At 44.7% G+C, this 144,179-nt stretch overlaps 1 pseudogene; it reads left to right on the top strand.

Moving 5' to 3' along the window:
- Positions 1–61,535: 61,535 nt before the first annotated feature.
- Positions 61,536–129,935, top strand: LOC123400529 (annotated as a pseudogene).
- Positions 129,936–144,179: the final 14,244 nt, after the last annotated feature.

Below are 144,179 nucleotides of genomic sequence, written 5' to 3'. Positions count from 1 at the left end.
TGGTGCACATAAAATGTGATGATTTGGGAAATTTTGCAAATTGTTAAGTTGTGACCAATAGAATTGTCCATAATTTTCTAATCAACCCCAAACCAGGATTGTAAGGCTTATAACCAAATATTTTGTAAGATTTAGAAAATTATTTTGTACGCAACAAAACTCAGTATGAATTGATTCATACATTCAAAATTTATCAAATATAATGTCCAAGGAATAGGATATTGGACATTATACTACATGAAGTAGTACAACTATAGGCAAACTATATTTTGGGAATAATCGGGATATTACATGAGGTCTCCCATATTACTGAAAAATGAATTATGCAAACATATCATAGGCGCAAAAGAATTGATCATTCTTTTATTGCACTATAATTTTGGCTCTCCATCTGATGAAGATTTGAGAACATCATTTACGAGAATATTTTCTGGTTATATGTTTGCAAATTTTTAAATATCCCAATGAACTTATTTGCCTTTCAATAAATTTGCGATGTGGTTTGACCATATGGTTGAGGGTTTGGTAATGATATGCACGATATTTAAATAACCACACATTTGACAAACTTGAGATTTGTCGTTGGTCGTTTGAAAACGACATATTCCCTATTAAGAAATAATTCCATCTTTGGTTGTATTTTAGCCTCCACTTTACTTTGAATACATCTTGGTTCTATTTTGTGACCAATGACTTGAATATTATTCACAATACTACCAAGAATTTCAAATAATGGAATAGCACCCGTTGGGTGAATCTGATGATTTTATGAAATTCCATGTTTCTTCATCAAGAAAATGGTAGGATTATCATAAGAAGATGTAAATTGCATTGAGGGCTTTTCAACTGGATCTTCGGATGAAAATATTTGATCATGAGCTCTCAACGTAAAGTTGATTTTATAACTACCAAAATTGTAAGTTGCGATAGACTTGAGGCCTTAAATAATTATTGGGTGATCATTCCAAATGTGCTCATGGCAGCGTGTTTCTCTTAAGGGAAATATTCTAGGTGAATAAATATTCATCCATTATGTACTTAGTTTGATAACTAAGTGAAGTTGGTGATTTATAAAATGCATATCCACATATTAGCTATTAAGATAATAGCCACGACACATTTTCCCAAGGTGGAGTTATAGTGGCAACAATGCCACATGTGGATATAATGAGTGATGTCGTAAATCATATATAATAAATAATATCACCTAACATGTACTTACTGTGTTTGGAAGTGTCAACCATGCTTACTTGAAAATGCTAATGTATTTATTTAATTTACTTCTAGGAGTAAGTGTCATTTATGAATAAATGATTTGTTTGAGAACAATCATGGCCAAGGTGATCCTTGGTGAACCTCGGTGTATCCTTCAGTACAACACATGTCATGAAATTATTGCTAATATTTTGGACTTCATTTTGTGACTTTAGAGTCACTGCCAAAACGTACAGACTTGCATTCTTAACATTGGTTAGTCACTATGAAACTACAACCACGATGTGGTGTGGACCTTGCGAAAGTGTTGAGACACTCAATCATTGCCATGTGTTCTACCAATGTAATAGAAGGTAATCATACGTATATGCAAATATTTCCGTAGTTTGCTATTACATATTCAAGCAAAGTGTGCAAGAACAATATTTACTATGAGAGTAAAATATTTTAGTGAACAACAACAATAAATGCTTCGGAGGTGCAAATACTAGTACGGATGACGCCTTATAGCCATATGTTACCTCTATGGGTAAACCAGAGATAATTAATTTACCTACAGTAAATTTAAAACCATCATGGTTGATGTTGTATTGAATTTAGTAAAATTAATGGGTATTTCAAGAAGTTATCTTGAAACCATTAATGTCAATCTCAAATTGCTAAATATGACACCTTGAAGATAATCTCCAAAAATGGAGTAGATCTCATGGCATTAGGGAGTATAATCTAATGAAGTCAGTAGACTCACTCGTAGTGTCTTATGTCATGACTTAGTAAAATGTGTGGGAGAGCACTTTGTAAAACGATCATAATGTCGAAACGACAAAATGTAGGCATTATCAATAATGGTGATAATCTGTAAAGCAGTAGATCTACACACTACTTGTGATCCCAAAACATCAATTTGAAGAATTCACTTTCAATTTTGAGTCAATATTTGCAAGAAATTGAAAATGTCAATTGCAAATAAATGTATTAATCTCGACATGTAACGAACATGGAGATACATACATTCCGGAATACATCATACTTAACAAAAATACATTACTATTGTAATGAATAGTAATGATGTTGCAAACTTGATGTTCAAGTAAAAAGAACTTGAATTGTATAGACCTCAAACTAAATGAGACGATCTGTATCAAGCTGCAAGATAATCCAACAAAGTGAACTAATATTTTGCGAGAGAATTAATTTCAATCGCAATGAGATTGTTTCGCGAGGAAAAATATATTTTCTCAGTCGCAAATCAATATTGTTGTGCGAGAAAATTTAATCTCAATCACGAAAAGCATGTCCTAGAGAATATGGTAAGCACATTAAACATGTAAGTATCAACATACATATATTTCTGGAATTATAAAACTCAACAGAAAAAATGAAAAATGTATTCCTGGAGGGGAGAGGCCGGGCGCCTGGTCCTCTGCGGCCTTCGGTCGATCTACCGCCTCCCGCACCGCATAAAGAGAAGGCGAGGGGTGGGGCGGTTACGGATAAGCACCATCGCTCGATCCCCCCACCACCTGCACGATGCGGTCGACGGGCAGAGCCGCCGCCGCACTCCCGTGCACGTCCGCTCGTTCACTGGCTGGTCGCTGGCGGGGGCGAGCGCCCACGGCGCAGTCGGATGCAGCCATGGCCCGGATCGGCAGGCGCAGGTGGCCACGTCACGGGCGAGTGCGGCCACGGCCTGGGGGCGGCCGGGCGCAGGCGGCCACGACGCGGGCGAGGGCGAGTGTCGCAGGGGTCGTACTCCGCCGGAGGGAGGAGCGACGCGACAGCCGCGCCGCCGTGCTGTGGCTCGACGGCCCGAGCGCCTAAGGAGCCTTGCCTCGTGTCGGGAGGCGCTTGATATCATCGTCTTGACATTATGGCTGTCGTCAAGTCGCATTGGCCGCTGCTTGGTGAACCTCGGTGTATCCTTCAGTACAACACATGTCATGAAATTATTGCTAATATTTTGGACTTCATTTTGTGATTTTAGAGTCACTGCCAAAACGTACAGACTTGCATTCTTAACATTGGTAGTCACTATGAAACTACAACCACGATGTGGTGTGGACCTTGCGAAAGTGTTGAGACACTCAATCATTGTCATGTGTTCTACCAATGTAATAGAAGGTAATCATACGTATATGCAAATATTTCCGTAGTTTGCTATTACATATTCAAGCAAAGTGTGCAAGAACAATATTTACTATGAGAGTAAAATATTTTAGTGAACAACAACAATAAATGCTTCGGAGGTGCAAATACTAGTATGGATGACGCCTTATAGCCATATGTTACCTCTATGGGTAAACCTGAGATAATTAATTTACCTACAGTAAATTTAAAACCATCATGGTTGATGTTGTATTGAATTTAGTAAAATTAATGGGTATTTCAAGAAGTTATCTTGAAACCATTAATGTCAATCTCAAATTGCTAAATATGACACCTTGAAGATAATCTCCAAAAATGGAGTAGATCTCATGGCATTAGGGAGTATAATCTAATGAAGTCAGTAGACTCACTCGTAGTGTCTTATGTCATGACTTAGTAAAATGTGTGGGAGAGCACTTTGTAAAACGATCATAATGTCGAAACGACAAAATGTAGGCATTATCAATAATGGTGATAATCTGTAAAGCAGTAGATCTACACACTACTTGTGATCCCAAAACATCAATTTGAAGAATTCACTTTCAATTTTGAGTCAATATTTGCAAGAAATTGAAAATATCAATTGCAAATAAATGTATTAATCTCGACATGTAACGAACATGGAGATACATACATTCCGGAATACATCATACTTAACAAAAATACATTACTATTGTAATGAATAGTAATGATGTTGCAAACTTGATGTTCAAGTAAAAAGAACTTGAATTGTATAGACCTCAAACTAAATGAGACGATCTGTATCAAGCTGCAAGATAATCCAACAAAGTGAACTAATATTTTGCGAGAGAATTAATTTCAATCGCAATGAGATTGTTTCGCGAGGAAAAATATATTTTCTCAGTCGCAAATCAATATTGTTGTGCGAGAAAATTTAATCTCAATCACGAAAAACATGTCCTAGAGAATATGGTAAGCACATTAAACATGTAAGTATCAACATACATATATTTCTGAAATTATAAAACTCAACAGAAAAAATGAAAAATGTATTCCTGGAGGGGAGAGGCCGGGCGCCTGGGCCTGGGCCGCTGCGGCCTTCGGTCGATCTGCCGCCTCCCGCACCGCATAAAGAGAAGGCGAGGGGTGGGGCGGTTACGGATAAGCACCATCGCTCGATCCCCCCACCACCTGCACGACGCGGTCGACGGGCAGAGCCGCCGCCGCACTCCCGTGCACGTCCGCTCGTTCACTGGCTGGTCGCCGGCGGGCACGAGCGCCCGCGGCGCAGTCGGATGCAGCCATGGCCCGGATCGGAAGGCGCAGGTGGCCACGTCACGGGCGAGTGCGGCCACGGCCTGGGGGCGGCCGGGCGCAGGCGGCCACGACGCGGGCGAGGGCGAGTGTCGCAGGGGTCGTGCTCCGCCGGAGGGAGGAGCGACACGACAGCCGCGCCGCCATGCTGTGGCTCGACGGCCCGAGCGCCTAAGGAGCCTTGCCTCGTGTCGGGAGGCGCTTGATATCATCGTCTTGACATTATGGCTGTCGTCAAGTCGCATTGGCCACTGCTTGTATTTGTATTACAGAGGATGTCGTTGCGTGTAGTCGTCTCTGCGTGAAGAACATTAAGTTCTTGGTATGGATTTATTTTTCAATCCGTCAATCATGGATGCCAATGCAATGTTCTGCCTTTTTCTGTCCGCCTTTTTCTGTTTTGATGATGCCTTGGCCCATGAAAAGATGCGAACATTGTCCAATTCCCTGGCCATTAAAGATAAAAACAAGGTTCAAACCGTTGCGGTTACTTGATTGAAAAAAATCATGACCACTTTCTAGTTTTTGTTTGGAGTATGATCCATCAATTTCTTCTTTTGTGTTTGATCTCTTCATTCTAATTCGATGATGATCTTTGAATGGATGGAGGTTGACGCCCCCTGTTCATCCTTTTTCTTCTCTTCTCCTGTCCGGCCAAATCGCTCGATCGGAGAGCAAAGTGTGTGATAACGTGTTAGAGTAAAACGAGATTAATGAAAGTGAACGAACGATCAGTCCTGATTTCTATTGATTCTCAAGTATATATACATGTGGAAGAGGTGCAATGAAGAGGTGTCTGTTCGGAGACATCCCTCCAGAACAGGTGACCGTTGGCAATAGAGACAGAGAGAGGAGACACGACTGTTCGGAGTTGGACACATCCCTTGTCTAATTAATCTACTAATTAATTTCTAACAGCTAGATTCAGATTGTGCACTGGTGCAGTGATGATTCTGCATTCTGAAATACAGTACAAGATGCCATCGTAGCTACTGTATTGTGATGCTCTCGTCGACTGAATCGTGCTTCACTTGTTCAGCTGGAGCGAGCTAACTCAGCGCTACGACAGCACCACCAACGACCAGTTCCAGGGAAATCAGGGGGCAAATCACGATCATGATCAGGTTAATAAACGACGAAACACAACTAGTCATGTACATAGTACATTTGTACACTGAGAACAGCTAACTGCATGATTGCATTCTTATTCTTGCACACAACAGCTGCTGGCAGAAATCGCAAGGTTGGGGAGTGAGCGTGATCACCTCGAGGCCGTCGTGCGGAGCCAGACCGGAGAAGACTTGCCGTCGGCCGCAAGCGTCACAGAGCTTGGCCATCTGGAGCAGAAGATGGAGCACGCTGGGTAAAGTCCGTGAAATGAAGGTATACAGCCTGCCCTGCACAATATTTCGTTTTCACCTCGCCTGACAGGTTACTGTCAGTGTTTGAATCAATGGTTACATGACTTTCTTGCGTGCAGGATAAGCTACTGGAGGAGCAGCTGGGCGAATCACACCACAGGGTAAGCATGCTAGAAACGCCAATGGTAATGACGTGTCGGCTGTTGGCATAATCCATAATGTTTGGTTCCATGTCCGGCTTGGACCGGAAACAGTCACCGAATAGGTTTAATATTACACTAGTTTGCTAATATATATTCCTATGTAACCCTTGTGTATCGATAACTCAAATCAATAGAAAGAAACAAAGATTCGACACGATCCTTTAGCCATCAACCCCTCTCTACTCTTTTGCTTTGTCTCAACGAGTTTCGATCGTAGACGCTAGCGGCTGGTCGTTCCGCGTGTGTAGCTAGCTAGATTGATTCAAGCATCCGGCGACTAGTAATTCCTACGTGCATGTGTTAGTACGTGAGAAATCTATCAACCAGGCTGTGTGCCTGCTTGGTGTATACGTGCACATCTCCAACCTGTTAGCTCGGCAAGCTTGGAAAGTACTTGAGCTAGTCCCTTACGTCATGTATCGTCGGAAAGTACTCGGCTACATCAGCGTCGAGGTCGCGCATGTGTCAACAATTGGTATCTAGAGCTTTGATTTATTGACGTGGTCTTCGGAAAGCAATCGAAGGACCATGTCGAACCCGGGCAAGGAGATCGTCGTGGCGGGAGAGGGAGCACCGATGCCGATGGTGGGGGTGTCGCAGTTCCCCTGACTGGATCGAGAGGACTACGCACTATGGGCGATGAACATGAAGGTCGCGTTGGAAGGAGCTGAGTTCTGGGAAGTCGTCGACCCCGACGGCGCCGAGTACGCGAAGGGCGCGGCGAAGTACCGGACGGATCGTCACGCGTTAACGGCGATCTACTCCGCCATGCTGAAGGATGTGCTGCAGCACCTCGTCGGAAAAAAATCGGCGAAGGAGGCATGGGAGACCATCAAGATCCTGCACCAGGGTCATGACCGTGTCAAGGAAGCACACCTTCAGTCCCCGATGAGAAGCTACGAGTGCCTGAAGATGAAGGAAAGAGAGACGGTTGATCAGTTTGCCGCCCGTCTCAAGACCCTCGTCAACGGCATACACGGCTATGGTTCAATCCTAGAAGAAGTTGCGATCGTCCGACGATTTTTGCGCGCTGCGCCGACACGCTACATATAGATCGTCACATCGATCGAGCAATGTCTTGACCTAAAGACTCTCATGGTCGATGATCTCGTCGGAAGGTTCAAGGCACATGACGAGAGAATTCGTCTCAGTTTCGGTGACGCCGAGGCGAGTGAGCCCTTGATGCTGACAAAGGCGCAATGGATTGCCCTATCAAAGGAACGGCAGGGCGGATCCACGAGCAGCGACAACAAGAAGGGGAAGGGAAAGCAGCGCTCGGCGAGAAAGAAATTCGCCGACTCGGATGACGAGGATGCACCTGCACCACCGAGGAGAAAGTTTGACATCAGGAAAGTGAGATGTCATAAGTGTGGCCTCCTCGGTCACTTTAAGGCTGACTGCGAGGAAGCACCGAAGCAGCGGGCGCTCATGGCTAAGGAAGGAGACGATGGGATATGATGCTGATGTGTGAGCTAGTGGATGAACATGATACAGATGATCACGATCAGCTGGACATGAGTCTGATGAGTGCATTCGTATCATTACACACAGGCGAAGTCATCGTGCCAGAAGACCATGATGCAAGCCGTGATGGCATCGTCACGCTGGAACCAGGCGAAGTCTTAACGCCAGAGGACCATGACACAAGGCGTGACAGTGTGGTCGTGCTAGAAGCAGGTGATGTCATGACGCCAGAAGACCATGACACAAAGTGTGACATGTGATCATGTGAGAAGACGGCAAAGACGTGTCGCCGGAACAACACGATGGACAGGGAGCTGTGTTACACTCGTCTGTCTCATTAGAAGTTCCGAAGGACGATGCGAGAGGAGACACAGGGAGCTGTGTTACACTCGTCTGTCTCATTAGAAGTTCCGAAGGACGATGCGAGAGGAGACACGTCAGGAAGCTTACCTGAACCGGATGGCGTCCCAGCAACGAGCGCTGCAGCACCTTCCCAAAACGCAACGAGGAGCATATCCGACGCTGGCACCGGTGCTACACACGACAGCCGTGGTGCGTGTGGCACGCACACTGCGCCCGGCAGCCCAGCCACCTGTGCTGGAGGCAGCAGCGGCGGAGTTTCTGCATGGTCTCATACTGCTCCACATGGAGCTGGCCAGTACAAGCTGATGCATACGGCAACTCCAATAAGGAGCTCACGTGGAGGCCTAATGTATACGCCAGAAGAATTTGGGACACGTACAAAAAAATGAGTGTTGCAAAAATAAAAAGCAACCCATCTAGTGCTAGCCATGCAAGCTCTCCACGGAGCAGCTTGTGTTTGTCCAACATGCCAGAAACGAGAAGTTTGGCAACTTCATAAAAAGTGTCGTCTCCTTCGACGACATTGGAGACAGAAGAAAGGCCACATGAACCAGATGAAGTGTTTCAAATAAATTCGGTGAAGATGAAAAGTAAAGGGCAACTAGTTTTGCACATCGGGAAACCGATTTTTAAAAAAAATATAAATATGATGGAGTGTTGGCGTCGTGCTATGGATGAAGAGTTGAGGTCCATCCGAGATAACAAAGTATGGGAGCTCGTGAATCTTTCCAACGGACAGAGTGACATAGAGCTCAAATGGGTGTACAAAGTCAAGAAAGATGCCGAAGGAAACCTGGTGAAGCATAAAGCAAGGCTCGTGGCTAAAGCAAACGTGCAAGAGCAAGGTGTGGAAATCAAAAAAGTGTTTTCTTGGGTTGTAAGGATGGATTTAGTGGGGCTACTTATTGCTTTCGCGGCTCAAGAATCCTCGAGGATACATCACATGGATGTGAACTCCATGTTTTTGACAGGGGAGTTAGAAGAAGAATTGTATGTGAAGCAACCACCGGGATACATCAAAGAAGGAAATGAATACAAGGTATTGAAACTACACAAGGCGTTGTACGGGCTACGACAAGCTTCTCGGGCATGGAACATCAAGCTTGACAGTACATTGATTTCTCTTAGTGGAGAAGAGTACACTAGAGCATACGATGTATAAGCGAGGTAAAGGAAAGGATCGTCTCTTAGTGGGCATCTATGTGAGTGATCTATTGATAACAGGAGTTGACGAAGAGGTGATTGCAAACTTCAAGCTACAAATAAAGGAGCTATTCAAGACGACTGATCTAGGGCTCTTGTGTTACTACCTTGGGATCGAGGTACATCAAAAGACGGAGGAGATCAAGAAGTTACTTGAAAGCTGTGGCCTTAAAGATTGCAATACAAGTCATGTTCCGATGAAGCCTCATCTTATACTAAGCAAGGAAAGTGAAGCATCCGCGGTTGATGCAACGGAGTATAGAAGTGTGGTCCGAAAGTTAAGGTATTTCACAAATACAAGACCCGACTTGATCTATTCCGTTGGCATAGTGAGTCGCTTCATGGAAGCTCCCACGAACGAACATTGGGCAGCTGTGAAAAATATACTCACGTACATCAAAGGAACAACAAACTTCTATTGTGTCTATTTGAGAGAGAAGAAGAAGGAGATGTTGGAGCTACTAGGCTACAGTGATAGCGACATGTCATGAGATGTGGGCGATCGAAAAAGTACCTCGGGCGTGGTATATTTTTTGGGAGGAAATACAGTGAGTTGGCTATCACAAAAGCAGAAAGTGGTCGCATTATCCTCCCGTGAAGCAGAGTATATTGAAGGTGCAGCCGCGGTGTGTCAAGGTGTATGCCTAGGAAGACTACTCGATGACCTCACAGGTAAGGAACGGGAACCAGTGATGCTAACCGTTGACGACAAGTCTACAATCTCACTGTAGAAGAATCCAATGTGTGATAGACGCAAAGACATCGATACAAGGTATCGGTACCTACGGGAGTGCGTGGAAGAAAGCAAGATTGACGTCAACTACATTTGCACTGATGACCAGCTTACAGATATCCTAACCAGGTCTTTGAGACGGCAGAAGTTCGTGAGTATGCGACGAAGGATCGGCGTTCAGGCTGTGAAGTGAGGACGTCATATTTAAGGGATGATTGTTGGCATAATCCATGATGTATGGTTCCATGTCCGGCTCGGACCGAAAACAGTTATCGAATAGGTTTAATATTAGGCTAGTTTGCTAATTAATATAGCTACGTAACCCCTGTGTATCGATAACTCAGATCAATAGAAAGAAATAAAGGCTCGACACGAGCCTTTAGCCATCAACTCCTGTCTACCCTTTTGCTTTGTCTCAGCGAGTTTCGATGGTAGACGCTAGCGGCTGGTCGTTCCGCGTGTGTAGCTAGCTAGATTGATTCAAGCATCCGGCGACTAGTAATTCTTACGTGCATGCATCTCCAACCCGTTAGCTCGGCAAACTCGGAAAGTACTTGAGCTAGTTCCCTACGTCGTGTATCTCCGTACAGTACTCGGCTACATCGACGTCGAGGTCGGGCCTGTGCCAACACCGGCCTAGACAACAACGTCATAGAGCTTGGCGTTTTCATGTGGATCAGAGACGCGAGCTAGTTCGACGTTTGAATGTTGAGCAGAAACGCAAGCTAGACTGACGTTTCTACGTGCAGCAGCAACATGACGGGCTGTGATGTTTCTAAAAGGGTCAGATTATGAAATACTTTCAGATCGAGCTTATTTGTGACACAGATTGCTAAAAGGGTCAGAACAGTGATTTTATCCATCTAGTTGTAAGCAAAAAATATATATTCCGAGCACTGCTTTAGTACACCCACTAGAAAAGATTGTGAATCTCAAAGGACATGGAGTTTCTGCTCGGACGAACAGTAAAATCTAATACAATTGTAAAAATAAAAAAATCTAAATTATTTTGTAACACACATGTTTGAATGTTCTACTACATGCAAAATTTGGTGCAGAAATAACATTCACTATGGTCATGACAAAAAAAATTGATACTCTAAAAAAACTCATTTTGGATGTATTTTGGATTGCTTTTTTTTGTACCCAAAGCATCGCAGATGTGATCTGTTCACGAAATTTTTTATGTAGATAAAACACTCAGGAATGTTTGTCTACAAAAAAAAATAATCAGATTTTTCGAAATTATTTTGCTATTTTATCCTCAAGCAGAACAATACTTTCGAATCTTAAAGAACTTCGTCGGCTGCATGGCTCCATCTATGGCGTTTCCGAGCTCTCTCCAGTTGAGGATCTCTGCTCCGGATATGTGTATCGAGTTCCTGATTTGTGGTGTGCCCTCGTTCTCTCTGTCGCTGTAGCTTCAGTTCTACTTTCATATCCCGTTGTGCTTCTTCTGCTTGGTTTGCTTCCCAATCTCCATTCTGAGGTTCGTGTAGATGCTGGTGTGTGATTTCCCTTGTAGATCGATTAGTTTTTTTTTTGAAACGCGGTTCATTAGGACCCAATTCATTAAAAAGGTAAAAAAGAGTTATCAGGTCGATTAACAAAAAATCGGGCGAACACCATTATACATGCCCCCAATATGGCACCATCAACACACGCCGATCCCGAGGCCGCGCACCACGCGAGCCGTCGACTTCGTCATCCAAGCAACCCAAAGCTTACACCGTACAACCAACACCGAAGCCGCCGCTCCAGCGTCCACGCCGACCCAAGGCCGCGTACCAGGCGAGTCACCAGCTCCGTCACCCAAGCAACCCAAAGCTGACAACCTACAACTAAAACTGAAGCCACCGCTCTGGCATCCACACCGACCCGAGGCCACGCACCAGGCAAGCCTCTTGCTCTGCCACCCAAGCAACCAGAGACGACACCCAACAAACATCTCCGAAGCCGCCGCTCCGACGCGCAGATAGAAATCCCACACGCCGACCCCGAGGCCGGCAGCACGCGAGCCGCCAGCTACGTCACCTGAGCAACCGAAGCCGACACCCAACAAGCATATTTGAAGCCGCCGCTCCAACATCCAGGCCGACCCCGAGGCCGCGCACCATGCTGGCAGACGACACTACCACCCACGTGACCAGAGTCGGCACCCTTCCATGACGACAAAATCCGGAGCCGCCGCTCCGACTTCCACGTTAGCCCCAAGGCCGCGCACCGCCGGAGCCGATGGCTCTCAAGCCCATACCACTCCGAAACGATGCCTCCAAGAAGGTCAACAAAACCGAAGTGCCGCCATTGCCCGCTCCAGGAATGGAGCAGGGATTTCCCCCAAAGTGTGAAATGGGAGGGCTTAGGCACCCCGACAACAACGCCTCCAAGAAGGTGTGCGGCGCCCACAAGCGTCGTCGTTGACTGCTCCGGCCAGAGCGAGAGCAAGGCTTTCGCCCCGAGCATGTTGGAAATATGCCCTAGAGGCAACAATAAATTATTTATTATTATATTTCTTTTTTCATGATAATTGTTTATTATCCATGATATAATTGAATCAATTGGAAACTCAAATACATGTGCGGGTACATAGGCAACACACTGTCCCTAGTGAGCCTCTAAGGACTAGCTCGTTGATCAAAGATTGTCAAGGTTTCCTGACCATAGACATGAGTTGTCATTTGATAACAGGATCACGTCATTAGGAGAATGATGTGATGGACAAGACCCAAACTATGAACGTAGCATGTGATCGTGTCAGTTTATTGCTACTGTTTTCTGCATGTCAAGTATCTGCTTCTATGACCATGAGATCATGCAACTCTCGGGCACCGGAGGAATGCCTTATGTGTATCAAACATCACAACCTAACTTGGTGACTATAAAGGTGCTCTACAGGTATCTCCGAAGGTGTATGTTGGGTTGGCATGAATCCAAAGATTTGTCACTCCGTACTACGGAGAGGTATCTCTAGGGCCCACTCGGTAATACAACATCACAATGAGCTTGCAAGCAATGTGACTAACGAGTTGGTCACGGGAGCTTGTATTACAGAACGAGTAAAGAGACTTGCCGGTAACGAGATTGAACTAGGTATGGAGATACCGACCATCGAATCTCGGGCAACTAACATACCGATGGACAAAGGGAACAACATACGGGATTAACTGAATCCTTGACTTAGAGGTTTAACTGATAAAGATCTTCCTAGAATATGTAGGAGCCAATATGGGCATCCAGGTATCGCTATTGGTTATTGACCGGAGAGTGTCTCGGGTCATATCTGCATAGTTCTCGAACCCGCAGGGTGTGTACACTTAAGGTTCAGTGACATTTTGGTATAGTTGAGTTATGTATGTTGGTGACCGAAGGTTGTTCGGAGTCCCGGATGAGGTCCCGGACGTCACGAGGAGTTTGAGAATGGTCTGGAGACGAAGATTGATATATTGGAAAGAGGTATACGGGTTCCCGAAAGGTTTCGGGCACTATCGGTAAAGCACCGGGAGTGACAAATGGGTTTCGGGGGTTCACCGGGAGGGGCAACCGACCCCGGGGGGGGGGGCACATAGGCACAAGAGGTGGCTCACTAGCCCCGGGTGGGCTGGGCGGCTAGCCCCTATGGGCCTATGCGCCGAAGTGCGAGGAGGGAAGGGAGTCCGAATTGGAGGAGGACTCCTCCCTAGCGCCTCCACCTCCCAATCGTAGGAGGACTCCTTTTGGGCGCCATCCCTTCCCTCCCTCCTATATATAGTGGAGAGGAGAGAGGAACCCGCACCCAAAATGGTAATGGCATGCAGCTGCACCCACAAAGATTATGGCACGCAGCTGCACCCAATTAGGTCATGGCGCGCAGCCGCACCCAATTGGGTCATGGCGCAACTTTTCTTCCTCCTCTAGTTCGTTCCACCTCTAGATTGGTTCGCCAGTACAAGACGAAGCCCTACTTGATCAACTCCACCACCATCACTGCCACGCCGTCATGCTGGTGGAGAACTCTTCTACCTCTCCACCCTTGCTTGCTGGATCAAGGAGGAGGTGATCGTCATCGAGTTGTACGTGTGCTGAATGCGGAGGTGCCGTCTGTTCGGCACTAGATCGAGACGGATCATGATGGGATCGTGGGACGGATCATGACAAGATCGCGGGACGGGTCGTGATTGGATCGTGAAGACGTTCGACTACATCAACCGTGTTATATACGCTTCCGCTTAGCGATCTACAAGGGTATGTAGACGCACTCCCCCTCTCGTAGATGTTAGTCTCCATAGATTGATCTTGGTGAGGTAGGAATTTTTTTGTTTCGCATGTAATGTAACCTAACAGTGGTATCAGAGCTAGATCGATGCATATATGACATCTGGAGTAGAACATAAAGGAGTTTGTGTGCGTTGATATTCAGATTGCTGCCCTCCTTAGTCTTTTTTTAATTCGGCGGTATTGTTGGATGAAGCATCCCGGACCAACCTTACTCGAACGCTCACGAGAGACCGGTTCCATCGACTGAGATGCAACTTGTTGCATAAAGATGACTGGCGGGTGTCTGTTTCTCCTACTCTAGATGAATCAGATTTGACAGAGGCGGTCCTTGGAGAAGGTTAAATTGCAACTTGTATATCATCGTTGTGGTTTTGCGTAGGTAAGAATCAAACCTTTCTAGATACCCATAGCAGCCACGTAAAACATGCAACAACAATTTAGAGGACGTCTAACTTGTTTTTGTAGGGTATGGTGTGATATGATATGGCCAAGTACATGTTGGAAATATGCCCTAGAGGCAATGATAAAATAGTTATTATTATACTTCCTTCCTGTTTCAAGATAATCGTTTATTATCCATGCTATAATTGTATTGAATGAAAACATAGATACATGTGTGGATACATAGACAAAACAATGTCCGCAGCAAGCCTCTAGTTGGCTAGCAAGTTGATCAAGGATAGTCATGGTTTTCTGACTATATGCAAGTGTTGTCACTTGATAACTGGATCACATCATTAGGAGAATCATGTGATGGACTAGACCCAAACTATGAATGTAGCATGTGATCGTGTCATTTTATTGCTATTGTTTTCTGCGTGTCAAGTATTTATTCCTATGACCATGAGATCATATAACTCATTGACACCGGAGGAATACCTTATGTGTATCAAACATCGCAACGTAACTGGGTGACTATAATGGTGCTCTACAGGTATCTCCGAAGGTGTACGTTGAGTTAGTATGGATCAAGACTGGGATTTGTCACTCCGTGTGACTGAGAGGTATTTCAGGGTCCACTCGGTAATACAACATCACAAACAAGCCTTGCAAGCAATGTATCTAAGTGTAAGTCACGTGATCTTGTATTACGGAACGAGTAAAGAGACTTGTCGGTAACGAGATTAAAATAGGTATACGGATACCGACGATCGAACCTCGGGCAAGTAACATACATGATTATATGAATCCTTGGCACAGAGGTTCAACCGATAAGATCTTTGGATAATATGTAAGATCCAATATAGGCATCCAGGTCTCGCTATTGGATATTGACCGAGGAGTGTCTCGGGTAATGTCTACATAGTTCTCGAACCCGCAGGGTCTGCACACTTAAGGTTCGATGATGTTTTAGTATAGTTGAGTTATATGTGTGGTTACGGAATGTTGTTCGAAGTCTCGGATTAGATCAAGGACTTCACGAGGGTTTTCGAAATGGTCCGAAAACGAAGACTGATATATAGGATGGTTTCATTTGGTCACCGGAAAGTTTCGGGCATTTCCGGCAGTGTACCGGAGTGACGAATGGGTTCCGGATATTCGCCGGGAGGGGCCCACCCACCCGGGAGTGAGCCGAGTGACCCTTGGGTGGCGCACCAGCCCTTAGTGGGCTGGTGAGGCCATCCCAATAGGGCCATAGCGTCACAAATGAAAAATACCAAAGGAAAGAAAAAGGAAAGAGGGAGGTGGGAAGGAAGGAGTGGACTCCTTCCCCCAAACCGGATTGGGGTGGGAATCCACTTCCTCCTTTCGGCCGGCGCCCTTGGGGCTCCCTTGAGCCCCAAGGATAGCCCCTCCCCTCCTATATATATTGGTGGTTTTAGGGCTTTTGAGAGACAACTTTGCCACGTGCAACTCAAACCTATACCACGTAGTTCTTCCTCTAGATCGGATTTCTACGGAGCTCGGGCGGAGCCCTGTAGGAGTAGATCATCACCACCACCGGAGCGCCGTCACGCTGCCGGAGAAGTCATCTACTTCTCCGTCTCTCTTGCTGGATCAAGAAGGCCGAGATCGTCATCGAGCTGTACGTGTGCTGAACGCGAAGCTGTACCACTACATCAACCGCGTTTTTGAACGCTTCCCGCTTAGCGATCTACAAGGGTACGTAGATCTAATCTCGTGTCATAGATGGACATCACCATGATAGGTCTTCGTGTGCGTAGGGAAATTTTGTTTCCCATGCAATGTTCCCCAACAGTGGCATCATGAGCTAGGTTCATGTGTAGATGTTATCTCGAGTAGAACACAAAAGGTTTTGTGGGCGTTGATTTTCGATTTGCTGCCCTCCTTAGTCTTTTCTTGATTCGGCGATATTGTTGGATTCAAGCGGCCCGGACCGACATTACTCGTACGCTTACGAGAGACTCGTTTCATCGACTGACATGCTACTCGTTGCATAAAGATGACTGGCGGGTGTCAGTTTCTTCAACTTTAGTTGAATTGGTTTTGACCGAGGCGGTCCTTGGAGAGAGGTTAAATAGCAATTTGCACATCTCTGTTGTGGTTTTTGCGTAAGTAAGATGCGATCATACTAGATACCCCTAGCAGCAACGTAAAACATGCAACGACAAATTAGAGGACGTCTAACATGTTTTTGCAGGGTATGCTTCTGATATGATATGGACAATGACGTGATGTGATATATTGGATGTATGAGATGATCATGTTGTAATAGTTAATATTGACTTGCTCGTCGATGCTACGGAAACCGGCATGAGCCATAGGGTTGTCTTTAAACTAATGTTTGTGTTTGCAGATGTGTTTACTATATTGCTAGGTTATAGCTTTAGTAGTAATAGCATAGATAGCATGCCAACCTCGATGGCGGCACGATGATGGAGATCATGGTGTGGCGCCGGTGACAAGTAGATCATGCCGGTGCTTTGGTGATGGAGATCAAGAAGCACAAGATGATGGCCATATCATGTCACTTATGAATTGCATGTGATGTTAATCCTTTTATGCACCTTATTGTGCTTAGAACGACGGTAGCATTATAAGGTGATCTCTCACTAAAATTTCAAGATAAAATTGTGTTCTCCCCAACTGTGCTCCGTTGCGACAGTTCGTCGTTTCGAGACACCACGTGATGATCGGGTGTGATAGACTCAACGTTCACATACAACGGGTGCAAAATAGTTGCACACGCGGAACACTCGGGTTAAACTTGACGAGCCTAGCATGTGCAGACATGGCCTCGGAACACAAGAGACCGAAAGGTCGAGCATGAATCATATAGTTGATATGATTAGCATAGAGATGCTTACCACTAAAACTATTCTCAACTCACGTGATGTTCGGACTTGAGTTAGTGGATTTGGATCATGTACCACTCAAATGACTAGAGATATGTACTTTTTGAGTGGGAGTTTATCAATAATTTGATTAATTAAACTCTAATTATCTTAAACATAGTCTAAGTCCACTTTGCAATATTTTATGTTGTAGATCAATGGCTCACGCGGTAGCAACCCTGAATTTCAATACGTTCCTAGAGAAAGCTAAGTTGAAAGATGATGGAAGCAACTTTGTAGACTGGGCTCATAATCTAAAGCTGCTCCTGCAAGGTGTGAAGAAGGATTATGTCCTTAATGCTGCACTAGGAGATGAACCACCCGCTACGTCTAGCCAAGATGTTTTGAACGCCTAGTTAACACGTAAGGAGGACTACTCAGTAGTTCAATGTGCAGTATTGTATGGCTTAGAACCGGGACTTCAACGTCGCTTTGAGCATCATGGAGCATATGAGATGTTTCAGGAGTTGAAGTTTATCTTTCAGAAGAACGCTCGGATCGAGAGGTATGAGACCTCCGATAAATTCTATGCTTGCAAGATGGAGGAGAATTCGTCTCTCAGTGAACATGTGCTCAAAATGTCTGGGGTACTCAAACTGTCTAGCTGAGTTGGGGATTGAACTCTTGCAAGAGGCTATTACTGACAGAATTCTTCAATCACTGCCACCTAGCTATAAGAGCTTTGTGTTGAACTATAACATGCAAGGGATGAACATGTCACCCGGCGAGTTATTCGCGATGCTGAAAGTCGCAGAGTCAGAACTCCGGAAAGAGCATCAAGTGTTGTTGGCCAATAAGACCACTGGTTTCAAGAGAAACGACAAAGGCAAGAAGGGTAACTCAAAGAAGGGCGGCAAGCCTGTTGCCAATCCGACAAAGAAACCCAAGGCCGGACCTAAGCCTGAAACAGAGTATTATTATTGCAAGGGAATGGGTCACTCGAAGCACAACTGCCCCAAGTATTTGGCTGATAAGAAGGCGGCCAAGGAAAAATCAGGTATATTTGATATACATGTTATTGATGTGTACTTAACCAACTCTCGTAGTAGTGCCTGGGTATTTGATACCGGTTTTGTTGCTCATATTTGCAACTCGAAGCAGGAACTGTGGAATAAACGAAGGCTGGCAAAGGATGAAGTGACGATGCGCGTGGGAAATGGTTCCAAGGTTGATGCAATCCCCGTCGGCACAGTCTCACTTCAGTTACCACCAGGATTAGTTATGAACTTAAATAATTGTTATTTAGTGCCTGCGTTAAGCATGAACATTATATCTGGATCTTGTTTATTGCGAGACGGTTACTCGTTTAAGTCAGAGAATAATGGTTGTGAGTAATTTCTTTTATGGTCATGCACCCAATGTGAGAGGATTGTTCATATTGAATCTTGATTGTGATGACACACATACACATAACATTGAGACCAAAAGATGTAGAGTTAACAATGATAGCGCCACGTTTTTGTGGCACTACCGCTTAGGTCATATTGGTGTAAAGCGCATGAAGAAACTCCATTCCGATGGGCCTTTAGAGTCACTTGATTTTGAATCACTTGACATGTGTGAACCATGCCTCATGAGCAAGATGACTAAGACTCCGTTCTCCGAAACAATGGAGCGTACAAGTGACTTGTTGGAGATCATACATACCGATGTGTGCGGTCCAATGAGTGTGGAGGCGCACGGCGGATATCGTTATTTTCTCACCTCCACTGACGATTTGAATAGGTATGGATATATCTACTTGATGAAGCACAAGTCTGAAATGTTTGAGAAGTTCAAGCAATTTCAGAGTGAAGTTGGAAATCATCGTAACAAGAAGATCAAGTTGCTACGTTCTGATCATGGGGGTGAATATCTGAGTTTCGAGTTTGGTGCTCACTTCAGACAATGTGGAATTGTTTCACAGTTGACACCGTGTGGAACACCACAGCGTAATGGTGTGTCCGAACGTCGTAATCGTACTTTGTTAGAAATGGTGCGATCTATGATGTCTCTTACCGATTTGCCGCTATCGTTTTGGGGTTATGCATTAGAGACAGTTGCATTCACTTTAAATAGGGCACCATCAAACTCCGTTGAGACGACACATACGAACTGTGGTATGGCAAAAGATCAAAGTTGTCCTTTCTTAAAGTTTGAGGATGTGATGCTTATGTCAAAAAGCTTTAGCCTGAAAAGCTGGAACCCAAAGCGGAAAAGTACATCTTCATAGGTTACCCAAAGGAGACAGTTGGGTACACCTTCTATCTCAAATCCGAGGGCAAAGTGTTTGTTGCTAAAAACAGAGCTTTTCTTGAGAAGGAGTTTCTCACGAAAGAATTGAGTGGGAGGAAGATAGAACTTGATGAGGTTGTCGAACCTCTAATCCCTTTAGATGGTGGAACAGGGGAGGGGGGAACCTTTGTCAAAGCGACATCGATTGAGGAGGAAGTTAATGATGATGATATGAAACTTCAGATCAAGTTCCAATCGGACCTCACAGGTCAACAAGATCACGTACTCCTTCTGAGTGGTATGGTAATCATGTCTTATCAATCATGTTGTTAGACAACAATGAACCTATAAATTATGAAGAAGCAATGGTGGGCCCGGATTCCAGCAAATGGCTAGAGGCCATGAAGTCCGAGATAGGATCTATGTATGAAAACAAAGTGTGGACTTTGGAAGTATTACCTGAAGGCCGCAAGGCTATTCAGAACAAATGGATCTTTAAGAAGAAGACGGACGCGGAGGGTAAGGTGACCGTTTATAAAGCTCGACTTGTGGCAAAGGGTTTTTCACAAGTTCAAGGAGTTGACTACGATGAGCCGTTCTCCTGGGTAGCGATGCTTAAGTCCGTCCGAATCATGTTAACAATAGCTGCATTTTTCGACTATGAAATTTGGCAGATGGATGTCAAAACGGCGTTCCTTTACTGTTTTCTTCAGGAAGAGTTGTATATGATGCAACCCGAAGGTTTTGCCGATCCAAAGAATGCTAACAAAGTATGCAGGCTCCAACGATCCATTTATGGACTGGTGCAAGCATCTCGGAGTTGGAATAAGCACGTTGATGAGGTGATCAAAGAATTTGGGTTTATACAAGTGGTTGGAGAATCTTGTATTTACAAGAAAGTGAGTGGGAGCTCTGTGGCGTTTCTAATATTATATGTGGATGACATATTGCTGATTGGAAACAACGTGGAGTTTTTGGAGAGTGTAAAGGATTACTTGAATAAAAGTTTCTCTAAGAAGGACCTAGGAGAAGCTGCGTACATTCTAGGCATTAAGATCTATAGGGATAGATTGAGACGCCTGATAGGACTTTCACAAAGCACATACCTTGATAAAGATTTGAAGAAGTTCAAAATGGAACAGTCCAAGAAGGGGTTCTTGCCAGTGTTACAAGGTATAAAATTGAGTAAGACTCAGTGCCCAGCAATTGCGGAAGATAGAGAACATATGAGTTCCGTCGCCTATGCTTCAGCCATAGGTTCTATCATGTATGCAATGTTGTGCACTTGACTGGACGTCAGCTTGGCCATAAGTATGGCAGGCAGGTTTCAAAGTAATCTTGGAGTGGATCATTGGACGGCGGTCAAGAATATTCTGAAGTACCTGAAAAGGACTAAGGAAATGTTTCTCGTTTGTGGAGGTGACAAAGAGCTCGTCGTAAAGGGTTACGTCGACGCAAGCTTTGACACTGGTCCGGATGACTCTAAGTCTCAAACTGGATACATATTTATTCTTAATGGGGATGCGGTAAGCTGGTGCAGTTCCAAGAAAAGCGTCGTAGCAGATTCTACATGTGAAGCAAAGTACATGGCTGCCTCGGAGGCAGCTAAGGAGGGTGTCTGGATGAAGCAGTTCATGCGGGATCTTGGAGTTGTGCCGAGCGCACTAAATCCAATAACTCTATTTTGTGACAACACTAGTGCCATTGCTTTAGCAAAGGAACCAAGGTTTCACAAGAAGACTAGACACATCAAACGATGTTTCAACCTCATCCGCGACTACGTCGAAGGAGAGGACGTAAATATTTGCAAAGTGCACACAGATCTGAATGTAGCAGATCCGCTGACTAAACCTCTTCCACGAGCAAAACATGATCAACACCAGAACTGTATGGGTGTTAGATTTATTACAATGTAAATCCCATGGCGATGTGAGGACTAGATTATTGACTCTAGTGCAAGTGGGAGACTGTTGGAAATATTCCCTAGAGGCATTGATAAAATAGTTATCATTATATTTCATGTTTCAAGATAATCGTTTATTATCCATGCTATAATTGTATTGAATGAAAACATAGATACATGTGTGGATACATAGACAAAACAATGTCCCTCGCAAGCCTCTAGTTGTCAAGCTAGTTGATCAAGGATAGTCAAGGTTTTCTGGTTATATGCAAGTGTTGTCACTTGATAACTGGATCACATCATTAGGAGAATCATGTGATGGACTAGACCCAAACTATGAACGTAGCATGTGATCGTGTCATTTTATTTCTATTGTTTTCTGCGTGTCAAGTATTTATTCCTATGACCATGAGATCATATAACTCACTAACACCGTAGGAATACCTTGTGTGTATCAAACGTCGCAACGTAACTGGGTGACTATAATGGTGCTCTACAGGTATCTCCGAAGGTGTCCGTTGAGTTAGTACGGATCAAGACTGGTATTTGTCACTCCGTGTGACAGAGAGGTATCTCGGGGCCCACTCGGTAATACAACATCACAAACAAGCCTTGCAAGCAATGTGACTAAGTGTAAGTCACGAGATCTTGTATTACGGATTGAGTAAAGAGGCTTGCCGGTAACGAGATTAAAATAGGTATACGGATACAAACGATGGAATCTTGGGCAAGTAACATACCGAAGGACAAAGGGAATGACATACGGGATTATATGAATCCTTGGAAAGGAGGTTCAACTGATAAGATCTTCGGGGAATATGTAGGATCCAATATGGGCATCCAGGTCCCGCTATTGGATATTGACCGAGGAGTGTCTCGGGTCATGTCTACATAGTTCTCGAACCCGCAGGGTCTGCTCACTTAAGGTTCGATAATGTTTTATTATAGTTGAGTTATATGTGTGGTTACCGAATGTTGTTCGAAGTCCCGGATGAGATCACGGACGTCACGAGGGTTTCAGGAATGGTCCGGAAACGAAGATTGATATATAGGATGGTTTCATTTGGTCACCGGAAAGTTTTGGGCATTTCCGGCAGTGTACCGGGAGTGACGAATGGGTTCTGGGTATTCACCGAGAGGGGCCCACCCACCCGGGAGTGAGCCTAGTGACCCTTGGGTGGCTCACCAGCCCTTAGTGGGCTGGTGAGGCCAGCCCAATAGGGCCATGGCGTCACAAAGGAAAAATACCAAAGGAATGAAAAAGGAAAGAGGGAGGTGGGAAGGAAGGAGTGGACTCCTTCCCCAAACCGAATTGGGGTGGAAGTCCACCTCCTCCCTTCGGCCGACGCCCTTGGGGCTCCCTTGAGCCCCAAGTCTAGCCGCTCCCCTCCTCCTATATATACTCGTGGTTTTAGGGCTTTTGAGAGACAACTTTGCCACGTGCAACTCAAATCGATACCACGTAGTTCTTCCTCTAGATCGGATTTGTGCGGAGCTCGGGCGGAGCCGTGCAGGAGTAGATCATCACCACCATCGGAGAACTCATCTACTTCTCCGTCTCTCTTGTTGGATCAAGAAGGCTGAGATCGTCATTGAGCTGTACGTGTACTGAACGCGGAGGTGCCGTCCTTTCGGCGCTAGATAGGAACGGATCGTGGGACGGATCGTGGGACGACGGTGATTTGAATCACGAAGCTGTACCACTACATCAACCGTGTTTCTTAACGCTTCCCGCTTAGAAATCTATAAGGGTACGTAGATCTAATCTCCTCTCGTAGATGGACATCACCATGATAGGTCTTTGTGTGCGTAGGAAAATTTTGTTTCCCATGCAACGTTCCCCAACAGTACATGCAATTATATATTTGATGTATGAGATGATCATGTTGTAATAGTTAATATCGACTTGCATGTCCAAGCTACGGCAAGCAGCAGGATCCATAGGGTTGTCTTTAATTTTTGGGCGTTTAGTGATGCTTTACTTTATCGCTAGATCAATAGCAATAGTACTACAAGCATAGATGGCGTGACAACCTTGATGGCAGCACAATCATTGAGATCACGATGATGGAGAACATGGTGTGGCGCCGGTGACGATGGAGACCATGCTGGTGCTTTGAAGATGGAGATCAAAAAGCACAAGTTCATGGCCATATCATGTCACTTATTATTTGCATGTGATGTTAAATCTTGTATGCACCTTGTTTTGCTTAGAATGGCGGTAGCATTATAAGGTGATCCCTCACCAAAAATTCAAGATAAAATTGTGTTCTCCCCGAGTGTGCACTATTGCGATAGTTTGTCATTTCGAGACACCACGTGATGATCGGGTGTGATAGACTCTACGTTCACATACAAGGGGTGCAAGACAGTTTTGCACACGCGGAACACTCGGGTTAAACTTGACGAGCCTAGCATGTAAAGATATGGCCTCGGAACACAAGAGACCAAAAGGTCGAACATGAGTCATATAGTTGATATGATCAACATGAAGATGTTCACCATTGAAACCAGCTCATCTCACGTGATGATCAGACTTGGCTTGGTGAATTTCGATCATGTACCATTGGAATGACCAGAGGGATGTCAATTTGAGTGGGAGTTCTTAAGTAATATGATTAATTGAACTCATTATCACGAAGATAGTCAAAATGTCTTTGCAAATTATGTTGTAGATGATTAGCTTGCGCTGTATCTCCCCTGTTTTTTGATATGTTCCTAAAGAAAACTAAGTTGAAATATGATAGTAGAAATTATGTGGACTAGGTTCGCAGGCTAAGGATTTTCCTCATTGCTGCGTAGAAGGCTTATGTCCTTAATGCACCGCTCGGTGAGCTACCCCAAGCTTCATTTGTGGACGTTGCGAACATCTGACATACACGTTTCGATGACTACATCATAGTTCAGTGTGTCGTGCTTTTGTTGGGGAACGTCGCATGGGAAACAAAAATTTTCCTACGCGCACGAAGACCTATCATGGTGATGTCCATCTACGAGAGGGGATGAGTGATCTACGTACCCTTGTAGATCGTATAGCAGAAGCGTTAGTGAACGCGGTTGATGTAGTGGAACGTCCTCACGTCCCTCGATCCGCCCCGCGAACAATCCCGCGATCAGTCCCACGATCTAGTACCGAACGGACGGCACCTCCGCGTTCAGCACACGTACAACTCGACGATGATCTCGGCCTTCTTGATCCAGCAAGAGAGACGGAGAGGTAGAAGAGTTCTCCGGCAGCGTGATGGCGCTCCGGAGGTTGGTGATGACCTTGTCTCAGCAGGGCTCCGCCCGAGCTCCGCAGAAACGCGATCTAGAGGAAAAACCGTGGAGGTATGTGGTCGGGCTGCCGTGGAAAAGTCGTCTCAAATCATCCCCAATACCTCCGTATATATATGTGGGAGGGAGGGGACCTTGACTTGGGGCTCAAGGAGCCCCAAGGGGGTCGGCCGAGTCCAAGGGGGGAAGGCTCCCCCCCCAAACCGAGTTGGACTTGGTTTGGTGGGTGGGAGTCCTTCCCTTCCTTCCCACCTCCCTTTTTTTTTTCTCTTTGATTTTTCTTTGTATGGCGCATAGGGCCCTTTTGGGCTGTCCCACCAGCCCACTAAGGGCTGGTGCGCCACCCTTATGGCCTATGGGCTTCCCCGGGGTGGGTTGCCCCCCCGGTGAACTCCCGGAACCCATTCGTCATTCCCGGTACATTCCCGGTAACTCCGAAAACCTTCCGGTAATGAAATGAGGTCATCCTATATATCAATCTTCGTTCCCTGACTATTCCGGAAACCCTCGTGACGTCCGTGATCTCATCCGGGACTCTGAACAACATTCGGTAACCAACCATATAACTCAAATACGCATAAAACAACGTCGAACCTTAAGTGTGCAGACCCTGCGGGTTCGAGAACTATGTAGACATGACCCGAGAGACTCCTCGGTCAATATCCAATAGCGGGACCTGGATGCCCATATTGGATCCTACATATTCTATGAAGATCTTATCGTTTGAACCTTAGTGCCAAGGATTCATATAATCCCGTATGTCATTCCCTTTATCCTTCGGTATGTTACTTGCCCGAGATTCGATCGTCAGTATCCGCATACCTATTTCAATCTCGTTCACCGGCAAGTCTCTTTACTCGTTCCGTAATACAAGATCCCGCAACTTACACTAAGTTATTTTGCTTGCAAGGCTTGTGTGTGATGTTGTATTACCGAGTGGGCCCCGAGATACCTCTCCGTCACACGGAGTGACAAATCCCAGTCTTGATCCATACTAACTCAACTAACACCTTCGGAGATACCTGTAAAGCATCTTTATAGTCACCCAGTTACGTTGCGACGTTTGATACACACAAAGCATTCCTTCGGTGTCAGTGAGTTATATGATCTCATGGTCATAGGAATAAATACTTGACACGCAGAAAACAGTAGCAACAAAATGACACGATCAACATGCTACGTCTATTAGTTTGGGTCTAGTCCATCACGTGATTCTCCTAATGACGTGATCCAGTTATCAAGCAACAACACCTTGTTCATAATCAGAAGACACTGACTATCTTTGATCAACTGGCTAGCCAACTAGAGGCTTGCTAGGGACGGTGTTTTGTCTATGTATCCACACATGTAAATGAGTCTTCATTCAATACAATTATAGCATGGATAATAAACGATTATATTGATACAGGAATTATAGTAATAACTATATTTATTATTGCCTCTAGGGCATAATTCCAACAGTCTCCCACTTGCACTAGAGTCAATAATCTAGCCCTCACATCATCATGTGAATTACGTTGTAATAAATCTAACACCCATACAGTTCTGGTGTTGATCATGCTTTGGCCGTGGAAGAGGTTTAGTCAGCGGGTGTGCTACATTCAGATCCGTGTGCACTTTGCATATATTTACGTCCTCTCCCTCGACGTAGTCGCGGATGAGGTTGAAGCGTCGTTTGATGTGTCTGGTCTTCTTGTGAAACCGTGGTTCCTTTGCTAAGGCAATGGCACCCGTGTTATCACAGAACAAGGTTATTGGATTCAGTGCGCTTGGCACCACTCCAAGATCCGTCATGAACTGCTTCATCCAGACACCCTCCTTAGCCGCCTCCGAGGCAGCCATGTACTCCGCTTCACATGTAGAATCTGCTATGACGCTTTGCTTGGAACTGCACCAGCTTACCGCACCCCCATTAAGAATAAATACGTATCCGGTTTGAGACTTAGAGTCGTCCGGATCTGTGTCAAAGCTTGCATCGACGTAACCTTTTACGGCGAGCTCTTCGTCACCTCCATACACGAGAAACATCTCCTTAGTCCTTTTCAGGTACTTCAGGATATTCTTGACCGCTGTCCAGTGATCCACTCCTGGATTACTCTGGAACCTACCTGTCATACTTATGGCCAGGCTAACATCTGGTCTAGTGCACAGCATCGCATACATGATAGAACCTATGGCTGAAGCATAGGGGACGGAGCGCTTATGCTCTCTATCTTCATCAGTTGCTAGGCACTGAGTCTTACTCAATCTCGTACCTTGTAGAACTGGCAAGAACCCTTTCTTGGACTGTTCCATTTTGAACCTCTTCAAAACTTTATCAAGGTATGTGCTTTGTGAAAGTCCTATCAGGCGTTTTGATCTATCCCTATAGATCTTAATGCCTAGAATGTAAGCAGCTTCTCCTAGGTCCTTCATAGAGAAACTTTTATTCAAGTAACCTTTTATGCTCTCCGAAAACTCTACAGTGTTTCCAATCAGCAATATGTCATCCACATATAATATTAGAAACGCCACAGAGCTCCCACTCACTTTCTTGTAAATACAAGATTCTCCAACCACTTGTATAAACCCAAATTCTTTGATCACCTCATCAAAGCGTTTGTTCCAACTCCGAGATGCTTGCACCAGTCCATAAATGGATCGCTGGAGCTTGCACACCTTGTTAGCATTCTTAGGATCGACAAAACCTTCGGGTTGTATCATATACAACTCTTCCTTAAGGAAACCGTTAAGGAACGCCGTTTTGACATCCATTTGCCAGATTTCATAATCGAAAAATGCAGCTATTGCTAACATGATTCTGACGGACTTAAGCATCGCTACGGGTGAGAAAGTCTCATCGTAGTCAACTCCTTGAACTTGTGAAAAACCCTTTGCCACAAGTCGAGCTTTATAAACGGTCACATTGCCGTCAGCGTCCGTCTTCCTCTTAGAGATCCATTTGTTCTGAATGGCCTTGCGACCCTCAGGTAGTACCTCCAAAGACCACACTTTGTTCTCATACATGGATCCTATCTCAGATTTCATGGCCTCTAGCCATTTGTTGGAATCTGGGCCCACCATTGCTTCTTCAAAATTTGCAGGTTCATTGTTGTCTAACAACATGATTGATAAGACGGGATTACCGTACCACTACGGAGCAGCACGTGGTCTCGTCGACCTGCGTGGTTCGACAGAAACTTGAACTGGAGTTTCATGATCATCATCATTAACTTCCTCCTCAACCGGCGTCGCAAGGACAGAGTTTTCTCCTTGCCCTGCGCCACCATCCAGAGGGATGAGAGGTTCGACAACCTCGTCAAGTTCTATCTTCCTCCCACTCAATTCTCTCGAGAGAAACTCCTTCTCGAGAAAAGCTCCGTTTTTAGCAACAAACTCTTTGCCCTCGGATTTGAGATAGAAGGTGTACCCAACTGTCTCTTTTGGGTAACCTATGAAGACGCACTTTTCCGCTTTGGGTTCCAGCTTTTCAGGCTGAAGCTTTTTTGACATAAGCATCACATCCCCAAACTTTAAGAAACGACAACTTTGGCCTTTTGCCATACCACAGTTCGTATGGTGTCGTCTCAACGGATTTTGATGGTGCCCTATTTAAAGTGAATGCAGCTGTTTCTAATGCATAACCCCAAAACGATAACGGCAAATCAGTAAGAGACATCATAGATCGCACCATCTCTAATAGAGTACGATTACGACGTTCGGACACACCATTACGCTGTGGTGTTCCAGGCGGTGTTAACTGTGAAACAATTCCACATTGTCTTAAGTGAGTACCAAACTCGAAACTCAGATATTCACCCCCACGATCAGACCGTAGGAACTTGATCTTCTTGTTACGACGATTTTCCACTTCACTCTGAAATTGCTTGAACTTTTCAAATGTTTCAGACTTGTGCTTCATCAAGTAGATATAACCATATCTACTTAAATCGTCAGTGAAGGTGAGAAAATAACAATATCCGCCGCGTGCCTCTACGCTCATCGGACCACACACATCGGTATGTATGATTTCCAACAAGTCACTTGCACGCTCCATTGTTCCGGAGAACGGAGTCTTAGTCATCTTGCCCATGAGGCATGGTTCGCACGTGTCAAGTGAATCAAAGTCAAGTGACTCCAAAAGTCCATCAGCATGGAGTTTCTTCATGCGCTTTACACCAATATGACCTAAACGGCAGTGCCACAAAAATATGGCGCTATCATTGTTAACTCTAACTCTTTTGGTCTCAATGTTATGTATATGCGTATCGCTATCAAGATTCAATATGAACAATCCTCTCACATTCGGTGCATGACCATAAAAGATGTTAATCATAGAAATAGAAGAACCATTATTCTCTGACTTAAAAGAGTAACCGTCTCGCAATAAACAAGATCCAGATATAATGTTCATGCTCAACGCAGGCACTAAATAACAATGATTTAAGTTCATCACTAATCCTGACGGTAACTGAAGTGACACTGTGCCGACGGCGATTGCATCAACCTTGGAACCATTTCCTACGCGCATCGTCACTTCATCTTTCGCCAGTCTTCGTCTATTCCGCAGTTCCTGTTTCGAGTTGCAAATATGAGCAACAGAACCGGTATCGAATACCCAGGCACTACTAAGAGAGCCGGTTAAGTACACATCAATAACATGTATATCAAATATACCTGATTTTTCTTTGGTCGCCTTCTTATCTGCCAGATACTTGGGGCAATTGCACTTCCAGTGACCCATACCCTTGCAATAGTAACACTCTGTTTCAGGCTTAGGTCCAGCTTTGGGTTTCTTCGTAGGATTGCCAACAGGCTTGCCGCTCTTCTTCGAATTGCCCTTCTTGCCTTTGCCGTTTCTCTTGAAACTAGTGGTCTTATTCACCATCAACACTTGATGCTCTTTACGGAGTTCAGACTCTGCGACTTTCAGCATCGCAAACAACTCGCCGGGAGACTTGTTCATCCCTTGTATGTTGTAGTTCAACACAAAGCCTTTATAGCTTGGCGGCAGTGATTGAAGGATTCTGTTAGTGATAGCTTCTTGCGGGAGTTCAATCCCCAGCTCAGCTAGACGGTTTGAGTACCTAGACATTTTGAGCACATGTTCACTGACAGATGAGTTTTCCTCCATCTTGCAAGCATAGAATTTATCGGAGGTCTCATACCTCTCGATCCGGGCGTTCTTATGAAAGATAAACTTCAACTCCTTGAACATCTCAAATGCTCCATGACGCTCAAAGCGACGTTGAAGTCCCGGTTCTAAGCCATACAAGACTGCACATTGAACTATTGAGTAGTCCTCCTTACGTGCTAACCAAGCGTTCTTAACATCCTGATCAGCCGTAGCGGGTGGTTCATCTCCTAATGCAGCATTAAGGACATAATCCTTCTTCCCAGCTTGTAAGATTAGCTTAAGATTACGAGCCCAGTCTACAAAGTTGCTTCCATCATCTTTCAACGTAGGTTTCTCTAGGAACGTATTAAAATTCAGGATGACTGTCGCGTGAGCCATGATCTACAACACAAATATATTCAAAGTGGACTTAGACTATGTTCAAGATAATCAGAGTTTAACTTAATCAAATTATTTGCTAAACTCCCATTCAAAAAGTACATCTCTCTAGTCATTTGAGTGGTTCATGATCCACTTACACTAGCTCAAGTCCGATCATCCCGTGAGTTGAGTATAGTTTCAGTGGTAAGCATCCCTATGCTAATCATATCATCTATATGATTCATGATCGACCTTTCGGTCTCATGTGTTCCGAGGCCATGTCTACACATGCTAGGCTCGTCAAGCTTAACCCGAGTGTTCCGCGTGCGCAACTGTTTTGCACCCGTTGTATGTGAACGTTGAGTCTATCACACCCGATCATCACGTGGTGTCTCGAAACGACGAACTGTAGCAACGGTGCACAGTCGGGGAGAACACAATTTCGTCTTGAAATTTTAGTGAGAGATCACCTCATAATGCTACCGTCGTTCTAAGAAAAATAAGGTGCATAAAAGGATTAACATCACATGCAATTCATAAGTGACATGATATGGCCATCATCACGTGCTTCTTGATCTTCATTACCAAAGCACCGGCACGACCTTCTTGTCACGGGCGCCACGCCATGATCTCCATCAACGTGTTGCCATCGGGGTTGTCGTGCTACTCATGCTATTACTACTAAAGCTACATCCTAGCAAAATAGTAAACGCATCTGCAAGCACAAACGTTAGTATAAAGACAACCCTATGGCTCCTGCCGGTTGCCGTACCATCGACGTGCAAGTCGATATTTCTATTACAACATGATCATCTCATACATCCAATATATCACATCACATTGTTGGCCATATCACATCACAAGCATACCCTGCAAAAACAAGTTAGACGTCCTCTAATTTTGTTGTTGCATGTTTTACGTGGTGACCAAGGGTATCTAGTAGGATCGCATCATACTTACGCAAACACCACAACGGAGATATATGAGTTGCTATTTAACCTCATCCAAGGACCTCCTCGGTCAAATCCGATTCAACTAAAGTTGGAGAAACCGACACTTGCCAGTCATCTTTGAGCAACGGAGTTACTCGTAACGATGAAACCAGTCTCTCGTAAGCGTACGAGTAATGTCGGTCCAAGCCGCTTCAATCCAACAATACCGCGGAATCAAGAAAAGACTAAGGAGGGCAGCAAAACGCACATCACCGCCCACAAAAACTTTTGTGTTCTACTCGAGAAGACATCTACGCATGAACCTAGCTGTGATACCACTGTTGGGGAACGTCGCATGGGAAACAAAAATTTTCCTACGCGCACGAAGACCTATCATGGTGATGTCCATCTACGAGAGGGGATGAGTGATCTACGTACCCTTGTAGATCGTACCGCAGAAGCGTTAGTGAACGTGGTTGATGTAGTGGAACGTCCTCACGTCCCTCGATCCGCCCCGTGAACAATCCCGCGATCAGTCCCACGATCTAGTACCGAACGGACGACACCTCCGCGTTCAGCACACGTACAGCTCGACGATGATCTCGGCCTTCTTGATCCAGCAAGAGAGACGGAGAGGTAGAAGAGTTCTCCGGCAGCGTGACGGCGCTCCGGAGGTTGGTGATGACCTTGTCTCAGCAGGGCTCCGCCCGAGCTCCGCAGAAACGCGATCTAGAGGAAAAACCGTGGAGGTATGTGGTCGGGCTGCCGTCGAAAAGTCGTCTGACATCAGCCCCAATACCTCCGTATATATAGGTGGGAGGGAGGGGACCTTGCCTTGGGGCTCAAGGAGCCCCAAGGGGGTCGGCCGAGTCCAAGGGGGGAAGGCTCCCCCCCCAAACCGAGTTGGACTTGGTTTGGTGGGTGGGAGTCCTTCCCTTCCTTCCCACCTCCCTTTTTTTTCTTTCTCTTTGATTTTTCTTTGTATGGCGCATAGGTCCCTTTTGGGCTGTCCCACCAGCCCACTAAGGGCTGGTGCGCCACCCTTATGGCCTATGGGCTTCCCCGGGGTGGGTTGCCCCCCCGGTGAACTCCCGGAACCCATTCGTCATTCCCGGTAACTCCGAAAACCTTTCGGTAATCAAATGAGGTCATCCTATATATCAATCTTCGTTTCCGGACTATTCCGGAAACCCTCGTGACGTCCGTGATCTCATCCGGGACTCCGAACAACATTCGGTAACCAACCATACAACTCAAATACGCATAAAACAACGTCGAACCTTAAGTGTGCAGACCCTGCGGGTTCGAGAACTATGTAGACATGACCCGAGAGACTCCTCGGTCAATATCCAATAGCGGGACCTGGATGCCCATATTGGATCCTACATATTCTACGAAGATCTCATCGTTTGAACCTAAGTGCCAAGGATTCATATAATCCCGTATGTCATTCCCTGTATCCTTCGGTATGTTACTTGCCCGAGATTCGATCGTCAGTATCCGCATACCTATTTCAATCTCGTTCACCGGCAAGTCTCTTTACTCGTTCCGTAATACAAGATCCCGTAACTTACACTAAGTTACATTTCTTGCAAGGCTTGTGTGTGATGTTGTATTACCGAGTGGGCCCCGAGATACCTCTCCGTCACACGGAGTGACAAATCCCAGTCTTGATCCATACTAACTTAACTAACACCTTCGGAGATACATGTAAAGCATCTTTATAGTCACCCAGTTACGTTGCGATGTTTGATACACACAAAGCATTCCTCCGGTGTCAGTGAGTTATATGATCTCATGGTCATAGGAATAAATACTTGACACGCATAAAACAGTAGCAACAAAATGACAGGATCAACATGCTATGTCTATTAGTTTGGGTCTAGTCCATCACGTGATTCTCCTACTGACGTGATCCAGTTATCAAGCAATAACACCTTGTTCATAATCAGAAAACACTCACTATCTTTGATCAACTGGCTAGCCAACTAGAGGCTTGCTAGGGACGGTGTTTTGTCTATGTATCCACACATATAAATGAGTCTTCATTCAATACAATTATAGCATGGATAATAAACGATTATCTTGATACAGGAATTATAATAATAACTATATTTATTATTGCCTCTAGGGCATAATTCCAACAGCTTTATGGCTTAGAATTGAGGCACCCAAGACATTTTTGAACATCACGGAACATATGATATGTTCCATAGCTGAAATTAGGATTTCAGGCTCGTGCCCATGTTCAGAGGTGTGATACCTACGACAAGATTCTTTGCCCGCAAAGTAAAGGAGAAAAGCTCAATCGTTGAGCATGTGCTTAGATTGTACGAGTACTGCAATCACTTGAATCAAGTGGGATTTGATCTTCTAGATGAGTTAGTGTTTGACATAGTTCTCCAAAGTCACTACCTCAAAGCTACTGAGCTTCGTGATGAACTATAGAATACTAGGGATAGAGAAGATGATCCTTGAGCTATTCACGATGTTTGACACCGCGAAGGTAGAAATCAAGAAGGTGCATCAAGTTTTGATTGTTAATAAAACCACTAGTTTCAAGAAGGGCAAGGGAAAGAAGGTAAACTTCGAGAATGACAAGTCAGTTGTCACTCCAATGAAGAAACCCAAGGTTGAGCCCAAACCCAAGACTAAGTGCTTCTATGATGGGGGAATGATCACTGAGGCGGAACGACCCTAGACACTTGGTAGATAAGAAGACTGGCAACGTCAACAGAAGTATATTAGATATACGTGTTATTGATGTATACTTTACTAGTACTCCTGGTAGCACCTGGATATTAGATATCAGTTCAGTTGCTAAATGTTAGTAACTCGAAATAAAAGCTATGGAATAGACGGAGACTAGCTAAAGGCAAGATGACGATGTGTGTTGGAAGTGTTTCCAAGGTTGATGTGATCACCATCGCACGCTCCCTGTACCTTCGAGATTAGTATTAGGCCTGAATGTTGTTTGGTATTTGTGTTGAGAATGAACATGATTGGATCATGTTTATTGTAATACGGTCATTCATTGAAGTAGAATAATAGTTATTCTGTTTACTTGAATAATACCTTCAATGGTCATGCACCTAATATGAATGGTTTATTGAATCTCGATCGTGGTGATACACATGTTCATAATAATGATGCGAAAAGATACAAAGTAGTAGTGATAGTATGACTTACTTGTGGAACTGCTGCTTAAGTCATATTGGTATAAAACGCATGAAGAAAGCTCCATGCTGATGGATCTTTGGACTCAGTCGTTTTTGAATCGTTTGAGACATGCGAACCATGCCTACTGGTGTAAACGCATGAAGAATCTCCATGCGGATGGATCTTTTGGACTCACTTGATTTTGAATCACTTGAGACATGCAAGTCATGCCACATGGGCAAGATGACTGAAGGCCTCGTTTTAGTAAGATGGAACGAACAAGTAACTTATTGGAAATAATAAATTTTGATTTATGCACTATAATGAGTGTGGAGGCACACAGTGTATATCGTTATGTTCTTACTTCACAAATGATTTGAGTAGATACAAGTATATTTACTTGATGAATCACGAGTCTGAATTATTGAAAAGTTCAAGCAATTTTAAAGTGAAGTTGAAGATCGTCGTGACAAGAGGATGATATATCTACGATGTGATCGTAGAGATGAATATCTGAGTTGCGATTTTGGTATACATTTTAAGACAATGTGGAAATTGTTTCACAATTCATGCCACGTGGAACACCAAAGTGTGATGGTGTCTCCGAACATCGTAGCAGCTCCCTATTATGTATGGTGCATACTATGATGTCTCTTATTAAATTACCAGTATCGTTTTGGGGTTATGCATTAGATACAACCACATTCACCTTCTGTAGGGCACCATTTAATTCCATTGAGATGACACCGTATGAACTATGGTTTAGAGAAACATAAGGTGTCGTTTTTTAAAGTTTGGGGATGTGATGCTTATGTCCAAATGCTTTAGCTTAATAAGCTCTAACCCAAAGCGGATAATTGCATCTTCATGGGATACCCAAAGGAATCAGTTGGGTATACCTCCTATCTTAGATCCAAAAGCAAAGTGTTTGTTGATGAAAACGGGTCCTTTCTCGAGAAAGAGTTCCTCTTGAAATAATTGAGTGGGAGGATGGTGGAACTTGATGAGGTTTTTGAACCGTCACTTCAACCAGAGAGTAGAAGGGTGCGGGAAATTGTTCGTGTGGCGCCTACACCAGTTGAAGTGGAAGTTGATGATGGTGATCATGAAGCTTTAGATCAAGTCACTACCAAACCTCGTAGGTCGACAAGGACACATACTACTCCAGAGTGGTACCTTAATCATGTCTTGGAGGTCAGGTTGCTAGACAACAATGAACCTACGAGCTATGGAGAGCGATGGTGGGCCCGGATTCTGACAAATGGGTGGAGGCCATGAAATCCGAGATAGGATCCGATACGTCTCCAACGTGTCTATAATTTTTGATTGTTCCATGCTATTATATTATATGTATTGGATGTTTTATATGCATTAAGATTCTATTTTATATTATTTTTGGGGCTAACATATTAATCTAGAGCCTAGTGCCAGTTTCTGTTTTTTCCTTGTTTTTGCATATTGCAGATAAAGAATATTAAACAGAGTCTAAACGGAATAAAATCTCCGTAATGATTTTTCTTGGACAAGAAGAAACCTCACAGGCTTGGAGAAGGGGGGGCACGACACCTGCCGGGAGGCCACAAGCCTGCGCCCTAGGGGGCGCCCCTCTGGCTTCTGGGCCCCCTCCAGGTCTCCTAACCCTAATCTTTGTCCTATAAATTCCCAAATACATTTCCGACGCCGGAAGCCTCTGTTTCCGTGAGATCTAATCTGGGAGCCTTTTCCGGTAATCTGCCGGAGGGGGATTCGATCACGGAGGGCATCTACATCAACTTCATTGCTCCTCCGATGATGTGTCAGTAGTTTACCACAGACCTGTGGGTGTATAGCTAGTATCTAGATGGCTTCTTTTCTACCTTTGTCCTTCAATATCATGTTCTTCATGATCTTCATGAAGATCTATCTCATGTAATACACTTTTGCGGTGTGTTTGTCGAGATCCGATGAATTGTGGGTTTATGTTCAGATTATCTATGAATATTATTTGAATATTCTTTGAACTCTTATATGCATGATTTCATATCTTTGCAAGTCTCTTCGAGTTATTGGTTTGGTTTGGCCAACTAGATTAGTAATTCTTGCAATGGGAGAAGTGCTTAGTTTTGGGTTCAATCTTGCGGTGTCCTCACCCAGTGACAAAGTAGGGGTAGCAAGGCATGTATTGTATTGTTGCCATCAAGGATAAAAAGATGTGGTTTTCATCATATTGCTTGAGTTTATCCCACTACATCATGTCATCTTACTTAATGCATTACTCTGTTCTTCATGAACTTAATACTTTAGATGTAGGTAGGAGTCGGACGATGTGTGGAGTAATAGTAGTACATGCAGAATTGTTTCGGTCTACTTGACACGGACGTGATGCCTATATGCATAATCATTGTCTTAGATATCTTCATAGTTATTCTCTTTTCTATCAATTGCTCGATAGTAATTTGTTCACCCACCGTATTATTTTCCTTCATGAGAGAAGCCTCTAGTGAAACCTATGGCCCCCGGGTCTATTTTCCATATCATATTTTCAGATCTATAAACCAAAAATACCAAAAATATATTGCTGCCATTTATTTACTTTTATTTCTATCTCTATCAGATCTCATCCTTGCAAATAACTCTGAAGGGATTGACAACCGCTTTTTTGCGTTGGGTGCAAGTGTTTGATTGTTTGTGCAGGTGCTACATTCGGCCTTACTAGTACCTCCTACTGGATTGTACCTTGGTTCTCAACAAACTCAGCAAAAGACTTATCTACTTTGCTGCATCACCCTTTCCTCTTCAAGGGAAAACCAACGCAAGCTCAAGAAGTAGCGGGATCGATGTATGAAAACGAAGTGTGGACTTTGGAAGAACTACTTGATGGCCGTAAGGCTATTAAGTACAGATGGATCTTTAAAAGAAAGACACACAATGATGGTAAATGTCACCATTTTAGAAAGCTTGACTTGTTGCAAAGAGTTTTCCAACAAGTTCAAGGAGTTGACTACGATGAGACTTACTCACTCATAGAGATGCTAAAGTTTGTTGGTATTATGTTAGCAGTTGCTGGATTTTCCAATTATGAAATCTTGCAGATGGATGTCAAAACATTGTTTCCTCGACGGCTTCTATGAGGAATGGTTGTATGGGAGACAACCAAAAGGTTTTGTTGATCCTAAGGATGCTAACAAGTGTGCAAGCTCCAGCGATCCTTCTATGGACTGGAGCAAGCATCTCGGAGTTGGAATGTATGCTTTGATGAGACGATTAAAGCTTTTTGGTTTGTACAAAGTATATGAGAAACTTGTAATTCCAAGAAAGTGAGTGGGAGCACTATAGAATTTCTGATAAGTATATGTGGTTGCATATTGTTGATCGAAAATGATGTAGGATTTCCGTAAAGCATAGAGGGTTGTTTGAAAGGTGTTTTCAAAGGAAAACCTGGATTAAGCTACTTGAACACTAAGCATCAAGATCTATAGATATAGATCAAAATGCTTGATAAAACTTTCAATGAACACATACCGTGACAAGATTTTGAAGGAGTTCAAAAGAGATCAGTCAAAGAAGGAGTTCTTGGTTGTGTTGTAAGGTGTGAATTTGAGTAAGACTCAAAGATTGACCATGACAGAAGAAATAGAAAGGACGATGGTCGTCCCGTATGCCTTAGCCATAGGCTCTATAGTATGTTATGATGTGTACCGCACCTGATGTGTGCCTTGCCATGAATCTGTCAAGGGGTACAAGAGTGATCCAAGAATGGATTACAGGAGAACGGTCAAAATTATCCTTAGTAACTTGAGGACTAAGGAAATGTTTCTCGATAATGGAGGTGATAAAAGAGTTCGTCGTAAAGGGTTACGTCGATGTAAGCTTTGACACCAATCCGAATGTCTGTGAGTAGCAAACCGAATTCGTATAATGGAGTAGTCATTTGGAATAATTTAATATGGAGCGTGGTAGCAACATCTATAGGATGACATAGATATTTGTAAAGCACACGCGGATCTGAAAGGTTTAGATCCATTGATTAAAACCTCTCTCACAAGCAAAACATGATAAACCCCAGAACTTAGTGGGTGTAAATCACATAGTGATGTGAACCAGATTATTGACTCTAGTGCGAGTGGGAGACTGTTGGAAATATGCCCTGGAGGCAATAATAAATAAATTATCATTATATTTCATTGTTCATGAAAATAATTTATTATCCATGCTATAATTGTATTGATTGGAAACACAAATACATGTGTGGGTACATAGACAACACACTGCCCTAGTGAGCCTCTAAGGACTAGCTCGTTGATCAAAGATGGTCAAGGTTTCCTGACCATAGACATGAGTTGTCATTTGATAACGGGATCACATCATTAGGAGAATGATGTGATGGACAAGACTCAAACTATGAACGTAGCATGTGATCGTGTTAGTTTATTGCTATTGTTTTTTGCATGTCAAGTATCTGTTTCTATGACCATGAGATCATGCAACTCCCGGGCGCCAGAGGAATGCCTTGTGTGTATCAAACGTCACAACGTGAATGGGTGACTATAAAGGTGCTCTACACGTATCTCCGAAGGTGTTTGTTGGGTTGGCGTGAATCAAGAATGGGATTTCTCACTCCGTATGAAGGAGAGGTATCTCTAGGGCCCACTTGGTAATACAACATCACAATGAGCTTGCAAGCAATGTGACTAAAGAGTTGGTCACGGGATCTTGTATTACAGAATGAGTAAAGAGACTTGTCGGTAACTTTATTAAACTAGGTATGGAGATACCGATGATCGAATCTGAGGCAAGTAACATACCGATGGACAAAGGGAACAACATACGGGATTAACTGAATCCTTGACTTAGAGGTTCAACAGATAAAGATCTTCGTAGAGTGTCTCACGTCATGTCTGCATAGTTCTCGAACCCGCAGGGTCTTCACTTAAGGTTCGGTGACATTTTGGTATAGTTGAGTTATGTATGTTGGCGACTAAAGGTTGTTCGGAGTCTCGGATGAGATCTCGGGTCACGAGGAGTTCCGGAATGGTCCAGAGACGAAGATTGATATATAGGAAAGAGGTATACGGGTTCCGGAAAGGTTTCGGGCACTATCGATAAAGGAGCGGGAGGGACAAATGGGTTACGGGGGTTAATTGGGAGGGGCAACCCACCCCGGGGGGCCTCATAGGCCCGAGAGGTGGCGCACCAGCCCCTGGTGGGCTGGGCAGCCAGCCCTATGGGCCTATGCGCCAAAGTGTGAGGAGGGAAGGGAGTCCGAATTGGAGGAGGACTCCTCCCTAGCGCCTCCACTTCCCAATCGGAGGAGGACTCCTCCTCTTGGGCGCCACCTTTCCCTCCCTCCTATATATAGTGGAGAGGAGAGAGGCATCCACACCCAAAAAGCTTATGGCACGCAAACGCATGCAAAATTTGTATGGCACGTAGCCGCACCCAATTAGGTCTTGTCGTGCAACCTCACCCAATTAGGTCATGGTGAAGCTTTCTCTTCTTCCTCTAGTTCGTTCCACCTCTAGATCGGTTCGGCAATACACGACAAAGCCCTGCCGGATCAGCTCTACCACCATCGCTGCCATGCCGTCATGCTGGCGGAGAACTCATCTACCTCTCCATCGTTGCTTGCTGGATCAAGGAGGTGGAGATCATCATCGAGCTGTACGTGTGCTCAACGCGGAGGTGTCGTCCGTTAGCACTAGATCATGATGGATTGTGATGGGATCGCGGGACGGATCATGACGAGATCACAGAACAGATCATGATTGGATCTCGAAGACGTTAGACTACATCAACCACGTTATATACGCTTCCGCTTAGCGATCTACAAAGGTATGTAGATGCAACCCCCTCTCAGAGATGTTAGTCTCCATAGAATGATCTTGGTGAGCGTAGGAAATTATTTGTTTCCCATGCGACGTTCTCCAACAGAGCAGCAGAAGAAATCCTGCCTCGTGAACCTGCACACAAGAGCCACGAGTCGCCAGAACCACCACCAGAGCCAAAAGCCAAACGAACCGCCGCACGAGCCAGATCCGTCCATGTTTGGCCAAAATTTGTACTCCAAGACAGCAGCGAGACCCCCGGACAGCACCAGGCATCCCCGATGTGACCGTGGACAACGAGGAATGACACCTCTGAGCCCCAGCCGTGGCGCTACCCACGCAGCGGCCACGACCGTCGTCGGTGAAGAAGAGGTCTGGGGCCACCGCCCCGGCTTCCGAACACCCGAGGTCGCCCTGCTCACACCAGATCCACTCCATGCACGGGACCAGAGACAACCCACCCGTTATTGCCGCGCACCCGCGCAGCCCCTTGCCGCTGCAGGCCTGCCCGAGCACAAGATCCGGTGCCACCACGTCTGTCGTGTTGTTTCATACGTCTCCAACGTATCTACTTTTCCAAATTCTTTTGCCTTTGTTTTGGACTCTAATTTGCATGATTTGAATGGGATAACCCGGACTGACGCTGTTTTCAGCAGAATTGCCTTGGTGTTATATTTGTGCAGAAATTAAAGTTCTCGGATTGATCTGAAAATTTACGGAGATTATTTTTAGAATTAAAAAAAGTATTGGGCGAAAGAATCTACCGGAGAGGGGCCACCCCCTGGCCACAAGCCTACAGGGCGCCCCTAGGCCACACACCCTCGATTGTGGCCCCCCTGAAGCTCCACCGACCTCGTTTCCACTCCTATATATTCCTATTCGTATCAGAAAAATCAAGGGAAGAGTTCATTGCGTTTTGCAATACGGAGCCGTCGCCACCTCCTGTTCTTCCTCGGGAGGGAAGGTCTGGAGTCTGATTTAGGTTCTCGAGAGGGGAAATCGACGCCATCGTCATCACCAACCATCCTTCATCACCAATTTCATTATCCTCTTCCTCTTACGTGAGTAATTCCATCGTAGGCTTGCTGGACGGTGATGGGCTGGATGAGATCTATCATGTAATCGAGTTAGTTTTGTTAGGGTTTGATCCCTAGTATCTAGTATGTTCTGAGATTGATGTTGCTATGACTTTGCTATGCTTAATGCTTGTCACTAGGGCCTGAGTGCCATGATTTCAGATATGAACCTATTATGTTTTCATGAATATATATGTGTTCTTGATCCTATCTTGCAAGTTGTAGACACCTATTACGATTTATGATCCGCATCCCCCAGGGTGACAATAAGTGGGATTCTTTCCGGTGATTACCGTAGTTTGAGGAGCTCATGTAGTCACTAAGTGCTAATGCTTTGGTCCGGTTCTCTATTAAAAGGAGGCATTAATATCCCTTAGTTTCCCTTAGGACCCCGCTGCCACGGGAGGGTAGGACAAAAGATGGCATGCAAGTTCTTTTCCATAACCACGTATGACTATATATGGAATACATGCCTACATTACATTGATGAATTGGAGCTAGTTCTGTATCACCCTATGTTATAACTATTACATGATGAATACCATCCGAGATAATTATCCATCACTGATCCATTGCCTACAATCTTTCCATATATTGATCTGTGCTTACTTATTTTTCCGTTCCTACTGTTTCAATCACTACAAAACTGCTACTGTTACTTTTGCCACTGTTTTCGTTACTTCCATACTACTTTGCTACTAAATACTTTGCTGCAGACATTAAGTATTTTAGGTGTGGTTGAATTGACAACTCAGCTGTTAATACTCGAGAATATTATTTGGCTCCCCTTGTGTTGAATCAATAAATTTAGGTTGAATACTCTACCCTCGAAAACTATTGCGATCGCCTATACTTGTGGGTTATCAAGACCTTTTTCTGGCGCCGTTGCCGGGGAGCATAGCTCTATTCTTTGAGTCACTTGGAATATATATATATATATGTTGATCACTATGAAGAATCTGAAAGATGCTAAAACCAAGATCTACCCCTCAACTATGAGGACAGGTAAGGAACTGCCATCTAGCTCTGCACTTGATTCACCTTCGGTTATGAGTAAATTTGCGACACCACCACGTGTTACTGAATCTGATATGTCGTGATTAATTGATGATGCTACTTTTGCTATGCATGATGCTTATGATACTTTGCTTGATACTACTGTGCCACCTGGTGAATTTCTTGATGAACAAATTGCTAGAGTAAATGCTGAAACAGATAATATCTTTGAGTCTGATGAAATTATTGAAAATGAAAACTATTGTACACCTGCTAGATCCAGGTCTCCTAGATATGAATTGCCTGATATACCTGAGGGTTATGTTATGGAAGGAGAAGTAGCTAGGGACTTTGTTGCTTGTAAGGATAGTTATGATCTTAAGAAACTGTTATGGAAGTGAAAGGAAAAATCTTTGAATGCTAGAATGCGATATGATCCCAAGTTTGCTACTTCACCTGTTTGTGTTACTCAAAAGGATTGTGAATTCTGTGTTGATCCTGAGTTGATTACTTTCATAGAATCTGATCCTTTCATTGTTATGAATCTGAAACTATTGTAGCACATCTTACTAAATTGAATGATATAGCCACCCTATTCACTAATGAGGAAAAGATTCGTTATTATTATATTCTTAAGTTGTTTCTGTTTTCATTAAAGGGTGATGCTAAGATATGGTTTAATTCTTTTGCTCTTGGTTGTGTGCGTAGTCCCGAGGATATGATATATTACTTCTCTGAAAAATATTTTCCTGCCCGTAAGAAACAAGCTGCCTTGCAGGAAATATATAACTTTGTGCAAACTAAAGAAGAGAGTCTCCCACAAGCTTAGTGGAGGCTTCCCCAGTTACTTAATGCTTTGCCTGATCACCCTCTCAAGAAAAATGAAATACTTGATATGTTCTATAATGGACTAACTGATGCTTCTAGGGACCACCTAGATAGGTGAGCTGGTTGTGTTTTCAGGAACGAACCGCTGAACAAGCTGAACTACTATTGACTAATATATTGTGCAATGATAATGATTGGAGTATTCCTAAACCACCTCCAAAACCAACTCCGAAGAAAAGAGGTATTCTATTTCTCAGTCGTGAAGATATGCAAGAGGCAAAGAAATGTATGAAAGGAAAAGGTATTAAAGCTGAAGATGTTAAGAATCTACCACCTATTGAAGAAATACATGGTCTTGATAACCCAACACAAGTAGTAGAGGTAAACTCTCTTCGTAGATTTGATGAAAGTGATATTCCTTATAATAAGTCTGCTAGCCAATGCTTGGATGAATTTGACAAGTTTATTGTTAAGAAAGAAAATTTCAATGCTTATGTTAGTAGACAATTGAAACATAATGCTTACATGCTTGATCGTTTGGGTGAAAATATGAGTAGATCTGTCAATGATCTTAGGCTTATTAGTAAGCATGCTTCCATGGTAACTACTCAAGTAGAACAACTACTTAAAGCACATAATGATTTTCTCAATGAGATGATTAGTAAGAACAATGATCATTCTGTTAGAGTTGTGACTAGAGGAGGTAGAATGACTCAGGAACCTTTGTATCATGAGGCCCATCCTAAGAGAATTGAGCAAGATTCTCACAGAGTTAATACTGATGCACCTAGTCCTTCTAATAAAAAGAAAAAGAATGACGATAGGACTTTGCATGCTGCTAGTGAACCTGTTGAAGACTCGCATGAAAACCCAAATGATATTTCTATTTCTGATGCTGAGACACGGTCTGGTAATGAACATGAACCTAGTGATAATATTAATGATGATTTTCATTATGGTGTCCAACCTAGTAATGACAATGACGTGGGAATTGAACCTGTTGTTGATCTTGATAACCCACAACCTAAGAGCAAAAGATATGATAAAAAAGACTTTGTTGCTAGGAAGCATGGTAGAGAAAGAGAACCATGGGTTGAGAAATCCATGCCTTTTCCTCCTAAACCATCCAAGAAGAAGGATGATGAGGATTTTGAACGCTTTGCTGAAATGCTAAGACCTCTCTTTTTTACGTATGCGCTTAACTGATATTCTGAAAATGTCTCCTTATGCTAAGTATATGAAATATATTGTTACAAACAAAAGAAAGAAATCAGAAGTTGAGATTTCCACCATGCCAGCTAATTATACCTTTAAGGGTGTAACACCAAAGAAACTAGGAGATCCCGTAGTACATACTATACCATGCTCTATTAAAGGAAATTATGTTAAAACTGCTTTCTCTGACCTCGGAGCTCGTTGATACGTCTCCATCGTATCTACTTTTTCAAACTCTTTTGCCCTTGTTTTGGACTCTAATTTGCATGATTTGAATGGAACTAACCTGGACTGACGTTGTTTTCAGCAGAATTGCCTTGGTGTTATTTTTGTGCAGAAATCAAAGTTCTCCAAATTTCCTGGAAATTTACGGGGAGCAGTTTTGGAAAATATCAAAAATATCTGCGCCAAGCTCCACCTCAGGGGGTGGGCCAGTGGGCCACAAGCCCCTGCTCCGCCACCACCCCCTCGTGGCGGTGGGCAGGCTTGTGGGGCCCACACGGCCCTGCCGCCCCCAACTCCAGCTCTATAAGTTGCCTTTCGTCCGAGAAAAAATAAAAAGAGAAGTTTTCGTCGCGTTTGCGATACGGAGGCGCCGCCACCACCCGTTCTTCATCTGGAGGGCAGATCTGGAGTCCGTCTTGGGCTCCGGAGAGGGGAAATCGTCGCCATCGTCATCATCAACCTTCTTCCCTCTCCAATTCCATGAAGCTCTTCGTCGTTCGTGAGTAATCTATTCATAGGATCGCTGGGCGGTGATGAGTAGGATGAGATCTATCATGTAATCGAGTTAGTTTTGATGGGGATTGATCCCTAGTAACCACTATGTTCTGAGATTGATGTTGCTACTACTTTTCCATGCTTAATGCTTGTCACTAGGGCCCGAGTGCCATGATTCCAGATCTGAAATTATTATGTTGTCACCAATATATGTGTGTTTTAGATCCTATCTTGCAAGTTGTAGTTACCTACTATGTGTTATGATCCGGCAACCCCGGAGTGACAATAACCGGAACCACTCCCGGTGATGACCATAGTTTGAGGAGTTCATGTGTTCACCAAGTGCTAATGCGTTGGTCCGGTTCTTTATTAAAAGGAGAACCTTAATATCCCGTAGTTTCCTTTTGGACCCCGCTGCCACGGGAGGGATGGACAATAGATGTCATGCAAGTTCTTTTCCCTAAGCACGTATGACGACACACGTAATGCATGCCTAAATCACATTGACTAACGGGAGCTAGCCACATATCTCTCCGTGTTATAGCAGTTGCATGATGAATATCATCCAAACAAATCACCGACCCATTGCCTACGAGTTTGTCCTACTGCTGTTACTTGTCTTGCTCTCCTGCTGTTGTTACTGTTGCTACTGCTGTTACTTGTCTTGCTCTCCTGCTGTTGTTACTGTTGCTACTGCTGTTACTTGTTTTGCTCTGCTGCTACTACTGTCGCTTGCTACTGTCTACTACTGCTGTTACTTGTTTTGCTCTGCTGCTACTACTGTTGCTACTACTGTCGCTTGCTACTGTTGCTACTTGCTACTGTTGTCACTACTGCTGTTCCTTGCCACTGCTATTGCTCGTTACACTGCCGTTACTCGCTACTTTGCTGTTACTACTGTGCTTGCAGATACTAATCTTTCAGGTGTGTTTGAATCTGACAATTCAACTGCTAATACTTGAGAGTATTCTCTCACCTCTCGTCGTGCGAATCAACAAATTTGGGTCGAATACTCTACCCTTGAAAACTACTGCGAACCCACGCGCTGGTGGGCCGTCAACAACATTCTTCTAGTTTCATTACTAGGGAGTGCTATCAGCATTCTTCTGGTGCCGTTGCAGGAGAAGGTTTGTTGTCATAAGCATTCGTCTAGCTAACGCCAGAGATTGCAGATCACTCGTGTTAGTACAATTATGCCTTCCTATTTATATCTTAGACTTGATTTGAATAAGTTGACACCTACAGAAATCTCTCTGCAAATGGCTGATAAATCAACTCCTTTACCTATCGGTATTTGTGAGGATGTGCCTGTTGTGGTTGCAAACGTTACTATCCTAACGGACTTTGTATTCTTGATATTCCCTAGAACGACAGCTTGTCGATCATCCTTGGTAGACCCTTTCTGAATACTGCATGGGTTGTTATTGACCGCAACAAAGGCGATGTCACTTTTCTTGTTAACGGTAATGAGCATATGGTTCACTTTCCGAGGAAACAACCTCAAGTTTATAGTATCAACTCCATTTAAAAGGTTTCAATGATTATTATTGGAGATTTTGAAATCCCTCTCCCTACTGTCAAAAAGAAATATGACATACTTATTGTGGGGGACATGCATATCCCCATTGAGGTAACCTAGTGCTATTCATAAATTCTCTTGTTTCATGTCATTTGGAAAAAGTTTGTCAATAAGACTTGATCAACCTTATTGGTGGATTCTTCTTGACGGGCATCAGAAGGAGGAATTTAGAAAGCACAACCTTCACTACCCAACTTTTATTTTCTATTCCTTAGCTTTAATTTAGTAAAAATGTTATTATTTTCTTGCTTTTCCATTTTACCCGTGCAATAGAAAAATGACCTAAAAATAAAAGTTCTCAGAATGCCCTGAAAATTTAGTATGATTTTTTCTGGAATAATTTAAGAATTTTTGGCACTGAAAGTACATGAAGGGCACCACCATTGGGCCACAAGCCTGCAGGGTGCGGCCACCCCCTAGCCGCGCCCCCTGGCTTGTGTGTCCCACGTAGGCCCCCTCCACTTATTCTAGTACCCATCCACTTTGTCTTCCTCCAGAAAAAATGACGCCATTGCTCAAACCCGTGTTTTAGCTCATGTTGCTGCCATTTTTGATCTCCTTGCTCAAAGCTTCATTCGCAAAACTATTTTAGGGTATTGTTCATGGTTATGTGACTCCTCCAATGGTCCAATTAGTTTTTGTTCTAGTGCTTTATATGTCACAAATTTTTGCTGCTGTGGTGACCTTGTTCTTGAGCTTGCATGTCAAAATTGTAGGGTCTCAAGTAGTTTTGATGCATGATAGAGCTTATAGGCATTTGTGGGGGTAGTTGCTATAAGTTTTGATTGAGCTTTATTCACATTTATTTGGAGTCACTAAAAATTTCAGAGTTATTTTCAGAGAAAGAAAAAAATTCTAAGGAAAATATACCAAGGCGGTTCCTCGAGCAAGAAGATCCCGAGAGTCGCGATACGCGAGCCCGACTTTGATCCACCGCGGGAAGCTCAAGTACGACCTATTGAATGGTCGTCGGATCCATTCATGGTACATGCTGGATTCAAGGAAGAATTTGACGCGTACGTACGTAATGTTGGCCTTGAAGATTTTGTTGCAGACCAATGCAAGCAATATTATCAACTCACTGTTTCCTTCGTGTGGAGGTTTGAATTTTTATCCAAGCGTAATATGCATTCCGTTCTATTTAATTTTTATGATGAATCTTACACCATGGACCTAGAGGAATTTAACCATGCATTCAAAATTCCACAATGGGGTAGCCATAGTGATCCTCATAAAACCGAATATAATGATTTTCTTCCTAGCATCACTGTGGGAGAAACTAGAAATATTACTCAGGCTACCTTGGGGAGCATTCACTTTCCTGTCATACATTATTTTGATCTCTTCATAGGTAGATGTATCAACGGTAAAATTGAGCATAGCCACCTTTTCATACCCGACCTTAGTATTCTTAAGAGTGCGGTCATGGGTGATAGACGATATAACTTGGGAGCTATTGTTGCTAGGAGACTACATAAAAATGCTAAGGATGGAGATTCCTTTGGTGGAATTTATGCCACACGTGTAGCTAATTATCGTGGGCAACATATAAGGGAGACTCATATTGAGTTGCCACGTGCTTTTCTTGATTATGAGGCTATGGTGTGTTACCACTTTCTTGAGAGAAATGAAAAATCCCTCCTGTACCGACTAATTTTTGAAAGACAGCGTACTGTCCATATTACTCTTCCTGCTTCTGCCTTCTTTAACTTTCAGGAAAAACAAAGATACTTTATAACCAGAGAGGAGGCAAATGAATACGAGAGGGAGGCGGGAGCCGCACGCCTCCACGCTGAAGCCATTCAACCGGTAGCCGCCGCAACCCAGTACAACCCCAACTATGACTTTGGATATTATCCGGGCCAGCAATGGCCTAGACCAACTTAGGCTAAAAGCCTAAGCTTGGGGGGAGTACGTATTTCTCACCGACATTACATACATGTTCACACACTCATTCCAGTTGTCGGTGTTCATAATTTTTCAATGTACTATCCATGGTAGTTTATTTCTTCTTTTTTCTTTCTTTGTTGGAATTATGCCCTAGAGGCAATAATAAATATAGTTATTATTATAATTCCTGTATCAAGATAATCGTTTATTATCCATGCTATAATTGTATTGAATGAAGACTTATATACATGTGTGGATACATAGACAAAACACTGTCCCTAGCAAGCCTCTAGTTGGCTAGCCAGTTGATCAAAGATAGTCAGTGTCTTCTGATTATGAACAAGGTATTGTTGCTTGATAACTGGATCACGTCATTAGGAGAATCACGTGATGGACTAGACCCAAACTAATAGACGTAGCATGTTGATCGTGTCATTTTGTCGCTACTGTTTTCTGCGTGTCAAGTATTTGTTCCTATGACCATGGGATCATATAACTCACTGACACCGGAGGAATACTTTGTGTGTATCAAACATCGCAACGTAACTGGGTGACTATAAAGATGCTCTACAGGTATCTTGTATTACGCAATGTGACTTAGTGTAAGTTGCGGGTTCTTGTATTACGGAACGAGTAAAGAGACTTGCTGGTAAACGAGATTGAAATAGGTATGCGGATACTGACGATCGAATCTCGGGCAAGTGACATACTGAAGGACAAAGGGAATGACATACGGGATTATATGAATCCTTGGCACTGAGGTTCAAACGATAAGATCTTCGTAGAATATGTAGGATCCAATATGGGCATCGAGGTCCCGCTATTGCATATTGACCGAGGAGTCTCTCGGGTCATGTCTACATAGTTCTCGAACCCGCAGGGTCTGCACACTTAAGGTTCGACATTGTTTTATGCGTATTTGAGTTATATGGTTGGTTACAGAATGTTGTTGGGAGTCCCAGATGAGATCACGGACGTCACGAGGGTTTCCGGAATGGTCCAGAAACAAAGATTGATATATAGGATGACCTCATTTGATTACCGGAAGGTTTTCGGAGTTATCGGGAATGTACCAGGAATGACGAATGGGTTCCGGGAGTTCACGGGGGGGGGGGGGGGGGGGCAACCCACCCAGGGGAAGCCCATAGGCCTTGGGGGTGGCGCACCAGACCTTAGTGGGCTGGTGGGACAGCCCAAGAAGGCTCTATGCGCCATAGGAAGAAAATCAAAGAGAAAAGAAAAAAAAGGAGGAGGTGGGAAAAGGGGGAAGGACTCCTCCTTCCAAACCTAGTTGGACTCGGTTTGGAAGGGGAGGGTTCCCCCCTTAGGCTCGGCCGACCCCCTTGGGAGTCCTTGGACCCCAAGGCAAGGCTCCCCCTCCTCCCCCTATATATACGAAGGTTTTAGGGCTGATTTGACACAACTTTGCCACGGCAGCCCGACCACATATCTCCACGGTTTTACCTCTAGATCGCGTTTCTGCGGAGCTCGGGCGGAGCCCTGCTGAGACAAGATCATCACCAACCTCCGGAGCGCCGTCACGCTGCTAGAGAACTCTTCTACCTCTCCGTCTCTCTTGCTGGATCAAGAAGGCCGAGATCATCGTCGAGCTGTACGTGTGCTGAACGCGGAGGTGCCGTCCGTTCGGCACTAGATCGTGGGACTGATCGCGGGACGGTTCGCGGGGCGGATCGAGGGACGTGAGGACGTTCCACTACATCAACCGTGTTCACTAACGCTTCTTCTGTACGGTCTACAAGGGTACGTAGATCACACATCCCCTCTCGTAGATGGACATCACCATGATAGGTCTTCGTGCGCGTAGGAAAATTTTTGTTTCCCATGCGACGTTCCCCAACATTCTTCTTGTGTGTTTCATTAAACTTGAGGAAATATAAAAAATATAGTTCTAGCTTTACCTTCTAGTTTGTTTACTTGTAGTGTTAACAGAAATCCAAAAAAGATTTCTGGTTCTTCTTTTTCTTGTTGGGAGCTTTCCCGTGTAAATAGTTCTTTTTTCATCTTTGGATCGTAAGGAAAAGGCCACGATGACATGTTGAGTGGTTCTCACACATTATTGTTTATCTATCAGAGAGCCCATCTTACCTTGACTTATCCTTTGAGTAAATGCTTGCAGATTCCATCTTAGTCCAATGCACGTACACTATTATTAATATTCACACCGTTCAGTCATGCAAGTGAAAGGCAATAATGATGATATATGATGAAGTGACTGAGATGGAGTAAAGCTGGTATGAACTCGACCAATTTTGTTTTTGTAAATATGGTTAGCTCATCGTTCTGGATTTAGCTCGTTATGAATTGAACATGTTTGCAATGATAATTAGAGATTATAGTTACTTATGCCATGCTTAATTAGCTAAGAGTGAATAATGGTTTGTCTTGAGTGCCAACATGCATGTTAAAATGGTTGTGATATAGTATGATAGAATGGTATCCTCGTATGAATGATTCGAGTGGCTTGACTTGTCACATGTTCACTGCTGCTGCAACAAAAGTCCTTCCCTCGCGCATAGGAATTCTTCTTGTTACTTCTCCGGTTTGCGTCGGTTTTTCCCTTGAAGAGGAAAGGGTGATGCAGCACAGGAGCAGTAAGTATTTCCCTCAGTTTGAGAACCAAGGTATCGATCCAGAAGGACGGCCTCGTCTAGTCCAAAGTACATGTGCAAACACAAACAAGCTTGCACCCAACGCTTCAAAGGGGTTGTCAATCCCTTCAAGATTGTTTGCAAAGTGAGATCTGAAGGCGGAAAGTGCAACGAAGTAAAAAGTGTAAGGCTGAAAATATTGTGTGGAGTAGACCCTGGGGGCCATAGTGTTCACTAGAGGCCTCTCTCAAAATAGCAAGTATTACGGTGGGTGAACAAATTACTGTAGAGCAACTGATAGAACCGCGCAAAGTCATGACAATATCTAAGGCAATGATCCAGCATATAGGCATCACGTCCGAGACAAGTAGACCGATACTTTTTGCATCTACTACTATTACTCCACACATGATGTAGAGGGATAATCTCAAACCAATGATGAAAACCCCATCCTTTTACCCTTGATGGCAACAACACGATACGTGCCTTGCTACCCCTTCTGTCACTGGGGGAGGTCACCGCACGGTATGAACCCAAAACCAAGCACTTGTCCCATTGCGAGAATCATAGATCTAGTTGGCCAAACAAAACCTACAACTCGAAGAGAATTACAAGGATACGAAATCATGCATAAGAGAGATCAGAAGAAACTCAAATAAGATTCATAGATAACCTGATCATAAATCCACAATTCATCGGATCTCGACAAAGACACCGCAAAAGAAGATTACATCTGATAGATCTCCATGAAGATCATGGAGAACTTTGTATTGAAGATCCAAGAGAGAGAAGAAGCCATCTAGTTACTAGCTATGGACCCGTAGGTCTATGGTGAACTACTCACGCATCATCAGAGAGGTCATTGTGTTGATGAAGAAGCCCTCCGTATCCGAATCCCCCTCCGACTGGGCACCAGGACGTGCCCCAGATGGGATCTTGCGGAGACAGAAGCTTGAGGCGGCGGAAAAGTAATTGCGATCGTCTCTTGATTTTTTTGGGAATATTTGGGATTATATAGGCGCAAGATCTAGGTCAGGAGACCTCCTGGGGGCCCACAAGCCTGGATGGCGCGGCCCCCCTGGCCGCGGGGTGGGGGCTTGTGGGGCCCTTGGGGCTCTTCTGGCTTGGCTGAGAAGTCCTCCGATCTTCTTCCGTTCCACAAAAAATATTTTCGGGGATTTTCTTCTGTTTGGACTCCGTTTCAAAATCTTCTCTGCAAGGGGTCAAAAACATGGAAAAACAGGAACTGGCACTTGGCACTGAGTTAATAAGTTAGTCCCAGAAAATAAATAAAAGGCATGCAAAACATCCAAAGTTTGACAAGATAAAAGCATGAAACCATCAAAAATTATAGTTACGTTGGAGACGTATCATTCACGCATGCAGTTGAAACAAAATCAACGTAGCCTCCATGATGTCTATGTTCATGGTGATTTATATCCCACTCATGCTTGCATTCAATGTTGGTTAATCACGAAGCATGTTTATGACTGTTGTTGCTCTCTAGTTGGTCGCTTCCTAGTATTTTGCTAGCCTCCCCTTGTACTAAGCGGGAATACTACTTGTGCATCCATCTCCATAAACCCAAAGTTGTTCCATATGAGTCCACTATACCTACCTATATGCGGTATTTACCTGCCGTCCCAAGTAAATTTGCATGTGCCATACTCTAAACCTTCAAATAAAAATTCTGTTTTGTATGCCCGAATCGCTCATGTAGTCACTAGGGGCTGTCAGTATCTTCCATGCTAGGTGGGTTATTCTCACGATATGTGTTGATTCACTATCATTCACGAGAAAATGGCTGGTATTCGAGATGACCAGTCCCATAATCAAATAAAAATAATGAAACAAATCTCCCCTAGGATTGTTGTTTGCATGGACGGTACCCGTGGATACGGCCCGCCGTGGAGTGTGATTGATTGGTAGAGGGGGAGTAAAAACTTTAATATTCTGTTTGGGAACCACCTATAATGTATCTAGCAGGGAATATATCGAGATCTCTTGGCTGTTATGTTGATAGTGAAAGCATACTTCCCAAAATTATGATTCATCCCTGTTTTAAAAGCTCTAGCTCTGGCACCTCTGTAAATCAATGCTTCCATCTGCGAAGGGCCTATCTATTTTACTTTACTGTAGAGTGATCCTCTCCTTATAAAAAGGCACCAGTTAGAGAGCACCTTTGTCTTTTATATGCTTTGTTATTAATTGATGTTGAGTATGAGTATGACTGGATCACTTTTACTATGAATTACAATGTCTAGTAAGTCCTTGTTCTTTGAAGGTGCTCTGCATTTATGTTTTGTTGTCTCAGAAAGGGCTTGCGAGATACCATTATATCATATTGTATCATGATTGTTTTGATGAAGTTGTTGTCATCCGAGACTTATTATTATTGCTCTTTAGATGATTATGCCATTGATATAAGTGAATATGAGACTTAAATATTATTGTGAATATGGTTAGTCTATAATCTTTGCAAAAAAACTGAACAAGAGCTACATATATTTACAACAACAAGATCAAAAAGAGTTTGTAAAAGTTTTTCTTTATCACTTTTAGTTTATCAACTGAATTGCTTGAGGACAAGCAATGGTTTAAGATTGGGGGAGTTGGTACGTCTCCAAAGTATCTACTTTTCCAAACTCTTTTGCCCTTGTTTTGGACTCTAATTTGCATGATTTGAACAGTACTAACCCGGACTATCGTTGTTTTGAGCAGAGTTGCCTTGGTGTTATTTTTGTGCAAAAATAAAAGTTCTCGGATTGACCTGAATATTTAAGGATATTATTTTTGAAATTAATAAAAAATACTAGCAGAAGAATCTACCAGAGAGGGGCCACCGCCTGGCCACAAGCCTGCACGGCGCCCCCCCTAGACCATGCCCCTGGCTTGTGGGGCCCCTGAAGCTCCACCAACCTCGTTTCCACTCCTATATAATCCTATTCGTCCCGGAAAAATCAAGGACAAAATTCATTGCGTTTTTTGATACAGAGCCGCCGTCACCTCATGTTCATCCTCGAGAGGGCAGATCTGGAATCTGATTAGGTTCCGGAGAGGGGAAATTGGCGCCATCATCATCACCAACCATCCTTCATTACCAATTTCATGATGCTCTTCGTCATTCGTGAGTAATTACATCGTAGGCTTGCTGGACGATGATGGATTGGATGAGATCTATCGTGTAATCGAGTTAGTTTTGTTAGGGTTTGATCCCTAGTATCCATTATGTTCTGAGATTGATGTTGCTATGACTTTGCTATGCTTAATGCTTGTCACTAGGGCCCGAGTGCCATGATTTCAGATCTGAACCTATTATGTTTTCATGAAAATATATGTGTTCTTGATCCTATCTTGCAAGTTGTCGACACCTATTACGAGTTATGGTCCGCATCCCCCAGGGTCACAATAACTAGGATTCTTTCCGGTGATTACCATAGTTTGAGGGGTTCATGTATTCACTAAGTGCTAATGCTTTGGTCTGGTTCTCTATTAAAAGGAGGCCTTAATATCACTTAGTTTCCCTTAGGACCCCGCTGTCACGGGAGGGTATGACAAAAGATCTTATGCAAGTTCTTTTCCATAAGCACGTATGACTATATATAGAATACATGCCTAAATTACATTGATTTATTGGAGCTAGTTCTGTATCACCCTAATTTATAAATATTGCATGATGAATACTATTTGACATAATTATCCATCACTCGTCCATTGCCTATGAGCTTTCCATATATTGATCTTTGCTAAGTTACTTTTCCATTGCTACTATTACAATCACTACAAAACCGCTACTGTTACTTTTGCTACCGTTACCGTTACTTCCATACTACTTTGCTACTAAATACTTTGCTGCAGATATTAAGTATTTCAGGTGTGGTTGAACTAACAACTGAGCTGCTAATACTTGAGAATATTCTTTGGCTCCCCTTGTGTCGAATCAATAAATTTGTGTTGAATACTCTACCCTCGAAAACTGTTGTGATCCCCTATACTTGTGGGTTATTAGTGATCCCTGACCACGCGCCGCCCCACATCTGATGGCAACCACCAAGACGTGCCCGACAGGTACTCATCATTCCCAGCTGCACGCTTCCTCACGCGCCCGCCTTTCCCCTCGCGCGCCCGTCCTCGTCTTCGTGCAGCACGCGCCGCCGAGCCGCGACGCGCTGACCAAGGAGGCGGGCGCGGAGGTGCCGTCCGTTCGGCACTAGATCGTGGGACTGATCGCGGGACGGTTCGCGGGGTGGATCGAGGGATGTGAGGACGTTCCACTACATCAACCGCGTTCACTAACGCTTCTGCTGTACGGTCTACAAGGGTACGTAGATCACACATCCCCTCTCGTAGATGGACATCACCATGATAGGTCTTCGTGCGCGTAGGAAAATTTTTGTTTCCCATGCGACGTTCCCCAACATTCTTCTTGTGTGTTTCATTAAACTTGAGGAAATATAAAAAATATAGTTCTAGCTTTACCTTCTAGTTTGTTTACTTGTAGTGTTAACAGAAATCCAAAAAAGATTTCTCGTTCTTCTTTTTCTTGTTGGGAGCTTTCCCGTGTAAATAGTTCTTTTTTCATCTTTGGATCGTAAGTAAAAGGCCACGATGACATGTTGAGTGGTTCTCACACATTATTGTTTATCTATCAGAGAGCCCATCTTACCTTGACTTATCCTTTGAGTAAATGCTTGCAGATTCCATCTTAGTCCAATGCACGTACACTATTATTAATATTCACACCGTTCAGTCATGCAAGTGAAAGGCAATAATGATGATATATGATGAAGTGACTGAGATGGAGTAAAGCTGGTATGAACTCGACCAATTTTGTTTTTGTAAATATGGTTAGCTCATCGTTCTGGATTTAGCTCGTTATGAATTGAACATGTTTGCAATGATAATTAGAGATTATAGTTACTTATGCCATGCTTAATTAGCTAAGAGTGAATAATGGTTTGTCTTGAGTGCCAACATGCATGTTAAAATGGTTGTGATATAGTATGATAGAATGGTATCCTCCTATGAATGATTCGAGTGGCTTGACTTGTCACATGTTCACTGCTGCTGCAACAAAAGTCCTTCCCTCGCGCATAGGAATTCTTCTTGTTACTTCTCTGGTTTGCGTCGGTTTTTCCCTTGAAGAGGAAAGGGTGATGCAGCACAGGAGCAGTAAGTATTTCCCTCAGTTTGAGAACCAAGGTATCGATCCAGAAGGACGGCCTCGTCTAGTCCAAAGTACATGTGCAAACACAAACAAGCTTGCACCCAACGCTTCAAAGGGGTTGTCAATCCCTTCAAGATTGTTTGCAAAGTGAGATCTGAAGGCGGAAAGTGCAACGAAGTAAAAAGTGTAAGGCTGAAAATATTGTGTGGAGTAGACCCTGGGGGCCACAGTGTTCACTAGAGGCCTCTCTCAAAATAGCAAGTATTACGGTGGGTGAACAAATTACTGTAGAGCAACTGATAGAACCGCGCAAAGTCATGACAATATCTAAGGCAATGATCCAGCATATAGGCATCACGTCCGAGACAAGTAGACCGATACTTTTTGCATCTACTACTATTACTCCACACATGATGTAGAGGGATAATCTCAAACCAATGATGAAAACCCCATCCTTTTACCCTTGATGGCAACAACACGATACGTGCCTCGCTACCCCTTCTGTCACTGGGGGAGGTCACCGCACGGTATGAACCCAAAACCAAGCACTTGTCCCATTGCGAGAATCATAGATCTAGTTGGCCAAACAAAACCTACAACTCGAAGAGAATTACAAGGATACGAAATCATGCATAAGAGAGATCAGAAGAAACTCAAATAAGATTCATAGATAACCTGATCATAAATCCACAATTCATCGGATCTCGACAAAGACACCACAAAAGAAGATTACATCCGATAGATCTCCATGAAGATCATGGAGAACTTTGTATTGAAGATCCAAGAGAGAGAAGAAGCCATCTAGTTACTAGCTATGGACCCGTAGGTCTATGGTGAACTACTCACGCATCATCAGAGAGGTCATCGTGTTGATGAAGAAGCCCTCCGTATCCGAATCCCCCTCCGACTGGGCACCAGGACGTGCCCCAGATGGGATCTTGCGGAGACAGAAGCTTGAGGCGGCGGAAAAGTAATTGCGATCGTCTCTTGATTTTTTTGGGAATATTTGGGATTATATAGGCGCAAGATCTAGGTCAGGAGACCTCCTGGGGGCCCACAAGCCTGGATGGCGCGGCCCCCCTAGCCGCGGGGTGGGGGCTTGTGGGGCCCTTGGGGCTCTTCTGGCTTGGCTGAGAAGTCCTCCGATCTTCTTCCGTTCCAGAAAAAATATTTTCGGGGATTTTCTTCTGTTTGGACTCTGTTTCAAAATCTTCTCTGCAAGGGGTCAAAAACATGGAAAAACAGGAACTGGCACTTGGCACTGAGTTAATAAGTTAGTCCCAGAAAATAAATAAAAGGCATGCAAAACATCCAAAGTTTGACAAGATAAAAGCATGAAACCATCAAAAATTATAGTTACGTTGGAGACGTATCATTCACGCATGCAGTTGAAACAAAATCAACGTAGCCTCCATGATGTCTATGTTCATGGTAATTTATATCCCACTCATGCTTGCATTCAATGTTGGTTAATCACGAAGCATGTTTATGACTGTTGTTGCTCTCTAGTTGGTCGCTTCCTAGTATTTTGCTAGCCTCCCCTTGTACTAAGCGGGAATACTACTTGTGCATCCATCTCCATAAACCCAAAGTTGTTCCATATGAGTCCACTATACCTACCTATATGCGGTATTTACCTGCCGTCCCAAGTAAATTTGCATGTGCCATACTCTAAACCTTCAAATAAAAATTCTGTTTTGTATGCCCGAATCGCTCATGTAGTCACTAGGGGCTGTCAGTATCTTCCATGCTAGGTGGGTTATTCTCACGATATGTGTTGATTCACTATCATTCACGAGAAAATGGCTGGTATTCGAGATGACCAGTCCCATAATCAAATAAAAATAATGAAACAAATCTCCCCTAGGATTGTTGTTTGCATGGACGGTACCCGTGGATACGGCCCGCCGTGGAGTGTGATTGATTGGTAGAGGGGGAGTAAAAACTTTAATATTCTGTTTGGGAACCACCTATAATGTATCTAGCAGGGAATATATCGAGATCTCTTGGCTGTTATGTTGATAGTGAAAGCATACTTCCCAAAATTATGATTCATCCCTGTTTTAAAAGCTCTAGCTCTGGCACCTCTGTAAATCAATGCTTCCATCTGCGAAGGGCCTATCTATTTTACTTTACTGTAGAGTGATCCTCTCCTTATAAAAAGGCACCAGTTAGAGAGCACCTTTGTCTTTTATATGCTTTGTTATTAATTGATGTTGAGTATGAGTATGACTGGATCACTTTTACTATGAATTACAATGTCTAGTAAGTCCTTGTTCTTTGAAGGTGCTCTGCATTTATGTTTTGTTGTCTCAGAAAGGGCTTGCGAGATACCATTATATCATATTGTATCATGATTGTTTTGATGAAGTTGTTGTCATCCGAGACTTATTATTATTGCTCTTTAGATGATTATGCCATTGATATAAGTGAATATGAGACTTAAATATTATTGTGAATATGGTTAGTCTATAATCTTTGCAAAAAAACTGAACAAGAGCTACATATATTTACAACAACAAGATCAAAAAGAGTTTGTAAAAGTTTTTCTTTATCACTTTTAGTTTATCAACTGAATTGCTTGAGGACAAGCAATGGTTTAAGATTGGGGGAGTTGGTACGTCTCCAAAGTATCTACTTTTCCAAACTCTTTTGCCCTTGTTTTGGACTCTAATTTGCATGATTTGAACAGTACTAACCCGGACTATCGTTGTTTTGAGCAGAGTTGCCTTGGTGTTATTTTTGTGCAAAAATAAAAGTTCTCGGATTGACCTGAATATTTAAGGATATTATTTTTGAAATTAATAAAAAATACTAGCAGAAGAATCTACCAGAGAGGGGCCACCGCCTGGCCACAAGCCTGCACGGCGCCCCCCCTAGACCATGCCCCTGGCTTGTGGGGCCCCTGAAGCTCCACCAACCTCGTTTCCACTCCTATATAATCCTATTCGTCCCGGAAAAATCAAGGACAAAATTCATTGCGTTTTTCGATACAGAGCCGCCGTCACCTCATGTTCATCCTCGAGAGGGCAGATCTGGAATCTGATTAGGTTCCGGAGAGGGGAAATTGGCGCCATCATCATCACCAACCATCCTTCATCACCAATTTCATGATGCTCTTCGTCATTCGTGAGTAATTACATCGTAGGCTTGCTGGACGATGATGGATTGGATGAGATCTATCGTGTAATCGAGTTAGTTTTGTTAGGGTTTGATCCCTAGTATCCATTATGTTCTGAGATTGATGTTGCTATGACTTTGCTATGCTTAATGCTTGTCACTAGGGCCCGAGTGCCATGATTTCAGATCTGAACCTATTATGTTTTCATGAAAATATATGTGTTCTTGATCCTATCTTGCAAGTTGTCGACACCTATTACGAGTTATGGTCCGCATCCCCCAGGGTCACAATAACTAGGATTCTTTCCGGTGATTACCATAGTTTGAGGGGTTCATGTATTCACTAAGTGCTAATGCTTTGGTCTGGTTCTCTATTAAAAGGAGGCCTTAATATCCCTTAGTTTCCCTTAGGACCCCGCTGTCATGGGAGGGTATGACAAAAGATCTTATGCAAGTTCTTTTCCATAAGCACGTATGACTATATATAGAATACATGCCTAAATTACATTGATTTATTGGAGCTAGTTCTGTATCACCTTAATTTATAAATATTGCATGATGAATACTATTTGACATAATTATCCATCACTGGTCCATTGCCTATGAGCTTTCCATATATTGATCTTTGCTAAGTTACTTTTCCATTGCTACTATTACAATCACTACAAAACCGCTACTGTTACTTTTGCTACCGTTACCGTTACTTCCATACTACTTTGCTACTAAATACTTTGCTGCAGATATTAAGTATTTCAGGTGTGGTTGAACTGACAACTGAGCTGCTAATACTTGAGAATATTCTTTGGCTCCCCTTGTGTCGAATCAATAAATTTGTGTTGAATACTCTACCCTCGAAAACTGTTGTGATCCCCTATACTTGTGGGTTATTAGTGATCCCTGACCACGCGCCGCCCCACATCTGATGGCAACCACCAAGACGTGCCCGACAGGTGCTCATCATTCCCAGCTGCACGCTTCCTCACGCGCCCGCCGTTCCCCCTCGCGCGCCCGTCCTCGTCTTCGTGCAGCACGCGCCGCCGAGCCGCGACACGCTGACCAAGGAGGCCTCACGGGCGCGGCACCACCGCCACACCTCGTGCCTGATCCAACTTGGCAGCCCCGTATCCACTCCCCAACGCCGTCGATAGGCCAAGCCGCGCTGGAACTCGTAGCACCGCCGCGAGGAACCTCCACCAGACCGCGAGCGCCGACGCAAGGAGCCCCACCGCCGCCATCCCTGGGTCACACACGGCTTCGCCGGCGTCCTCTCCGACAACGGCGAAGCGGGTGGAGGGGTTTGTAAGGAGGCCCAAGGCAACACAATTGGGTTCGCCCCCCCGAGTCGCTAGAGGAGGCGATGTAGGGGGGAGAGGATAGATTGGGGACAGATTGATTAGTTGTTGGTTTATAGGCATCCATCGATGAAAAAACAACAAGAGACTCGCTCACGCTGCTCCCATAGGGGCGGTTCGGGCAAACCCTAGCCGTCAGCGACCCTCCCATCTCTCCCTCCAAGTCTTCCCGCCGCCGCCGCCGAAGGAAGCCGAAGAGCGAAGCTCGTTCGACAAATGGTCGTGGTGGGCCCGGCTCCTTCCTCTACACGAGGCCTTTGGCTGGAGCAGGGCCTTGTCTGTGGACGGCGCACACGAGGCGGAGCTGGGCGCTGGGGTGGCGATCCCACGAACTCTCGATGGTGTCCGTGCCGCCACAGGCTACGGGGGCAGCGTGGTGGCCAGATGTGGTGGGTGGATGCACCGGAGGTCCTCTGTTGCTTGATGCACGGGCAGCTAGCAGCGGTCGTGGGCTGCGGGGAGTGCGACTGGCTCATCCGAGGTGGGTGGTGGAGTTGAGGTGGGCCTGATCTCACCGCGTGAGGTGTTGGTGGCGTGGTGGTGTGAGGATGTCAACACTGCGGCTCTAGTTTGGCTAGATCTGGGCGGAGCGAGGTGGTGGTCACACATCATGGTGGCTGCCTTGGCTGGGGCTTGACGGTGGTCGCGTTCAAGGTGACAATTTTGCTAACCCTTCCTAGTTGCTTTGCTTCGGAGACGTGACGGACATGGCCGAGGAGAAATCTGTGCGCTGTTGTGGCTGCGGCAACGGCAACGCCTGCGAGCTTCGTTTCCTTCCTGAAGGCGTTTCCATGTCCTTGTCCGTCCCCTGTTTCGGCACTGGGGGAAACCCTAGTCTCGGTTTGCCGGGCCAGGAAGTGGCAGTACTACGGTGTCGTCCCCTTCTTGGTGGCACTGTCTAGGTGCTCGGGGTGTCTTCCGGTGGAGTAGTTGGTGTGATTGGTGGCGGTGGTTCGACTGGCTGGGGGTCGACAGTGGTGTGTTTGGTACCGGTGAGGAGGTGCTGCTCTGTCGGCGTCATCTTGGCTCGACCATTCTTTGGAGTGGCTCAGTTTCTTCCATCTGAAGCCAGGTTAGCGGGTTGTGTCCTCTCTGGACCACCTCATTCCGATATGACACCTCTTCCCTGTACGGGGTGTTGTTGGTGGCAACCAGAAGGTCAATGTTCAAGGCTCTCCTTGCTCTGTCAGATGAAGACAGAAGTTGAGACCCTGGGGGAAACCCCTAGCCTAGGTCGTCTCGGTGCGGATGATGGCGGTGCATCTGCGTCGCATCCCTAATTGAAGGCATCATCTTGGGATCTGCTTGGTTGATGTGTGGGTGTTGTTGTGGTGTGCTTGGTGGTGGTGGTGTTGCCAGCTTGGGGCCGACAATGATGTGTTTTATTCTTCATGTGTTTCTCTTTGACTGTCCTTTGCGTGGTCTCCTTCCTATGGTTGTGCATGCTCAAGACCCTCCCATGATTGCCATTGTGCTGCGGCGAGCTTAGGGATTTTGATGTTGTCCCGGTTCACCTTTGCTCAATGATGACGCAATGATGCCTCCCCAACCTTCTGACCGCCCGTGGCAGATCTCCGAGCCAAGGTTCGTGTTATGGTTTGGCACTCCTTGATTATGGTTGATCCTCTGTTGTGCCTTGGGGATCTGTACGCACACTGGTGCGGTGCATTAGGTGGTTTGTAGAGTCTTGGTATTGTGGTCCCTCGATAGATCCCCACATCTACATGTGTCTCTTGTGGTGTTGGTCTTTCTGCCTGCTAGCTAGGTCATGCCTTATCCTGGGTGGCCATTTTTTATCATCTTCTGTAACCTTGTTACATGTACGGTTTTGGGCCATGTTTCCCTTATAAACAGGATCAACTTTTTTAGGTTTTCGATCTAGTTTTCCTTATAAAATGGATCAGTTAAAGCTTAGTAGGCGATTCTTGACTTTGACCGTTTTTTGAGCAATATATTCAGGTATGGTGGAGGTTCAGCTGGGCCGATGGCACGGGTCCTTGTCCCGTCTCATAAATGGTCTGGAACGCCTCAGGGAGGCACTTAATGCGTGAGACCTGAGACATCAACAAACACTGTAAACTGTACACCTCGTGTGTGCACTGTACACCTCGTGTGTGCCCTGTTCACCACTGTTTGTGACCCCTTCAAAATAATAAAAGGAGGCCCAAGGCATAGCTACACGGGGATCGGACTCTAGGAGATCAGACTCTTAGGGTTGTAATCTAGGGTTTTAAACTCTCAGAAGCCCAAGAACACTCAATACATACCAATGCAGGAGTAGAGTTTTAGCTTCTCAGCGGCCCGAACCTGGGTAAAATCCCCTCGCGTTGATCGTTGGTTCTCCCCTGGTGCATCCCTCTCTCCCCGCCGAACCATAAAGGGATCCCCGCGATCCCATGGGTGTCGTTCCCTGACATATTTTTGGTTAAGTATGCACCAATAATCTGAAAACAGATATGACTAGGCAGCTGAATAAGAACACAAAATAGTAGAAGTAGAGATAAGAAAAAACACTAGGTGCATCGTAAAAGAAACTTTCTAGTATGATCGCCAATTGGTCTCTGTAGTGAAGCCATATATGCTTATGCGAGTGAGCCATTCTAGGCCTAATGCGTGAACAAAGCGCTCATCCACGTCCACACGGGGCTGCTCGGTCGCCCATCCGACGCGCACCTCGGCCACCATGGACGCCTCCATGTTCAACACACTCATCACCGCGAACGTGAGGTTTGGGCAACTCGTCGACACTCGGTCGCTGTTCGGCGAAATGCCTGTAAGGAATGTCGTGTCTTGAGCGCCATGGTGAACAGGTGCGTGCAGGCTGAATACGGGAGGGAGGTGCCGGGGTCTCTGCCCCGACGGTTCTTGTTGGGGTGCTTGTTGCGCGCGCGCAGCTGGGCGCTCTGGAGTAGGGGAAGTGGGTACATGGTTATCTCAAAGCAAACAATATCAGGACGCCCGTGTTTCTGGGCACTACGTTGGTAGATATATGTATGCCAAATGTGGTGAGGTGCAGCTTGGAATGGAGGATTTGGAGGGAATGAAGGACAAGAATGTAGTGCCTTGGAGTACTATGATCAAGGGCCTGGTAATGCACGACCGAGGCTCAAACTCATTGATGCTCTTCTCCTAGATGGAGAGCTTAAGTGTTGAGCCAGATGGCATTGCCTTCATTGGCACGCTCTGTGCGTGCACACACACTGGGTTAGTTGACAAGGGTTGGTAGATTTTCAATTCCATGGTGAGACACAACGATATTATACCAAAGATTGAGAATTATGGATGCATGCTAGACCTCCTGGCACGGAATGGCTTGCTTAATGTTAGGATCCCGGTAGATAAATCACTCTCAGTCACACACTCATACAAGATTCGGCCAGAATTTAGGTTCGGAGAAAGAGAGGAAGGGATTCGAGAGAGAGAGCCGCCGCCGCTACCGATAACTTCTTCCACATCTCGTGCAGGAGGGGAACGAGTTCATTTTAACCTAACGCCGAGTGTCCCAGTCTTGGGCCGCGTACTTGCTGTTGGGCTCCGTTAGGCGTCGAGGCCACTTCGGCTCATTACCGTCGCTAACCGCTGAGGGTGAGGCCTTGGCTGTAGGTGGGCCATGGGGACTAGAGGGCGTAACACTCTCCCCCCTTGAGACACAACTTGACCCCAAGCGGGCGCCCTAGAAAAGTGGTGACGAAGTTCCTTGGCGTCCTCCCACGTGGCGAAGTCCAGCAGTTGATTAGTCCAGCGTACCAGAACCTGCGAGACTGCCCGTTTACCACAGTGTACCGAACGGCACTCCAAGACCTCCTCTGGTTGCGAGCTGGCGGACATGTCTGATGGAAGCTGCTGCTGGACTTGCTCCGTTGGGGGAAGAGCTTGACGCAGTAGGGAAACATGGAAGACTAGATGTATCGTGCTCGACTCTGGAAGCTGGAGCTTGTATGCGACGACACCAACTCACTGCAGAATCTTGTAGGGCCCAAAGGAGCGGAAAGCTAGTTTTTGGTTGAGCCTTGTAGCCACTGAACGTTGCACATATGGCTGAAGCTTGACGATGACCCAGTTGCCGACAGCAAACACCCGATCACACCAGCATTTATCTGTAGAGTCCTTCGTTGTTTGGCGCGCTCGAAGAAGATGTTGACGAATCAGAGCTGTCATGTGCTCACGATCCTGTAGCCAATCCGCAAAATCCGGAGATGCACAGGCCACGGGGTCGATGATGCTGAAGTGACGAGGCGCATGCCCGTAGAGGACCACAAAGGGAGTGGTGCCCAAGGCAGAATGGGGGAGTATTATACCAAAACTCAGCGAGGGGCAACCAAGCATACCATTTTGTAGAGCAGGCATGGATGAAACAGCGCACAAACGTGTGCAAGCATTGATTGAATCGCTCAGTTTGTCCATCTGTTTGAGGGTGGCACGTCGTACTCATAGGCAGCTTGGTGTGGGTAACACGAAACAGCTCCTTCCAAAACAGGCTGGTGAATATTGGGTCACGGTCAAAGGCAATAGATTCTGGCAGCCCATGAAGCTTGTAGATGTGTGACACAAAGGCTTGCGCGACTTGAAAAGCGGTGAAGGGGTGAGACGAGGCAATGAAATGAGCATACCAAGAGAATTTGTCGATGACCACCAATATTGAGTTGCAGCCAGAGGAACGAAGCAGGCCCTCCACAAAGTCTATTGTGATCATTTGGCACGCTTGTGTTGGTACGGGAAGGGGCTCGAGAAGACCTGGATAGCACACACGCCCGGGCTTAGCTTGCTTGCATACTTGGCATGCCTTGATGAAAAGCTTGACATGATGTTTAAGTCCTGGCCATGTGAACAGTCGACGCACTCTTTTGTAAGTAGCATTGAACCCCAAATGACCGCCAATAGCGCGTGCATGCAGTGCATCCAACACTTGTTTATGTAGGTCCACATTCTCACCCAACCAAGCTAGGCCATACTGTCGAATGATACCATCTTTGAGTGAGTACCCATCTGGTTGATTTTTCTGAGTGGCCAACCAGTTAACAGATCCTGAGCTGTGGGGTCATCCTTATATCCCTGCTGGACTGCTTCCAAGCAAGCTGGTACGACTGTCGTGACGGCTGCGAGGTCTCCCTAGGGGAGTCCGGGCACAACGGACAGAGAGTCCGCGGCTCGGTTATCCGTACCTTTCTTATATAAAATATGATACCTTAGGCCCAGCATCTTGGCCATGATCTTTTGCTGCCAAGGGGTGGCCAGCCACTGATCTTCCAAGTGAATCAAGCTCCATTGCTATGTGTGGACAGTGAATTCATTTTTTCACAGATAAGTTCTCCAGTGATCGACTACCATCTAGATTGCCAACCCTTCCTTCTCGTACGTGCTAAGCATCCTGTTACACGGGCCCAAGGCACGGCTCAAGTATTTGATGGGGTGCTTATCCTGAGATAACACCGCCCCAATGCCATAGTAATAGGCATCACTCTCCAGCTCAAAGGGTTTGGTGAAGTTGGGTAAGGCCACCACCGGGGCCGTAATCAGTGCTTGCTGCAGAGCACGGAAAGCACCCTCTTCCAAATCGATCCAGCAAAAAATGACCCCTTTCTTGAGGAGGTCCGTCAGTGGTCGACAGGTGAGAGCAAAATCATGGAAAAACTTGAAATAATAACTAGCAAGACCCACAAATTCCCGCATGCCCTTGACATTGGTAGGGACTGGCCAATTTTGAACGGTTGCAATATTCTTTTGGTCTGTCCGAACCCCATCACCACTGATCTCGTGCCCCAAGTACAACTGTTTGGGTCAAGCAAAGGAGCACTTACTACGCTTGATCTTCAGTTTGTGGTCTTTGAGCAATTGGGAGACTTGTCGTAACAAACTGAGATGTGTACCCTCATCAGCGCTGTGAATCAAGATGTCATCAATGAATACTAGCACGCCTTTCCAGAGTAATGGAGCCACGACAATGTTCATGCCGCCCTCGAAAGTTGTTGGTCCATCAGTTACGACATACAACATGACCTTGATCTCGAAGTGCCCATGGTGTGTTTTGAACACCGTCTTATGCTCATCTTTGGACCTCATCCGGATTTGATAGTACCCCGCACGCAGATCCAGGCTGGTAAACAGACAAGATCCTGCTATCTCGTCCAGAAGCTCCTCGATCACAGGTAGAGGGTAGCGGTTCTTGACTGTAACAGTGTTGAGGTGTCGGTAGTCCACAAAGAATCTCCAAGTGAGGTCTTTCTTCTCCACTAACAAACCTCGGGATGCGAATGGACTCACACTTGGTTGGATGATGCCTTGTTCTAGCATTGCTGCCACCTGCTTCTCTACTTCATCTTTCTGCGTTGCTTTGTGCCTGTAGGGACGCAAATTAACCAGTCTAGCACGAGGAACCAGAGGGATAGAATGGTCAAACGAGCGTTCTGGTGGCAATCCTTGAGGCTCTTCAAACAAGATGCCAAACTTCTCAATAAGCTCCCGCAAGGTTGATGGAATCAGTGGCTGCTCTAGGTCCTAAGGATTGGCACAGAGTTGAACAACTCGTGTGACCGCATCACGCTCGAGCATGTTGTGTAATTCTGCGCAGAAAATCAGGTCGCAACGAGTGACATCCGCTCAGGCTCCACACAGGTGCACGGGTTTCCTTTGATGCTGAAAATCCATTGCCTTCTCCAACCAATGGACCTGCATTCGGGTATGACAAGTGCTTGGCATTCTCTGGCAATGGCTAGACGACTGCTATTCTCAATTGCTCAACAATTAGAAATAGTTTTGCAATAACCCACCAACGCGTGGGATCGAGGCAGTTTTCGAGGGTAGAGTATTCAACCCAAATTTGTTGATTCGCCAATAGGAAGTGAGAGGATATTCTCAAGTATTAGCAGTTGATTGTGTCCGATTCAACCACACCTGAAATATTAATATCTGCAAGCAAAGTATCAACAGCAAAGTGGTATGATAACAACGGTGTTAGAAACGATCTGTTGACGGCAGACTATTCCTAACTGTCCTATCAATGGCGCCAGAAGTTGCCCGTTGACGGAAATTGTCTTTTCCCGTCAACGCCGAGCGATCAGAATTGTAGGAGGTAGCAGCAGTGTAACGAGTAGCAGCAGTGGCAAGGAACATCAATAGCGACAGCAGTAGCAAGTAGCAAGTAGCAATAGTAGCAAGTAACAACAGTAGCAAGTAGCAAAGTAGCAAGTAACAGCAGAGCAAGTAACAACAGCATCAACTATAGTAACAGCAGCAGAGCAAAACAAGTAACAGCAGCACCAAGAGTGGGACAAACTCGTAGGCAATGGGTCGGTGATTTGTTTGGATGATATTGATCGTGCAACAGTTGTAAGATGGAGAGATATGTGGCTAGCTCCCGTTCGTCGATGTGATGTAGGCATGCATTCCCTGTGTCGTCATACGTGCTTAGAGAAAAGAACTAGCATGCCATCTATTGTCCATCCCTCCCGTGGCAGTGTTGGGGAACGTCGCATGGGAAACAAAAAATTTCCTACGCGCACGAAGACCTATCATGGTGATGTCCATCTACGAGAGGGGATGAGTGATCTACGTACCCTTGTAGACCGTACAGCAGAAGCGTTAGAGAACGCGGTTGATGTAGTGGAACATCCTCACGTCCCTCGATCCGCGCCGCGAACAATCCCGCGATCAGTCCCACGATCTAATACCGAACGGACGGCACCTCCGCGTTCAGCACACGTACAGCTCGACGATGATCTCGGCCTTCTTGATCCAGCAAGAGAGACGGAGAGGTAGAAGAGTTCTCCGGCAGCATGACGGTGCTCCGGAGGTTGGTGATGACCTTGTCTCAGCAGCGCTCCGCCCGAGCTCCGCAGAAACGCGATCTAGAGGAAAAACCGTGGAGGTATGTGGTCGGGCTGCCGTGGAAAAGTCGTCTCAAATCAGCCCTAAAACCTCCGTATATATAGGTGGGAGGGAGGGGGCCTTGCCTTGGGGTCCAAGGACCCTCAAGGGGGTCGGCCGAGCCAAGGGGGAGGACTCCGCCCCCCAAACCGAGTTGGACTAGGTTTGGTGGGAGGGAGTCCCCCTCCCTTCCCACCTCCTCCTTTTTTTCCTTTTCCTCTTGATTTTTCTTCTCTTGGCGCATAGACCACTTGTGGGCTGTCCCACCAGCCCACTAAGGGCTGGTGTGTCTCCCCAAAAGCCTATGGGCTTCCCCGGGGTGGGTTGCCCCCCCGGTGAACTCCCGGAACCCATTCGTCATTCCCGGTACATTCCCGATAACTCCGAAAACCTTCCGGTAATCAAATGAGGTCATCCTATATATCAATCTTCGTTTCCGAACCATTCCGGAAACCCTCATGACGTCCGTGATCTCATCCGGGACTCCGAACAACATTCAATAACCAACCATATAACTCAAATACGCATAAAACAACGTCGAACCTTAAGTGTGCAGACCCTGCGGGTTCGAGAACTATGTAGACATGACCCGAGAGACTCCTCGGTCAATATCCACTAGCGGGACCTGGATGCCCATATTGGATCCTACATATTCTACGAAGATCCTATCGTTTGAACCTCAGTGCCAAGGATTCGTATAATCCCGTATGTCATTCCCTTTGTCCTTCGGTATGTTACTTGCCCGAGATTCGATCGTCAGTATCCGCATACCTATTTCAATCTCGTTTACCGGCAAGTCTCTTTACTCGTTACGTAATACAAGATCCCGCAACTTACACTAAGTTACATTGCTTGCAAGGCTTGTGTGTGATGTTGTATTACCGAGTGGGCCCCGAGATACCTCTCCGTCACACGGAGTGACAAATCCCAGTCTTGATCCATACTAACTCAACTAACACCTTCGGAGATACCTGTAGAGCATCTTTATAGTCACCCAGTTACGTTGCAACGTTTGATACACACAAAGCATTCCTCCGGTGTCAGTGAGTTATATGATCTCATGGTCATAGGAATAAATACTTGACACGCAAAAAAAAGTAGCAACAAAATGACACGATCAACATGCTACGTCTATTAGTTTGGGTCTAGTCCATCACGTGATTCTCCGAATGACGTGATCCAGTTATCAAGCAACAACACCTTGTTCATAATCAGAAGACACTGACTATCATTGACCAACTGGCTAGCCAACTAGAGGCATGCTAGGGACGGTGTTTTGTCTATGTATCCACACATGTAAATGAGTCTTCATTCAATACAATTATAGCATGGATAATAAACTATTATCTTGACACAAGAATTATAATAATAACCATATTTATTATTGCCTCTAGGGCATAATTCCAACAGTCTCCCACTTGCACTAGAGTCAATAATCTAGCCCTCACATCACGATGTGAATTACATTGTAATAAATCTAACACCCATACAGTTCTGGTGTCGATCATGTTTTGGCCGTGGAAGAGGTTTAGTCAGCGGGTCTGCTACATTCAGATCCGTGTGCACCTTGCATATATTTATGTCCTCTTCCTCGACGTAGTCGCGGATGAGGCTGAAGCGTCGTTTGATGTGTCTGGTCTTCTTGTGAAACCGTGGTTCCTTTGCAAAGGCAATGGCACCCGTGTTGTCACAGAACAAGGTTATTGGATCAAGTGCCCTTGGCACCACTCCAAGATCCGTCATGAACTGCTTCATCCAGACACCCTCCTTAGCCGCCTCCGAGGCAGCCATGTATTCTGCTTCACATGTAGAATCTGCTACGACGCTTTGCTTGGAACTGCACCAGCTTACTGCACCCCCATTAAGAATAAATACGTATCCGGTTTGCGACTTAGAGTCGTCCGGATCTGTGTCAAAGCTTGCATCGACGTAACCTTTTACGGCAAGCTCTTCGTCACCTCCATATACGAGAAACATCTCCTTAGTCCTTTTCAGGTACTTCAGGATATTCTTGACCGCTGTCCAGTGATCCACTCCTGGATTACTCTGGAACCTACCTGCCATACTTATGGTCAGGCTAACATCTGGTCTAGTGCACAACATTGCATACATGATAGAACCTATCTTCATCAGTTGCTGGGCACTGAGTCTTACTCAATCTCGTACCTTGTAAAACTGGCAAGAACCCTTTCTTGGACTGTTCCATTTTGAACCTCTTCAAAACTTTATCAAGGTATGTGCTTTGTGAAAGTCCTATCAGGCGTTTTGATCTATCCCTATAGATCTTAATGCCTAGAATGTAAGCAGCTTCTCCTAGGTCCTTCATAGAGAAACTTTTATTCAAGTAACCTTTTATGCTCTCCAAAAGCTCTACGTTGTTTCCAATCAGTAATATGTCATCCACATCAAATATCAGAAACGCCACAGAGCTCCCACTCACTTTCTTGTAAATACAAGATTCTCCAACCACTTGTATAAACCCAAATGCTTTGATCACCTCATCAAAGCGTTTGTTCCAACTCCGAGATGCTTGCACCAGTCCATAAATGGATCGCTGGAGCTTGCACACCTTGTCAGCATTTTTAGGATCGACAAAACCTTCGGGTTGCATCATATACAACTCTTCCTTAAGGAAACCGTTAAGGAACGCCGTTTTGACATCCATCTGCCAGATTTCATAATCGAAAAATGCAGCTATTGCTAACATGATTCTGACGGACTTAAGCATCGCTACGGGTGAGAAAGTCTCATCGTAGTCAACTCCTGGAACTTGTGAAAAACCCTTTGCCACAAGTCGAGCTTTATAAACGGTCACATTACCGTCAGCGTCCGTCTTCTTCTTAAAGATCCATTTGTTTTGAATAGCCTTGCGGCCCTCAGGCAGTATCTCCAAAGTCCACACTTTGTTCTCATACATGGATCCTATCTCGGATTTCATGGCTTCCAGCCATTTGTTGGAATCTGGGCCCACCATTGCTTCTTCATAATTCGCAGGTTCATTGTTGTCTAACAACATGATTGATAAGACGGGATTACCGTACCACTCTGGAGCAGCGCGTGATCTCGTCGACCTGTGTGGTTCAACAGAAACTTGAACTGGAGTTTCATGATCATCATCATTAACTTCCACCTCAACCGGCGTCGCAACGACAGAGGTTTCCCCTTGCCCTGCGCCACCATCCAGAGGGATGAGAGGTTCGACAACCTCGTCAAGTTCTATCTTCCTCCCACTCAATTCTCTCGAGAGAAACTCCTTCTTGAGAAAAGCTCCGTTCTTAGCAACAAACACTTTGCCCTCGGATTTGAGATAGAAGGTGTACCCAACTGTCTCTTTTGGGTAACCTATGAAGACGCACTTTTCCGCTTTGGGTTCCAGCTTTTCAGGCTGAAGCTTTTTGACATAAGCATCACATCCCCAAACTTTAAGAAACGACAACTTTGGCCTTTTGCCATACCACAGTTCGTATGGTGTCGTCTCAACGGATTTTGATGGTGCCCTATTTAAAGTGAATGCAACTGTTTCTAATGCATAACCCCAAAAAGATAACGGCAAATCAGTAAGAGACATCATAGATCGCACCATCTCTAACAAAGTACGATTACAACGTTCGAACACACCATTACGCTGTGGTGTTCCAGGCGGTGTTAACTGTGAAACAATTCCACATTGTCTTAAGTGAGCACCAAACTCGAAACTCAGATATTCACCCCCACGATCAGAACGTAGGAACTTGATCTTCTTGTTACGATGATTTTCCACTTCACTCTGAAATTGCTTGAACTTTTCAAATGTTTCAGACTTGTGCTTCATCAAGTAGACATAACCATATCTACTTAAATCGTCAGTGAAGGTGAGAAAATAACGATATCCGCCGCGTGCCTCTATGCTCATTGGACCACACACATCGGTATGTATGATTTCCAACAAGTCACTTGGACGCTCCATTGTTCCGGAGAACGGAGTTTTAGTCATCTTGCCCATGAGGCATGGTTCGCACGTGTCAAGTGAATCAAAGTCAAGTGACTCCAAAAGTCCATCAGCATGGAGTTTCTTCATGCGCTTTACACCAATATGACCCAAGCGGCAGTGCCACAAAAATATGGCGCTATCATTGTTTACTCTAACCTTTTTGGTCTCAATGTTATGTATATGCGTATCGCTATCAAGATTCAATGTGAACAATCCTCTCACATTCGGTGCATGACCATAAAAGATGTTACTCATAGAAATAGAACAACCATTATTCTCAGACTTAAAAGAGTAACCGTCTCGCAATAAACAAGATCCAGATATAATGTTCATGCTCAACGCAGGCACTAAATAACAACGGTTTAAGTTCATCACTAATCCCGATGGTAGCTGAAGTGACACTGTGCCGACGGCGATTGCATCAACCTTGGAACCATTTCCTGCGTGCATCGTCACTTCGTCTTTTGCCAGCCTTCGTCTATTCCGCAGTTCCTGCTTCGAGTTGCAAATGTGAGCAACAGAACCGGTATATAACACCCAGGCACTACTACGAGAGCCGGTTAAGTACACATCAATAACATGTATATCAAATATACCTGATTTTTCTTTGCCCGCCTTCTTATCTGCCAGATACTTGGGGCAATTGCGCTTCCAGTGACCCATACCCTTGCAATAGAAGCACTCTATTGCAGGCTTAGGTCCAGCCTTGGGTTTCTTCGGCGGATTGGCAACAGGCTTGCCGCTCTTCTTCGAATTGCCCTTCTTGCCTTTGTCGTTTCTCTTGAAACTAGTGGTCTTGCTCACCATCAACACTTGATGCTCTTTACAGAGTTCAGACTCTGCGACTTTCAGCATCGCAAACAACTCGCCGGGAGACTTGTTCATCCCTTGCATGTTGTAGTTCAACACAAAGCCTTTATAGCTTGGCGGCAGTGATTGAAGGATTCTGTCAGTGATAGCTTCTTGCGGGAGTTCAATCCCCAGCTCAGCTAGACGGTTTGAGTACCCAGACATTTTGAGCACATGTTCACTGACAGACGAGTTTTCCTCCATCTTGCAAGCATAGAATTTATCGGAGGTCTCATACCTCTTGATCCGGGCGTTCTTCTGAAAGATAAACTCCAACTCCTGGAACATCTCAAATGCTCCATGACGCTCAAAGCGACGTTGAAGTCCCGGTTCTAAGCCATACAAGACTGCACATTGAACTATTGAGTAGTCCTCCTTACGTGCTAGCCAAGCGTTCTTAACATCCTGATCAGCCATAGCGGGTGGTTCATCTCCTAGCGCAGCATTAAGGACATAATCCTTCTTCCCAGCTTGTAAGATTAGCTTAAGATTACGAGCCCAGTCTACAAAGTTGCTTCCATCATCTTTCAACTTAGCTTTCTCTAGGAACGTATTAAAATTCAGGATGACTGTCGCGTGAGCCATGATCTACAACACAAATATATTCAAAGTGGACTTAGACTATGTTCAAGATAATTAGAGTTCAACTTAATCAAATTATATGCTAAACTCCCACTCAAAAAGTACATCTCTCTAGTCATTTGAGTGGTTCATGATCCACTTACACTATCCCAAGTCCGATCATCACGTGAGTCGAGTATAGTTTCAGTGGTAAGCATCCCTATGCTAATCATATCAACTATATGATTCATGATCGACCTTTCGGTCTCATGTGTTCCGAGGCCATGTCTGCACATGCTAGGCTCGTCAAGCTTAACCCGAGTGTTCCGCGTGCGCAACTGTTTTGCACCCGTTGTATGTGAACGTTGAGTCTATCACACCCGATCATCACGTGGTGTCTCGAAACGACGAACTGTAGCAACGGTGCACAGTCGGGGAGAACACAATTTCGTCTTGAAATTTTAGTGAGAGATCACCTCATAATGCTACCGTCGTTCTAAGCAAAATAAGGTGCATAAAAGGATTAACATCACATGCAATTCATAAGTGACATGATACGGCCATCATCACGTGCTTCTTGATCTCCATCACCAAAGCACCGGCACGATCTTCTTGTCACCGGCGCCACACCATGATCATCCATCAACGTGTTGTCGTCGGGGTTGTCGTGCTACTTATGCTATTACTACTAATACTACATCCTAGCAAAATAGTAAACGCATCTGCAAGCACAAACGTTAGTTTAAAGACAACCCTATGGCTCCTGCCGGTTGCCGTACCATCGACCTGCAAGTCGATATTTCTATTACAACATGATCATCTCATACATCCAATATATCACATCACATCGTTGGCCATATCACATCACAATCATACCCTGCAAAAACAAGTTAGACGTCCTCTAATTTTGTTGTTGCATGTTTTACGTGGTGACCAAGGGTATCTAGTAGGATCGCATCTTACTTACGCAAACACCACAACGGAGATATATGACTTGCTATTTAACCTCATTCAAGGACCTCCTCGGTCAAATCCGATTCAACTAAAGTTGGAGAAACCGACACTTGCCAGTCATTCTTGAGCAAAGGGGGTTACTCGTAACGATGAAACCAGTCTCTCGTAAGCGTACGAGTAATGTCGGTCCAAGCCGCTTCAATCCAACAATACCGCGGAATCAAGAAAAGACTAAGGAGGGCAGCAAAACGCACATCACCGCCCACAAAAACTTTTGTGTTCTACTCGAGAAGACATCTACGCATGAACCTAGCTCTGATACCACTGTTGGGGAACGTCGCATGGGAAACAAAATTTTTCCCACACGCACGAAGACCTATCATGGTGATGTCCATCTATGAGAGGGGATGAGTGATCTACGTACCCTTGTAGACCGTACAGCAGAAGCATTAGAGAACACGGTTGATGTAGTGGAACGTCCTCACATCCCTCGATCCGCCCCGCGAACAATCCCGCGATCAGTCCCACGATCTAGTACCGAACGGACGGCACCTCCGCGTTCAGCACACGTACAGCTCGACGATGATCTCGGCCTTCTTGATCCAGCAAGAGAGACGGAGAGGTTTTAGAGTTCTCCGGCAGCGTGACGGTGCTCCGTAGGTTGGTGATGACCTTGTCTCAGCAGGGCTCCGCCCGAGCTCCGCAGAAACGCGATCTAGAGGAAAAACCGTGGAGGTATGTGGTCGGGCTGCCGTGGAAAAGTCGTCTCAAATCAGCCCTAAAACCTCCGTATATATAGGTGGGAGGGAGGGGGCCTTGCCTTGGTGTCCAAGGACCCTCAAGGGGGTTGGCCGAGCCAAGGGGGAGGACTCCCCCCCCCAAACCGAGTTGGACTAGGTTTGGTGGGAGGGAGTCCCCCTCCCTTCCCACCTCCTCCTTTTTTTTTCCTTTTCCTCTTGATTTTTCTTCTCTTGGCGCATAGACCACTTGTGGGCTCTCCCACCAGCCCACTAAGGGCTGGTGTGTCTCCCCAAAAGCCTATGGGCTTCCCCGGGGTGGGTTGCCCCCCCCGGTGAACTCCCGGAACCCATTCGTCATTCCCGGTACATTCCCGATAACTCCGAAAACCTTCCGGTAATCAAATGAGGTCATCCTATATATCAATCTTCGTTTCCGGACCATTCCGGAAACCCTCGTGACGTCCGTGATCTCATCCGGGACTCCGAACAACATTCGGTAACCAACCATATAACTCAAATACGCATAAAACAACGTCGAACCTTAAGTGTGCAGACCCTGCGGGTTCGAGAACTATGTAGACATGACCCGAGAGACTCCTCGGTCAATATCCAATAGCGGGACCTGGATGCCCATATTGGATCCTACATATTCTACGAAGATCTTATCGTTTGAACCTCAGTGCCAAGGATTCGTATAATCCCGTATGTCATTCCCTTTGTCCTTCGGTATGTTACTTGCCCGATATTCGATCGTCAGTATCCGCATACCTATTTCAATCTCGTTTACCGGCAAGTCTCTTTACTCGTTCCGTAATACAAGATCCCGCAACTTACACTAAGTTACATTGCTTGCAAGGCTTGTGTGTGATGTTGACACAGGAATTATAATAATAACCATATTTATTATTGCCTCTAGGGCATAATTCCAACAGGCAGCGGGGTCCAAAAGGAAACTAAGGGATATTAAGGTTCTCCTTTTAATAAAGAACTGGACCAACGCATTAGCACTTGGTGAACACATGAACTCCTCAAACTATGGTCATCACCGGGAGTGGTTCCGGTTATTGTCACTCCGGGGTTGCCGGGTCATAACACATAGTAGGTAACTACATCTTGCAAGACCGGATCTAAAACACACATATATTGGTGACAACATACTAATTTCAGATCTGAAATCATGGCACTCGGGCCCTAGTGACAAGCATTAAGCATGGCAAAGTAGTAGCAACATCAATCTCAGAACATAGTGGATACTAGGGATCAATCCCCGTCAAAACTAACTCGATTACATGATAGATCTCATCCTACTCATCACCGCCCAGCGAGCCTATGTATAGATTACTCACGAACGATGAAGAACTTCATGGAATTGGAGAGGGAAGAAGGTTGATGATGACGATGGCGACGATTTCCCCACTCCGGAGCCCAAAACGGACTAGAGATCTGCCCTCCAGATGAAGTACAGGATGTGGCGGCGCCTCCCTATCGCAAACACGACGAAATATTCTCTCTTGATTTTTTCTGGGACGAAAGTGAATTTATAGAGCTGAGATTGGGGGCAGCAGAGCCACATGGGCCCCACAAGCTTGCTAGCCGCCACCAGGGGGGTGGCGGCTACATGGCTTGTGGCCCACTGGCCCATCCCCTCCGGTGGATCTTTGCGCAGGTATTTTATATATTTTCCAGAAATATTCTCCGTAAATTTTCAGGACGTTATGAGAACTTTCATTTCTGCACAAAAACAACACCAAGGCAATTCTGCTGAAAACAGCGTCAGTCCAGGTTAGTTCCATTCAAATCATGCAAATTAGAGTCCAAAACAAGGGCAAAAGAGTTCGGAAAAGTAGATACGATGGAGACATATCAACTCCCCCAAGCTTAAAACCTTGCTTGTCCTCAAGCAACTCAGTTGACAAACTGAGAGAGAAAGAAAAACTTTGACAAACTCTATTTGATCTTTATGTTGCAACTATGTCTAACTCATAACCAGAGTTTCAGCAAGATCACAAGTTAACCACATAAGTGACACAAAGGTCTCATGGTAAACTAATATCAATGGCATAATCAGCTAACGAGCAAATAATAATGAGTTTCAAACACCAACACTTTAATCAAAACAAGCATGAAGCAATATGAATAGGTGGTATCTCGCTAGCTCTTTCTGAGACCGCAAAACATAAATGCAGAGAACTTTCAAAGATCAAGGGCTGAATAAACATTGTAATTCATAGCAACAAAGATCCAGTCATAGTCATACTCAATATCAATCAAAAGCAAAGCATAAAAATGACAGAGGTGATCTCTAATTGGTGCTTATACAAGAAGAGGATGACTCAACAGGAAAATAAATAGATAGGCCCTTCGCAGAGGGAAGCATTGATTTGCAGAGGTGCCAAAGCTCAAGCTTTGAAAACAGAGATAATAATTTTGGGTGGCATGCTTTCATTGTCAATGCAATGACCAAGAGTTCTCAATATATTCCATGCTACTCATGCTATAGGCGGTTTCCAAACAGAAAAGTAAAGTTTTAACTCCCCCACCACCAATCAATCACACTCCACGGCTAGCCGAATCCTCGGGTACCGTCCATACTAACATCAATCCGGGGGAATCTTGTTTTACAATTATGTTTTCGATTTAAGCGTGGAACTCGACATTCCAATTACCGGCCCCTTACTCGAGAATGACAGTGAATAAACACATGTTGAGGATAACACTCCTAGCATGGAAGATACCAATAGCCCCCTGTCACCACATGAGCGGTTCGGGCATGCAAAACAGATTATTTCTTGAAGGTTTAGAGAATGGCACATGCAAATTTACTTGGAACGCCAGGTAGGTACCGCAAATAGGTAGGTATGGTGGACTCTCATGGAAAAACTTTTGGGTTTATGGAACAAGCAGTATTCCACTTAGTACAAGTGAAGGCTAGCAAAAGACTGGGAAGTGACCAACTAGACAGCGACAACAGTCATCAAGATGCAATGAGTTTGACTAACATTGAATGCAAGCATGAACAAGATATAAATCACCATGAACACGAACATCATAGAGGCTATGTTTATTTTGTTTCAACTACATGCATGAACATGCGCCAAGTCAAGCCACTTGAATCATTCAAAGGAGAATACCATCCTATCGTACTACATCATAGTCATCTCAAAATCTATGTTGGCGTTCAAGACAAACCATTATAAGCTCTCAGCTTGTTAAGAATGGCATCAGAAACTATGATCCCTAAGTTGTCCTTGCAAACATGGTTCTCTCACAACAAAGCTGAATCAGGCACGACAAGCTAGTCATATTTACAAAAACAAAATAGATAGAGTTCATACCAGCTTTTCAGTCTGAGTCACTTCATCATATATCATCATTATTGGCTTTCGTTTGCACGATCGAACGATGTGAACAATAATAAGAGCGCTCGTGCATTGGACTAAGCTGAATCTGCAGGCAAACACAAAGGAGAAGACAAAGTAGTATGGCTCTTTGAAAGCTAAACAGGTATGCATGCAAGAACCACTAAACATTGAAACCAATATCTTCTACCTTGACCCAAAGAAAAAGAAAACTATTTACACGGGAAAGATCAAAACAAGCAAAAGAAGAAAAGAAAAATCATTTTGGGTTTTCTCAAAAGGACACAAAACAAGAAAACGAAAATAAACTAGCATGGATAATACAGTGGCAAAGTGTAAACACCAGCTAACAAAGTGAAAGCATAAGCATGAATGTAAAGTTGGTGAGAACACGTACTCCCCCAAGCTTAGGCTTTTGGCCTAGCTTGGTATAATCCCAAGGATGGTCCTGGCGAAACCCAGAATCATAATGGGTGTTATACGGGAGTGTTGCAGCCACTGCCTGAATAGCTGCCTCACGTAGTCGAGCAGCCGTCACCTCCCTCTCATACTCCTCTGCCTCTCCTATGGTTATGTAGTATCTTCGTTTTACGTGGAAGTCAAAGAAAGCAGGAGTAGGAAGGCTAATATGGAAAACACGCTGCCGGTTAAATATCAAGCAGTATAGGAGGGATCCATGATCCCTCTCAAGGAACCGGTAGCGTGTTAGAGCGACACAATCAAGGTAGGTTGTACGGAGAGGAGGGTCTTCTGAACGGATGGATACTCCAAGAAAATTTGCTAAGCGTGTAGCATAAACTCCACCAAAGAAATCCCCCTCAATGGCATTATTATTCAGCATCCTTGCTATTATAGCTCCCATATTGAAGCTCCTGTCACCTGTTACTACGCTCTTAAGGATACTAAGGTCGGAAGCGCATAGGTGACAATGTGCACCCTTGCCGTTAATGCACCTACCTATGAAGAGGGCAAAGTAGTGCAAGGCAGGGAAATGGACGCTTCCTATGGTGGCTTGCGTGATATCTCTGGTTTCGCCAACAGTTATACTAGAGACAAAGTCTCTGATCGAAGACTTAGAAGGATCATTAATACTACCCCCAGCGGGTATCTTGCAAATCCTATTGAAATCCTCCAAATCCATGGCGTAGAATTTATCATACAGATCAAACAGTATGGATGAGTGTCACGCCCAAGATGCGACCCTATCCTCAATTTGACACGAAGGCCTCGTCAGGGATAGAAGCGCATCTCGTCGTGTCGCAAGAATGGATATCGTTACAAGTACAAGTACTGAAAAGAAGAGATATATATACAGAGTTGGCTTACACTCGCCACAAGCTACATCAGAGTCACATCAGTACATTACATAATCATCAAGAGTAAGAGCAGGGTCCGACTACGGACGAAAACAAACGAGAAAAATAAGAACGACGTCCATCCTTACTATCCCAGGCTGCCGGCCTGGAACCCATCCTAGATCGATGAAGAAGAAGAAGAAGAAGCAACTCCAAATGAACAATCAACGCGCTCGCGTCAAGTAACCTTTACCTGTACCTGCAACTGGTGTTGTAGTAATCTGTGAGCCACAGGGGACTCAGCAATCTCATTTCCAAAGGTATCAAGACTAGCAAAGCTTAATGGGTGAGGTATGGTTAAGTGGTGAGGTTGCAGCAGCGGCTAAGCATATATTTGGAGGCTAACTTACGAGTACCAGAAATAAGAGGGGGAAGATCTACGCATAACGGACGTGAAATACTGATGATCAAATGAATGATCTTGAACACCTACCTACGTCAGACATAACCCCACCGTGTCCTCGATCGGAGAAGTAACTCACAAAAGAGACAGTCACGGTTACGCGCACAGTTGGCATATTTTAATTAAATTAACTTCAAGTTATCTAGAACCAGTGTTGAACAAAGTTTCCACGTTGCCACATAACCGCGGGCACGACTTTCCGAAAATATTTAACCCTGCAGGGGTGCTCCAACTAGTCCATCACAAATTACCACAAGCCGCATAGAAATCCTCAATCACGAAGCTCGTGATCTCGTCGGATCCCCTAGTGGAAAACCTCAACTCTGAGATTACCCAAAGCATCACCGGAATCCCGATGCACAAGATATCTCGTCAAAGGTAAAACTAATCCAGCAAGGCCGCCCGGCGTGTCGACGATCCCGATAGGAGCCGCGTATCTCGTTCTCAGGACGCGACGGATAAGCGACGCGTACAAGTGCCAAACCTCGAGTTTCCTCGCGGTGGCCCCGCACAGTGCTCTGTTTTGGACCAACACTCATGAGGAGCACTGGCCCGGGGGTTGATTAAATTATCCTCGGGGTCCGGAAAGTCCCTATGCAAGTTTATTAGGTGATTAGGCAAATGTAGTACTAATGTTGGGCCTTGCGAGACCAGCTTTACTCTAAAACGAATTATCAAGGGGGTCCCCATAACAATCCCCGATCGTGTTAGGAGCGCTCAATTATGGAACATAACACCGGTAGCCGGAAACTAAGGGGGCAAAGGTGGAACAAAACACCATGCTAGAAAGGCCGAGCCTTCCACCTTTTACCAAGTATATAGGTGCATTAAATTAAATTGCAATTAAATATGGTGATATAACAAGGAACCCATGTCTTCACATGGAAGCAATGCACCTGCAACTAGCAACGCTAACAACATGGTTAAGCAAGCAGTAACATAGCCAATCAGTGGTTTGCTAGGTCGAACGGGTTGAAGGTTTCATGGCATTGTTGAGAGGCTGATATTTAACATGTGTTAGGCAACGAGACATAAACGACAGCAACGGTAAAACTAGCATGGCAATGATAGTAATGGTATCTGGGGAAATGGTCATCTTTCCTCAGATCCCGCTTGGAAGAAGTACAACTCCATGAAGCAGACGAACCGACGTAGTCGAACGGGTCCTCACAATCCGGCACGCTGTGGAACTCTATCGAGACGAATCAAACCGGAAACACAAATCAACACACGGAATTCACCACACGATGCACAACACATATGATGCATGAGCAGCTGAATATATGCAAGTCACGGCATGACAATTCACACAATCAAACACTACACATTAAGTGAAGTTCAATATGCAACGAGTTGCATATTGACCAAACTCCACGTTAATTATTTAGTTCACTCCCGGTTATTTACATGGCAATATTAAATGTGGTTAAACATGGCAAGAGGTGAAGCGCAAATTAAACTACCTATCTAGGCATTTTAAATGAGGTCGGAAATGACATATAGCACCTCCGAGACGACCTCACATGTTAAATTACAATTCTATCCAGATCTGAACTAACACATTTAATTGGTTGTTAAACAGCAAAACAAATAGGTTCACGTGATTCTACGCGTCATTTGAAGCAACCTACACATAAAGAACATCTCCAACGGAACTACGGTTCAAAAGATACAAGCACCGCAAGATATGATGGCATGAATGCAAAATGTGTGCAACGACGGTCACGGGCACTTCAAAACATACAAACAGCAAGAGAAAATGAAACTACACAAGATTATAAGCAAGTTTCATGTCGGACACGATCAAATCGGAGCTACGGTTCAACAACTACGAGCAAAACAAGAAAACACTACAATCTGGCAAAATCAGCCACATAGCATTTACTACGCCCCACAACTACGAGCTACACATCTCCGATATACTCAAGCAAGGCATGACACGAAAGAGGGCAAGAAGCACTACTACAAACAACTAACAACAACTATCATGGCATCATGGATGACTAGGGAAAGAAGACACAAAATGGCATCTCACACACTATTTCAGATTAGTGAAAATTACACCTCATGAAAGTGCAGTTTTCGATCTGAAGCAATATTGAAAGCAGAAAAACCTATAGCTACAGGACTCCAAATGGCCTGAACATTTACAGCAAGCTAGATAAACACAAGGGGTACAACTAACTCCATTGGACCAACCTCAAAAGAGCTACACATCACAAGATACAAGCAAGACAAGACAGCAACAAAATATAACAGATTTCAGACTTAGAAATATTTCAGCTCCTCTAAAACAGCACTATTTCTAGCAACTTGAGAGCAGGCAAAACACACCTAATCATGCATTTCTATTGCAACCAAAAATACCAGGGGCTAAACAAAACATCCAAGAACAACTCCCTAGTTGACAACTAATTCAAACGAGGCACGGAATAAATCCTACGAATTAAACAAAAGGGCAACTTAGCAAAATATCTCGTGAACTAACTTGCTCTAATTCTAAAACTAATTGCACAGAAAAATCCATGGGATTTTTCTACCCCGAAAACATATATAATATGTGGGGTTGCAACACAAAATAAAGCCACGCGTTAATGCAAGAAAATAACCTATACGCGGGAAAATAAACTAGAGGCAAACCCTACACACAAAAATACGAGTGACTGCTCTATAATACATGGAAAAAATAGTCCCTAAAACATGGGCATTTAATCTACGGTATACGGGCTATCCGGACACACACGAAAATTAAACACGGGCAATATACTATTGGGACAACACGTAAATCTAGGCATACGACACGTCAAACAACGTCAAATAAATATGCAAGTAGCAAAAAACGGATTCTACGCGAAAATCTTCGCCAAAACCATATACAACTCATCGCAATCCGACTTACGGATTTAAAGTTACGGGCAAAAGAATATTACTAATATCCTGAATACACTAATTAGAAAATTAAATAGAATAAAATAAAAAAACGCTAGGGCGAGGGAGTGGATCGCCTTGGGCCAGCCCGGCTCGAGCGCACTGTGGATGAGGCCGGCCGAGGCCTGGGCCTGGAGAGGGCTGCGGCACTGGACTGGGCTGGCTCGGGGCCCAGCCGAGGGGGGGATCCGGCCCGCTGGGGAGGCGGTCAACGCCAGCGAAGGAACGAGGGGCTCCTCGTCGATCTCCCTCCCGTGCCCGAGGGCACGGGGCCTGGGGACGCCTGCGCAGGGCGGCCAGAGGAGCAGGCAACGACGGGATCCGGCGGAGGGCGCTGCGGGATCCCGCGAGGAGGGCGAGGTGCGGCCGTCTGTCATGGCGGCGGCTTGCTGCGGCTAACAGGAGGTCGCAGGCGGCGGCTGGCATGGCAGGCGAGGGACTCCGGCGAACCTTCGGCAGGCGGGGCGGCGACCGTCGAGGGGCTCCGGCGAAGGAGGTGCGGCGGCGCGGGCAGGAGGGCTCGGGCATACTGCTGTGGCCATGGGAGGGAGGCCCGGGAGCAGGGAGCTCGGGCCACGGCGGCGACGACGCTTTGGGCTCGGCCGGGCCCGATCTGGGCCTGGCGGGCCCACGGGAGGAGGGGAGGAGAGAGGCTGTGGGTGAAGATGGCGGCTAGGGTTTGAGGGTTGCACGGATTTCGAGGTGGAGAGGGTGGAGGCTGTCTAAAATAAACTCGGGGGTCTATATATAGGCAAAGGGGGGGGGGCTAGGATAGCCAGAATTTCGTTCCGGATGCAACCGCGGGGTCGGATTCGGACGATTCCGAACGCGGGGATGGGTACGTGGCCGTGTAGGGTGGTTTACCGGAGATGAGAGGGGGAACGAGCGGCGCGGCAACAAATTTTAAAACACCGACAAACGTCCGACGGTAGACCGAAGACGGTGCCGCTACGGACGACCGTGCAGGTACCAGACGAACTCCGATCGCGACGAAATTCGACAGGCGGCCTGGCTATATTAAAATAAGACCGCACGTCAAATCTCAACCCGATTAGAGAAAATTTTACGCATGCTTTAAAAACAGGGTTTTGGCGGTGCCGCGGGCGCGTGCGTGTGCGGTCGGACTTAGAGCGGACAACGACGAGAACCGGCAACTGACAATGGATGCAAGTTTGGAAACTGGCGGCACGGAGACGCCGATGCAATGCAGATGATGCGCATGATGCGATGATGATGCGACAAAAGAATAAAATAGACACACGACGAAAACGGAAAGAAGGGGGAATCTTCTGGAACGTCGGCATCGGGCTGTCACAATGAGTCACGGCCAACTGAAAATTTTAATCTACGCACGAAAGAGGAAGTGAGCATAGCATACTGTTCACATTTATCTGAGAGGAATTCTTCTAACCCAGCATTGCGGACTAGTGTATCAAACTCATCCTTGAAACCTGCTTCGATCATGAACTCATCGGAAGGCCATTCACATGGTTGTACCGGTGCGTCCCTTAGTTGATAAGGTTCGGGCTCCCAAAAATAAAGACGGGGACCCTTCTTACTTGAGGAACCACCATGAAACTTCCTCGTGAACATAATTTCCTTTTGCTAAAATTTTTGAAGTTCAAGAGAAAAGTGAATGAAGGCCAACCACACCTTGTGGCAACTACTCCTACTAGTGCCTAGAGACCGTATCACGCGCTAAAACTACTTGGGACCAGCTAAATCAACATTTCAAGCTCAAGAACAGGGTCACCAAGGTATCAAGAATACGCGAAGGATAAAGCACTAGAGCAAAAACTAATTGGACCAATGGAGGAGTCACTTACCAAGGAGTAATTTCCCCAAAACGGTTCGGAGAATGGTGCTTTGAGCAAGGAGATTGAACATCACAGCCAAATAAGCAACAACACGGGTTTGAGCTGCGAAACAATTTTTCTGGAGGTGGAAGAAGATGATGGGTGCTGGAATGAGTGGAGGGGGTCCCTGTGGGCCCCATAAGCTTGCTAGCCGCCACTAGGGGGCGGCGGTTGCACGGCTTGTGGCCCACTCGTCTGGCCCCCAGGCCAGCTCTCAGGCCCAATATTTTTCAAATATTCCAGAAAAAATCATACTAGATTTTCAGGACCATCGGAGAACTTTTATATTTGGGGTATTTTTGTCCGGGACGCTAAAACGGAAAACAGGAAAAACTAAACTAAGTCTATCACTTTTCTTCTAAGCAACAGAAAATTAAAGCTTAAAACAGAGGTATGTGACTCTTTGATTCATCCATTTCATGGTCATCGAAAGAATTCCGTCAATAGGGTTGATCAAGTCCTCATGACAAAACCTTCTCGAATCGCAAGAGAGAACGAAGAATTTTCGAATAGCCACTAAGTCACCTCAATGGGGATATGTATCTCCCCAACAAGCAAATCATACTTCATCTTGACATGAGGAATAGGGCATTCAAAGCTCCCAATAGGAATCAATGAAGTATTTTCGATAGCATTGATACAATGTACTTGATATCGTTTCTTCGGAAAGTGCACTGTGTGCTCATTACGTTGACATGTAAAGTGGCATTGCCTTTGTTGCAATCTATAATAGACCCTGCAGTGTTTAAAAAGGGTCTTCCGAGGATGACAACCATGGCATCGTCCTCGGGAATATCCAAGATAACAAAGTTTGTTAAGATAGTGGTCTTAGAAACCACAATAGGCACATCCTCGCAAATACTGATAGGGAAAGCAGTTGATTTTTCGGCCATTTGCAGAGAAATTTCAGTGGGTGTCAACTTATCCAATTCGAGTCTACGATAAAGAGAGAGCGGAATAACACTAACACCGGCTCCAAGGTCACATAAGGCAGTTCTTACGCAGTTTCCTTTAATGGAACAAGGTATAGTGGGCACTCCGGGATCACCAAGTTTCTTAGGAGTTACACCTTTGAAAGTGTAATTGGCAAGCATGGTGGAGATCTCAAGATATGGTATCTTCCGTTTATTGGTCACAATATCTTTCATGTACTTGGCATACTGAGACATTTTGAGCATATCAGTTAACCGCATCTTCAGAAAGATGGGTCTTATCATCTCAACGAAGCGCTCAAAATCCTCATCATCCTTTTTCTTGGATGGCTTAGGAGGAAAGGGCATAGATCTCTGAACCCATGGCTCCCTTTCTTTACCATGCTTCCTAGCAGTGAAGTCATTCTTATCGTATCTCTTAGGTTGTGGGTTATCAGGATTAACCGTAGGTTCAATCTCCACATCCTCATCATTGCTAGGTTGAGCATTATTATGAACATCACTGTCCATATTGTCACCAGGTTCATGTTCATGTTGGAATTATGCCCTAGAGGCAATAATAAATATAGTTATTATTATAATTCCTATATCAAGATAATCGTTTATTATCCATGCTATAATTGTATTGAATAAAGACTCATTTACATGTGTGGATACATAGACAAAACACTATCCCTAGCAAGCCTCTAGTTGGCTAGCCAGTTGATCAAAGATAGTCAGTGTCTTCTGATTATGAACAAGGTGTTGTTGCTTGATAACTCGATCATGTCATTAGGAGAATCACGTGATGGACTAGACCCAAACTAATAGACGTAGCATGTTGATCGTGTCATTTTGTTGCTACTGTTTTCTGCGTGTCAAGTATTTGTTCCTATGACCATGAGATCATATAACTCACTAACACTGGAGGAATACTTTGTGTGTATCAAACGTCGCAACATAACTGGGTGACTATAAAGATGCTCTACAGGTATCTCCGAAGGTGTTCGTTGAGTTAGTATGGATCAAGACTGGAATTTTTCACTCTGTGTGACGGAGAGGTATCTCGAGGCCCACTCGGTAATACAACATCACACACAAGCCTTGCAAGAAATGTGACTTAGTGTAAGTTACGGGATCTTGTATTACGGAACGAGTAAAGAGACTTGCCTGTAAATGAGATTGAAATAGGTAAGCGGATACTGACGATCGAATCTCGGGCAAGTAACATACCGAAGGACAAAGGGAATGACATACGGGATTATATGAATCCTTGGCACTGAGGTTCAAACGATAAGATCTTCGTAGAATACGTAGGATCCAATATGGGCATCCAGGTCCCGCTATTGGATATTGACCGAGGAGTCTCTCGGGTCATGTCTACATAGTTCTCGAACCCGCAGGGTCTGCACACTTAAGGTTCGACGTTGTTTTATCCGTATTTGAGTTATATGGTTGGTTACCAAATGATGTTCGGAGTCTCGGATGAGATCACGGACGTCACGAGGGTTTCCGGAATGGTTCAGAAATGAAGATTGATATATAGGATGATCTCATTTGAATACCGGAAGGTTTTCGGAGTTACCGGGAATGTACCGGGAATGACAAATGGGTTCTGGGAGTTCACCGGGGGAGGGCAACCCACCCCGGGGAAGCCCATAGGCCTTGGGGGTGGCACACCAGCCCTTAGTGGGCTGGTGGGACAGACCAAAAGGACCCTATGCGCATTGGAAGAAAAATCAAAGAGAAAAAGAAAAAAAAAAGGAGGAGGTGGGAAAGGAAAGAAGGACTCCTCCCACCAAACCAAGTAGGACTCGGTTTGGGGGGGAGACCTTCCCCCCTTGGCTCGGCCGACCCCCTTGGGGCTCCTTGAGCCCCAAGGCAAGGCTCCCCCTCTCCCACCTATATATACGGAGGTTTTAGGGCTGATTTGAGACGACTTTTCCACGGCAGCCCGACCACATACCTCCACGGTTTTATCTCTAGATCGTGTTTCTGCGGAGCTCGGGCGGAGCCCTGCTGAGACAAGATCATCACGAACCTCCGGAGCGCCGTCATGCTGCCAGAGAAATCTTCTACCTCTCCGTCTCTCTTGCTGGATCAAGAAGGCCGAGATCATCGTCGAGCTGTACGTGTGCTGAACGCGGAGGTGTCGTCCGTTCGGCACTAGATCGTGGGACTGATCGCGGGACTGTTCGCGGGGCGGATCGAGGGACGTGAGGACGTTCCACTACATCAACCGCGTTCACTAACGCTTTTGCTCTACGGTCTACAAGGGTACGTAGATCACTCATCCCCTCTCATAGATGGACATCACCATGATAGGTCTTCGTGCGCGTAGGAAATTTTTTGTTTCCCATGTGACGTTTCCCCAACAGTTCATCACCAGATTGTGTTTCTGCATCAGACGCGGAAATATCATTAGGTTCTTCAGGTGTGACAGTATTTGGTGAACTCGCATGTAGGTTTCTATCATCCTTCTTCTTCTCCTTAGGATGACTGGGTGTATCAGCATTAATTCCTTGAGAATCTTGATCAATTCTCTTAGGATGACCTTCAGGATACAAAGGTTCCTGAGTCATTTTGCCTCCTCTAGTAATGACTCTGACAGAGTTGTCATTTCATTCATTTTGCCTCCTCTAGTACTTGTCCTACCTAAGTAGTAATCATAGAGGCATGTTTACTCAGAAGCTTCATATCATTGACATTTCTGTCAACACAAGCACTTAAATGGCTAAGCATACGAGTACTTTGTTCCAAGTGTCTGCTAACATAATCATTGAAACTTTGTTGTTTGGCAACAGAGTCATCAAATTTATCAAAGCATAGGCTAGCATGTTTGTCAAAAGGAATATCACTCTCATCAAACCTACGCAGAGAATTCACTTCTACTACTTGTATCGGGTAAGTAGAAGTGATGTGGTGGTTGTTTACTTCAAAACCCTTTTCTAATTCAAAAACCCCTTTTTTCTATCTTTTAATCTCAAGTGCAATTTCAACTTGTTCCTAACCTGGATTTAAAATGTTTAGGGTTTAGGAAATATTGTGGGCATAATAGTGTGCTAGATTGGTGTTTTGTTTTGGGTGCTAAAGGTGCATGAATAAACACAAAACAGCCACTAACATGCTGTTTTGTATTTATTTTATATGCCCCAAAAATCCTTTTAGTATTTTATTTAATTAGCTTATTATTTTTCAGGCCCAGGAACATTTTTGCTTTTATTTTATCTTCTTTGGTTTTCTCTGTGGCCTTTTCCTTTACTCTGTGATTTTTATTTAATAGGAATTAGCAGGGAGTGGCCTTTTCTTTTAAGTAACGCTGTGGTGGGCTTCCTCCCACCAGAGAAGCCCATCTCTCCACTGTAGCGCGCGCTAGCCCAGCCCCACGCCCCTCTCTCCCATCCTGACGCCGTCTCCTTCCTCTACACCTCTTTGTCAGCCATCAGAGAGCTCACGTTGCCGCCGTGAGCGCACTAACATCGAGGGGACCCTATTTATCTCGGCGTCCGTGCCTCCCCGAAGCTAGGGTTCCCTCCTCTCCTTCAGACGCCGCCGCCACCTCTCTTCTTTCTCCTTCCCATCTATCTTCTTCTCCCCTGGTAAGTTCTCTGGAGTTCAGGTAGCGGATAGAGAGAGAGGGAAGTAGAGCCCCGTCGACCACCGCGCGTACATCCCCTCCAGCGCCGGCCAACATGTCCGGGAGCTCGGGGTAGCCTCCGCGTTCCATTACCGACCTCGGTGAGGCCAGGGAACCTCTACGTCGACGGGTTGTTCCTCGTCTACGCCTCGTCCATGGTGAACTTCCTCCTCCCCGTCGACCTGCAGCAGGGAGCGCCTTCGTCGCCGATCTTCTTCCTCTCCATCGCCCTCTCCTCCGATCGGGTCCTCTCCTTCCTACCCCAAGGTGAGGATCATCGCCCCCTGACTTCTTCCCTTGGTGCGGGCTAGATCACCGTGGTGCTCACGTGCTTCTCTGTCGAGCAGAGTAGTTGCAGGTGCTTCGCTGCAGTGGGCAGATCTGTGTGTGGGCGAGCCGTGGAGTTGTGTAGGTGTAGTAGAGGCTTGTTCCTCCTTGTTAGGATGCCGTAGGTAGTGGACAGGACCCCCCCCCTCGTTGGATCTGCAACAGCAGCAGAGAGCCGGCGTTCCTTCCCTGTCGAGGCGCATCTCTCTGCTGCGCAGAGCAGAACATGAGTAGTGGTGTTATATCTTCCAAGGTCGCCCTCCTCTGTCAAGCTCCTGTCGTGTATACTAGTGGTGTGTAGCGCGTGTACTTGTCAGTGTGATCTGTCAGGTGCAGGGTTCGAGTCCCCGGTGGTGCACCTCCCCTTTTTGGGTTTTATTTACCCTGTTCATTAGTAGTAGCAGCAGCAGAAGGATAAACTGCTATGTTCCCCTCCGTTCTGTCGAAACCATGACAGTAGCAGGGTGGAACTGCCTCTGTGGTGACTCCAGGAGGCCCTGGGTTCGAATCCGAGGTCTGCCTCTTTTATTTTTGCTTTCTATCCTATTTGTTTCCATTGCTATCATTTTGCTACTTCTTGTGCCTAAACAATAGGCATAAAGACAAGAGCATTTATTTTTTGTTCCTTCCTGCAGATGCACTAGTGTGTGTGTGTGTTGTAGTGTGTTGGTTGTGTGTGTATGTGAGCACTTGGTGAAGTGTATGTGTGGTGATGGTGCTAGCTTAGTGCATGCTTGTAGTTGCACTAGTGTGTGCATATGTGAGGTAATTGTTGGAATTATGCCCTAGAGGCAATAATAAATATGGTTATTATTATAATTCCTGTATCAAGATAATAGTTTATTATCCATGCTATAATTGTATTGAATGAAGACTCATTTACATGTGTGGAGACATAGACAAAACACCGTCCCTAGCATGCCTCTAGTTGGCTAGCCAGTTGGTCAATGATAGTCAGTGTCTCCTGATTATGAACAAGGTGTTGTTGCTTGATAACTGGATCACGTCATTGGGAGAATCACGTGATGGACTAGACCCAAACTAATAGACGTAGCATGTTGATCGTGTCATTTTGTTGCTACTGTTTTCTGCGTGTCAAGTGTTTATTCCTATGACCATGAGATCATATAACTCACTGACACCGGAGGAATGCTTTGTGTGTATCAAACGTTGCAACGTAACTGGGTGACTATAAAGATGCTCTACAGGTATCTCCGAAGGTGTTAGTTAAGTTAGTATGGATCAAGACTGGGATTTGTCACTCCGTGTGACGGAGAGGTATCTCGGGGCCCACTCGGTAATACAACATCACACACAAGCCTTGCAAGCAATGTAACTTAGTGTAAGTTGCAGGATCTTGTATTACAGAACGAGTAAAGAGACTTTCCGGTAAACGAGATTGAAATAGGTATGCGGATACTGACGATCGAATCTCGGGCAAGTAACATACCGAAGGACAAAGGGATTGACATAGGGGATTATACGAATCCTTGGCACTGAGGTTCAACCGATAAGATCTTCGTAGAATATGTAGGATCCAATATGGGCATCTAGGTCCCACTATTGGATATTGACCGAGGAGTCTCTCGGGTCATGTCTACATAGTTCTCGAACCTGCACGGTCTGCACACTTAAGGTTCGACGTTGTTTTATGCGTATTTGAGTTATATGGTTGGTTACCGAATGTTGTTCGGAGCCCGGATAAGATCACGGACGTCACGAGGGTTTCCGGAATGGTCCGGAAACGAAGATTGATATATAGGATGACCTCATTTGATTACCGGAAGGTTTTCGAAGTTACCGGGAATGTACTGGGAATGACGAATGGGTTCCGGGAGTTCACCGGGGGGGCAACCCATCCCGGGGAAGCCCATAGGCTTTTGGGGAGACACACCAGCCCTTAGTGGGCTGGTGGGACAGCCCACAAGTGGTCTATGCGCCAAGAGAAGAAAAATCAAGAGGAAAAGAAAAAAAAAGGAGGAGGTGGGAAGGGAGGGGGACTCCCTCCCACCAAACCTAGTCCAACTCGGTTTGGGGGGGGAGTCCTCCCCCTTGGCTCGGCCGACCCCCATGAGGGTCCTTGGACCCCAAGGCAAGGCCCCCTCCCTCCCACCTATATATACGGAGGTTTTAGGGCTGATTTGAGACGATTTTTCCACGGCAGCCCGACCACATACCTCCACGGTTTTTCCTCTAGATCGCGTTTCTGCGGAGCTCGGGCGGAGCCCTGCTGAGACAAGGTCATCACCAACCTCCGGAGCGCCGTCACGCTGCCGGAGAACTCTTCTACCTCTCCATCTCTCTTGCTGGATCAAGAAGGCCGAGATCATCGTCGAGCTGTACGTGTGCTGAACGCGGATGTGCCGTCCGTTCGGTACTAGATCGTGGGACTGATCGCGGGATTGTTCGCGGGGCGGATCGAGGGACGTGAGGACGTTCCACTACATCAACCGCATTCTCTAACGCTTCTGTTGTACGGTTTACAAGGGTACGTAGATCACTCATCCCCTCTCGTAGATGGACATCACCATGATAGGTCTTCGTGCGCGTAGGAAAATTTTTGTTTCCCATGCGACGTTCCCCAACAGTGGCATCATGAGCTAGGTTCATGCGTAGATGTCTTCTCAAGTAGAACATAAAAGTTTTTGTGGGTGGTGATGTGCGTTTTGCTGCCCTCCTTAGTCTTTTCTTGATTCCGCGGTATTGTTGGATTGAAGCGGCTTGGACCGACATTACTCGTACGCTTACGAGAGACTGGTTTCATCGTTACGAGTAACCCCCTTTGCTCAAAGATGACTGGCAAGTGTCGGTTTCTCCAACTTTAGTTGAATCGGATTTGACCGAGGAGGTCCTTGGATGAGGTTAAATAGTAACTCATATATCTCCGTTGTGGTGTTTGCGTAAGTAAGATGCGATCCTACTAGATACCCTTGGTCACCACGTAAAACATGCAACAACAAAATTAGAGGACGTCTAACTTGTTTTTGCAGGGTATGATTGTGATGTGATATGGCCAACGATGTGATGTGATATATTGGATGTATGAGATGATCATGTTGTAATAGAAATATCGACTTGCACGTCGATGGTACGGCAACCGGCAGGAGCCATAGGGTTGTCTTTATACTAACGTTTGTGCTTGCAGATGCGTTTACTATTTTGCTAGGATGTAGCTTTAGTAGTAATAGCATAAGTAGCACGACAACCCCGATGGCAACACGTTGATGGATGATCATGGTGTGGCGCCGGTGACAAGAAGATCGTGCCGGTGCTTTGGTGATGGAGATCAAGAAGCACGTGATGATGGCCATATCATGTCACTTATGAATTGCATGTGATGTTAATCCTTTTATGCACCTTATTTTGCTTAGAACGACGGTAGCATTATGAGGTGATCTCTCACTAAAATTTCAAGACAAAATTGTGTTCTCCCCGACTGTACACCGTTGCTACAGTTCGTCGTTTCGAGACACCACGTGATGATCGGGTGTGATAGACTCAACGTTCACATACAACGGGTGCAAAACAGTTGCGCACGCGGAACACTCGGGTTAAGCTTGACGAGCCTAGCATGTGCAGACATGGCCTCGGAACACATGAGACCGAAAGGTCGATCATGAATCATATAGTTGATATGATTAGCATAGGGATGCTTACCACTGAAACTATTCTCGACTCACGTGATGATCGGACTTGGGATAGTGTAAGTGGATCATGAACCACTCAAATGACTAGAGAGATGTACTTTTTGAGTGGGAGTTTAGCATATAATTTGATTAAGTTGAACTCTAATTATCTTGAACATAGTCTAAGTCCACTTTGAATATATTTGTGTTGTAGATCATGGCTCATGCGACAGTCATCCTGAATTTTAATACGTTCCTAGAGAAAGCTAAGTTGAAAGATGATGGAAGCAACTTTGTAGACTGGGCTCGTAATCTTAAGCTAATCTTACAAGCTGGGAAGAAGGATTATGTCCTTAATGCTGCGCTAGGAGATGAACCACCCGCTACGGCTGATCAGGATGTTAAGAACGCTTGGCTAGCACGTAAGGAGGACTACTCAATAGTTCAATGTGCAGTCTTGTATGGCTTAGAACCGGGACTTCAACGTCGCTTTGAGCGTCATGGAGCATTTGAGATGTTCCAGGAGTTGGAGTTTATCTTTCAGAAGAATGCCCGGATCGAGAGGTATGAGACCTCCGATAAATTCTATGCTTGCAAGATGGAGGAAAACTCGTCTGTCAGTGAACATGTGCTCAAAATGTCTGGGTACTCAAACCGTCTAGCTGAGCTGGGGATTGAACTCCCGCAAGAAGCTATCACTGACAGAATCCTTCAATCACTGCCGCCAAGCTATAAAGGCTTTGTGTTGAACTACAACATGCAAGGGATGAACAAGTCTCCCGGCGATTTGTTTGCGATGCTGAAAGTCGCAGAGTCTGAACTCCGTAAAGAGCATCAAGTGTTGATGGTGAGCAAGACCACTAGTTTCAAGAGAAACGGCAAAGGCGAGAAGGGCAATTCAAAGAAGAGCGGCAAGCCTGTTGCCAATCCGCCGAAGAAACCCAAGGCTGGACCTAAGCCTGAAACAGAGTGCTTCTATTGCAAGGGTATGGGTCACTGGAAGCGTAATTGCCCCAAGTATCTGGCAGATAAGAAGGCGGGCAAAGAAAAATCAGGTATATTTGCTATACATGTTATTGATGTGTACTTACTCGGCTCTCGTAGTAGTGCCTGGGTATTCGATACCGGTTCTGTTGCTCACATTTGCAACTCGAAGCAGGAACTGCGGAATAGACGAAGGCTGGCAAAAGACGAAGTGACGATGCGCGTAGGAAATGGTTCCAAGGTTGATGCAATCGCCGTCGGCACAGTGTCACTTCAGCTACCATCGGGATTAGTGATGAACTTAAATCGTTGTTATTTAGTGCCTGCGTTGAGCATGAACATTATATCTGGATCTTGTTTATTGCGAGACGGTTACTCTTTTAAGTCTGAGAATAATGGTTGTTCTATTTCTATGAGTAACATCTTTTATGGTCATGCACCGAATGTGAGAGGATTGTTCATATTGAATCTTGATAGCGATACACATATACATAACATTGAGACCAAAAGAGTTAGAGTAAACAATGATAGCGCCATATTTTTGTGGCACTGCCGTTTGGGTCATATTGGTGTAAAGCGCATGAAGAAACTCCATGCTGATGGACTTTTGGAGTCACTTGACTTTGATTCACTTGACACATGCGAACCATGCCTCATGGGCAAAATGACTAAGACTCCGTTCTCCGGAACAATGAAGCGTGCAAGTGACTTGTTGGAAATCATACATACCGATGTGTGTGGTCCAATGAGCGTAGAGGCACGCGGCGGATATCGTTATTTTCTCACCTTCACTGACGATTTAAGTAGATATGGTTATGTCTACTTGATGAAGCACAAGTATGAAACATTTGAAAAGTTCAAGCAATTTCAGAGTGAAGTGGAAAATCATCGTAACAAGAAGATCAAGTTCCTACGGTCTGATCGTGGGGGTGAATATCTGAGTTTCGAGTTTGGTGCTCACTTAAGACAATGTGGAATTGTTTCGCAGTTAACACCGCCTGGAACACCACAGCGTAATGGTGTGTCCGAACGTCGTAATCGTACTTTGTTAGAGATGGTGCGATCTATGATGTCTCTTACTGATTTGCCGTTATCATTTTGGGGTTATGCATTAGAAACAGCTGCATTCACTTTAAATAGGGCACCATCAAAATCCGTTGAGACGACACCATATGAACTGTGGTATGGCAAAAGCCCAGAGTTGTCGTTTCTTAAAGTTTGGGGATGTGATGCTTATGTCAAAAAGCTTCAGCCTGAAAAGCTGGAACCCAAAGCGGAAAAGTGCGTCTTCATAGGTTACCCAAAAGAGACAGTTGGGTACACCTTCTATCTCAAATCCGAGGGCAAAGTGTTTGTTGCTAAAAACGGAGCTTTTCTTGAGAAGGAGTTTCTCTCGAGAGAATTGAGTGGGAGGAAGATAGAACTTGACGAGGTTGTCGAACCTCTCATCCCTCTGGATGGTGGCGCAGGGCAAGGGGAAACCTCTGTCGTTGCGACGCCGGTTGAGGAGGAAGTTAATGATGATGATCATGAAACTCCAGTTCAAGTTTCTGTTGAACCACGCAGGTCGACGAGATCACGCGCTGCTCCAGAGTGGTACGGTAATCCCGTCTTATCAATCATGTTGTTAGACAACAATGAACCTGCAAATTATGAAGAAGCAATGGTGGGCCCAGATTCCAACAAATGGCTAGAAGCCATGAAATCCGAGATAGGATCCATGTATGAGAACAAAGTGTGGACTTTGGAGATACTACCTGAGGGCCGCAAGGCTATTCAGAACAAATGGATCTTTAAGAAGAAGACGGACGCTGACGGTAATGTGACCGTTTATAAAGCTCGACTTGTGGCAAAGGGTTTTTCACAGGTTCCAGGAGTTGACTACGATGAGACTTTCTCACCCGTAGCGATGCTTAAGTCCGTCAGAATCATGTTAGCAATAGCTGCATTTTTCGATTATGAAATCTGGCAGATGGATGTCAAAACGGCGTTCCTTAACGGTTTCCTTAAGGAAGAGTTGTATATGATGCAACCCGAAGGTTTTGTCGATCCTAAAAATGCTGACAAGGTGTGCAAGCTCCAGCGATCCATTTATGGACTGGTGCAAGCATCTCGGAGTTGGAACAAACGCTTTGATGAGGTGATCAAAGCATTTGGGTTTATACAAGTGGTTGGAGAATCTTGTATTTACAAGAAAGTGAGTGGGAGCTCTGTGGCATTTCTAATATTATATGTGGATGACATATTACTGATTGGAAACAACGTAGAGCTTTTGGAGAGCATAAAAGGTTACTTGAATAAAAGTTTCTCTATGAAGGACCTAGGAGAAGCTGCTTACATTCTAGGCATTAAGATCTATAGGGATAGATCAAAACGCCTGATAGGACTTTCACAAAGCACATACCTTGATAAAGTTTTGAAGAGGTTCAAAATGGAACAGTCCAAGAAAGGGTTCTTGCCAGTTTTACAAGGTACGAGATTGAGTAAGACTCAGTGCCCAGCAACTGATGAAGATAGAGAGCATATGCGCTCCGTCCCCTATGCTTCAGCCATAGGTTCTATCATGTATGCGATGCTGTGCACTAGACCGGATGTTAGCCTGGCCATAAGTATGGCAGGTAGGTTTCAGAGTAATCCAGGAGTGGATCACTGGACAGCAGTCAAGAATATCCTGAAGTACCTGAAAAGGACTAAGGAGATGTTTCTCGTGTATGGAGGTTACGAAGAGCTCGCCGTAAAAGGTTACGTCGATGCAAGCTTTGACACAGATCCGGACGACTCTAAGTCGCAAACCGGATACATATTTATTCTTAATGGGGGTGCAGTAAGCTGGTGCAGTTCCAAGCAAAGCGTCGTAGCAGATTCTACATGTGAAGCAGAGTACATGGCTGCCTCGGAGGCGGCTAAGGAGGGTGTCTGGATGAAGCAGTTCATGACGGATCTTGGAGTGGTGCCAAGTGCACTTGATCCAATAACCTTGTTCTGTGACAACACGGGTGCCATTGCCTTAGCAGAGGAACCACGGTTTCACAAGAAGACCAGACACATCAAACGACGCTTCAACATCATCCGCGACTACGTCGAGGAAGAGGACGTAAATATATGCAAAGTGCACACGGATCTGAATGTAGCAGATCCGCTGACTAAACCTCTTCCACGGCCAAAACATGATCGACACCAGAACTGTATGGGTGTTAGATTTATTACAATGTAATTCACATGGTGATGTGAGGGCTGGATTATTGACTCTAGTGCAAGTGGGAGACTTTTGGAATAATGCCCTAGAGGCAATAATAAATATGGTTATTATTATAATTCCTGTATCAAGATAATAGTTTATTATCCATGCTATAATTGTATTGAATGAAGACTCATTTACATGTGTGGATACATAGACAAAACACCGTCCCTAGCATGCCTCTAGTTGGCTAGCCAGTTGGTCAATGATAGTCAGTGTCTTCTGATTATGAACAAGGTGTTGTTGCTTGATAACTGGATCACGTCATTGGGAGAATCACGTGATGGACTAGACCCAAACTAATAGACGTAGCATGTTGATCGTGTCATTTTGTTGCTACTGTTTTCTGCGTGTCAAGTGTTTATTCCTATGACCATGAGATCATATAACTCACTGACACCGGAGGAATGCTTTGTGTGTATCAAACGTTGCAACGTAACTGGGTGACTATAAAGATGCTCTACAGGTATCTCCGAAGGTGTTAGTTGAGTTAGTATGGATCAAGACTGGGATTTGTCACTCCGTGTGACGGAGAGGTATCTCGGGGCCCACTCGGTAATACAACATCACACACAAGCCTTGCAAGCAATGTAACTTAGTGTAAGTTGCGGGATCTTGTATTACGGAACGAGTAAAGAGACTTGCCGGTAAACGAGATTGAAATAGGTATGCGGATACTGACGATCGAATCTCGGGCAAGCAACATACCGAAGGACAAAGGGAATGACATACGGGATTATACGAATCCTTGGCACTGAGGTTCAAACGATAAGATCTTCGTAGAATATGTAGGATCCAATATGGGCATCCAGGTCCCGCTATTGGATATTGACCGAGGAGTCTCTCGGGTCATGTCTACATAGTTCTCGAACCCGCAGGGTCTGCACACTTAAGGTTCGACGTTGTTTTATGTGTATTTGAGTTATATGGTTGGTTACCGAATGTTGTTCGGAGTTCCGGATGAGATCACGGACGTCACAAGGGTTTCCGGAATGGTCCGGAAACGAAGATTGATATATAGGATGACCTCATTTGATTACCGGAAGGTTTTCGGAGTTATCGGGAATGTACCGGGAATGACGAATGGGTTCCGGGAGTTCACCGGGGGGCAACCCACCCCGGGGAAGCCCATAGGCTTTTGGGGAGACACACCAGCCCTTAGTGGGCTGGTGGGACAGCCCACAAGTGGTCTATGCGCCAAGAGAAGAAAAATCAAGAGGAAAAGGAAAAAAAAGGAGGAGGTGGGAAGGGAGGGGGACTCCCTCCCACCAAACCTAGTCCAACTCGGTTTGGGGGGGGGAGTCCTCCCCCTTGGCTCGGCCAACCCCCTTGAGGGTCCTTGGACCCCAAGGCAAGGCCCCCTCCCTCCCACCTATATATACGGAGGTTTTAGGGCTGATTTGAGACGACTTTTCCACGGCAGCCCGACCACATACCTCCACGGTTTTTCCTCTAGATCGCGTTTCTGCGGAGCTCGGGCGGAGCCCTGCTGAGACAAGGTCATCACCAACCTCCGGAGCACCGTCACGCTGCCGGAGAACTCTTCTACCTCTCCGTCTCTCTTGCTGGATCAAGAAGACCGAGATCATCGTCGAGTTGTACGTGTGCTGAACGCGGAGGTGCCGTCCGTTCGGTACTAGATCGTGGGACTGATCGCGGGATTGTTCGCGGGGCGGATCGAGGGACGTGAGGACGTTCCACTACATCAACCGCGTTCTCTAACGCTTCTGCTGTACGGTCTACAAGGGTACGTAGATCACTCATCCCCTCTCGTAGATGGACATCACCATGATAGGTCTTCGTGCGCGTAGGAAAATTTTTGTTTCCCATGCGACGTTCCCCAACAGTAATATACATGTGGTTGAGCTTGTAGCTTCTGGTGTGTATATGTGATTTCCACTCATACATGGGCTTTGCTCATGTCGCACCATATAGTTGTTCATATGTATGTGTAGTTGTTGGTGCTTCCATGATGTGTGGATTACAAGATGCCTTGCAATTTTGTGTGTTATTCAAGAGCATGTGTAGTGGGTGTTGTGGAGTTGATGTGTTTGTGAGGATCATCCCCACCTTTCAAATCATTCTTGCACCTTCACATTTCCATATGTGAGAGGGCATAGTGACTATTGAGTGTGTGATGTACTTGGTAGATGTGCTTGTGGGTTGATGTGCTATGACACATACATGGGGTCAAAACCCTCATGTCACTATTGTCATTGTGCACATGAACTAGTAGCTATGTAGGAGTTGATCTAGTGAATAGCACATGAAATGTTGCACTATTCAATTTGTAGGAATCTATGTACTTTTCCTTCCTAGTTTGTGGCCACTTGCTCTAAACAAGTGTATGCATATTCTATATGATTTTGTGGTAGAATCTCCCAGGGAATCCATTGGTGAACTCAGTTTTGCCATTGGAACATTTTCTGGAGATGACATATTTTCATTTTCTTCTATGTTTGGAGCTTGGTTCCATGAGTTGTGGTGAGCCTTTGAGATTGTTTCTTGGTTGTGCTAGTAGAGGGTGACCCCCTCTACCTCTTGTTGGTTTCATCTCATGATTAGGACTCCATATCTGTAAGTTATGCCCACTCAAAGTAGGCACGTGGCTGAAATTCCAGATTAGTGAAAATCTGAGATTTCACTAAGTCTGAGAATCTGGTTATATTTTCTTCTCCTGTAGATGAGGTTGTCGTGGTCATTGTGTTGTGATCTAGACCTAGCTTTCAACTAGAAAGTTGGACCTGATATGTTTGTATAGCTCCCTGTAAAATTTCATATCATTTGGAGCCCTGTAGGTATTGTTTTGGCTGCTGTCAACAAGGCTTCAGAGCAAAGACAGAAAGTTAGGTGCAGGAATTTTTCACTAAGTCCTTATGATCTGATGGTTTTAGGCAAGTTTGCAGCCATATAACTTTCTGTGTTTAATTCCTTTTTGTGTGATTCTTACTTCTGCTGGTAGTATTCTTGGCTAGCTACAGCCACATATATTATTTGTCATAGTTGGGTGGTTGTAGGTGCATTGCATGTAGCTAACAAAGTGCTATGATGTAGTTTATGGCAGATTATGTAGTTTTGTCATTTTGATGTTTGTGAGTGCTTAGTTGATGTTGTGGTGTTCTTCCTTGATCCAACCCATTCATATTGGGTTGTTATATGTCTTGGCAACCTGGAAATACCAGATTTGTGCCATTTGAGTGTGTGGTGATGATTTTGACACGTATGGCTTCATATCTTGTTTCGTTGATTCCCGTTGATCCGTAGCTCCGATTGTAATGTTCTTTATATGGTTTTGCATCATTTTCACGAGACGAATCTGATCATGTCATTCTCATGCATGTCAAAATAGGTTAGCATGCAGTTCTATCCAGGAACTTGTTTTAGCTCCTTAAGCTTGTGTTAGTGATAGAAATAGTGATGCATGCTCATTTTCCTCTCATGCGTCATGTGCTTGTTGCATCTTGAGGTGCTGTTGTTCATTGGATGTTATTCTTATGTTGGGTAGCACCGGGATCGGAGAACGAGTACGTGGATTCGGGAGAGTACGTGCAGGACGAACAAGAACCATTCCAAGCTGAGGATATCACAAGCAAGATGATTTGACCTTGATTCCATCTCTAGACTTGTTATGCTAGATTACATTTCCTTGTCATATGCTCGCTGCCTACCACTGAAATATTTGCCTCTTGATATGACATGAACCCAAACACTGATCCCTTCCTAGCAAACTTGAATGGCTAAGTACGCTTTGCTCAGCTACTAATGTTAGCTTTGCTAGATGCAGGTGCTTTCTCTCATGTGACAACATGAGCTTGATATCATTATCTTAAATTCTGTTATTTATTTAATGCACCTATATACTTGGTAAATAACGGAAGGCCTAGCCTTTTGCCGGGTGCTTTGTTTCGTTATTGTCGCCTTAGTTACCGGCTACAGGTGTTTCATTCCATATTGATCGCTCCTAACACGTTCGGGGTTGTTATGGGGACCCCCTCGATAAATCGCGTAGTGCTAAGGCTTGTCCGGCAGGACCCAACATTGGTGTTAATTTGCTAATCACTTAATAATAATCTGCATAGGGCATGATCACCCCGAGGATCTTTAATCAACAACCCGGGCCAGTGCTCCTCATGAGTGTTGGTCCAAACTGGTCTGCCTGCGGGGCCACCACAAGGAAACATTGAGGTTTGGTACATGTAGCTAGTTCCATCCGGCGTGTCCTGAGACTGAGATACGCGGCTCTTATCGGGGTCATCGACACGTCGGGAGGTCCTGCTAGTCTTGTCCTACCATAGTGATATATCTTTCGTATAGGAATCCCAGTGAAGCTTTGGTTCTCCCCAGAGTTGAGGTTTTTCCTCTAAGGAATCCGACGAGATCACGAGATTCATGATAGAGGATTACTTTGCGGCCCGTGTACGTTTTTGATGGACTAGTTGGAGCACCCCTTCAGGGTTTAATCTTTCGGAAAGCCGTGCCCGCGGTTATGTGGCAACTTGGAATATTTTGTTAACATCCGATATTAGATAACTTAAACAAAAGCTAATAAAATTGCGAACTGTGTGCGTAACCGTGATTGTCCCCTCGAAGATCTCTCTTCGATCAGGAACACGGTGGGGTTATGAATGACGTAGGTAGGTGTTCAGGATCACTTAGTGATCAAGTATTCGCGACCACTAGTATAGACCACTTTCATAAATGTTCTACGTAAGTTAGCCACCAAATCAAGCTTAGGATGCTGCAACCTCAAACACTTCACCTTATCCTACCTAATAACTTGACTAGTTCTGGCACCAAGGTCTTAGATTGTTGAGTCGTCGTGGCTCACGAATTCCTCGAAAATACCAACAGGTTCAGGTACCCCAGAGACAGATGATCCCGACGGCACGTAACTGGCGTGGCAATACGATGAGGAGACAAACCACCTGTACGTGAACTATCCAGAAGATTGAGGCGTGGTCGTGATCGTGGGTGTGCAGGCAGGGTAGCATAGCCTTTCTATGTTTTGTAATCCGTAGCGGAACTACTTTGGTTGTATGCGTGATGTACTCTGATATATATTTATGAGAAGGCAATTGAACCCCTGATTGTCTATCTTTATTATTATGTATGTGCTCTGTTACCTATTTGCGAGACGCTTAGATGCGCTCCTTTCCAATTCAGGGCCTCGATCCCCAGATCGGAAAGGACCGCATCTTGGTCGTTACAAGTTGGTAATCAGAGCCTTACGACCATAGGAGCCTTTGTGTGATTGTACTTGGCCGAGTCGAGTCTAGAAAATGTTTTGAGTCTTAGTTATATCGGAGAGTAGGATTCTTTTTACTCCTCTTCTATGCTTTGGTGAGGTTCCCGTCTTAGGAAATCTTTAACTCTACTCCTTTTCTCGCTCAAATTTTTTTTAGGATCACGCGGGTATTTGTGAAATCTATATGATTTCGATGTGACGGAGTCCTGTCCTGGTGCCTCCTATCTGCTCTAAGTTTCAGGGGAGTTGAGCTCCGGGGGATTCTTGCACACATCGCCATCATTCAGATTTCTGAGTATCTAAAACGAAGGATGTTTGTTATTGCTTCAATACTGGTAGTGGTGAGATAACCCCGATGTCCCCAATACTGGTGCAGATTGTTCGGGGGTACTACCACACTTGGTATCATTGTGATCACGAGGGTCTGTTGTAGATGAAGGTCCGAGATGCTGGTTGTGTGTTGAAGGATGTGATACAGGTGACAGGTTAGTTTAGGAGTTTTGTGAAATACTCCTTGTATCCGTGTACCAGATTGCATGACCAGTTATTTCGGGAATTCATAGGTGGGATATCAAGTAGCATCTTATAGGACTATCTTCCTACAGACGCATGATTGAGGTTGGGGAAATCTCGATCATATGTTTGTTCTAAGCAATTCTAGCTCCTACTTGTTTACAGTGGTCTTAATCAGAATTTTGTCGTCCGTCACTTTGAGGAAGCATTCTTACTAATTTGTTCGAGTGCATTGCTTATTCCTGTTCAGATATTCCTGTCTTTTGTTTCAGCAATATCTTCAATTATTCTGTGAGCTAATATGTTGTCCGTCTTCAGGATGGCTCCACCGACTCGTCAGAACCCAGGGCGTGAGGATATGCCGCATCCACCAACTCCTCCCCCTCCGCCGCCGCCGCCTCCTCCTACAGAGGCCTGGCAAGCGGAGATGGCAGCTACTAATGCAAACACCCAGATGTTGATTCAGTTGCTGCAAGAGAGAGCTAACCAACAGCCAGGCAATTTTCAACATGGTGGAAATCAGTTTGCGAGTCTGAGTCAGTTCCTGTCAAATCAGCCAAAGACGTTCACTTCATGCGACCAGCCATTTGATGGAGAAGATTGGATCCGTGATATGAACACACATTTCGAGTGTAGCAATGTGCGTCCGGAGGACTATGTCAAGTTTGCAACGTTTCAGTTGAAGGGACAGGCTTCTATATGGTGGTAGCAGCTCAAGGACTCCAGAAGCGCCAGGGTGATGTCTTGGGACGAGTTTTGTCGTGACTTCAGGTCCCACTACATCCCTTCCAGTTTTGTGGAGGAGATGCGTGAGAAGTTCAGGCGTTTGAAGCAGGGCGGCAATTCCGTGTATAAGTACAATGTCGAGTTCCACGAGCTGGCCTGTTATGCGCTGCAGGATATCCCGGATCAGAACAGCAAGATCTATCAGTTCAGGGGTGGCTTGAAAGAAGACTTGCAGTTAGCTCTTGCCTTGCACGATCCTGAGGAATTCGACAAATTCTACAACCTAGCTCTCAGAGCAGAGGCAGCCTTGCTCAGGTTGGAAAATTCCAAGAAGCGCTTCAGAGATTCCAGCTCTTCCTCGACTCAGGTGGTTCAGAAGCAACACAGGTTTTGGGTTTCTCCTCCTCCTCCTCGGCACTCGCAGCAGCTTAAGCACTCAGGTGGTCGTGGTTCTTCCCACCCACCCAACCCTGGCTTTCAGCAGAGATACCAGCATCAGAAGAAAGGGCCTCCTCAGACTCAGTTCCGGCAGCCAGCAGATGTCACTTGTCACAAGTGTGGGCAGAAAGGTCACTATGCCAACAAATGTACTTCTCAGCTCCGATTGCCGCCTCCTCCTCCAAGAAAACATCCAAGCAATGCTCTTGTCAAGTTCAACCCCAGGTCAGCTCGAGTCAACATGCTGAACGCAGCTGAAGCAGAGAATTCGTCAGATGTGATCATGGGTAACCTCCTCGTCAATGATATTCCTGCTAAAGTGTTATTTGATTCTGGTGCTTCGCATTCCTTCATGTCATACCCCTTTGTATTTGGTAATAATATTGCGACCGAGTTCCTTCCCAAGTCATTGCAAGTTGTGTCTCCGGGTATGCGAATGAGCTCTCAGTTGTTCGTCCCAGATGTTTCTGTCAAGATGGGCGCTTATGCTTTTCTGGCATCTCCTATTGTTTTGGGCAATTCCGACATTGATTTGATCCTTGGTATGGACTGGTTGGCCATGAACAAGGCGTCAATTGATTGTGAAGCCAAAGAAGTGAAGCCTTACCCACTCTTCGGAGGATGTGATTATATTCGCGACGTGTGATGATACAATCCGTCTGTTCTCCTTGAATGAAAAGGGTGAGATCAATCCTATTGAGCAATTCCCAGTGGTTTGCGAATATCAAGATGTGTTTCCTAAAGAGCTGCCAGGCATGCCTCCGCACCATGAAATTGAGTTTGTCATTGAGCTTGAGCCAGGCACAGAGCCAGTGTGCAAACAGCCATACAAGCTGGGTCCAGAAGAATTGAAGGAACTTAAGAGGCAACTCGATGAGCAGGAGCGTTTGGGTTTGATCAGACCGAGCTCTTCTCCGTGGGGCTGTGGTGTTATGTTTGTCAAGAAGAAGGATGGCACGGACCGGTTGTGTGTCGATTACCGTCCATTGAACAAGAAGACAATCAGGAACAATTATCCACTTCCGAACATAACTGAGTTGTTCGAATAGTTGAAAGGTGCTAAAGTATTCTCCAAGCTTGATCTCAGAATGGGCTATCATCAAATTCGCATTCGCGAGGAAGACAGTCCGAAGACGGCCTTCAGGACTAGTTTTGGCTCGTATGAGTATACGGTCATGTCTTTTGGTCTGGCAAATGATCCTCCGACATTCTGTCGATTGATGAACTATATTTTCTCCCCATACAAGAATGAATTTGTCTTGCTCTATCTCGACGACATTCTGGTCTTTTCTGAGACTGAGGAAGAACATGAAGTACATCTCAGATTGGTGCTTGATAAGCTGAGATAGTACAAGATGTATGCCAAGTTTTCCAAGTGCGAGTTCTGGCTGAAAGAAGTGGTTTATCTTGGGCATATTATCTCTGCCGAGGGCATTAAAGTTGATCCGTCCAAGGTTCAGGCAATTGTTGAATGGGAGCCTCCGCAGAATGTGAAGCAGCTTCGAAGCTTTCTCGGGCTTGCTGGCTATTGCAGAAGGTTCGTTGAGAACTTCTCCAACATCGCCAAGCTGCTCTCTAGTCTTCTTCAGAAGGGTGTTAAGTATGCTTGGTCTCCAGAGTGTCAACTGGCCTTCGATACACTCAAAGAGAAGCTTATCTCCACTCCGGTCTTGGCCCCTCCGGATGATTCCAAGCTATACCAGGTCTTTTGCGATGCTTCTCTCCAGGGTCTTGGTGCAGTCCTGATGCAAGATAAGAAGGTGGTTGCTTATACCTCCAGGCAGTTGAAGCCAGCGGAGAAGAACTATCCTGTGCATGATCTCGAGCTAGCAGCTGTGGTACACGCCTTGATGACTTGGAGACATCTCTTGTTGGAACGTAAGGTTGAAGTTTTCACTGATCACAAGAGTCTCAAGTACATCTTCACTCAGCCTAACTTGAATCTTCGGCAAACACGTTGGGTGGAAATGCTCCAGGATTTTAATCCGAGTGTTGAGTACACGCCAGGCAAGGCAAATGTCGTGGCGGATGCATTGAGCAGGAAGGCATATTGCAACAGTCTGATTCTACAACCTCTCCAGCCGGGTCTTTGTGAGTCTTTCAGGAAGCTCAACCTTTAGCTAGTACCTCAGGGATTTCTTGCGAACCTTCAGATCTCTCCTACCTTGGAAGATCAGGTCAGAGCAGCTCAGCTTCTTGACGCTATGGTGAAGAAGGTCAAGATTGGCGTGGGAAAGAGTCTCCCCAAGTATAAGTGCTTCACTGTTGATGCCAAGGACACGTTGTTTTTCGAGGATTGCCTTGTCGTCCTGAAAGGTGATCTCGGGAAGGTAATCATGGAGGAAGCTCATAACTCTGTGCTCTCTATTCATCCTGGAAGCTCCAAAATGTACCATGACTTGAAGCAGACATTCTGGTGGACTCGTATGAAACGTGAGATTGCTCAGTTCGTAAACGAGTGTGATGTATGTCGAAGGGTGAAAGCAGAACATCAACGCCTAGCAGGTCTCTTGCAGCCTTTGTCGATTCCCGAGTGGAAGTTTGATCACATTGAGATGGATTTCGTCACCGGGTTTCTGAAGTCCAAGAAGGGTAATGATGCTATCTTCATCGTCATCGACAAGTTGAGTAAAATGGCTCATTTTCTTCCAGTCAAGGAGTCCATTTCAGCAGCTCAGCTGGGAGAGTTGTACACTTCCAGGATTGTCTCTTTGCACGGCGTGCCTATGATGATCTCTTCGGATCGCGGAAGCATCTTCACTTCCAAGTTCTGGGACTCCTTTCAGTCTGCTATGGGCACGAAGATCCTCTTCAGCACAGCATTCCATCCTCAGACTAGTGGTCAAGTGGAGAGAGTGAATCAAGTTCTTGAGGATATGCTGAGAGCCTGTGTTATCTCTTTTGGCATGAAGTGGGAAGATTGTCTGCCTTTCGCGGAGTTCTCGTATAACAACATTTATCTAGCTAGTTCTGGTAAGGCTCCGTTTGAAATTCTTTATGGTAGGAACTGTCGTACTCCGCTCAACTGGTCCGAGACCGGCGAGCGTCCGATCCTTGGCAATGATATGATAGAAGAAGCTGAGGAGATGTGTCGGATCATTCGCGATAACCTCAGAGCAGCTCAGTCCCGTCAGAAGAGCTATTACGATACAAGCACCGTGACATGTCTTATGAGCTTGATGACTTTGTCTATCTCAAGGTGTCGCCTATGAAGGGTATGCAGCGTTTTGGCATCAAAGGCAAGCTTGCGCCTCGTTTCATTGGTCTGTTCAGAGTGGTTGGCAAGAGAGGAGACCTTGCGTACCAGCTCGAGCTTCGATCAACCTTTGAAAATGTCCATGATGTGTTCCATGTTTCTCAGCTTCGGAGGTGTTTCAAGACCCCCGAGCGCACTGTGCATCTTCAAGACATCGACCTTCAGCCTGACCTTTCTTATCGTGAGAATCCAGTTGCGGTTCTCGAGGCGACTGAGCGCAAGACCCGTAACAAGTCTGTCAAATTTCTCAAAGTGCAGTGGTCACACCATTCCGATAAATAGGCTACGTGGGAACACGAGGACCACCTCCGTTCCGAATTTCCCGATTTCTTTCAGTCTTAGATCTCGAGGTCGAGATCTTCTTTGTAATGTGGGAGAGTTTGAAGTGCCCCAAGTGTAAAGCCTTCCCTTTTTGTAACCTTCCATGTGGGACCACCTTGACATGTTATGAGAGAGTCCTATTGCTTGTATCATTTGATGTGTTGGCTCATCATTATTTCCTTCCCTTGCATTCATGCATAACATAACATTTCATGCCATGTCTTGTGATGTTGCATTGTGGTCTTGTGAATTCATGTGTGATGCTCATGAGATGTTGGGGTGAGTAGAAGTGATGTGGTGGTTGTTTACTTCAAAACCCTTTTCTAATTCAAAAACCCCTTTTTTCTCTCTTTTAATCTCAAGTGCAATTTCAACTTGTTCCTAACCTCGATTTAAAATGTTCATGGTTTAGGAAATATTGTGGGCATAATAGTGTGCTAGATTGGTGTTTTGTTTTGGGTGCTAAAGGTGCATGAATAAACACAAAACAGCCACTAACATGTTGTTTTGTATTTATTTTATATGCCCCAAAAATCCTTTTAGTATTTTATTTAATTAGCTTATTATTTTTCAGGCCCAGGAACATTTTTTGCTTTTATTTTATCTTCTTTGGTTTTCTCTGTGGCCTTTTCCTTTACTCTGTGATTTTTATTTAATAGGAATTAGCAGGGAGTGGCCTTTTTTAAGTAACGCTCTAGTGGGCTTCCTCCCAACACAAAGGCCCATCTCTCCACTGTAGCGCGCGCTAGCCCAGCTCCACGCCCCTCTCTCCCATCCTGACGACGTCTCCTTCCTCTGCACCTTTCCGTCAGCCATCAGAGAGCTCACGTTGATGCCGTGAGGGCACTAACGTCGAGCGGACCCTATTTATCTCGGCGTCCGTGCCTCCCCGAAGCTAGGGTTCCCTCCTCTCCTTCAGAAACCGCCGCCACCTCTCTTGTTTCTCCTTCCCATCTCTCTTCTTCTCCCCTGGTAAGTTCTCTGGAGTTCAGGTCGCGGAGAGAGAGAGAGAGAAGTAGAGCCCCGTCGACCACCGTGCGTACATCCCCTCCGGCGCCGGCGAGCATGTCCGGGAGCTCGGGGGTAGCCTCCGCGTTCCATTCCCGACCTCGGTGAGGCCAGGGAACCTCTACGTCGACGGCCTGTTCCTCGCCTACGCCTCGGCCACGGTGAACTTCCTCCTCCCCGTCGACCTGCAGCAGGGAGCGCCTTCGTCGCCGATCTTCTTCCTCTCCATCGCCCTCTCCTCCGATCGGGTCCTCTCCTTCCTACCCCAAGGTGAGGATCATCGCCCCCCTGACTTCTTCCCTTGGTGCGGGCTAGATCGCCGTGGTGCTCACGTGCTTCTCTGTCGAGCAGAGTAGTTGCAGGTGCTTCGCTGCAGTGGGCTGATCTGTGTGTGCACCGCCCCTTTTTGGGTTTTATTTACCCTGTTCATTAGTAATAGTAGCAGCAGAAGTATAAACTGCTATGTTCCCCTCTGTTCTGTCGAAACCATGATAGTAGCAGGGTGGAGCTGCCTGTGTGGTGACTCCAGGAGGCCCTGGGTTCGAATCCCATGCATGCCTCTTTTATTTTTGCTTTCTATCCTATTTGTTTCCCTTGCTATAATTTGCTACTTCTTGTGCCTAAACAATAGGCATAAAGAAAAGAGCATTTATTTTTTGTTCCTTCCTGCAGATGCACTAGTGTGTGTGTGCTCTAGTGTGTTGGTTGTGTGTGTATGTGAGCACTTGGTGAACTGTATGTGTGGTGATGGTGCTAGCTTAGTGCATGCTTGTAGTTGCACTAGTGTGTGCATATGTGAGGTAATATACATGTGTTTGAGCTTGTAGATTGTGGTGTGTATATGTGATTTCCACTCATACATGGGCTTGGCTCATGTGGCACCATATAGTTGTTCATATGTATCTGTAGTTGTTGGTGCTTCCATGATGTGTGGCTTACTAGATGCCTTGCAATTTTGTGTGTTATTCAAGAACATGTGTAGTGGGTTTTGTGGAGTTGATGTGTTTATGAGGATCAGCCCCACCTTTGCAAATCACTCTTGCGCCTTCACATTTCCATATGTGAGAGGGCATAGTGACTATTGAGTGTGTGATCTACTAGGTAGATGTGCTTGTGGGTTGATGTGCTATGACACATACATGGGGTCAAAACCCTCATTTCACTATTGTCATTGTGCACATGAACTAGTATCTATGTAGGAGTTGATCTAGGGAATAGCACATGAAATGTTGCACTATTCAATTTGTAGGAATCTATGTAGTTTTCCTTCCTAGTTTGTAGCCACTTGCTCTAAACAAGTGTATGCATATTATATATGATTTTGTGGTAGAATCTCCCAAGGAATCTATTGGTGAACTCAGTTTTCCCATTGGAACATTTTCTGGAGATGACATATTTTCATTTTCTTCTATGTTTGGAGCTTGGTTCCATGAGTTGTGGTGAGCCTTTGAGATTGTTTCTTGGTTGTGCTAGTAGAGGGTGACCCCCTCTACCTCTTGTTGGTTTCATCTCATGATTAGGATTCCATATGTGTAAGTTATGCCCACTCAAAGTAGGCATGTGGCTGAAATTTCAGATTAGTGAAAATCTGAGATTTTCACTAAGTTTGAGAATCTGGTTATATTTTCTTCTCCTATAGATGAGGTTGTGCTGGTCATTGTGTTGTGATCTAGACCTAGCTTTCAACTATAAAGTTGGACCTGATATGTTTTTCTAGCTCCCTGTAAAATTTCATATCATTTGGAGCCCTGTAGGTATTGTTTTGGCTGCTGTCAAAAAGGCTTCAGAGCAAAGACAGAAAGTTAGGTGCAGGATTTTTTCACTAAGTCCCTGTGATCTGATGGTTTTGGGCAAGTTTGCAGCCTTATAACTTTGTGTTTAATTCCTTTTTTTCTGATTCTTGCTTGTGCTGGTAGTATTCTTGGCTAGCTATAGCCACATATATTATTTGTCATAGTTGGGTGGTTGTAGGTGCTTTGCATGTAGCTCACAAAAGTGCTATGATGCAGTTTATGGCAGATTATGTAGTTTTGCGATTTTGAAGTTGGTGAGTGCTTAGTTGATGTTGTGGTGTTCTTCCTTGATCCAACCCATTCATGTTGGGTTGTTATATGTCTTGGCAACCTGGAAATACCAGATTTGTGCCATTTGAGTGTGTGGTGATGATTTTGACACGTAGGGCTTCATATCTTGTTTCGTTGATTCCCGTTGATCCGTAGCTCCGATTGTAATGTTCATTATATGGTTTAGCATTGTTTTCACGAGACGCATCTGATCATGTCATTCTCATGCATGTAAAAATAGGTTAGCATGCAGTTCTGTCCAGGAACTTGTTTTAGCTCCTTAAGCTTGTGTTAGTGATAGAAATAGTGATGCATGCTCATTTTCCTCTCATGCGTCATGTACTTGTTGCATCTTGAGGTGCTGTTGTTCATTAGATGTTATTCCTATGTTGGGTAGCACCGGGATCGAACAACGAGTACGTGGATTCGGGAGAGTACGTGCAGGACGAACAAGAACCATTCCAAGCTGAGGATATCACAGGCAAGATGATTTGACCTTGATTCCATCTCTAGACTTATTATGCTAGATTACGTTTCCTTCTCATATGATCGCTGCCTACCACTGAAATATTTGCCTCTTGATATGCCATGAACCCAAACACTGATCCCTTCCTAGCAAACTTGAATGGCTAAGTAGGCTTTGCTCAGCTACTAATGTTAGCATTGCTAGATGCAGGTGCTTTGTCTCATGTGACAACATGAGCTTGATATCATTATCTTAAATTTTGTTATTTATTTAATGCACCTATATACTTGGTAAATAACAGAAGGCCTAGCCTTTTGTCGGGTGCTTTGTTTCGTTATTGCTGCCTTAGTTACCGGCTACCCGTGTTTCATTCCATATTGATCGCTCCTAACACGTTCGGGGTTGTTATGGGGACCCCCTCGATAAATCGCTAGTGCTAAGGCTTGTCCGCCAGGACCCAACATTGGTGTTAATTTGCTAATCACTTAATGCTAAGGCTTGTCCGACAGGACCCAACATTGGTGTTAATTTGCTAATCACTTAATAATAATCTGCATAGGGCATGATCACCCCGAGGATCTTTAATCAACAACCCGGGCCAGTGCTCCTCATGAGTGTTGGTCCAAACTGGTCTGCCTGCGGGGCCACCACAAGGAAAACTTGAGTTTTGGTACCTGTAGCTAGTTCCATCCGGCGTGTCGTGAGACTGAGATACGCGGCTCTTTATCGGGGTCGTCGACACGTCGGGAGGTCCTGCTAGTCTTGTCTTACCTTAGCGATATATCTTGCGTATAGGAATCCCGGTGAAGCTTTGGTTCTCCCCAGAGTTGAGGTTTTTCCTCTAAGGAATTCGACGAGATCACGAGATTCGTGATAGAGGATTACTTTGCGGCCTGTGTACGTTTGTGATGGACTAGTTGGAGCACCCCTTCAGGGTTTAATCTTTCGGAAAGCCGTGCCCGCGGTTATGTGGCAACTTGGAATATTTTGTTAACATCCGGTATTAGATAACTTAAACAAAAGCTAAAAGAATTGCCAACTGTGTGCGTAACCGTGACTGTCCCCTCGAAGATCTCTCTTCGATCGGGAACACGGTGGGGTTATGAATGACGTAGGTAGGTGTTCAGGATCACTTAGTGATCAAGTATTCACGACCGCTAGTATAGACCACTTTCATAAATGTTCTACGTAAGTTAGCCACCAAATCAAGCTTAGGATGCTGCAACCTCAAACACTTCACCTTATCCTACCTAATAACTTGACTAGTTCTGGCACCAAGGTCTTAGATTGTTGAGTCCCCGTGGCTCACGGATTCCTTCAAAATACCAACAGGTTCAGGTACCCCAGAGACAGATGATCCCGACGGCACGCAGCCGGCGTGGCAGTACGATGAGGAGATAGACCGCCTGTACGTGAACTATTTAGAAGATTGAGGCGTGGTCGTGATCGTGGGCCTGCTGGCAGGGTAACATAGCCCTTCTATGTTTTGTAGTCCGTAGCGGAACTACTTTGGTTGTATGCGTGATGTACTCTGATATATATTTATGAGAAGGAAATTGAACCCCTGATTGTCTATCTTTATTATTATGTATGTGTTGTGTTACCTATTTGTGAGACGCTTAGATGCGCTCCTTTCCAATTCGGGGCCTCGATCCCCAGATCGGAAAGGACCGCATATTGGTCGTTACAACGAGTCTCGCCCAAGCTTGTGGGAGACTCTCTTCTTGGAGTTGAGCAAAGTTGTATATTTCCTGCAAGGCAGCTTGCTTCTTATGGACAGGGAAATATTTCTCACAGAAGTAATAGACCATATCCTGGGGACTACTCACACATCCAGGAGCAAGAGAGGTGAACCAGGCTTTAGCGTCATCCTTTAAAGAGAAAGGAAACAACTTAAGGATGTAGTAGTGGCGGATCTTCTCCTCACTAGTGAAAAGGGTGGCTATATCGTGTAGTTTTGTAAGATGGGCTACGACCGTCTCAGACTCATAACCGTGGAAAGGATCAGATTCGACTAGAGAGATTATCTCAGGATCGACAAAGAATTCATAATCCTTATCGGTGATAAAGATAGGTGAAGTGGCAAACTTTGGGTCGTATTTCATCCTACCTTTCCGAGATTTTTCCTTCCACTTGAGAAGTAATTTCTCAGCGTCATAGGCATCCTTACACGCAAGAAAATCCTCAGCTATCTCTCCCTCCATAACATAACCCTCAGGTATATCAGGCAATTCATATCTAGGAGAGCTAGATCTAGCAGGAGCAAAAGCAGGTTCTATCTCAATAGTATCGGCAGTTTCAGAAGCATCACGAGCATTGTCAGTAACTCTAGCAATATGAGCATCAAGGAGTACCCCTAGTGGAACATCAGGCAAAGTTGTATCTCTAGCAGTATCAAGCATAGCATCATCAGGCATAATAGCATCTCTAGCATCATCAGGCAAAGCAATATCAGGCATAGCATCTCTAGCAGTATCAGGCATAGCATCTCTAGTAGTATCAGGCATAGCATCTCTAGCAGTATCAGGCAAAGCAGTATCAGGCATAGCATCTCTAGCAGTATCAGGCAAAGCAGTATCAGGCATAGCATCATAAGCATCATCAAGCACAGGCGACATATCAAGATTTCTAGCAGGAGGTGATGTCGCAAACTTACTTATAACTGAAGGTGAATTAAGTGCAGAGCTAGATGGCAGTTCCTTACCTCCCCTCGTAGTTGAGGGCAAGACTTTGGTTTTCGGATCCTTCAGATTCTTCATAGTGATCAGCGGATATAAATCCCAAGTAACTCAGAGAATATAGCAATACCTCCCCGGCAACGGCGCCAGAAAAATGTTATTTGGCAATCTTTGGCAATGGCTAGACGACTGCTATTCTTGATTGCTCAACAATTAGAAATTGTCTTGCAATAACCCACCAGCGCGTGGGATCGAGGCAGTTTTCGAGGGTAGAGTATTCAACCCAAATTTTTGATTCGCCAATAGGAAGTGAGAGGATATTCTCAAGTATTAGCAGATGAATGTGTCTGATTCAACCACACCTGAAAGATTAATATATGCAAGCAAAGTATCAACAACAAAGTGGTATGATAACAACGGTGTCAGAAAGGATCTGTTGACGGCAGACTATTCCTAATTGTCGTATCAATGGCGCCAGAAGTTGCCCTTTGACGGAAATTGTCTTTTCCCGTCAACGTCAAGCGAATCAGAATTGTAGCTGGTAGCAGCAGTGTAACGAGTAGCAGCAGTGGCAAGGAACATCGGTAGTGACATCAGTAGCAAGTAGAAACAGTAGCAAGTAACAGCAGTAGCAAGTAGCAAAGTAGCAAGTAACAGCAGAGCAAGTAACAACAGCATCAACAGTAGTAACAGCAGCAGAGCAAAACAAGTACAGTGGGACAAACTCATAGGCAATGGGTCGGTGATTTGTTTGGATGATATTCATCATGCAACAGTTATAACACGGAGAGATATGTGGCTAGCTCTCGTTCATCGATGTGATGTAGGCATGCATTCCGTGTGTCATCATACGTGCTTAGGGAAAAGAACTTGCATGACATCTATTGTCCATCCCTCCCGTGGCAGCGGGGTCCAAAAGGAAACTACGGGATATTAAGGTTCTCCTTTTAATAAAGAACCGGACCAACGCATTAGCACTTGGTGAACACATGAACTCCTCAAACTATGGTCATCACCGGGAGTGGTTCCGGTTATTGTCACTCCGGGATTGCCGGGTCATAACACATAGTAGGTAACTACAACTTGCAAGATCGGATCGAAAACACACATATATTGGTGACAACATAATAATTTCAGATCTGAAATCATGGCACTCGGGCCCTAGTGACAAGCATTAAGCATGGCAAAGTAGTAGCAACATCAATCTTAGAACATAGTGGATACTAGGGATCAATCCCCGTCAAAACTAACTCGATTACATGATAGATCTCCTCCTAATCATTACCGCCCAACGAGCCTACGAATAGATTATTCACGAACGATGAAGAGCTTCATGGAATTGGAGAGGGAAGAAGGTTAATGATGACGATGGCGATGATTTCCCCTCTCCGGAGCCCAAAACGGACTCCAGATCTGCCCTCCAGATGAAGAACAGGATGTTTCGGCGCCCCCGTATCGCAAACGCAATGAAATCTTCTGTCTTAATTTTTTCTGGGACGAAAGTGAATTTATAGAGCTGAGATTGGGGGCGGTAGAGCCACGTGGGCCCCACAAGCTTGCTAGCCGCCACAAGGGGGGTGGCGGCTACAGGGCTTGTGGCCCACTGGCCCATCCCCTCCGGTGGATCTTTGCGCAGGTATTTTTCATATTTTCCAGAAATATTCTCCATAAATTTTCACGACGTTCTAAGAACTTTCATTTCTGCACAAAAACAACACCAAGGCAATTCTGCTGAAAACAGCGTCAGTCCAGGTTAGTTCCATTCAAATCATGCAAATTAGAGTCCAAAACAAGGCCAAAGAGTTTGGAAAAGTAGATACGATGGAGACGTATCAACAAGCCAGCCAGCTAATTCCCAAAATCACATCATAACACCCGAGTGGTAGAACCTTGTGGTCGGTGGTAAATTTGACCCCTTGAAAACGCCATTCACATGTTGGTATCTCCTGATCACGGCGAAGGATTCCTCCATTAGCCACCCGCACAGAATAAGGCTGACACGCTTGCTGTACCCCTTGCCAATGGTGAGCCAAAGACGAAATGATGAAACTGCGAGATGATCCAGAGTCCACCAGCATCAGAACCTCCCGCTGCTGCACTCGGCCGTGTAGCCACATAGTTGTTGGTGATTCAGCACCTTCGAGTGCTTCATTGAAGACAACACAACAATCATCTTCACTTGGAACAGTCTCCACCTGTTTAGTCTCAGCAGAGCAAGTTTGCAGCATCTCGACCAACTCCTCGACCACATGCAGTTGCATAGTTGGCGCACATCAATGGTCGCGGCTCCACCGTTCGCCGTAAGTGAAGCAAAGACCCTTGGCGCAGCGATATGCAAGGGGAGACACCAGTTTTTCGTTGTTGGCAGCGGGCTTGATGGTGCCGTGGGTGCAGCGATCGTCTTCGCACTTTTTCACAGGCCCCGCACCGGTCTTGGGTGGTGGCAATGGTAGCGGCAAAGCCGTATGCAGCGGTGCCAAGCCATTCACCGAAAGGGAGGGTGGAAAGGAGTGCCGCCTGTCATCCCGTCGAAATGTGTCCACCACTTCTTCCTCAAACATGGGAGATCCGCAACAGTATCCAAGGTTTGGGGTCGGTGTAAAACAACGGTAGCATGAATATCCCGCTGTAAACCCTCCATGAATTGTGTGACAAAGAAAGCGGGGTCCCAAGAGGGATGATGTGCAAGAAGGTGGTTTATGGTTTGTATAAACTGCTCAGCATATTCACCTGCGTTGCGTGTTTGACGCAATCGGTTGAATTGCCTAAGTAAATTTTGAAACTCCTCTCACCCGAACTGGGCACATATAGTAGTAGAAAAATCTTCCCAATCTTGGTAGTGTAAATGGGCTTGGGACGACTGAAGCCATGTGAGGGCTCCATCCATGAAGTACATAGCGACAGCAAAGACTTAGTATCTGCAGCAAAGTTTTAGTAGCAAAGTAGTATGATAGTAACGGTAGCGGCAGTAACAGTAGCAGTAGTGATTTGTATAGAAAGTGTGACAGCAGTAGTGGTAAAGTAACTTAGCAAGGACCAGTATAGGAAAATCTCGTAGGCATTGGATCGGTGATGGATAATTATGTCAGATGGCATTCATCATGTAACAGTTATAACATAGGGTGATATGTAACTAGCTCCAGTTCGTCAATGTAATGTAGGCATGTATTCCGTATTTAGTCATACGTGCTTATGGAAAAGAACTTGCATGACATCTTTTGTCCTACCCTCCCGTGGCAGCGGGGTCCTAATGGAAACTAAGGGATATTAAGGTCTCCTTTTAGTATAGAACCGGAACAAAGCATTAGCACATAGTGAATACATGGGATCCTCATACTATGGTCATTTCCGTGAGTGGTTCCGGCTGTTGTCACTCCGAGGTTGTCGGGTCATAACACATAATAAGTGACTACAACTTGCAAGATAGGATCAAGAACACACATATATTGATGAAAACATAATAGGTTCAGATCTGAAATCATGGCACTCGGGCCCTAGTGACAAGCATTAAGCATAGCAAAGTAGTAGCAACATCAATCGTAGAACATAGTGGATACTAGGGATCAAACCCCATCAAAACTAACTTGATTACATGATAGATCTCATCCAACCCATTACCGTCCAGCAAGCCTACGATAAGATTACTCACGAACGATGGAGAGCATCATGGAATTGGCGATGGAGGATGGTTGATGATGACGACGACGTCAATTTCCCCTCTCTGGAGCCCAGAACGGACTCGAGATCTGCCCTCCCGAGGAAGAACAGGCGGTGGCGGCGGCTCCGTATCGTGAAACGTGATGCACTCTTCTCTCCTATTTTTTCTGGGCGAGAGAGGTTATATGGAGTTGGAGATGAAGTCGGGGGAGCCACGTGGGCCCCACAAGCCTGCTAGGCGCACCCTAGGGGGCGCGCCTGCAGGGCTCGTGGCCCACTGGCAGCGTATCTTCAGTTGATTCTTTCTCTTATATTTTTTATATATTCCATAAAAAATCCTCATAAGTTTCCAGGTCATTCCGAGAACTTTTATTTCTACACAAAAACAACACCATGGCAGTTCTGGTGAAAACAGCGTCAGTCCAGGTTAGTTTCATTCAAATCATGCAAATTAGAGTCCAAGACAAGGCCAAAAGAGTTCCGAAAAGTAGATACGTTGGAGATGTATCAACTCCCCCAAGCTTAAAGCCTTGCTTGTCCTCAAGCAATTCAGTTGATAAAATGAAAGAGACAAAAGAAAAACTTTTACGAACTCTGTTTGATCTTGTTGTTGTAATTATGTCTAACTCATATTCAGATTTTTAGCAAGATCATAAGCTAACCACATAAGGAATGACCTTTAGGTCTCATGGTATACTCATATCAATGGCGTAATTAACTAGCGAGCAATAATACTATGTTTCAAACGTCAACACTTCAATCAAAATAATCATGATACAATATGAATAAATGGTATCTCGCTAGCCCTTTCTGATGCTGCAAAACATAAATGCACAACACCTTCAAAGACCAAAGGCCGACTGGAAATTGTAATTCATGGCAAGGAAGATCCAGTCATAGTCATACTCAATATCAATTAATAGCAAAGCATATAAATGACGGAGGTGCTCTCTAACTGGTGCTTTTTAATAAGAAGAGGATGACTCAACAGAAACGTAAATAGATAGGCCCTTCGCAGACGGAAGCATTGATTTGCAGAAGTGCCACACCTCAAGCTTTTTAAAACAGAGATAAATAATTTTGGGTGGCATGCTTTCATTGTCAACGCGATGACCAAGAGTTTTCACCATATTATAGGCGATTCCCAAACAGAATAGTGAAGTTTTGACTGCCCCACCACCGATCAATCACACTCCAGGACTAGCCGAATCCTCGGGTGTCGTCCATACCAACAACAATCGAGGGGGAGTTTTGTTTGCAATTATATTTCTGATTTGATTTGAGCATGGAACTGGGCATTCCAATTACCGGCCCCTTTCTCGTGAGTGATAGTGAATAAACATGTATCGAGGATAACACGCCTAGCATGGAAGATACTGACCGCCCCTTCTCACCACATGAGCGGTTCGGGCATACAAAACAGATTATTATTTGAAGATTTAGAGAGTGGCACATGCAAATTTACTTGGAACGGCAGGTAGATACCGCATATAGGTAGGTATGGTGCACTCATATGGAACAACTTTAGGTTTATGGAAGTGGATGCACAAGCAGTATTCCCGCTTAGTACATGTGAAGACTAGCAAAAGACTAGGAAGCGACCAACTAGAGAGTGACAACAGTCATCAATATGCATTGAAATTAACCAATGTTGAGTGCAAGCATGAGTAGGATATAAATCACCATAAACATGAATATCGTGGAGGCTATGTTGATTTTGTTTCAACTACATGCCTGAACATGTGCCAAGTCAAGCCACTTGAATCATTCAAAGGAGGATACCATCCTATCATACTACATCATAATCATCTTGAAATTCATGTTGGCATCCAAGACAAACAATTATAAGCTCCTAGCTAATTAAGCATGGCATCAGAAACTATGATCTCTAAGTTGTCATTGCAAACATGTTTCTCTCATAACAATGCTGAATTAGGAACGATGAGCTAGTCATATTTACATATACAAAATAGGTCGAGTTCATACCAGCTTTTCCAGGCTCAGTCACTTCATCATATATCGTCATTATTGCCTTTTACTTGCACGACTGAATGATGTGAATAATAATAAGAGTGTTCGTGCATTGGACTAAGCTGGAATCTACAAGAAAATTTAGAGGAGAAGACAAAGTAATATGGCTCTTTGACGGATAAACAATAATGCATATGAGAGCCACTAATCATTTTAACCATGGTCTTCTACGTCGACCCAAAGAAAAAGAAAACTATTTACACGGGAAAGCTCCCAACAATCAAAAGAAAAACGGGAAATCTTTTTGGGTTTTATTTTTAATTACCACTAAGCATGCTGGAAGGTAAACTTACAACTAAATTTTTTTTGGTTTTCTCATTTTTAAACAAACACACGAGAAGAATGCAATAAAAAGAAATAAACTAGCATGCATGACACAATGGAAGAGTGTGAACACCGACTATCAAAGTGAATGTGTGAGCATGAATATAAAGTCGGTGAGAGACACGTACTCCCCCAAGCTTAGGCTTTTGGCCTAAGTTGGTCTAGTTCCATGGCTGGTCCGGGCGATATCCAAAATCATAATGGGGGTTGTACTGGGACGCAGCAGCTACCGCCTGAATAGTTGCCTCACGGAGGCAAGAAGCCTTCACCTCCCTCTCATACTCCTCTGCCTCTCCTCTGGTTATGTAATATCTCCGTTTTCCCTGAAAGTCAAAGAAGGCAGGAGCAGGAAGGGTAATATGGAAAACACTTTGTCGGTTAAATATTAACCGGTATAGGAGGGATTCATTATCCCTCTCAAGGAACTGATAACGTATCATAGCGGCGCGATCAAGGAAAGTTGTGTGGAGCAGGGGATCTCCTGTGCGGATGGGTATTCCAAGAGGATTTGCTATGCAAGTGGCATAGATCCCACCGAAGAAATCCCCTTCATTAGCATTATTATTTAGCCTCCTAGAAATTATAGCTCCCATGTTGGAACTTCTATTACCCGTTACTACGCTCTTAAGAATACTAAGGTCAGGTGCGTAGAGGTGACTATGGTCATGCTTGCCGTTAATGCATCTACCTATGAAGAGGGCAAAATAATGTAAGGCAGGAAAATGAATGCTCCCCATGGTAGCCTGCGTAATATCTCTAGTTTCTCCAACAGTTATACTAGAAATAAAATCTCTAACCGAAGACTTAGGAGGGTCACTGGGACTACCCCAATCAGGTATCTTGCATAATCTATTAAAATCCTCTAAATCCATAGTATACGATTTGTCATAAAGATCAAACAGTATGGATGTGTCACGGCCAACTGAAAATTTGAATCTACGAACAAAAGAGGCAGTGAGTGTAGTATACTGTTCACATTTATTGGAGATGAATTCTTTGAGCCCGACGTTGCGAACAAAGGTATCAAACTCGTCGTTGAAACCTGCATCAATCATGAATTCATCGAAAGGCCATTCACATGGTTGCACCGCTGCGTTCCTCAGCTGATAAGGATCGGGCTCCCGAATCGCGAGACGGGGACCCCTTTTGCTTGAGGAACCACCATGATAGTTCTTCCAGGACATCTTCCTTTTTCTGAAATAAAAGTGAACAAAGTTTAACAAAACTCATAGCAACTACTCCTACAAGTGCCTAGAGGCCATATCATGCATCAAAACTACTTGGGACCAACTAAAATTAACATGCAAAGCTCAAGAACAGGGTCACCAAGGCAGCAATAATATGCAATGAATAAAGCACTTGAATAAAAACTAATTGGACCAATGGAGGGGTCACATACCAAGGAACAATTCCCCAAAACAGTTTGGTGATTGGGGCTTTGCACAAGGAGATCGAAAAATGCAGCAAAATGAGCAAGAACACAGGTTTGAGCTGTGGAATGATTTTTTCTGGAGGTAGACGAAGAAGATGGGTGCTGGAATAAGTGGAGGGGGGCCACGTGGGACCCACGAGCCTGCCAGGCGTGCCTAGGGGGGTGGGCGTGCCTCCTGGGCTTGTGGCCCACTGGTGCATCCCCCTGACTAGTTATCTATCTCAGAAATTCTTAAATATTCCAGAAAAAATCATACTTGAATTTCAGGGCATTTGGAGAACTTTTATTTTCAGGTCATTTTTTATTGAACGGATAATGCAGAAAATAGGAAAATAATGCTATATTTATTATTTTTCTACTAAATAACAGAAATTAAAAGTTGGGAACACAAGGTTGTGGCTTCTAGATTCATCCATCTCATGGTCATCAAAAGAAATCCGTCAATGAGGTTGATCAAGTCTCCTTGACAAACTTTTTTCGAATCACATAAAACCAGAGAATTTTTGAATAATCACTAGGTTACCTCAACGGGGGTGTGCATATCCTCAATAACAAGTATATCATATTTCATCTTGACAGTAGGTATAGGGAATTCAAAGCTTCCAATAATAATTGATGAAGATTTTTCAATGGCATTAATGCAATGAACTCGATATTGTTTCTTCGGAAAGTGCATCGTGTGCGCATTACCATTAACATGGAAAGTGACATTGCCTTTGTTGCAATCAATAACAGCCCCTGTAGTGTTTAAAAAGGGTCTTCCAAGGATGACCACCATGGCATCATCCTCGGGAATATCAAGAATAATAAAGTTCGTCAAGATAGTAATGTTCACAACCACAACAGGCACATCCTCGCAAATGCCGATAGGTAAAGCACTTGATTTGTCAGCCATTTGCAAAGAAACTTCAGTAGGTGTCAACTTATTCAATTCAAGTTTATGATATAAAGAGAGAGGCATAACACTAACACCGGCTCCAACATCACATAAAGCAGTTCTAACATAATTTCCTTTAATGGAGCAAGGTATAGTGGGCACTCTGGGATCACCTAGTTTCTTAGGAGTCCCACCCTTAAAAGTGCAATTAGCAAGCATGGTGGAAATCTCAACATCAGGTATCTTTCTTTTATTAGTCACAATATCTTTCATGTACTTAGCATAAGGAGACATTTTAAGCATATCAGTCAAACGCATTTGCAAAAAAATAGGTCTAATCATTTCAACAAAGCGCTCAAAATCCTCATCATCCTTTTTGTTGGATGGTTTGGGAGGAAAGGGCATGGGTTTCTGAACCCATGGTTCTCTTTCTTTACCATGCTTCCTAGCAATAAAATCATTCTTATCATATCTCTTGTTCTTAGGTTGTGGCTTATCAAGATCAACAGCAGGTTCAATCTCCACATCATTATCATTACTAGGTTGAGCATCAACATGAACACCATTACCGATATTATCACTAGGCTCATGTTCATCACCAGATTGTGTTTCGACATCAGAAATAGAAACATCATTTGGATTCTCAGGTGTAACAACAACAGGTTTACTAGCATGCAAGTTCCTAGCATCTTTCTTTTTCTTCCTATTACGAGGATGACTAGGTGCATCAATATTAACTCCTTGAAAATATTTTTCAATTCTCTTAGGATGGCCCTCGGGATACAAAGGTTCGTGAGTCATTCTACCAGCTCTAGAAACAACTCTAACAGAATTATCATTCAATTCATTAAGCAAGTCATTTTGAGCCTTAAGTACTTGTTCTACTTGAGTAGTGACCATAGAAGCATATTTACCAATAAGCTTAAGATAATTAACATTTCTATCCACACAAGCACTTATATGATTAATCATACGAGCATTTTGTTTCAGTTGTCTGCTAACATAATCATTAAAACTTTATTGTTTGGCAACAAAGTTATCAAATTCATCTAAGCATAAGCTAGCAGGTTTATCATAAGGAATATCACTCTCATTGAATCTACGAAGAGAATTTACCTCTACTACCTGTGTCGGGTTATCAAGACCATGTATTTCTTCAATAGGTGGTAGATTCTTAACATCTTCAGATTTAATACCTTTCTCTTGCATAGATTTCTTGCCTTCTTGCATATCTTCAGCACTGAGGAATAGAATACCTCTTTTGTTCGGAGTTGGCTTCGGAGGTGGTTCAGGAATAGTCCAAGCATTATCATTGCTCAAGATATTATTCAATAGAATTTCAGCTTGTTCCACAGTTCGTTCCCCGAAAACACAACCAGCACAACTATCTAGGTGGTCCCTAGAAGCATCGGTTAGTCCATTATAAAACATATCAAGTATTTCATTTTTCTTAAGAGGGTGATTATGCAAAGCATTAAGTAACTGGACAAGCCTCCCCCAAGCTTGTGGGAGACTCTCTTCTTCAATTTTCACAAAGTTATATATATCCTGCAAGGCAGCTTGTTTCTTGTGGGCAGGAAAATATTTCTGAGAGAAGTAGTATATCATATCCTGGGTACTACGCACACAACCAGGAGCAAGAGAAGTAAACCAAGTTTTAGCATCACCCTTTAGTGAGAAAGCAAACAACTTAAGGATATAGTAATAGCGAATTTTTTCCTCATTAGTGAATAGGGTGGCTATATCATTCAGTTTAGTAAGATGTGCTACAACAGTTTCAGATTCATAACCATGAAAAGGATCAGATTCAACCAAAGTGATTAAATCAGGATCAACAGAGAATTCATAATCCTTATCAGTAACAAAGATGGGTGAAGTAGTAAACTTAGGATCATATTTCATTCTAGCATTCAGAGAATTTTCTTTCCACTTGTGTAATAAATTCTCAAGATCATAGCTATCCTTACAAGCAAGAAAGTCTTCAGCTACCTCTACCTCCATAACATAACCCTTAGGTATATTAGGCAATTCATATCTAGGAGTGCTAGGTCTAACAGGTGTCACAGCAGGTTCAACTTCGATAATTTCATCAGTTTGAGAAGTATCATCCGATTCAGCAGTAACTCTAGCAATTTGTGCATCAAGAAATTCACCCAGTGGCATATCGTTATCAAGAAAAGCATCATCATAAGCATTATGGATAGCAGAAGTAGCATCATCAAGCAGAGGCAACATATCAAAATTACTAGTAGGTGGTGGTGTCGCAAATTTACTCATAACAAAAGGTGAATCAAGTGCAGAGCTAGATGGCAGTTCCTTACCTGTCCTCGTAGTTGAGGGCAAGACTTTAGTTTTTGGATCTCTCGTATTCCTCATAGTGATCAACAGATGTAAATCCCAAGTGACTCAGAGAATAGAGCTATGCTCCCCGGAAACGGCGCCAGAAAAAGGTCTTGATAACCCACAAGTATAGGGGATCGCAACAGTTTTCGAGGATAGAGTATTCAACCCTAATTTATTGATTCGACACAAGGGGAGCCAAAAAATACTCTCAAGTATTAGCAGTTGAGTTGTCAATTCAACCACACCTGAAAGACTAAGTATCTGCAGCAAAGTTTTAGTAGCAAAGTAGTATGATAGTAACGGTAGCAGCGGTAACAGTAGCAGTAGTGATTTGTATAGCAAGTATGCCAGCAGTAGCGGTAAAGTAACTTAGCAAGGACCAGTATAGGAAAACCTCGTAGGCATTGGATCGGTGATGGATAATTATGTTGGATGGCATTCATCATGTAATAGTTATAACATAGGGTGATATGTAACTATCTCCAGTTCGTCAATGTAATGTAGGCATGTATTCCGTATTTAATCATATGTGCTTATGGAAAAGAACTTGCATGACATCTTTTGTCCTACCCTCCCGTGGTAGCGGGGTCCTAATGGAAACTAAGGGATATTAAGATCTCATTTTAATAGAGAACCGGAACAAAGCATTACCACATAGTGAATACATGGGATCCTCATACTATGGTCATCTCCGGGAGTGGTTCCGGCTATTGTCACTCCGGGGTTGTCGGGTCATAACACATAGTAGGTGACTACAACTTGCAAGATAGGATCAAGAACACACATATATTGATGAAAACATAATAGGTTCAGATCTGAAATCATGGCACTCGGGCCCTAGTGACAAGCAGTAAGCATAGCAAAGTAGTAGCAATATCAATCTTAGAACATAGTGGATACTAGGGATCAAACCCCATCAAAACTAACTCGATTACATGATAGATCTCATCCAACCCATCACCGTCCAGCAAGCCTACGATAAGATTACTCACGAACGATGGAGAGCATCATGGAATTGGCGATGGAGGATGGTTTATGATGACGACGACTACGATTTCCCCTCTCCGGAGCCCAGAACAGACTCCAGATCTGCCCTCCTAAGGAAGAACAGGCGGTGGCGGCGGCTCCGTATCGTGAAATGTGATGAACTCTTCTCTCCTATTTTTTTGGGCGAGAGAGGTTATATGGAGTTGGAGATGAAGTCGGGGGAGCCACGTGGGCCCCACGAGCCTGCTAGGCGCGCCCTAGGGGGCGCATGCAGGCTCGTGGCCCACTAGCAGCGTATCTTCAGTTGATTCTTTCTCTGATATTTTTTATATATTCCATAAAAAATCCTCGTAAGTTTCCAGGTCATTACGAGAACTTTTATTTCTGCACAAAAACAACCATGGCAGTTCTCCTGAAAACAGCGTCAGTCCGGGTTAGTTTCATTCAAATCATGCAAATTAGAGTCCAAGACAAGGGCAAAAGAGTTTGGAAAAGTAGATACGTTGGAGACGTATCACGGATCAGCGGCGTCGTCTCCTTGTCCTTGGTCAGCCCCGGATCCGGGCCCAAGGCGGACGTTGCGCGAGGTGCATGGATGCTTTGGCGCAGCTCCTTGACCTCAGCGCGAAGATCGTCCAGCGAGCGCTCGATTGTCGGCCTCCACCCTTGGATCTCGAGGATGGTGTGGTGGATCTCACTGATCTGGGCGGACATGGCATTGATCGCCACCGTCAGATCAGCCAACGCCTTGTTGGTCTCCTCCATGGCGCTCACCTTCCCCTTTCGGGTCTGGATGATAGAGGGGAAACGGCCGGCCAGATTTGTGGTGGAAGAAGAAAAAAATTGGTGGATCGGAGTAACTCGCAGCGAATTTGGTGGTAGTTTGGGAGGATTGAAAGGCTCTGAATACCAATTGTTAGGATCCCAGTAGATAAATCACTCTCAATCACACATTCATACAAGCTTCGGCCGGATTTGAGGTTCAGAGAGAGAGGAAGGGGATTCGAGAGAGAGAGAGCTACCGCTACCGATAACTTCTTCCACACCTCGCGCAGTAGGGGAACGAGTTCATTTTAACCTAACGTCGAGTGTCCTAGTATTGGTCTGCGTACTTTTTGTTGGGCTTCGTTAGGCGTCGAGGCTGCTCCGGGCCATTACCATCGGTGGCCGCTGAGGGCGAGGCCTTCGCTATAGGTGGGCCATGGGGAGCAGAGGGCATAACACTTAGTGAGGCCAAAGACATGGTTGAGGAAATGGCCATGAAACCGGATGCCTTAATCTTGGGAGCTCTAATGTCTGGTTGTAGGTTTCACAAGAAACTGGAGTTGGCTTAGTTTGTTATAAGAACTGAATTGAATTGGAGCCAGACAAAAGTCGTGTTTATGTACTTTTAGCTAACATATATTCTGTCTCTGGTAGTCATGCTCTTGCAAGGGAAATTAGTCACCTAATGCGTGAGAAAGGAGTTGAGAAGACACCTGGATATAGCAATGTGGTAATTAAAGGGTTATCCACCAGTTCATTGCTGGAGATAGGTCTCATCCTCGCATAAAAGATATTTTCACAAAGTGGTATGAGATAGATAGTAGGCTAAGGCTGGAGGAGAGTTATGTGCCTGATAAGAAAGAAGTTCTGCTTGACTGAAAAAGAAGAAGAGAAAGAAGTTTTGCTTAATACTGAAGAATAAGAGGTGGAAGTTGCACTCAACCAGCATAGTGAGAAGCTGGCAAACGATTTTGCTTTGACGAGTACAAGTGATTATAGGCCCAATCAGATTGTCAAGAACCTCGGAGTCTGCCAAGATTGTCATCATGTCACCAAACTTATATTTGAAGAGTTTTTTTTGGAAAAGGAGGATATAACCCGGGCCTATGCATCTGGACGATACATGCAGCCATTTTATTAATTATTCACAATAACCTTATAAAGTAATACATTAGTAAGTCGAAAGCCACGATCTTAGCAACACTTTGTCGCTAATCCTATCCCCTTGATGAAGGGGTGTCGAATGTCCGGACATAATACCAAACAGACATCACACCAAAGCCTAAAATCTAAAGCCAGATGCCCTAGCCCAGCTTCAGAATCGGGACTAGATCACACCGGTCTGGCGTAGTCTCATTGGTCGTCGTCGTCGTCTTCCGCCGATCCATCCCGAGAGTCGGTACTAACGCACCGACCTTGCCAAGCCTAATGTCGATGCCACCATGACGTCAGCCAACTTCACCATCCTGCATGTATCCATCTACACGCGCTCGTCGTTGAAACTCCACGGCATCGTGCCGCCGGAATCCATCATCAGCCGTGCGGTAGATGTAACACAGCTCCTCCTCTTGTCCCCTCCAACCAGCTCCTGTTCCAAAATGATGCCGTTGGGAGGGAGAACGACACCGTACGCGCCGTCATCGTCCTATCCAGTAGACCCAAATTTGCGGTTTCCATCGAAACATCTCGATCGTGTTTGACGCAACTTGCAACGGCGATGCCTCAACACGGGAATGACGTCGGAAACACCGTCATCGTCCGCTCGGACCGAAGTCGACACAATTTTCACCGGAAGTAGCGCAACCAAGATCACGCCGCTAACTGGATTCGAGCTCACCCTCGCTATGTAGACGTATGGTGTCGTCAGAAAGCCGGTTGGGGGGCCTCTGGCCGCCCCACCCCGTCCCTATTACGCACCGTTGGCCGACAAAAGTCGAAACACGATGGATCTGGCCAAGACGCTAGATCCATGGCCACTGCGCCGTCATAGCATAGCGGAGGATCCCACCGAAGCGCCTCACCAGCCATGAGTCCACCGCCTCCCGCCACACAACGGACACCGCTATGGCTGTCGCGCAAGGATCCCACACGAGGCGCCCAAGCTGCCTCATGGGAGATCCGGCGCAACCCTCCTACCCTAGCCCTTCTGGCGTCGAGCGCCGCCACCACCGCGGCCAATGTCGACGGAAGCGGCGGCAGGGATCTGTCACGCGGGAGAACCGACGACGTGGAGGATTTGGTCCCCCTGGCGTCGGCTTGGGTGGCGGCGTGAGGAGGTCGGGAGGAAGGGAGGGATGAAACTTATATCCAAAGTATTGGGAGGGACATTATTGTTAGAGATCGAACACGTGTCCATTTGTTTAAAGATCACACTTGTTCGTGCAAGGACGAAGTAGCTAACAAATTTGTGTATTAAGAGCATCTACAAACGGATATAGCAAATATAACTCCGTAAACACCAACGGATGCGTCCGGTCAGTGACCGAACGTGCTCCTTATTTTTCTGTCCATGCAGACACACTCCTCGTTTTCTTTCTCATATGTCCGATCACTTGCTCGTGATTGGTGATGAGGAAGAGAGAGAAAGAAAAGAATGAATAAATAAAAATAAAAGGTGGTCCGGGATGGGGTTGCGTCCTACGTGACGGACTCTCAGGGCGCGTCCGCGAGCCCTCATATCCTCCTTATATTTGAGATGGTTTTGAGGATTTGTGAACAGCCAGACGTATAGGGATGTTATGAGAGATCTGGTTGGATCACATTTTTTCTTCTCTCTTATGTCCAATCACTAACCAATAGAGTCTACGAACTTATAAGGGGTCCTTTCATGTGTGTGGTTGTAAATGCTCTAACAGTGGTACCTGTGGCATTATAGAGAATGGGTTGTTGAGCCCCCCACCCCCATATATACTCTATCATGATACATGGGTGTTGCATGAGTTTAGGGGATAAAGTTGTTGAACAACAACAACAAAACTTGCTAAGTATAATGTACATATGGACAGTCATGTTGTCATTAAGTCTGTCAATAGATATTCCTGCTCACAACTAAAGATACTCATGTTCATCTCATAGAAAACATATATTACATGGATGTATTAACTTTCATGGTACATTTAGTTCTGAAGCAAGGACACTATTTTTCTTGAGAAAGAAAATCAAAAATAATATATTGTTGATAGGTTCGGCTGGAAAAGATTATTGTCCACAATATCATGCTACACGATTATGGCACTACTATCAAGAAATGAACTGCAGAAGGCCCGTAAATATGTTAAACTATTGTTCAGAGCGCTGCTGGTGTGAGAACATGATGAATAATAGTAATAACTCTGTAAAAGAAACAACTGAATAGTTGAAACATGATAGTAGTAGAAAACTCTAGGAAAGTGTCCTTTTGCTCCGGAGCTCAAACGAGCTCGGTGAACAATGAAACTAAAAAAATCTGATTTTTTTTAAACAACATTGACAAAAGTTTTAAATGCATGCAAAATTTTGACATGAACTGACATTTCTATACGGCGTGACCAAAAAACCGATACTCTGAAAATACGTATTTTTGGAGCGTCAATTTTGTTTTTTAGTCATGTCTTATAAGAATGTTATTTTAGGCCGAATTTTTGTACACAATTAGAACTTGCTTATCTTTTTGGAATCATTTTTTGATTTTCTTGTTCATCATGCTTAAATGAGCTCGGGAACAGAAACTCTGCGTCCAAAACTTTATACCTTTATTCATGTATAATATATTATAATTTCTGCTGGATAATAAAAACATAATACTTATTCTATCAGCACGCAGAATTACGTCTCTATATATATTAGCATATACCGTAAAGAAATAGTTACTTTTCTTTTGAACGATTAGTTACTCTACCCCCTCTCTTTTTATGGGGCGCGCCTAGCCCTCGCGTTACGCGAGAGGGGTTTTACACTCACTGAAGCCCCTCCCAATAGCCGGCATAGTGTGCGGTAGGCCAGTGCCTCGTCTTTATTTCTGCTTTGTTTTACATTCTTTATTTTCGTTATTTAATTATTTATTTTACTTTCACTTACACTTTCAAATATTATAAATAAATATATTACAAAACAATATCTTACATTATGTTTTTAAAAGTGTTAATCATGCATTTGAAAAATGTTAAATGTGTATAGACAAAATGTTGATTATGTCTTGATAAATGTGAATCTTGTATTTGAAAATGCTAATTAAGAATTTGAAAATGTTAAATATGAATAGTGACCATGTATTGAAAAATATTAAATTTGTAATTAAATTTTTTAATCAAGCACTTAAGATTTTTTAAATATGTAGAGAAAAAATTTGACCATGTGTTTTAAAAATGTTAATCTTATATTTCAAACATGTCAATCAAGCATTTTAAAATTTTAGAATGTGTCTAAGAATTGTTGGCCGTGTATTCAAAAAAGGTTAATATTATATTTGAAAATATTACTCAAGCATTTGCAAAAATGTGTATAGAAAACATGTTGACCAAGTCTTTTAAGAATTTTAATCTTGTATTTCATAATTTTTTATCAAGCATTTGGGAATGTTAAATGTGTATAGGGAAAATATTGAACATGTATTCAAATAATGTCAATCTTCTATTTGAAAAATGTTGATCAAGAATTAAAAATGTTTAAAGATGTGTAAAACAATTGACCATGTATAATAGAAATGTTGAATACGTAATAAAAAGATGTTAAAACAATATTGTAAAAATGTTAAGCATGGACTAGAAGAATGTTCTTGACATATAAAAAATGTAGGATGAAAACCAAGTAAACAATACAAAACATAAAAATGAAAAAGAGACAAATAAATCAAAGGAAAAAGGAAGTCAAAAATAAAACCAATAAACAAATGGAAAATGAGAAAATAAACAGAAGTAAATCATTGAAAAGGAGAAAGAAAAAAACCAAAGAAAATGAAAGAAAAGAAAAGGCCGGTTAAAACGTGAAAGAAACAAAGAAAAGCAAAAAAAAAAGAAAGAAAACAAGTGAAAGCAGAGGAAAAACAACGAAAACCGATGTCAAAACGAAAAGAAAAGAAACGCGAAAACCGGTGGAGAAAACCGGCTTGTTTACCTCACGTACTTCATGCCCTACGGGTTAGCCACGAGCTCGTCAATGGTCCAGTTGCTAGCATCGTTAGTTAGTACCCAGGAGACCTGTCTTTGATTCCCGCTCCTTTTCCTGCGCTATTTCATTTATTAAAGGTCTGCTAATTGGCCGGCCCAGATAATACGCAATAGAAAGAACTCTTTCACCGAGAAATCCATCCAACTCGCTGAATGCCAGATATAGCACTCGCGTTTTTTAGAAAGCAATTAGTTGCGGCACGCTTCTTCGAAAGTTTCCAATAATCATTCTCACGGATCGCTATTTGACACATTCTTAGTCATGTTTATGCGTCACGCTCTGAGCATTTTCTTCAAATTTTATTTTATTTTGTATTTTTTCGCACGTATTTTTGACTTTTTAGGTGACTTTTATCAGATTTTTTCGGTGTTTCGATTTTTTACCGGCCTTCCTTAGCTTATGGATAAAAAAATTCAAAAAAATGGGCGAAAAATACATGTTTTCTTTTTTCCCAAAAAACACGGCTTTTCATACATCAGAGGCATGGATTTGCTTTCGTGAGAGCCACGCTCTTGCCTCTCAAAAAAAAATATTTTCTATTTTTTCTTCACGAGAGGCACGGTTTTGCTTCCACGAGAGACATGGCCGTGCCTTTTGTAAACGGGAAAAAAATATGTTTTTAATTATTATTTTTCGCAAGAGCGACTGTGTCTCTAGGAAACAAAAAAAACGTGTTTTCAGTTTTTTTTTCGCGAGAGGCACGGTTTTGCTTTCGTTAAAGGCATGGATTTGCTTCCGCGAGAGACACTATCATAAAAATGAAAAATAAAAAGTGTTTTCGTTTTTTCTTTCACGAGAGGTATGGTTTTACTTCCGTAAGAGGCTTGACCGTGCCTCTCGAAAACCAAAAAATGTGTTTTATTTTTTCTTTCTTTTACGAGAGGCACGATTTTTTCGTTCGTTTTTCCTTGAAAAAAGGTCATCAGAACCTATCAACATGTTATCTAGTTTTGAAGATCTCGACGTCAGAAATCTAACAGTGAAAATGGTTGAGATTTGGAGGCATGGTTTAAGATATAAAACATTATGAAAATATGGATCTACATAGAAGGGGAAAACTCTCAGGTTCCGACAAGTGACACACATGCAGTACGCTATTTATCTCAACCTCGAGAGGTGGGAATGATCTTTGAAAGGAGTACTCCTCAATTAGTGATTTCGCGTTTTTAAGTGTGTGCAATAGTTCTGACCGACTATAGGCCTAAGTTATTTTGAAGATTTCTTTGGCTGGTGTTGGGAGGAGACACTAATAGGAACCAAAACTAAATTCGGGCCTGGCCTATTTATCACTACCGCGTGACACACTCGTTTATAAGAGGATAATGAAGTGAAGATCATAGAAATTATCTCGCTCTAGAAGTAGTCTGAAGTGATTGACTTTCAAAAGTTATGTTGTCATTTTGTTTACAAACTCACAAAAGAATTTTGTACTTAAAATGATCATCAATTTTTAGAGATATGTTCATGATTTTTAAAAAATGTTAGCGTTTACAAAATTCATTAAAGCCTATTTGCGCATGAATGGGAGATGGAAGTGCAAAGAGGGGTCGGATCCATATCCTAGCATGGTGACGGATCCGCTACATTGATGACAACGGTGAATACTCCCGTCGATGGCGAAGACTCTGGTGACGAGGGCGCACGAGAGAGTGAAGGAAACGTCCTGACGACTAGGGCTCGACAGCGAGGAGGTGCGAGGGGTAAGGTTGAAGATGTATTCCAAACATCGGGTTTTGGAAGTTATATACTCCCTTGCTGTCGATGACACTAAGTTGGAATTTTCGGTGCCACCGAGTTCCATAACTGTCAACAGGCACTGAAACTCAGTGAGGCCGAAAATAACGAATCGGTGGTATCGAGATAAGAAAACATGATCAACCCTAGGGTTCAGTGGGACCGAGGTTTCGAGGATGGTCACACGGAGTTGCTTTTCCAAGGTTTTGGAAGCCAACCCTTGTCGAGACGGTTCACCGAGTGCTGCTCACACAGAGTGTCCCTAAAGTGCTTTCCCAAATTTTGTGATGCAGCATGAATAGAATTCGAGACGAGAAAGCATAGATAACCACATAGAGGTACTTAGGCATTCTTGTATATCTAATTGGCCAAATAAAATAGAAAGCCAAATAACAACAATTGGATATCCTCAAATGGGAAATTATGCATACCAACATGCTCACACAATAAGATGTAAAATAAAACATGGTGAACATGCACAAACACTCTAGTATCTACCAAGCACTTTGACGATGACGAAGTCATCTATATATGAGTATATTGACTTGGGAGCCAAGCAAGAATACATGATCATGGGTCATACTCATCGTTTAAGCACGAGCGGGGTTACCACTTTTACATAAAGCGTTCAATGTGTTCACATATTTAAGAGATGCTTATACTCAAGTCTTAGAGTAAAGCTCCCTCTTGATGTGACATCCCCCCTAAGAGGGATAAACTAACCTTGGGTTCTGTCGTAGAAGACTTCAAGTAGGTGTATTAGTGGTGAATTCTCATTGTTGATGAAGATCATCTTGAGTTGGGAGCAATCCTTGTTGTTTCTTACTCTTCTCACCTACATGGATTAGTCCCAAAGCACAAGGAACATATGCAAGGATATCTATGGATATAGAATGAAATGCATGTGATATAATGTCCGAAGATACATTAGTTACCTTGTCCCTTGCTTACCTATGAGGGAATGTGTGACTCCTTGAACTAATGCATATGGTTGGTGTTGATTGCATATGGTTCTTGCCAAAATGAATATGAGTGAATTTCATTGGCGGAGTCACCCCTCAAAAACTCTTATAGTTCTTCCTCTTGGGGACCCACATCAACTTGATGGGGATCCTCAGAGTCGTGGTAGCACTAGAGGAAGTGGTGCTAGAAGTGTCCTTGGGAATCCACTCGACCTTAGCTTGGGGTTCTTCCTCAAATGCGTCAATCTTCTCCTAATGCTTCCTCTTGTCCTTGTGCTCTTGTGGTAGACGGTCATCTTGAGAGCTTGTTCCATTGGGGAGAGTAGGATGATACTTCTCATTTTGAGGAACAAACTTTGGGATGTGATATTGACCTTCTTCCCATTCAACTCCGTTGGCATTGATGTAGCCAACACCTTGCTTCTTCTGATGTCCTCCTTGCTTGCGCACAATTTCCTCAAATTGCTTACTTTTGGCAAGACTCTTGAAGACACCTCTCTCTATAATCCCTTTCAATAAATCGTTTTCTTGCTCAAGTGTAACTTGGCTAAGAGAATCATTAGCGGAATGAAGAGAGCTACTAGTAACAACATCCTTTGGTTTAGCATTAGCATTGTTGTTACTAAATGAAGAAACTTTTTTGCCTTTGTTACCAGTGTTCTTAGGGTTAACTTGTGGAACAAAAGTAGACAAGAGTAATAGTTTGGCTAGATAAGAGGAACTCTTATTTCAAAGATCATCATTAATTTCTTTTAGAAACTCATGCTCTTGATCTAAATTTAGCTTCTCGAAGCGTAGCTTCTCATGAGTTCTTACAAGCTCTCTGTGATCGTCTAGAGTAGTTTCATGAGCTAACTTAAAAGTGTTTAATTCTTTATTTAGTCGTTCAGTCTCTTTCATATCATCATCATATGACTTCTCTTGACTAGCATGATTATTAGCAAGTTCATTTTAAATGTTATCACTATCCTCTGCTAACAAGTCATCCTCATCACTATCAAAGACAACATACTCGGGGTGTGATACCTTGGGGCCTTTTGCCATGAAGCAGTTTCTAATCGCTTCATTTGGTGAATCAAATAAGTCGTAGGAGTTGGAGGAAACGAGTGCAAGACTGGCAACACCTTCATCTTGATGAGTCGGAGTCGGAGTCGGAGTGGTAGCTTCTCTCGGATTGGTTGTCGGACTCGTAGATAGAAACCCATTCACCAACGTGAGCTTGATGACTTCTTCTTGAGCTGCTCTTGGTGTACTTGTCCTTCTTTTCCGACTCCTTGCCTCTCCGGGAGTGTCTTCGTTCATAACGATCTTCTCTACTCCTTCTCTCTACGAGGTGACTCATTTCTTGAGCTTCATCTTCTAGGTGACTCTTCTCTTTGTTTGTGGGGAGCCAAGCACTCATTGGAATAGTTTCTGGGCTTTCCACAATTCTAGCAATTTCTGTCATGACTAGACGAACTCTTCTCATCATATCTTGATCTTGATCTTTTCTCTTTGCCTCTACTCATGTAGAACTTATTGAACTTTCTCATCATGAGGCTGATCTCTTCATTGGTAACAAGGTTGTCAACTGAAGTAGCGGGAGCATCACTTGAAGCTTCGTAGGCACCGCTTGACTTGTTGTGCAACTCATCATTGTCCTTGAGTGACATTTCACGAGCAAAAATCCTTCCAATGACTTTAGTTGGCTTGAAATCCTTGTAGTTTGGCATCATTTGGATCAATGTGCACACGGTGTTGTATCTTCCACCCAAGTCTCTAAGTATCTTCTTGATGATGAATTTTTCGGTCATCTCTTCTCTTCCTAAGCCGAGAATCTCATTTGTGATGAGAGCTAGCCTAGAGTACATCTCAGCGACTCCTACACCATCCTTCATCTTGAACTTATCAAGCTGAGTTTGGAGCACATCCAACTTAGGTTCTGTGACAGAATCAGTACATTCATGCATATCGACCAAAGTATCCCAAATTTCCTTTGCATTCTCAAGTCGTCTAATTTTGTTGAATTCTTCGGGGCCCAAGCAATTGAACAGGATGTCACAGGCTTGAGCATTGTATTGCAACATCTTCAACTCTTCTGTGTCGCATCATGATTCGGTTTTCTTCCTTCTGCGAAGAAATCACCTTGCACACCAACACGATCAATAGCCCAAACGGCAAGATTATGACCAGGAATATGCATTTTCATCTTATGCTTTCAACTTGCAAAGTTTGTACCATCAAAATATGGACCTCTAGGATGATAATTTCCATCACTAGACGCCATACTCTCCTAGGTTGTGAAACCAATGCAATGGAGACCAAAGCTCTGATACCACTTATAGGATCTGAAGTATGTCTAGAGGGGGGTTGATTAGACTAGACAAAATAAAAAGTTAGCTTTTTCTCAATTTTAGTTGTGGGCTACTTTTAGCAATTATGACTAGTCAAGTTCACCCTACATATGCATATCTAATAGTATAGCAGCGAAAAGTAAATACATGCAAATGTAATATACAGGGTGAGGAAGGAAGATCAAACGCAAAGGTTGACACGGCGATTTTTGGCATGGTTCCAATAGGTGGTGCTATCATACGGCCACATTAGTGGAGACTTCAACCCATGGAGGGTAACGACTCCGAGAGTCCACGGAGGGCTCCACCCACAAGGGGTCCACAAAGAAGCGACCTTTGTCTATTCCGTCATGGCTTACATCCACACAGGACTAGCCTCACTCATGGTAGATCTTCATGAAGTAGGTGATCTCCTTGCCCTTACAAACTTCTTGGTTCAACTTCACAACACGAAGTAGGAGGCTCTCAAGCGACACCTAACCAATCTAGGAGGCACCACCCTCCAAAAGATAATAGATGCGGTAGAACGATGAACTCCTTGATCTTGTGCTTCAAAAGATAGTCTTCTCAACACTCAATCACTCTCTCGCAGATTTGGCAGGGGTAGGAGAGACTAATTTTGTGGAAAGCAACTTGGGAGGCTAGAGATCAAGTTTCAGATGGTTGGATTGGAATCTCTTGATCTCAACACATGAGTAGGTGGCGCTCTCTTTGAAAATGGATCTGGCAAGTGTAAGTGTGTTATGAGTGCTTCCTCTGCGAATGAGAGGAGGTGGCGGGGTATATATATAGGCATCCCCCAAAATCCAACCATGACACCAAAATGAAACTCGGTGGTACAGAGTTGCACTAAATGTGGCAACTTTTGAACTCTCAGTGAGACCGATATATAAATCTCGGTGGTACCAATACGATGACCTAGATCAGTTTCCAAATCTCGGTGAAATCGATTTCAATCTCGAAAATTCCAATTCTTGGAACTTGCTCAACAGAAAGTTGGTCACATGCTTTTAGTGGCACCGATGTGAAAATTGGTGGTACCAAGAGATTAGGGTATGCAAAGGATCTTTTAGTGGAAAAATCGATAGGGCCGAGTAGAAAAAGTTGGTGGCACCGATTTTGCTGGTTTGGCTTGGGACAAGGATATTTGTGGGAGAAATGAGTGAATATTTTTGGTGGCTATCTCTAAGCACTTGAGCAACCAATTCATCATAGTACCTCACCCTCTTTTAATAGTACTGACTTTCCTATGGACTCAGAAGTGATTTATCACAAATGTAAAATGTAGAGTCATCTTGCTTGAAGCTTGAGCCAATCCTATTCCTTTCCTTGCATCAAGGGTTTCTTCTCACAATCCTTTGTCTAAAGCATCTTTGAATTTTTACGAAATATACTTGGTTAAGATCATTAGTTCAATAATACATATGTTGTGATTAATTACCAAAACCATCTTAGGGAGCAATTGTGCTTTCCATCCCGAGATGGCAGATCCCAATTCTAGCGCGCTATACAAAATATCAAGGAGGGAATTCGTCTAGGAATATCCTTTAACATAGGCAATGGAGAAGGGACCAGTTCTAGCTGGACCCATGGGTTAGGGATGAGCCACTTAGAGTGGGTTTCCCTGTCCTGTTTTCCATATGCGCAGACTCATCCCTTATCTTTTCTGCAACCGTTCGCCAATGGCAATGGGATATTAGGTTTAGGCGCTCATTCGGCCACATAGAAATGACCTAGGGGATCCTCTTGCTAGACGCCTTGCCTCATCCGCTCCTGGATTATCCGGACACAGTGGTCTAGCGTCTATCCCATCTAGGGAATTTTCGGTTAGTTTGGCATACGAGACCCTCTACCGTTCCCCCAGCATCCCTTGGCTCTCATCTTTATGGAAGGCTCTCCTTCCCTTTAAGCTCATTTTTTTGTGTGGCAGCGGCTCCATGATAGCATACCATTGGGGACGGAGGTGCTTAAGCGACACGACCCTGGAGACGACATGTGCCCCTTATGTGCGGTCCCCAAGACGACAACAGACATAATTTTTTACTTGCGCGGCGGCGAGGGCCATGTGGGAATTCATACGCAAGGCTCCTGGGCCTAACTGGGAGGCCTAGGACCTCGGGGAGTTTCTCAAAACCAGGGCCACCCATCCTGGACGATGCCGCCGCTTATTTTAGCTGATCTTTGCCGCTATGTCGTGGACCCTGTGTACGACCCGTAACAAGATGGTGATTGAGTAGATCTTCCTGAGGCACGCATCTAACTCCTTCAAGTTCCTTGCTTTTATGCAGCACTGACACCCGCTCTCAAGGAAGTGAGATCGGGATTGTCTTGATGGTATGCTGGATGCACTTCAGGCTACGGCGCAACGACTTGCCTGCCTCTAGGGCTGATGCTCTCCGGCCCGCCACTAGGTGGCTTTTTTTTTCTTTGGGCTAGAGTGTGCCGTTGCCCAGGATGCTATCTTTCGTTGAACTTTGTTAGACTTGTATTTAGACTACTAAATAATAGCTTTGAGATATACCTTGTATTTGTACTATGTATTCCATATAAATATATGTCGAGGCCACCCCTAGAGGGTTGAGCCTAGGGTTGGGCGTTCGGTTTATATGGTTAATACGATTCGGTTTATTCGGTTTTATATAATTTCGGTTTTGAAGGAATAGAAACCGAAATATTCATTCAAAATTTAGAAACCAAACCATATTAACCATAATATATCGGTTCGGTTTGTTCGGTTAACCGAATAACCAAAATTCATGCATTTGTCAGTATAAGTGGATTGACTCGAGAGAAATGATTTGCATTGTATAATATGCAAAAAGATAATCACAAGTTCTAGCAACCTTAATATCATTCTATGGTTTATTCGGTCAAGCAAACTAGTAACCATAATTAAGTAGAAAAATCACATGGAACGTGAAATGTATTTTGTACGGAGAAATGTGTGATGCCTTCATATTGTTGCACTTTCGGAAACAAGGTATTACGAGGTATTCCACATATCGGTTTGTTTGGTCTATTCGGTTTCTGGGCACCAAAAACCGAACAAAAACAAAACACCGAACAACCTTAAAATTTTCCACCGAACCAAAAATCAAACCACCAAATAAACCGACAAATCGGTTAATATAGTTTGGTTCGGTTTGGTTTTTAGGTTTTTGGTTTTATAGTGCCCACCCTAGTTGAGCCGATCCAAACCAAAACCTTTGTCTAATATGGTATCAGACTAGTCGATCTTTCCGTCGCCGTTCCGCAGATTACGCTAGTCGCCGCGTTCATAGATCGATTCGATCTGGCTCACGTACGTAGCTAGCTAGCCTCATCTCAAAATCCATCCACCTCCCTGCGTGCTAGCTTGCGCACATCCACGCCTTCGTTTGCATCCCACAATGGCGGCGTCCCCTACACTAGGCTCGTCCACTGCCTTTGGTCTGCCTCCAACGCTCCAGACGCTCTTAGCCGGCGGCTCCACGTCAAGCTCTAACGCTGGTCTTCCGTCGTTCACCCTCGGAACCCTAGCCGCCGGGGCGATGTTCTCCAGCAATCCACTGGTCGCTCAGTCCTTCTTCACCAACCGGGGGATCCTTGCCACCTCCTCCATAGGTCATGGCTCTCTCACTGCCCCGATCGCCGTCACCGTCGATCCTGTGATGGCTGAGGCACCCCTGCGGGCGTCGTTTCACTTTGCTCACCTCCTCACGATCAAGCTCACAGCCGACAACTATCTCTATTGGCGTGCCCAGTTTCTTCCTCTCCTTCGCAGTCACTACCTCGAAGGATTCATCGACGGATCGTTGCCCTGCCTAGTACAGTTCCTCTCAACTGGGCCCTCTGATGCTCGGATCAATCCGGCATACCGCGTCTGGCTTGCTCAAGACCAGGCGATCCTCTCCGCCATACGCTCGGCTCTATCTGAAGGGTTGCCGGCATGGTTCTCTTTGCTGCTACCTCTCAAGACGCATGGTCGGTGCTCGAGGGGAGTTTTGCCTCTCAGTCAACCGCGCGCTCCATGGCGATCCGTCAACAACTACAAGACATGAAGAAACGTGACCTCTGTGCTTCCGTCTTCTTCAACAAGATCAAGGCCCTCTCCGACACACTCACCTTGAGTGGACGGCCACTCAGCGACGAAGAGTTTACTTCGTTTGTCCTCAATGGCCTTGACAGTGAATATGATTCGCTTGTTGAGGCAGTTCATGGACGTGACACTCCGATTGCGCCGCGTGATCTTTACGCTCGGCTCCTTGGGACGGAACACCGTCTTGAGACTCGACGCGCCGCGGAGGTCTACACCGACCACTCCTGTGCGAACGCAGTATACCGCAACGGAGCTCGCTCCCGCCCATCTAGTGGTTCCAGCAGCAAGCCATCGCTCCTCTCCAGTCCTTCACAGAAGTCATCGCCTTACTCCAGCGCAGTTGGCGGTCGTCAAGGGGGCCAGGGGAACCCTCGTTCTGGTTGCCCGGTGTGCGGCACCCAAGGCAATCGCCCGCCATGTCAGTTGTGTCGTATCCCGGGCCACCTAGCTTCCCGTTGCCATAAACGCTTTAAGCCTGATTTCCTGGGTATATGCAACGATGGACGCAACAATGAACGCCAAGCTGCCATGGCGACGAACGTACAAGCTTCGCAAGGGTACACTCCATCCTATCCTATTGATTCTAGCTGGTACATGGATACTGGCGCGACTGATCACCTGACGAGCGAGCTCGGCAAGCTCACCTCACACGAGCCAGACCAAGGCCATGACAAAATTCATACGGCAAATGGAGCAGGTATGCATATCTCTCATATTGGTCAAGCATCCCTTCTCACATCTACATCTCGCCAACTTCAACTTTCGAACGCTCTTCGTGTTCCATTTGTTACTCGTAACCTTTTATCTGTTCCTAGACTCACTTATGACAATAATGTTGCCGTTGAATTTCACCCATTCTTTTTTTTTGTCAAGGACCGAGCAACACAGGACGTGCTACTTAGAGGTCGCTAATCGCGGTGGCCTATACTCTCTGGATGTGCCTCGCATGTCTTATGTCTTCAGTGGTGTCCGTGTCTCGTCTTCTCAGTGGCATTCCCGTCTTGGTCTTCCCGCCTTGCCGATCGTGCATGTGCTTCATCGACATGAACTTCCCATGATGTCTAGTAATAAAGAGATAGCAGTTTATGATGCTTGTCAGCCATGCAATGCCTGGAACTTCGTCTACTACAGATTCGATTGGGTCCGTGTCGCCCAGTACAGTGGACACGTCTGTCCTCTCACCAGCTTCAGCAGATACACCTTCTTCATCGCCTGTGCATCTACCGTCACCGCCGCCTGTTCCACCTCCGGTCATTTCTGGACCGCGCACTCGCAGTCGTAGTGGCATTTTTTGTCCCAAGGAACGCACTAATGGGACAGTTGCTTGGCTTGCTGTATGTATGGCCCATGCCATATCTGATCCAACCTCCGAACCACGACATTTTCAGGCTGCGATGAGTATTCCACACTGGCGAGCTGCAATGGAAGAGGAGTATCATGCTCTTCTTCACAACAAAACTTGGCGCCTGGTACCTCCTCCTTCCGGTGTTAATATTATTGATTGCAAATGGATTTTTAAAATCAAGAAATATTATGATGGTTCCATTGAGCAGTACAAGGCCCATTTGGTTGCTAAAGGATTTAAACAACGTCATGGACTTGACTATGAGTATACTTTTAGTTCAGTTGTCAAGCCTACTACCATTCGACTTTTATTATCTTTGGCAGTTACTCTTCGTTGGTTTCTTCGTCAATTGGATGTTCAGAATGCTTTTCTTCATGGTGTATTGGAGGAGGAAGTCTACATGCGTCAGCCACCTGGGTTTGTTGATCCTGATCATCCTCATCACCTATGTCGGTTGGACAAGACATTGTATGGCCTTAAGCAAGCTCCCCGTGCCTGGCATGCTCGTCTTGCCTCTGCTCTTCAAGCTCTTGGTTTTGTTCCTTCGACAGCTGATACATCGTTGTTCTTACTACAACACCCTCAGGTTACTATGTATCTTCTGGTTTATGTTGATGATATCATCCTTGTTAGTTCTTCAGTCGCTGCTACTGATCGCCCAATGTCAGCTCTTAGTTCTGATTTTGCTGTCAAGGACCTCGGCAAGCTTCATTATTTTCTGGGCTTGGAAGTCACTCATGCATCTACCGGATTTTCTCTTACTCAGAAAAAGTATTCACAAGATCTTCTACGTCGTGTTGGTATGCTCAAGTGCAAACCTGTGTCTACACCTATGTCTGCTACCGAGAGGATCTCAGCTGATACTGGTGTACTTCTTTCTCGTGCTGATGCTACTACATATCGCAGTATTGTTGGTGGCCTGCAGTACTTGATGTTGGGTAACGTAGCATAAATTCAAAAAAATTCCTACACATATTCAGATATTCCTATGGAGAGACCAGCAATAAGAGAAGGGTGAGTGCATCTTCATACCTTTGAAGATCGCTAAGCGGAAGCATTCCTA

This window comes from Hordeum vulgare, chromosome 1H (assembly GCF_904849725.1).
Source record: "Hordeum vulgare subsp. vulgare chromosome 1H, MorexV3_pseudomolecules_assembly, whole genome shotgun sequence".
Classification (NCBI taxonomy): Eukaryota; Viridiplantae; Streptophyta; class Magnoliopsida; order Poales; family Poaceae; genus Hordeum; species Hordeum vulgare.
Note: the sequence above shows the minus strand (reverse complement) of the source record. Positions and strands in the feature narration are given on the sequence as shown.